Source organism: Ascaphus truei, chromosome 3, assembly GCF_040206685.1.
Source record: "Ascaphus truei isolate aAscTru1 chromosome 3, aAscTru1.hap1, whole genome shotgun sequence".
Lineage (NCBI taxonomy): Eukaryota > Metazoa > Chordata > Amphibia > Anura > Ascaphidae > Ascaphus > Ascaphus truei.
This window is the reverse complement of record NC_134485.1, coordinates 434,928,694-435,072,872: the sequence shown is the minus strand read 5'-3', so window position 1 is coordinate 435,072,872 and position 144,179 is coordinate 434,928,694. Positions and strand designations below refer to the sequence as shown.

At 49.7% G+C, this 144,179-nt stretch overlaps 1 protein-coding gene across 1 annotated transcript; it reads right to left on the bottom strand.

Moving 5' to 3' along the window:
* Positions 1 to 42,018: 42,018 nt before the first annotated feature.
* On the bottom strand, positions 42,019 to 133,967 carry VTCN1 (V-set domain containing T cell activation inhibitor 1). Its single transcript, XM_075593485.1, has 6 exons — positions 133,807 to 133,967; positions 71,805 to 71,869; positions 71,000 to 71,344; positions 67,270 to 67,533; positions 64,424 to 64,573; positions 42,019 to 42,515 (listed from the first exon to the last, which is right to left on the bottom strand). Exons 1-5 carry the CDS (start codon positions 133,836 to 133,838, stop codon positions 64,452 to 64,454), a joined length of 828 nt encoding a protein of 275 aa, XP_075449600.1. The 5' UTR covers positions 133,839 to 133,967; the 3' UTR covers positions 42,019 to 42,515; positions 64,424 to 64,451.
* Positions 133,968 to 144,179: the final 10,212 nt, after the last annotated feature.

Genomic DNA, 144,179 nt, shown 5'->3' with positions numbered 1-144,179 from the left:
TAGTCGCCTTCTGCCTGATATCATTCTCTATCCTCCGACTCTTGCTATGTTTCTTAAAAACTGTCTTTTTTGCCTCTACAATTCCTGCCGCCTCCTTTAAGAATGAGCCGGGCTTTCTTTACCTTGGGATTTTTCTGGCCTGCCTGACACACAGCTCTGCTACTTTTAGTATTCCATCTTTTAGTTTTTCCCACGGCTCCTGTATTCGACTCAAATACTGTACCTCCTCTCTGCCAAAACATCCCTAATATATTCCCATATCCGAAACGTCCGACCTCCTAAAATGTAAGACCTTACTCTCTGTGTGGTATGCCTCAGCCTCTGTCTTTATACCAAGCCACACTGGTTGATGATCACTGATTGGTGATTAATGGCTGATGATCACTGATTGATGATCACTAATTGGTTATTCCTGGTTGATGATCACTGATTGGTGATCACTGATGATCACTGGTTGATGATCACTGATTGGTGATCACTGATTGGTGATCACTGATGATCACTGGTTGATGATCACTGATGATCACTGGTTGATGATCACTGATTGGTGATTATTGCTTGATGATCACTGATTGGTGATCGTTGACGATCACTGATTGGTGATCACTGATGATCACTGGTTGATGATCACTGATTCGTGATTACTGGTTTATGATCACTGATTGGTGATTACTGGTTGATGATCACTGATGATCACTGGTTGATGATCACTGATTGGTGATTACTGGTTGATGATCACTGATTGGTGATCACTGGTTAATGATCACTGATTGGTGATCACTGATGATCACTGGTTGATGATCACTGATTGGTGATCACTGATTGGTGATCACTGATGATTACTGGTTGATGATCACTGATGATCACTGGTTGATGATCACTGATTGGTGATTAATGGCTGATGATCACTGATTGATGATCACTAATTGGTTATTCCTGGTTGATGATCACTGATTGGTGATCACTGATGATCACTGGTTGATGATCACTGATTGGTGATCACTGATTGGTGATCACTGATGATCACTGGTTGATGATCACTGATGATCACTGGTTGATGATCACTGATTGGTGATTATTGCTTGATGATCACTGATTGGTGATCGTTGACGATCACTGATTGGTGATCACTGATGATCACTGGTTGATGATCACTGATTGGTGATTACTGGTTTATGATCACTGATTGGTGATTACTGGTTGATGATCACTGATGATCACTGGTTGATGATCACTGATTGGTGATTACTGGTTGATGATCACTGATTGGTGATCACTGGTTAATGATCACTGATTGGTGATCACTGATGATCACTGGTTGATGATCACTGATTGGTGATCACTGATTGGTGATCACTGATGATTACTGGTTGATGATCACTGATGATCACTGGTTGATGATCACTGATTGGTGATTACTGGTTGATGATCACTGATTGGTGATCACTGATGATCACTGGTTGATGATCACTGATTGGTGATCACTGATTGGTGATCACTGATGATTACTGGTTGATGATCACTGATGATCACTGGTTGATGATCACTGATTGGTGATCACTGATGATCACTGGTTGGTGATCACTGATTAGTGATTACTGGTTGATGATCACTGATTGGTGATCACTGGTTGATGACCACTGATTGGTGATCACTGATGATTATTGGTTGATGATCACTGATTGGTGATTACTGGTTCATGATCACTGATTGGTGATCACTGGTTGATGATCACTGATTGGTGATCACTGGTTGGTGATCACTGGTTGGTGATCACTGGTTGGTGATCACTGGTTGGTGATCACTGGTTGGTGATTACTGGTTGGTGATCACTGGTTGGTGATTACTGGTTGATGATCACTGATTGGTGATCAATGTTTGATCACTGATTGGTGATCACTGATGATCACTGGTTGATGATCACTGATTGGTGATCAATAATGATCAATGATTGGTTTTCACTGGAACCCAAGTTCTCCCCCACAATTACGTTTTGCAGCAACGTGGAACAATCAGATGCTCACAGTTATAGGGGCACATGCATCACACGTTATCCTATTCAAGTCAATGGTGTTAACATGAACTGGTACGTTAACCTGTAAGCCAGCTCTTCATACATGTTCCCCATAGTGAGCAGTGCAGAGTAAGCTTGTTTATTGCATTGCATATATTGCTAATTTGAATCTCCCACAGCACTCATTACTGCTCTTGTGTACCTTGACAAAAGACTCACATTCTATTATATATACACATCCTGGGGACAGCTGAGACCCGATTATTGGGAGAATATCCCACACCCATCTGTAAGCTTGTTTATAATGGGCACACAGACCAGTCAACCGAAGACAGACTAATCAAGAAAGGGCAACTTATAATCAGCTTAACCCTACCACACCCTTTGCAATCATACAAGAGAAGAAGCAAAACACACACAATTAGCTCCCCAGTAAAAATATACAAACAGACCCACAACTCTCCTTTCTGTTTAACTCACACTTAGAAAAGCAGCTGCACTTGGAAGAAGCAGATACTTACAGGCAGAGCGAGCAGCTCCAAGCTCAGGTATATGCTATAAAAGCAGAAAGGGGAAGATACCTAAAATATATAATTTGTTCTTTGTAATGAAGTGTAAGCGTATCAGTAAAAAAGCAGCGGTTCTTTGGGTTTGGGAATACAAAAAGTAGTGTTCTGTAAGGTACAACCTCAAGCTTGTAAGGAAGCATCAATACACATGTATGCAGATGACACAATCCTATATGCACACAGCCATAGCCTCTCTGACCTTCAACACATACTTCAGTCTGACTTTTTGAGACTCGAAAAATGGATTTCCCAAAACAAACTGTTTTTAAACACTGTAACAATGGTGTTTGGGACCAAGATTACATTTTTAAAGCTTCCAGCGACTGAGCTCCTGATTAGAACCAAAGCTAACACCACCCTAACCCCTGTCACTAGTTTTAAATACCTGGGCTTATGGTTTGACTCCCTCTTAACTTTCGGGATGCACATTGATACCCTGACAACCAAGACCTATGCCAAACTAGGGGTACTTTACAGGAACAAATCCTCCCTAAGTCTCCTGGTCAGAAAGCGTATCGCACAGCAGATGCTAATGCCAATTATTGACTATGGAGACATAGTATATGGCTCAGCACCTCAAACCCACCTTAGCAAACTTGACACCCTCTACAATTCAATTTGTCGTTTTGTTCTCCAATGCAACTACAACACACATCACTGTGATATGCTCAAAGAACTAGATTGGTCATCACTAGAGTCTAGGCGCAAAGTTCACCTTTCCTGTCTTACCTTTAAATTCTTCATGGGCAAGCTACCCAGCTATCTGAACAAGTTCCTCACCCCTACCACATGCAGCACCTATCACCTGAGATCAGACTCCTAAAGACTGTTCATGGTCCCAAGGCTCAACAAAGTATCCGGACGTTCCTCCTTCTCCTACCTTGCACCCCAAAACTGAAACAACCTACCGGAGACTCTCACATCCACCACCAGTTTAAGTTCTTTCAAATCTAAGACTGTCTCACACTTTAATCTGGTCTGTAACTGTTACATACGCCCATAATATATATTTTCTTTAACTGTGCATGCAATGTCTTGTATATAATGTATACCCTGTTCATTTATTTAACTGTATTTGTAGCCATGTATTATTTGTCTTACTCTGTGCCCAGGACATACGTGAGAATGAGAGGTAACTCTCACTGTATTACTTCCTGGTAAAATATTTTATAAATAAATAAATAAATAAGCTCTATCACACTTGGATCATGAGATGTATCAACACTCGCGGCCTGCACTATTTCTCTGTCTTTCTCTATCCCGTCTCGATTACTGTAACCTCCTGCTGTCCGGCCTTCCTGCCTCTCACCTGTCTCCCCTACAATCTATCCTAAACGCTGCTGCCAGAATCACTCTACTCTTTCCTAGATCTGTCTCAGCATCTCCCCTCCTGAAATCCCTCTCCTGGCTTCCGATCAAATCCCGCATCTCACACTCCATTCTTCTCCTCACTTTTAAAGCTTTACACTCTTCGGCCCCGCTCACACTGCACACTGCATGACGTGCGTGACACAGCCCCCTCCCCGCTCCTCGGGGGACACCGGGGGAACGGGACGGCACCTGCCATTGACCGCCGCGACCCTACTCCTGCAGCTTAAGCACGGATCGCTGGGCTGCAGGAGTGCGCAGTGGAGGCGCGCATGGTAGCGCGCTGCCGTAGCAGGCAGTGTGAGCTCGGCCTTCGGCCCCTCCTTACATCTCAGCCCTAATTTCTCGCTATGCACCACCCCGAATCTAACGTTCTTCTCAAGGATGTCTTCTCTCTACCCCCTGTGCCTAAAGCCCTGCTGATTTGGAGTCAGTACTGCCGCTCTTTCATAACACTTCCAGATTATTCACTAAAGCAGGGGTCTTAAACTCAGTCTTCAAGGCCCACCAACCTGCTGGGATATCCTGAAAAAAACCTGGCCTGTTGGTGGTCTTTGGGAATGAGCTTGAGACCCCTGCACTAAGTATCCTGGTTGCAAAAAATAAACAGTGGAAAGTAATTGTGCAGATTTATCAAAAGGTAAAACTCCGGTCGTTATTGATGAAATTACTGTTATTTGATAAATCTGCTGTTTTTGTCCCAGTTTTGATGCCGGGTGACTTTAGTAAGTAGATCTCCGGCTTCCTTGGTGCCCCCTCTTTAATGAGGTTTGTCCCTCTCGCTTGTCCCCCAGCAGGACGGCGACATGGGCCTGCATTACGCTGCCATCGTCCCCCGCCTGCGCGGTGGGGAGGCACGCGACGCACGGAGACGGGAAGAACACATCGAGTATGCGCCTGTGAGGACAGCGCGGAACACTCTGCCCGTCTCTGCCACGCCAGGGCCAGGAGATGTGGAACAGACACAGGATGTGTATTATGCCACGCTGAGAATGTCTCCCCCGGGAACAGGGTGCCCCCCGCTACTGATAACCTGCCGTTAGGGGGGGGGGGGAGGAGAGAGATCACATTTCGGGCTTGCGGGAGGGGGGAATGTACTGTAAGGAAGTCCGTATGTGCAGACATGGTGGTGGATGCATGGAATCGCCACCCAGCAGAGATGGTAGAGGCTGATACAGTCAGGGAATGTAACAATGATCATCAAATAGTCATTTCTATATTTTAATTGCGGTTCTTGCTAAGCACCTGTGACTGACCTGTTTATTAAGACAGCTTTCTCTCTCTATTAGAGAGGGTATGAGAGCTGCAGGTACCGCAGTGTGTGCACCTACAGAGGGACATACCGTGATGTGGCTGCAGGTACCGCAGTGTTTGTACCTACAGAGGGACATACCGTGACGTGGCTGCAGGTACCGCAGTGTGTGCACCTACAGAGGGACATACCGTGACGTGGCTGCAGGTACCGCAGTGTTTGCACCTACAGAGGGACATACCGTGACGTGGCTGCAGGTACCGCAGTGTTTGCACATACAGAGGGGACATACCGTGACGTGGCTGCAGGTACCGCAGTGTGTGCACATACAGAGGGACATACCGTGATGTGGCTGCAGGTACCGCAGTGTTTGCACCTACAGAGGGACATACCGTGACGTGGCTGCAGGTACCGCAGTGTGTGCACATACAGAGGGACATACCGTGATGTGGCTGCAGGTACCGCAGTGTTTGTACCTACAGAGGGACATACTGTGACGTGGCTGCAGGTACCGCAGTGTGTGCACCTACAGAGGGACATACCGTGACGTGGCTGCAGGTACCGCAGTGTGTGCACATACAGAGGGGACATACCGTGACGTGGCTGCAGTTACCGCAGTGTTTGCACATACAGAGGGACATACCGTGACGTGGCTGCAGGTACCGCAGTGTTAGCACCTACAGAGGGACATACCGTGACGTGGCTGCAGGTACCGCAGTGTGTGTACCTACAGAGGGACATACCGTGACGTGGCTGCAGGTACCACAGTGTTAGCACCTACAGAGGGACATACCGAGACGTGGCTGCAGGTACCGCAGTGTTTGCACCTACAGAGGGACATACCGTGACGTGGCTGCAGATACCGCAGTGTTTGCACCTACAGAGGGACATACCGAGACGTGGCTGCAGATACCGCAGTGTGTGCACCTACAGAGGGACATACCGTGACGTGGCTGCAGGTACCGCAGTGTGTGCACCTACAGAGGGACATACCGTGACGTGGCTGCAGGTACCGCAGTGTGTGCACCTACAGAGGGACATACCGTGACGTGGCTGCAGGTACCGCAGTGTTTGCACATACAGAGACACATACCGTGACGTGGCTGCAGGTACCGCAGTGTTTGCACCTACAGAGGGACATACCGTGACGTGGCTGCAGGTACCGCAGTGTGTGCACCTACAGAGGGACATACCGTGACGTGGCTGCAGGTACCGCAGTGTTTGCACATACAGAGACACATACCGTGACGTGGCTGCAGGTACCGCAGTGTTTGCACATACAGAGGGACATACCATGACGTGGCTGCAGGTACCGCAGTGTGTGCACCTACAGAGGGACATACCGTGACGTGGCTGCAGATACCGCAGTGTTTGCACCTACAGAGGGACATACCGTGACGTGGCTGCAGGTACCGCAGTGTGTGCACCTACAGAGGGACATACCGTGACGTGGCTGCAAGTACCACAGTGTTTGCACCTACAGAGGGACATACCGTGACGTGGCTGCAGGTACCGCAGTGTTTGCACATACAGAGGGACATACCGTGACGTGGCTGCAGGTACCGCAGTGTGTGCACATACAGAGGGACATACCGTGACGTGGCTGCAGGTACCGCAGTGTTTGCACCTACAGAGGGGACATACCGTGACGGTGCTGCAGGTACCGCAGTGTGTGCACATACAGAGACACATACCGTAACGTGGCTGCAGGTACCGCAGTGTGTGCACCTACAGAGGGACAAACCGTGACCTGGCTGCAGGTACCGCAGTGTGTGCACATACAGAGGGACATACCGTGACGTGGCTGCAGGTACCGCAGTGTTTGCACATACAGAGACACATACCGTGATGTGGCTGCAGGTACCGCAGTGTGTGCACATACAGAGACACATACCGTGACGTGGCTGCAGGTACCGCAGTGTGTGCACCTACAGAGGGACATACCGTGACATGGCTGCAGGTACAGCAGTGTGTGCACATACAGAGACACATACCGTGACGTGGCTGCAGGTACCGCAGTGTGTGCACATACAGAGGGACATACCGTGACGTGGCTGCAGATACCGCAGTGTTTGCACATACAGAGGGACATACCGTGACGTGGCTGCAGGTACCGCAGTGTGTGCACCTACAGAGGGACATACCGTGACGTGGCTGCAGGTACCGCACTGTGTGTACCTACAGAGACACATACCGTGACGTGGCTGCAGGTACCGCAGTGTGTGCACATACAGAGGGACATACCGTGACGTGGCTGCAGGTACCGCAGTGTTTGTACCTACAGAGGGACATACCGTGACGTGGCTGAAGGTACAGCAGTGTGTGCACATACAGAGACTCATACCGTGACGTGGCTGCAGGTACCGCAGTGTGTGCACATACAGAGGGACATACCTTGACGTGGCTGCAGATACCGCAGTGTTAGCACATACAGAGACACATACCGTGACGTGGCTGCAGGTACCTCAGTGTTTGCACCTACAGAGGGACATACCGTGATGTGGCTGCAGGTACCGCAGTGTTTGCACATACAGAGGGGACATACCGTGACGTGGCTGCAGGTACCTCAGTGTTTGCACCTACAGAGGGACATACCGAGACGTGGCTGCAGGTACCGCAGTGTGTGCACCTACAGAGGGACATACCGTGACGTGGCTGCAGGTACCGCAGTGTGTGCACCTACAGAGGGACATACCGTGATGTGGCTGCAGATACCGCAGTGTGTGCACATACAGAGGGACATACCGTGATGTGGCTGCAGATACCGCAGTGTGTGCACCTACAGAGGGACATACCGTGATGTGGCTGCAGGTACCGCAGTGTTTGTACCTACAGAGGGACATACCGTGATGTGGCTGCAGATACCGCAGTGTTTGCACATACAGAGGGACATACCGTGACGTGGCTGCAGGTACCGCAGTGTGTGTACCTACAGAGGGACATATCGTGACGTGGCTGCAGGTACCGCAGTGTGTGCACCTACAGAGGGACATACCGTGACGTGGCTGCAGGTACCGCAGTGTTTGTACCTACAGAGGGACATACCGTGACGTGGCTGCTGGTACCACAGTGTTTGCACCTACAGAGGGACATACCATGACGTGGCTGCAGGTAGCGCAGTGTTTGCACCTACAGAGGGACATACCGTGACGTGGCTGCAGGTACCGCAGTGTGTGTACCTACAGAGGGACATACCGTGACGTGGCTGCAGGTACCGCAGTGTTTGTACCTACAGAGGGACATACCGTGACGTGGCTGCTGGTACCACAGTGTTTGCACCTACAGAGGGACATACCATGACGTGGCTGCAGGTACCACAGTGTTTGCACCTACAGAAGGACATACCGTGACATGGCTGCAGGTACCGCAGTGTTTGCACCTACAGAGGGACATACCGTGACGTGGCTGCAGGTACCGCAGTGTTTGCACCTACAGAGGGACATACCGTGACGTGGCTGCAGGTACCGCAGTGTGTGCACCTACAGAGGGACATACCGTGATGTGGCTGCAGGTACCGCAGTGTTTGCACATACAGAGGGGACATACCGTGACGTGGCTGCAGATACCGCAGTGTTTGCACATACAGAGGGGACATACCGTGACGTGGCTGCAGGTACCGCAGTGTGTGTACCTACAGAGGGACATATCGTGACGTGGCTGCAGGTACCGCAGTGTGTGCACATACAGAGACACATACCGTGACGTGGCTGCAGGTACCGCAGTGTGTGTACCTACAGAAGGACATACCGTGACGTGGCTGCAGGTACCGCAGTGTTTGCACCTACAGAGGGACATACCGTGACGTGGCTGCAGGTACCGCAGAGTTTGTACCTACAGAGGGACATACCATGACGTGGCTGCAAGTACCACAGTGTTTGCACCTAGAGAGGGACATACCATGACGTGGCTGCAAGTACCACAGTGTTTGCACTTAGAGAGGGGACATACCGTGACGTGGCTGCAGGTACCGCAGTGTTTGCACCTACAGAGGGACATACCGTGACGTGGCTGCAGTTACCGCAGTGTTTGCACCTACAGAGGGACATACCGTGACGTGGCTGCAGATACCGCAGTGTTTGCACCTACAGAGGGACATACCGTGACGTGGCTGCAGATACCGCAGTGTGTGTACCTACAGAGGGACATACCGAGATGTGGCTGCAGGTACCACAGTGTTAGCACCTACAGAGGGACATACCGTGACGTGGCTGCAGGTACCGCAGTGTTTGCACATACAGAGGGAACATACCGTGACGTGGCTGCAGGTACCACAGTGTTAGCACATACAGAGACACATACCGTGACGTGGCTGCAGGTACCTCAGTGTTTGCACCTACAGAGGGACATACCGTGATGTGGCTGCAGGTACCGCAGTGTTTGCACATACAGAGGGGACATACCGTGACGTGGCTGCAGATACCGCAGTGTTTGCACATACAGAGGGGACATACCGTGACGTGGCTGCAGGTACCGCAGTGTGTGTACCTACAGAGGGACATATCGTGACGTGGCTGCAGGTACCGCAGTGTGTGCACCTACAGAGGGACATACCGTGATGTGGCTGCAGATACCGCAGTGTGTGCACATACAGAGGGACATACCGTGATGTGGCTGCAGATACCGCAGTGTGTGCACCTACAGAGGGACATACCGTGATGTGGCTGCAGGTACCGCAGTGTTTGTACCTACAGAGGGACATACCGTGATGTGGCTGCAGATACCGCAGTGTTTGCACATACAGAGGGACATACCGTGACGTGGCTGCAGGTACCGCAGTGTGTGTACCTACAGAGGGACATATCGTGACGTGGCTGCAGGTACCGCAGTGTGTGCACCTACAGAGGGACATACCGTGACGTGGCTGCAGGTACCGCAGTGTTTGTACCTACAGAGGGACATACCGTGACGTGGCTGCTGGTACCACAGTGTTTGCACCTACAGAGGGACATACCATGACGTGGCTGCAGGTAGCGCAGTGTTTGCACCTACAGAGGGACATACCGTGACGTGGCTGCAGGTACCGCAGTGTGTGTACCTACAGAGGGACATACCGTGACGTGGCTGCAGGTACCGCAGTGTTTGTACCTACAGAGGGACATACCGTGACGTGGCTGCTGGTACCACAGTGTTTGCACCTACAGAGGGACATACCATGACGTGGCTGCAGGTACCACAGTGTTTGCACCTACAGAAGGACATACCGTGACGTGGCTGCAGGTACCGCAGTGTTTGCACCTACAGAGGGACATACCGTGACGTGGCTGCAGGTACCGCAGTGTTTGCACCTACAGAGGGACATACCGTGACGTGGCTGCAGGTACCGCAGTGTGTGCACCTACAGAGGGACATACCGTGATGTGGCTGCAGGTACCGCAGTGTTTGCACATACAGAGGGGACATACCGTGACGTGGCTGCAGATACCGCAGTGTTTGCACATACAGAGGGGACATACCGTGACGTGGCTGCAGGTACCGCAGTGTGTGTACCTACAGAGGGACATATCGTGACGTGGCTGCAGGTACCGCAGTGTGTGCACATACAGAGACACATACCGTGACGTGGCTGCAGGTACCGCAGTGTGTGTACCTACAGAAGGACATACCGTGACGTGGCTGCAGGTACCGCAGTGTTTGCACCTACAGAGGGACATACCGTGACGTGGCTGCAGGTACCGCAGAGTTTGTACCTACAGAGGGACATACCATGACGTGGCTGCAAGTACCACAGTGTTTGCACCTAGAGAGGGACATACCATGACGTGGCTGCAAGTACCACAGTGTTTGCACTTAGAGAGGGGACATACCGTGACGTGGCTGCAGGTACCGCAGTGTTTGCACCTACAGAGGGACATACCGTGACGTGGCTGCAGTTACCGCAGTGTTTGCACCTACAGAGGGACATACCGTGACGTGGCTGCAGATACCGCAGTGTTTGCACCTACAGAGGGACATACCGTGACGTGGCTGCAGATACCGCAGTGTGTGTACCTACAGAGGGACATACCGAGATGTGGCTGCAGGTACCACAGTGTTAGCACCTACAGAGGGACATACCGTGACGTGGCTGCAGGTACCGCAGTGTTTGCACATACAGAGGGAACATACCGTGACGTGGCTGCAGGTACCACAGTGTTAGCACATACAGAGACACATACCGTGACGTGGCTGCAGGTACCTCAGTGTTTGCACCTACAGAGGGACATACCGTGATGTGGCTGCAGGTACCGCAGTGTTTGCACATACAGAGGGGACATACCGTGACGTGGCTGCAGATACCGCAGTGTTTGCACATACAGAGGGGACATACCGTGACGTGGCTGCAGGTACCGCAGTGTGTGTACCTACAGAGGGACATATCGTGACGTGGCTGCAGGTACCGCAGTGTGTGCACATACAGAGACACATACCGTGACGTGGCTGCAGGTACCGCAGTGTGTGTACCTACAGAAGGACATACCGTGACGTGGCTGCAGGTACCGCAGTGTTTGCACCTACAGAGGGACATACCGTGACGTGGCGGCAGGTACCGCAGAGTTTGTACCTACAGAGGGACATACCATGACGTGGCTGCAAGTACCACAGTGTTTGCACCTAGAGAGGGACATACCATGACGTGGCTGCAAGTACCACAGTGTTTGCACTTAGAGAGGGGACATACCGTGACGTGGCTGCAGGTACCGCAGTGTTTGCACCTACAGAGGGACATACCGTGACGTGGCTGCAGTTACCGCAGTGTTTGCACCTACAGAGGGACATACCGTGACGTGGCTGCAGATACCGCAGTGTTTGCACCTACAGAGGGACATACCGTGACGTGGCTGCAGATACCGCAGTGTGTGTACCTACAGAGGGACATACCGAGATGTGGCTGCAGGTACCGCAGTGTTTGCACATACAGAGGGAACATACCGTGACGTGGCTGCAGGTACCACAGTGTTTGCACATACAGAGGGACATACCGTGACGTGGCTGCAGGTACCACAGTGTTTGCACCTACAGAGGGACATACCGTGACGTGGCTGCAGGTACCACAGTGTTTGCACCTACAGAGGGACATACCGTGACGTGGCTGCAGGTACCGCAGTGTTTGCACATACAGAGGGACATACCGTGACGTGGCTGCAGGTACCACAGTGTTTGCACCTACAGAGGGACATACCGTGACGTGGCTGCAGGTACCGCAGTGTTTGCACCTACAGAGGGGACAAACCGCGACGTGGCTGCAGGTACCACAGTGTTTGCACCTACAGAGGGACATACCGTGACGTGGCTGCAGGTACCGCAGTGTGTGTACCTACAGAGGGACATACCGTGACGTGGCTGCAGGTACCACAGTGTTAGCACCTACAGAGGGGACATACCGTGACGTGGCTGCAGGTACCACAGTGTTTGCACCTACAGAGGGACATACCGTGACGTGGCTGCAGGTACCACAGTGTTAGCACCTACAGAGGGACATACCGTGACATGGCTGCAGGTACCACAGTGTTACTGGTTACTCTATCAGAGCAGAGCACAGCTCAACAATACTGCTATACAGTTAACCCATCTCTCTCACCAGCAGAGATTGGTCATTCCATCCTAACTGCGCGTATCTGTAGCAATTTGTTTGCAGTTTTACTGCTCGCATTTAAACGTGCCACTATCTACGATTTATACCACCACAGCACTATTATTGAATACACAGTAACAGTCCCTGTACAGATCTACATACGGACTATCTGTCTACCTATATGAATGCGGGATGCACCCAAAGGGAATACCTTACCCCATACATGAGGTTATTATTCACACGATTTTTGGATCAACTTACTGCATCTCCAGTAGTGATTGTATCAGTGTCTAAGAACGGCGGGCACGCTGCGTCTGCAAACTTAAGTCTCACTAGCTGCAGTAAGGCCTCGTTCAGGGTGCCAGCTGCAGGACTCGGAGGGAGGGCGTGAGGGAGGCAGTGCTGCAGTTTGCTGGGCGATCTGTGTTTATCCCCCAGCAGACTTTTCAGCGTTGGGGAGGGGGCGGGGCTACAGACGGCAGGGTAAGTATCCATGTTGCAGTCATGAAATCATTCTGAAGAATGATTTCATTGGCTGCCTTGGTCCCTGTGACGCTGCTGCAGCTCCAAAAAACGAAATTTTCGTTTATTGAAACTGTAGTCAGCTTCAACTCCTGGCTTCGGAGACAGGGCGGTTGCTACCCTGAAAACCAGTATTCAAATTGAATACTTTGTTTCTCACGGCAGCACGCACGGCAGCACGCCCTCCCTCCGAAGCCAGCACCCTGAACGAGGCCTAAGTGAGGTTGAGTAACACACCTCTCATTGCACAGGGTGCTGTCCTGTTATGTGGGTGTTGCGATTGTACACTCACCCGGTCACCAGACTCTATCCTGAATAGTGCATTTCAGACAGCTGTGCTGCAGCTCCCAGCATGGCCAAATACACAGGGACCGTGTATATATATATTGTAGTGGATTGGCACTCACTACCGAAGGCTACAATATATCTCCCTAGCAGCCTGACACCTCCGGGGCTCCCAGCCTGCACTTATCTGCCTTGTTCTGTATCTTGCACAGAGAGATCAGTGCCTCATTATTATCATCAGCCACTAACCCCAGTGTACAACCCGGCGTTGATCCGTCACCGGGTGACTCCCCCATACGTATGAATGCAGGTATCTACATCACTATAACACCTGTCCGAGTGGCACGGCGTCGGTGTTCTGTCCATTATTTCTTGGAAGGTGGCTACTATACATTATTACCCACCAGAAGCCAGAACCAGCCTGTCAGCCTACTCAGCCCTAGGAGATACCCTCTGTCTGTATCTGCCCTTGTGCCATAGCTGTGCTAGTATTAGACGTTATTCAATGGTCCCTTTATTCTACCACTTTATAGGCTGGATTATTTCCCGCATCAGATTGGTGACTAATTTTAGTCAGCAATCTACCCAGTTTTTGATCATGTACACCTATCCCTGTTTATCTCCTGGTACACCAGTTAGATTGTAAGCTCTTTAGGACAGGGGCGTCTATCTCCCACTGTTTCCTTGTATGTATTATACATGTATTTGTATTTTTCTTCCCTGCATTATGTCTTGTATTATGTGCCTGTTAAGTGCTGAGTAGCTGACCGGCGCGATATACTGTAACTATAAAATACCGTACAATACAATACCTCTGCTCCACTACTGGAACCATCTATGACCCATGGATCTCCATCAAACACGGTCTATTCTAGTGACTATTGTTTTAGTGCAGAAGACGTGTACTAGGGGTTTGTTTCACTGTCTACAGCCAAATGTAAGAGGCAGTCTGGCACACAATAACTTCGGGTTCAAGAGAATATCACCTGCCGGGGCTCACGGACAAGAAGGGGCAATCCTGCAGCGTCCTCAGGGGCTCACATGTAGAAGGCAAAATCCAGGCACACGGACGTCAATATAACAAATTTATTCAGCAAAAAAGAACCAACATTTCGACTGCCACCACTGCCACCACTGCCACGACTGACAGTTCTCACCTTGACAAAGACAGCATGGCAGTCGAAACGTTGGTTCTTTTTTGCTGAATAAATTTGCTATATTGAAGTCCTTGTGCCTGGATTTTGCCTTCTACTGTTTCACTGTCTAAACACCCGGAGGAACACATGTCATTTCTTCTTTTCTGGTACATTCTAACAGTGCTATTGTCCTGAAAATAACATGTGGAAACGACACTATTCTCACCTCCTGGTCATCCTATTATATAACGTATTTATGGGGGCCTATCACATTATGTTAATCCCTTCTTACCATCCTTAGTATGGTCACTACCTTCATTCCTTTTACACATGATTGTATTTCTAATTTGGATGATTTGATAACATGGATATATTTGGGTCACCTTGGGTGGGACTTCTCTACAGACAATGGTTCACCCCTGACATGGATTGATGACTGTATGATCGTTTTTTAGATCTGATTGATCAGCGGCTCGGAGCACATTTCTTCTTCACTATATTTATTTTGTACCCACAATGGTTTTCTTTTTGATATTTCTTATCTCCCGGGGCTCCAACATGCTACCAAATCTTAGTTATGTATTTTATTCATAGTGTCAGCCGAGCAGTGTAATGGACCGGGCACTGGTCTGACACTATGTATGAAATACATTGATACGATTATTCAGCACGCCCTGTAACACGCAGGTGCAGCACGCCCTGTAACACGCAGGTGCAGCACACCCTGTAACACGCAGGTGCAGCACACCCTCTAACACGCAGGTGCAGCACACCCTGTAACACGCAGGTGCAGCACGCTCTGTAACACGCAGGTGCAGCACACCCTGTAACACGCAGGTGCAGCACACCCTGTAACACGCAGGTGCAGCACACCCTGTAACACGCAGGTGCAGCACGCCCTGTAACACGCAGGTGCAGCAAACCCTGTAACACGCAGGTGCAGCCCCCCCCCCTGTAACACACAGGTGAAGCCCCCCCCCCCTGTAACACGCAGGTGCAGCACGCCCTGTAACACGCAGGTGCAGCACACCCTGTAACAATCAGGTGCAGCACACTTTGTAACACGCAGGTGCAGCACCCCCTGTAACACGCAGGTGAAGCACCCCCTGTAACACGCAGGTGCAGCACGCCTTGTAGCACACCCTGTAACACGCAGGTGCAGCACACCCTGTAACACACAGGTGCAGCACACCCTGTAACACGCAGGTGCAGCACACCCTGTAACACGCAGGTGCAGCACACCCTGTAACACGCAGGTGCAGCACTCCCTGTAACACGCAGGTGCAGCACCCCCTGTAACACGCAGGTGCAGCACATCCTGTAACACGCAGGTGCAGCACATCCTGTAACACGCAGGTGCAGCACACCCTGTAACAATCAGGTGCAGCACACTTTGTAACACGCAGGTGCAGCACCCCCTGTAACACGCAGGTCAAGCACGCCTTGTAGCACACCCTGTAACACGCAGGTGCAGCACACCCTGTAACACGCAGGTGCAGCACACCCTGTAACACGCAGGTGCAGCACACCCTGTAACACGCAGGTGCAGCACACCCTGTAACACGCAGGTGCAGCACACACTGTAACACGCAGGTGCAGCAAACCCTGTAACACGCAGATGCAGCACATCCTGTAACACGCAGATGCAGCACATCCTGTAACACGCAGGTGCAGCACACCCTGTAACACGCAGGTGCAGCACACCCTGTAACACTCAGGTGCAGCACACCCTGTAACACGCAGGTGCAGCACCCCCTGTAACACGCAGGTGCAGCACACCTTGTAACATGCAGGTGCAGCACCCCCTGTAACACGCAGGTGCAGCACGCCCTGTAACACGCAGGTGCAGCACGCCCTGTAACACGCAGGTGCAGCACACTTTGTAACACGCAGGTGCAGCACCCCCTGTAACACGCAGGTGCAGCACACCCTGTAACACGCAGGTGCAGCACACCCTGTAACACGCAGGTGCAGCACACCCTGTAACACGCAGGTGCAGCACACACTGTAACACGCAGGTGCAGCAAACCCTGTAACACGCAGATGCAGCACATCCTGTAACACGCAGATGCAGCACATCCTGTAACACGCAGGTGCAGCACACCCTGTAACACGCAGGTGCAGCACACCCTGTAACACTCAGGTGCAGCACACCCTGTAACACGCAGGTGCAGCACCCCCTGTAACACGCAGGTGCAGCACACCTTGTAACATGCAGGTGCAGCACCCCCTGTAACACGCAGGTGCAGCACGCCCTGTAACACGCAGGTGCAGCACGCCCTGTAACACGCAGGTGCAGCACGCCCTGTAACACGCAGGTGCAGCAACCCTGTAACACGCAGGTGCAGCACCCCCTGTAACACACAGGTGCAGCCCCCCCTGTAACACGCAGGTGCAGCACCCCCTGTAACACGCAGGTGCAGAACACCCTGTAGCACGCAGGTGCAGCACATCCTGTAACACGCAGGTGCAGCACATCCTGTAACACGCAGGTGCAGCACATCCTGTAACACGCAGGTGCAGCACATCCTGTAACACGCAGGTGAAGCACCCCCTGTAACACGCAGGTGCAGCACACCCTGTAACACGCAGGTGCAGCACACCCTGTAACACGCAGGTGCAGCACGCCCTGTAACACGCAGGTGCAGCACGCCCTGTAACACGCAGGTGCAGCACGCCCTGTAACACGCAGGTGCAGCACACCCTGTAACACGCAGGTGCAGCACACCCTGTAACACGCAGGTGCAGCACACCCTGTAACACGCAGATGCAGCACATCCTGTAACACGCAGGTGCAGCACATCCTGTAACACGCAGGTGCAGCACATCCTGTAACACGCAGGTGCAGCACATCCTGTAACACGCAGGTGCAGCACATCCTGTAACACGCAGGTGAAGCACCCCCTGTAACACGCAGGTGAAGCACGCCTTGTAGCACACCCTGTAACACGCAGGTGCAGCACACCTTGTAACATGCAGGTGCAGCACCCCCTGTAACACGCAGGTGCAGCACCCCCTGTAACACGCAGGTGCAGCACATCCTGTAACACGCAGGTGAAGCACCCCCTGTAACACGCAGGTGAAGCACGCCTTGTAGCACGCCCTGTAACACGCAGGTGCAGCACGCCCTGTAACACGCAGGTGCAGCAACCCTGTAACACTCAGGTGCAGCAACCCTGTAACACGCAGGTGCAGCACCCCCTGTAACACACAGGTGCAGCACCCCCTGTAGCACGCAGGTGCAGCACATCCTGTAACACGCAGGTGCAGCACATCCTGTAACACGCAGGTGCAGCACATCCTGTAACACGCAGGTGAAGCACCCCCTGTAACACGCAGGTGCAGCACGCCTTGTAGCACACCCTGTAACACGCAGGTGCAGCACACCCTGTAACACGCAGGTGCAGCACATCCTGTAACAATCAGGTGCAGCACACTTTGTAACACGCAGGTGCAGCACCCCCTGTAACACGCAGGTGAAGCACGCCTTGTAGCACACCCTGTAACACGCAGGTGCAGCACACCCTGTAACACGCAGGTGCAGCACACCCTGTAACACGCAGGTGCAGCACACCCTGTAACACGCAGGTGCAGCACACCCTGTAACACGCAGGTGCAGCACACCCTGTAACACGCAGGTGCAGCAAACCCTGTAACACGCAGATGCAGCACATCCTGTAACACGCAGATGCAGCACATCCTGTAACACGCAGGTGCAGCACACCCTGTAACACGCAGGTGCAGCACACCCTGTAACACGCAGGTGCAGCACACCCTGTAACACGCAGGTGCAGCACACCTTGTAACACGCAGGTGCAGCACGCCCTGTAACACGCAGGTGCAGCACGCCCTGTAACACGCAGGTGCAGCACGCCCTGTAACACGCAGGTGCAGCACGCCCTGTAACACGCAGGTGCAGCAACCCTGTAACACGCAGGTGCAGCACACCCTGTAACACGCAGGTGCAGCACCCCCTGTAACACACAGGTGCAGCACCCCCTGTAACACGCAGGTGCAGCACACCCTGTAACACGCAGGTGCAGAACACCCTGTAGCACGCAGGTGCAGCACATCCTGTAACACGCAGGTGCAGCACGCCTTGTAGCAAACCCTGTAACACGCAGGTGCAGCACACCCTGTAACACGCAGGTGCAGCACATCCTGTAACAAGCAGGTGCAGCACACCCTGTAACACGCAGGTGCAGCACATCCTGTAACACGCAGGTGCAGCACCCCCTGTAACATGCAGGTGCAGCACACAATGTAACAATCAGGTGCAGTGCAGCACCCCCTGTAACACGCAGGTGCAGCACCCACTGTAACACGCAGGTGCAGCACACCCTGTAACACGCAGGCGCAGCACACCCTGTAACACGCAGTTGCAGCACATCCTGTAACACGCAGGTGCAGCACACCCTGTAACACGCAGATGCAGCACATCCTGTAACACGCAGATGCAGCACACCCTGTAAAACGCAGGTGCAGCACGCCCTGTAACATGCAGGTGCAGCGCCCCCTCTAACACGCAGGTGCAGCACCCCCTGTAACACGCAGGTGCAGCACACCCTGTAACACGCAGGTGCAGCACATCCTGTAACACGCAGGTGCAGCACATCCTGTAACACGCAGGTGCAGCACACCCTGTAACACGCAGGTGCAGCACACCCTGTAACACGCAGGTGCAGCACACCCTGTAACACGCAGGTGCAGCACACCTTGTAACACGCAGGTGCAGCGCCCTCTCTAACACGCAGGTGCAGCACCCCCTGTAACACACAGGTGCAGCACATCCTGTAACACGCAGGTGCAGCACATCCTGTATCACCAGGTGCAGCATTGTGAATAAAATGGGCGTAATCAGCGCATTAATAAAGGCAGTGTGCTCAGCTGGTTGCCCCTATTTTGTATTGGGGATGAAGGGGTTAATTTTTCATGCACTGTACGTGTCTTATTTTTCCCTCTGTCCCTTGTTGTCCCCATTTTGCAGGATTGTATGAGCTTGCAGTATAGTACATCCCAAGCACACACATATGAAAAATATAAGTGTGAGATAAGGGGAACATGTATTTTCACTAAAGTGTATTTTTGCTACAGGTTTTAAACAAGGACAAGCAGGATGAGGTTTTTTTTCTGTCCTGTCATTAAAGTGCACACAAGAACCAAATGTTTTGACACCTTTGAGCTGGGTCACTTTCCTATGCAAGCTTCAAAGCTAGCCTGCTGGGCCCACGCCTGTAAGTCTCTCTGGAAGTTGCACATCAAAAGACCCAGAGTCAGGGGGTGTGAATTGGCCAGATGGATGCTAAATAGGAAATCCTGTTGACCATTTGTGCTAGCTCACATCCTGAGTTCCCCCGTCCAGCCTGAGAGGGGCCAGGAAGAGAGGGGAGTGCACCTATGCTAAGTAGCCAAGGTGGCATTGTCGCACATGCTCTGTGGGAACAGGAAATCCCTAGTGCCCACTCTCCAAACTGTGGGCAAGTAGGGGATTGGGGAATGAGAAAATTCCCACGAGGGGGATTGGGTGGGTATGTTGGCGATAGGCTTTCAAACCCTATATACATGCCACCCAGGCTATCCCCATTGTCTTGACTTTTTCATTCTACGTTGTGAGCGGATCTCCAACACGCTTCTAATAGCGGAGAAGAGCAGCAGAACATTCCTGGAACGCAAAGAGTCTTATTACATCGGAACCAAGGACAAAACTCTGCATTAGGACACTGTGATTGCTGGGGGTTATCTGATTAACCCCAACGGACCAGAAAAGACTTTGCACATTCACAGAAGGATTGGGCTGGCAATTTATGCCCTTGCAAAAGGACTACATTTTAAAAGATAATCTTCTGGTGCTTTGCACCTTTCTGGACATTATCCCCTGTTCCTATACCAGTAAGTGTAATTATTAAGTGTATTCTGCAGTTGTCGTGTGTTTGTCTATCAAGGGAATAAATCTGTTTATTTTGCTCAACTTGTTCTGCTCAAATTGGAACCACAAAATATAAATTTGTTAATAAGTGCGTCCATCGTGACAAGCATTTAAAACTGGTGGCAGAGTGTGGGATACCGATTGAGCCTATATTGCAGTTTCCTGCGGATCTCTATAATATAGTGAGGACCTTGTAGATTGCAAGCTCCTCAGACAAGTGGCAACTTACACACACTTCCAAAGAAGCACGAGATAATTCACTGGTCTCTTGACCCATACCCTGGTGGCACCATGAGTCTGCGCTCAGGGAGGTTCCGTTCCTGGAACAGAGAGCAAGTCGTGGAGAGATGTGCGGGATATGGCTTAACGACAGACGGTCGTTCCAAGAGTCAGATGGAGGAGGATTTAGAAGAATATGAGGCCAGAGAGGCCCAACCAGCGGCTGTAATACGCAGGTGCAGGACACCCTGTAACACGCAGGTGCAGCACACCCTGTAACACGCAGGTGCAGCACACCCTGTAACACGCAGGTGCAGCACACCCTGTAACACGCAGGTGCAACACACCCTGTAACACGAAGGTGCAGCACCCCCTGTAACACGCAGGTGCAGCACATCCTGTAACACGCGGGTGCAAAACATCCTGTAACACGCAGGTGCAACACACCCTGTAACACGCAGGTGCAACATCCTGTAACACGCAGGTGCAGCACCCCCTGTAACATGCAGGTGCAGCACACCCTGTAACACGCAGGTGCAACACACCCTGTAACACGCAGGTGCAACATCCTGTAACACGCAGGTGCAGCACACCCTGTAACACGCAGGTGCAACATCCTGTAACACGCAGGTGCAGCACACCCTGTAACACGCAGGTGCAACATCCTGTAACACGCAGGTGCAGCACCCCCTGTAACACGCAGGTGCAACATCCTGTAACACGCAGGTGCTGCACACACTGTAACACGCAGGTGCAGCACACCCTGTAACACGCAGGTGCTGCACACACTGTAACACACAGGTGCAGAACACCCTGTAACACGCAGGTGCAGCACACCCTGTAATACACAGGTGCAGCACACCCTGTAATACACAGGTGCAGCATACCCTGTAACACGCAGGTGCTGCACACACTGTAACACACAGGTGCAGCACACCCTGTAACACGCAGGTGCAGCACACCCTGTAACACGCAGGTGCAGCACATCCTGTAACACGCAGGTGCAGCACCCCCTGTAACACGCAGGTGCAGCACCCCCTGTAACACGCAGGTGCAGCACACCCTGTAACACGCAGGTGCAGCACCCCCTGTAACACGCAGGTGCAGCACACACTGTAACACGCAGGTGCAGCACGCCCTGTAACACGCAGGTGCAGCACATCCTGTAACACGCAGGTGCAGCACACCCTGTAACACGCAGGTGCAGCACACCCTGTAACACGCAGGTGCAGCACACCCTGTAACACGCAGGTGCAGCACACCCTGTAACACGCAGGTGCAGCACACCCTGTAACACGCAGGTGCAGCACACCCTGTAACACGCAGGTGCAGCCCGCCCTGTAACACGCAGGTGCAGCACACCCTGTAACACGCAGGTGCAGCACGCCCTGTAACACGCAGGTGCAGCACATCCTGTAACACGCAGGTGCAGCACACCCTGTAACACGCAGGTGCAGCACACCCTGTAACACGCAGGTGCAGCACACCCTGTAACACGCAGGTGCAGCACACCCTGTAACACGCAGGTGCAGCACGCCCTGTAACACGCAGGTGCAGCACGCCCTGTAACACGCAGGTGCAACATCCTGTAACACGCAGGTGCAACATCCTGTAACACGCAGGTGCAGCACATCCTGTAACACGCAGGTGCAGCACGCCCTGTAACACGCAGGTGCAACATCCTGTAACACGCAGGTGCAACATCCTGTAACACGCAGGTGCAGCACATCCTGTAACACGCAGGTGCAGCACGCCCTGTAACACGCAGGTGCAACATCCTGTAACACGCAGGTGCAGCACCCCCTGTAACACGCAGGTGCAACATCCTGTAACACGCAGGTGCAGCACATCCTGTAACACGCAGGTGCAGCACGCCCTGTAACACGCAGGTGCAGCACGCCCTGTAACACGCAGGTGCAACATCCTGTAACACGCAGGTGCAGCACACCCTGTAACACGCAGGTGCAACATCCTGTAACACGCAGGTGCAGCACATCCTGTAACACGCAGGTGCAGCACCCCCTGTAACACGCAGGTGCAACATCCTGTAACACGCAGGTGCAGCACATCCTGTAACACGCAGGTGCAGCACGCCCTGTAACACGCAGGTGCAGCCCCCCCCCCCTGTAACACGCAGGTGCTGACCATACGCTGGAACGTTACTCCTTCAAAAACAAACTAAATAAAATCACAGTGCTCACACTGCAGTTAAATAAATCCCTCCTCACGGGATAGGAACATAGGAACTTATTGTATCCCGGTTAGTACATAAGCACTTTGTGTGTGTCGCTTACCATGGGGAGGGGGCCACACAGCAGGCCACTAATAAACATCTATATATACAAGTACTAATCAGTCCCTCCTTCACATTACAGAGGCACAATGCCATGGAATGAGCGAGTGATATTTGTATATATATGTAGCCAGGTCCCCCGAGGTTGTTGCTGACCCCCTCTCGGGACACTCACTACGGCGGTAGAGAGAATAGAGCCGCGCGTGGGAAGGTGTAGGACGTGTGTGTGTGCATAGCGCGAGTCAGGTAGAGGCGACTCGCAGAGCAGGGCGCCGCCATGACAGTGTTTCGCGCAGGCGCAGACTGCAGATGCAACGGCAGGCCCTGAGATAGATTGCGCATGTGCGAGTAAAGCGCGCGAACGGCCACCAATGAGAGGAGGACTCTGTAAGGGGACTCCAAGTCCCATGAGCCTTTGGAGCGGCCCCATGATGCCAGGGAGCCAATAAGGCTTAGGAAGTCTCAGAAGGTAAAGAGATACATTTCGCGTGCTGAGCCCAGGCTAGTTAGTTGGTGACAGGAGCAGCTAGGGGAAGGAGGTAGGGTGCAGGAGTCAGTGACTCCCGGCACTAGGCCAGTACTCCCCTAGGCCCCAGACAGCCCTGAGTCATCCTAGCTGAGTGTGGTAGGGACAGGCCCTAGGTTAGGGACCCTGCCCCATTATCTAGTGTTAGTAGTGAACAAGCATACGGATTGTTTGCTGAGAGAGAGCTAGACTATCTTCACGGAGGCCAAGCAAGGATTGACTGCGGCCTGCGGACCTCAGCCCGGTTCTCGCCAAGGTACAGACGGCGTGGAGAAGCGGTGATATTATCCACGCCGGAATTCACCCAGTGTCGGAGGACACCCCGGCGATCCAAACCCAGTGGCATAGCGGCACCCGTGACTGGAGCCAGGGCAGGTAACCCATCACCTCACGTGCACCAACAAGGCCTATCACCAGACATAGTGGCTGCGCAGTCACACACACACACACACACGCTGGTATATGACTTGGGAGTGCGAGACTTTGGGCTGGGTTCACCGGACATGGGGTGGAATCATTGTGTGGGGATGGTAGCGTCCGCTGTGACGCATAAGTGTTAGCGTCCGCCGTGACGCATAAAGTGTGGACGCTCTCCTTGGTGCAAGTTAGCGTTAGCGTCCGGGGAGACGCCGAGTCAGGTTGCCTTTAGAGAGGGACACCTGTTGCTATAGGTTGATATTGCATGTTTTCTATGCACGTTAGTAAAGATATTAGTTCTTATCCAATCAGTTGTATGTGGTTATTGTGTATTGTCCTGCGAGGAACCACTCCACCACTGGTGGGACCATCGCAGGTGGAGGCGCTGCATCGTTGTAAGTGAGTACCCTAGTATAATTGCCCCAGGTTTCCCAATGGCGGAAGCTCAGCCCTCCTGTGAGCCAACAGGTAATGCACCACACCTATGGTAACATTATATGTTTCTCCGCAATTGCAGTACAATCTGTGATAGGGTGGGGGAAATACTCGTTACATATACATGTTTATTGGTGGCGTGTTGTATGATATCTCCCCAAGAAGAGTGAGGGAGAGGTGCATGGGTTTAGGGGTGTGCTTAACGTGGGACAGTAGCTGACGTTATTATCAGGTTATAATAAATTCCTGACGTTATTCCCCTATCCCCCGGGCAGGCCGCTGCCCTAACAAGACAGAGGTTCCCTGCTGGAATCAGTGGGTGCAGGGAAGACGCTTCCTTGTTCTCACACGCTACTGTAACAGACATGGGAACTGTTGCTCTTCATTAGGTACGGGCCGCAGAAAGAGTTACTGTATCTACTAAACAGGTACAGGTGGAAAGTGTAGGATTGCAATGCACTGATGCATCTTATCACATCTGGGTATCTTCCATGAGGATTACAAGGCAGGGCTGAGACTCCACAAGGTGAGAAGTGTGATACTACTGGCTACTTCCCTGAACTGTGGAACGAAGGACTGATAACCCCTATCCACAAGAAAGGAGACAGGATGGACCCATCCAATTACAGAGGAATCTGTGTCAGCAGCACCCTGGGGAAACTGTTCCACAGCAGAATCCTCACCTTCCTGACAGAGCGGAGTGTACTGAGTAAGAGCCAGACAGGCTTCCTGCCAAACCACCGCACCACGGATCACATCTATACCCTACACAGCCTGATTAATAAGCACGTCCACAACACCAACAAGGGCAAAATCTTTGCTTGCTTTGTGGACTTCAAAAAAGCCTTCGACTCCATCTGGCATCCAGGCCTATTGCTGAAAATACTAGAGAGCGGAATAGGGGGGAGAACATACGACACGATCAAAAGTATGTACTCTGAAAACAAATGCTGCGTGAAAGTAAATAACAAAAGGACAGACTTCTTCCATCAAGGCCGTGGAGTTAGACAGGGCTGCAGCCTGAGTCCCACACTGTTTAACATTCACATCAATGAGCTCGCAGCAGCCCTAGAATCCTCCTCAGCACCTGGGCTCAACTTGGCTGGAACTGAGATTAAGTCTCTACTATACGCAGACGACCTGCTTCTGCTGTCTCCAACAGAACAAGGCCTCCAACAGAAACTGGCAATACTAGAAAAATTCAGCCAGACCTGGGCACTCTCTGTGAACCTAGAAAAAACCAGAATAATGGTATTCCAGAAAAAATCTAAAAATACATCCAACCATATCTCAATTCACACTGGACGACAATGCACTGGAACAGACAACGAGCTACACGTACCTTGGTCTGACAATCAGCTCATCGGGGAAATTCAACCTGGCCATAAATACACTGAAGGAGAAGGCCCGCAGAGCATTTTATGCAATAAGGAAACAGATGTACCACCTCAAACCACCAATAAGAATCTGGGAGAAAATATTCAACAGCATCATCACACCCATCCTTCTGTATGGCAGCGAGGTGTGGGGTCCTGTAACATACCCAGACCCCACACACCCATCCTTCTGTATGGCAGCGAGGTGTGGGGCCCTGTAACATACCCAGACTCCACACACCCATCCTTCTGTATGGCAGCAAGGTGTGGGGCCCTGTAACATACCCAGATACCACACACCCATCCTTCTGTATGGCAGCGAGGTGTGGGGCCATGTAACATACCCAGACTCCACAAACTGGGATACCAGCCCAACAGAAATACTGCATCTGGAATTCTGCAAATACCTTCTCCAAGTACACAGGAGTACATGAAACAATGCATGCCGGGCTGAGCTGGGCCGCTTTCCTCTACTGCTCACGGTACAGAAGAGAGCACTGACATGCTGGGCTCACCTAAACACCAGCCATCCACAGTCTTACTGCTACAGAGCAATGCAAAGTCAGGACCTCCTCACTAAACCCTGTGCCATCAAACAACTTGTCCTCTCACTCCAAGGACAAAACCCCACACAGATTAACAACCTGCCGAAAAAAGAAATCAACTCAATCGCCAACGAAATGAAGAAGCAGTATGTGACAAGGTGGGGAAATGATATCCAACGCTCAAAGAAGCTGGAGACCTACCACAGCCTACAGAGAGAATACACTCTGGCACCCTACCTACTGAAGGTAAAAGACCCAAAACAGAGACAGACCCTGGGCCAGTACAGAATAAGTGCCCACAGCCTAGAAATAGAAACAGGCAGACACAGACAGAACTGGAAGCCCCGGGAGATGAGACTGTGCCAAAGATGTGAGCTAGGTGAGGTAGAAGATGAAACTCACTTCCTGTTGCGTTGCACACAATACTCTGAAGTGAGGAGTGCCCACCTAGAGAAACTCACTGCTGTTATCCAGAACTTTAATAATATAGAAGAGAACCAAAAAATAGCGATCCTCCTGGGAGAAGATGAAACCCCCGCAGAACTGGCTGCACACTATATCAGCACCTGCCACAAGCTGAGAGACGTACATTAAACCCACACCCCTGTGTGAAACTGTTACCCATATACCCTGCAATCATTATACCCTATCCCTAGTATTCGTGTAATTATTGTCCCCCTCCCCCTATTATTCACGCTTTGGCAATACTGAAATGTTCTTTCGTCATGCCAATAAAGCTGATTTGATTTGATTTGATTTACATGTTGTAATTAGCCCCCTCTGGTGTTAAATAGGAAGAACTGCAGTTACACAAACTGCTGCTAAACTATAACGTGCTGTAATGTACTGTCACGGCCCCTTCTATTCTCCAACATCTCCGGTTTGTTTGGGTATTTTTTTTCCGAATGCCACGCACTTCACCGCGTTCATGCCGCATTCATGCCGAGACAGCGCCAAAAGTACTGTAGTTATCAGTGAAAGTTTGTATACAGCATGCCGCCCATAATGTTACAGCAGCGTGCGTGTGCACCTCTAACACAGACCTCACATATCTGTGAGACTATAATGCTGAAAACAGTTAAAAACAATTAAATAAGCACAGCGCTAATACTGCTAATGCACGCGGCCGCGGCTTTAAATGCCGGAACATGCCGCATCAAACACTGCATCTGCCCGCGGTTTTACATTTCGCGCTGAAACGGCCGCAGGAGGCTAAAGGCGGCCGCCACTGTATGTATGTGTATCTTTATTTATCTAGCGCCATTTATGTACATAGCGCTTGACAGCAGTAATACGCGGGACATAATAATATAGGACTTAATAATATAACACATAATGGGAAGAAGTGCTTAAGACATAGAAGTTAAAATAGGGAAAGGAGTCCCTGCCCTGAAGAGGAAACAATGCAGACCGGCGCCTCAATGTCCAAAAGGAAAATAAGTCCAAAGATGTGCTGCAGTATCCAGTGAAGGTGTGCTGCAGTGTCCAGTGAAGGTGTGCTGCAGTATCCAGTGAAGATGTGCTGCAGTATCCAGTGAAGATGTGCTGCAGTGTCCAGTGACGGTGATCCAGTTGTTAGACAGCAGGCTCCACAGCAGCAACCGTGGTATATAATGCAATGGAGATAAAGGGAGAAATCATAGCGTGACACTGTATGAATGAACCATACACACACACACACACACACACACACACACACACACACACACACACACACACACACACACACACACACACACACACACACACACAAGACATACACCACTAACAATACTGACAGATAGGCTGACTATATAACAGAGATTTATTAGAACAATATATACTAAAATGGCAGTGAACTGACGGAGCAGGTCTAGGATCCGATGTGTAAAACCGGAATCCTACGTACAAGAATCCAGAGTTTTCAGGCAGTGGTAACAAGTGGTTCGGTCCGGTAGCAGCTGATCTTAGGCGCGTGGTGCTCCCGCAATGGCCGCAGGCGCCTCTTCTGATCACTATCAGGCCGGGTGTCTCTGCAGGCCACTTCTCGCGATGTTTCCCTAGGGAAACCTAACCTAACAAAATGCTTGGCTGAAGAGGAGCGGACCCCTGCAATAATCCTCAGTCATAGACGGCAGGAGAGACGAGTGCGGCAAGAGGCAAGCGACGAACGGCTCCGCCTAGCGAGTGAGGTCATTCCGGACGGGAGACATCGCGAGAAGTGTGTGTGTGTGTGTGTGTGTGTGTGTGTGTGTGTGTGTGTGTGTGTGTGTGTGTGTGTGTGTGTGTGTGTGTGTATGGTTCATTCATACAGTGTCACACTATGATTTCTCCCTTTATCTCCCTTGCATTATATACCACGGTTGCTGCTGTGGAGCCTGCTGTCTAACAACTGGATCACCTTCACTGGATACTGCAGCACATCTTCACTGGATACTGCAGCACATCTTCACTGGATACTGCAGCACACCTTCACTGGACACTGCAGCACACCTTCACTGGACACTGCAGCACACCTTCACTGGATACTGCAGCACACCTTCACTGGATACTGCAGCACACCTTCACTGGATACTGCAGCACACCTTCACTGGACACTGCAGCACACCTGTACTGGATACTGCAGCACACCTTCACTGGATACTGCAGCACACCTTCACTGGACACTGCAGCACACCTGTACTGGATACTGCAGCACACCTTCACTGGATACTGCAGCACACCTTCACTGGACACTGCAGCACACCTTCACTGGACACTGCAGCACACCTGTACTGGATACTGCAGCACACCTTCACTGGATACTGCAGCACACCTTCACTGGATACTGCCGCACACCTTCACTGGATACTGCAGCACACCTTCACTGGACACTGCAGCACACCTTCACTGGACACTGCAGCACACCTTCACTGGATACTGCAGCACACCTTCACTGGATACTGCAGCACACCTTCACTGGATACTGCAGCACACCTTCACTGGACACTGCAGCACACCTGTACTGGATACTGCAGCACACCTTCACTGGATACTGCAGCACACCTTCACTGGACACTGCAGCACACCTGTACTGGATACTGCAGCACACCTTCACTGGATACTGCAGCACACCTTCACTGGACACTGCAGCACACCTTCACTGGACACTGCAGCACACCTGTACTGGATACTGCAGCACACCTTCACTGGATACTGCAGCACACCTTCACTGGATACTGCCGCACACCTTCACTGGATACTGCAGCACACCTTCACTGGACACTGCAGCACACCTTCACTGGACACTGCAGCACACCTTCACTGGACACTGCAGCACACCTGTACTGGATACTGCAGCACACCTTCACTGGATACTGCAGCACACCTTCACTGGATACTGCAGCACACCTTCACTGGATACTGCAGCACACCTTTACTGGATACTGCAGCACACCTTCACTGGATACTGCAGCACACCATCACTGGATACTGCAGCACACCTTTACTGGATACTGCAGCACACCTTCACTGGATACTGCAGCACACCTTTACTGGATACTGCAGCACACCTTCACTGGATACTGCAGCACACCTTCACTGCATACTGCAGCACACCTTCACTGGATACTGCAGCACACCTTCACTGGACACTGCAGCACACCTTCACTGGATACTGCAGCACACCTTCACTGGATACTGCAGCACACCTTCACTGGATACTGCAGCACACCTTCACTGGATACTGCAGCACATCTTCACTGGATACTGCAGCACACCTTCACTGGATACTGCAGCACACCTTCACTGGATACTGCAGCACATCTTCACTGGATACTGCAGCACACCTTCACTGGATACTGCAGCACACCTTCACTGGATACTGCAGCACACCTTTGGACTTATTTTCCTTTTGGACATTGAGGCGCCGGTCTGTATTGTTTTCTCTGTGTCTTTCACTAACTGTGTTTGGGTTAGTTTTTTTCCTGGCAGCCGTACCACATTTAGTTAATAGTTAATATTTCACATTGTGGTTTGTATTTTATAACTTTATACTCTGATTTATATCGATATTTTTAGCGCTATGTACACCATTCTTTTTTTCTAGTCCCTGCCCTGAAGAGCTTACAATCTAAGAGGTAAGTAAGAAGAACATGCAGAGACAGTGGGAGGGTTTTCTGGTAAGTGCGTCTGCATTGGGCCAAGGTCGATGTATGGTATATATAGTATTAGCCACGGAGCTACTCGTGTTTCGTTAAGGAGGCGGATTTTAAGAGAGGTCTTAACGGTTGATAGAGAGGGTGCAAGACGGATATCGAGGGGAAGGGCATTCCAGAGGTGCGGGGCAGTCAGTGAGAAAGGTTTTAGGTGGGAGAGGGCTTTATATATAAAAGAGGCAGCCAGAAGATATTCTTAAGCAGAACGCAAGAGTTGGGCCGGTGTATAATGAGAAATTAGGGACAAGACAGATTCCTACCCCAAGCTTGACCCGTGTTGTGTCCAGTGCTCATACCCAATGAGTGAGACAGGCTTCCAATGTGTGACACTTACACCCAATGAGTGAGACAGGCTTCCAATGTGTGACACTTACACCCAATGAGTGAGACAGGCTTCCAATGTGTGACACTCACACCCAATTAGTGAGACAGGCTTCCCATGTGAGACACACACCCAATGAGTGAGACAGGCTTCCAATGGGTGACACTCACACTCAATGAGTGAGACAGGCTTCCAATGTGTGGCACACACCCAATGAGTGAGACAGGCTTCCAATGTGTGATACTTCCACTCAATGAGTGAGACAGGCTTCCAATGTGTGACACACACCCAATGAGCGAGACAGGCTTCCAATGTGTGACACACACACCCAATGAATGAGACAGGCTTCCAATGTGTGACACACACTCAATGAGTGAGACAGGCTTCCAATGTGTGACACTCACACCCAATGAGTGAGACATGCTTCCAATGTGTGACACACACCCAGTGAGTGAGACAGGCTTCCAATGTGTGACACTCCCACCCAATTAGTGAGACAGGCTTCCAATGTGTGACACACACCCAATGAGTGAGACAGGCTTCCGATGTGTGACACTCACACCCAATGAGTGAGATAGGCTTCCAATGTGTGACACACACCCAATGAGTGAGACAGGCTTCCAATGTGTGACACACACCCAATGAGTGAGACAGGCTTCCGATGTGTGACACACACACCCAATGAGTGAGACAGGCTTCCAATGTGTGACACACACCCAATGAATGAGACAGGCTTCTAATGGGTGACACTCACACTCAATGAGTGAGACAGGCTTGCAATGTGTGACACACACCCAATGAGTGAGACAGGCTTCCGATGTGTGACACTCACACCCAATGAGTGAGATAGGCTTCCAATGTGTGACACACACCCAATGAGTGAGACAGACTTCCAATGTGTGACACACACCCAATGAGTGAGACAGGCTTCCAATGTGTGACACACACACCCAATGAGCGAGACAGGCTTCCAATGTGTGACACTCACACCCAATCAGCAGTGGCATAGCTAAGATTGGGCAAGGCTTGATAAATAAAATGTATTTAATTAGAGGGTATAGCATGCATTATAACAGTGATTTCAGTGATAATAAATTAACATTAAAGAAATTGTAAGACATTATTGGCTACAACAAGAACATAGAGCATGCAGTAATCAACCTCATCATATCTGGTAGAAATCCCTCATATCTAAGCTCTCACTTTAATAAGCAACGAGATACGGGGCTAATAATCATGTGGGGCTATGTACATTTAACCCAACGTCTTCCAAGTGCAACGGCTGTGACATTCACAGGGAAAAGGGCGGCTACGGGGATTTATCAAAGTTCTCTGGCTGCAGAACGGGGGAGATAAATGGCACTGGATACTGCAGCACACCTTCACTGGATACTGCAGCACACCTTCACTGGATACTGCAGCACATCTTCACTGGACACTGCAGCACACCTTCAATGGATACTGCAGCACATCTTCACTGGACACTGCAGCACACCTTCACTGGATACTGCAGCACACCTTCACTGGATACTGCAGCACACCTTCACTGGATACTGCAGCACACCTTTGGACTTATTTTCCTTTTGGACATTGAGGCGCCGGTCTGTATTGTTTTCTCTGTGTCTTTCACTAACTGTGTTTGGGTTAGTTTTTTTCCTGGCAGCCGTACCACATTTAGTTAATAGTTAATATTTCACATTGTGGTTTGTATTTTATAACTTTATACTCTGATTTATATCGATATTTTTAGCGCTATGTACACCATTCTTTTTTTCTAGTCCCTGCCCTGAAGAGCTTACAATCTAAGAGGTAAGTAAGAAGAACATGCAGAGACAGTGGGAGGGTTTTCTGGTAAGTGCGTCTGCATTGGGCCAAGGTCGATGTATGGTATATATAGTATTAGCCACGGAGCTACTCATGTGTTTCGTTAAGGAGGCGGATTTTAAGAGAGGTCTTAACGGTGGATAGAGAGGGTGCAAGACGGATATCGAGGGGAAGGGCATTCCAGAGGTGCGGGGCAGTCAGTGAGAAAGGTTTTAAGTGGGAGAGGGCTTTATATATAAAAGAGGCAGCCAGAAGATATTCTTAAGCAGAACGCAAGAGTTGGGCCGGTGTATAATGAGAAATTAGGGACAAGACAGATTCCTACCCCAAGCTTGACCCGTGTTGTGTCCAGTGCTCATACCCAATGAGTGAGACAGGCTTCCAATGTGTGACACTTACACCCAATGAGTGAGACAGGCTTCCAATGTGTGACACTTACACCCAATGAGTGAGACAGGCTTCCAATGTATGACACTCACACCCAATTAGTGAGACAGGCTTCCCATGTGAGACACACACCCAATGAGTGAGACAGGCTTCCAATGGGTGACACTCACACTCAATGAGTGAGACAGGCTTCCAATGTGTGGCACACACCCAATGAGTGAGACAGGCTTCCAATGTGTGATACTTCCACTCAATGAGTGAGACAGGCTTCCAATGTGTGACACACACCCAATGAGCGAGACAGGCTTCCAATGTGTGACACACACACCCAATGAATGAGACAGGCTTCCAATGTGTGACACACACTCAATGAGTGAGACAGGCTTCCAATGTGTGACACTCACACCCAATGAGTGAGACAGGCTTCCAATTTGTGACACACACCCAATGAGTGAGACAGGCTTCCAATGGGTGACACTCATACAATGAGTGAGACGGACTTCCAATGTGTGACACTCCCACCCAATTAGTGAGACAGGCTTCCAATGTGTGACACACACCCAATGAGTGAGACAGGCTTCTAATGTGTGACACTCACACCCAATGAGTGAGACAGGCTTCCAATGTGTGACACTCACACCCAATGAGTGAGACAGGCTTCCAATGTGTGACACACACCCAATGAATGAGACAGGCTTCCAATGGGTGACACTCACACTCAATGAGTGAGACAGGCTTGCAATGTGTGACACACACCCAATGAGTGAGACAGGCTTCCGATGTGTGACACTCACACCCAATGAGTGAGATAGGCTTCCAATGTGTGACACACACCCAATGAGTGAGACAGGCTTCCAATGTGTGACACACACCCAATGAGTGAGACAGGCTTCCAATGTGTGACACACACACCCAATGAGTGAGACAGGCTTCCAATGTGTGACACACACCCAATGAATGAGACAGGCTTCCAATGGGTGACACTCACACTCAATGAGTGAGACAGGCTTCCAATGTGTGACACACACCCAATGAGTGAGACAGACTTCCAATATGTGACACTCACACCCAATGAGTGAGACAGGCTTCCAATGTGTGACACACACCCAATCAGCAGTGGCATAGCTAAGATTGGGCAAGGCTTGATAAATAAAATGTATTTAATTAGAGGGTATAGCATGCATTATAACAGTGATTTCAGTGATAATAAATTAACATTAAAGAAATTGTAAGACATTATTGGCTACAACAAGAACATAGAGCATGCAGTAATCAACCTCATCATATCTGGTAGAAATCCCTCATATCTAAGCTCTCACTTTAATAAGCAACGAGATACGGGGCTAATAATCATGTGGGGCTATGTACATTTAACCCAACGTCTTCCAAGTGCAACGGCTGTGACATTCACAGGGAAAAGGGCGGCTACGGGGATTTATCAAAGTCCTCTGGCTGCAGAACGGGGGAGATAAATGGCACTGGATACTGCAGCACACCTTCACTGGATACTGCAGCACATCTTCACTGGATACTGCAGCACATCTTCACTGGACACTGCAGCACACCTTCAATGGATACTGCAGCACATCTTCACTGGACACTGCAGCACACCTTCACTGGATACTGCAGCACATCTTCACTGGATACTGCAGCACACCTTCACTGGATACTGCAGCACACCTTCACTGGATACTGCAGCACATCTTCACTGGACACTGCAGCACACCTTCAATGGATACTGCAGCACATCTTCACTGGACACTGCAGCACACCTTCACTGGATACTGCAGCACATCTTCACTGGATACTGCAGCACACCTTCACTGGACACTGCAGCACACCTTTACTGGATACTGCAGCACACCTTCACTGGATACTGCAGCACACCTTCACTGGACACTGCAGCACACCTTTACTGGATACTGCAGCACACCTTCACTGGATACTGCAGCACACCTTCACTGGATACTGCAGCACACCTTCACTGGATACTGCAGCACACCTTCACTGGATACTGCAGCACACCTTCACTGGATACTGCAGCACACCTTCACTGGATACTGCAGCACACCTTCACTGGATACTGCAAAACATCTTCACTGGATACTGCAGCACACCTTCACTGGACACTGCAGCACACCTTTACTGGATACTGCAGCACACCTTCACTGGATACTGCAGCACACCTTCACTGGATACTGCAGCACACCTTCACTGGATACTGCAGCACACCTTCACTGGATACTGCAGCACACCTTCACTGGATACTGCAGCACACCTTCACTGGATACTGCAGCACACCTTCACTGGATACTGCAGCACACCTTCACTGGATACTGCAGCACACCTTCACTGGATACTGCAGCACACCTTCACTGGATACTGCAGCACACCTTCACTGGATACTGCAGCACATCTTCACTGGATACTGCAGCACACCTTCACTGGATACTGCAGCACACCTTCACTGGATACTGCAGCACACCTTCACTGGATACTGCAGCACACCTTTGGACTTATTTTCCTTTTGGACATTGAGGCGCCGGTCTGTATTGTTTTCTCTGTGTCTTTCACTAACTGTGTTTGGGTTAGTTTTTTTCCTGGCAGCCGTACCACATTTAGTTAATAGTTAATATTTCACATTGTGGTTTGTATTTTATAACTTTATACTCTGATTTATATCGATATTTTTAGCGCTATGTACACCATTCTTTTTTTCTAGTCCCTGCCCTGAAGAGCTTACAATCTAAGAGGTAAGTAAGAAGAACATGCAGAGACAGTGGGAGGGTTTTCTGGTAAGTGCGTCTGCATTGGGCCAAGGTCGATGTATGGTATATATAGTATTAGCCACGGAGCTACTCGTGTTTCGTTAAGGAGGCGGATTTTAAGAGAGGTCTTAACGGTTGATAGAGAGGGTGCAAGACGGATATCGAGGGGAAGGGCATTCCAGAGGTGCGGGGCAGTCAGTGAGAAAGGTTTTAGGTGGGAGAGGGCTTTATATATAAAAGAGGCAGCCAGAAGATATTCTTAAGCAGAACGCAAGAGTTGGGCCGGTGTATAATGAGAAATTAGGGACAAGACAGATTCCTACCCCAAGCTTGACCCGTGTTGTGTCCAGTGCTCATACCCAATGAGTGAGACAGGCTTCCAATGTGTGACACTTACACCCAATGAGTGAGACAGGCTTCCAATGTGTGACACTTACACCCAATGAGTGAGACAGGCTTCCAATGTGTGACACTCACACCCAATTAGTGAGACAGGCTTCCCATGTGAGACACACACCCAATGAGTGAGACAGGCTTCCAATGGGTGACACTCACACTCAATGAGTGAGACAGGCTTCCAATGTGTGGCACACACCCAATGAGTGAGACAGGCTTCCAATGTGTGACACTCACACCCAATTAGTGAGACAGGCTTCCCATGTGAGACACACACCCAATGAGTGAGACAGGCTTCCAATGGGTGACACTCACACTCAATGAGTGAGACAGGCTTCCAATGTGTGACACACACCCAATGAGCGAGACAGGCTTCCAATGTGTGACACACACACCCAATGAATGAGACAGGCTTCCAATGTGTGACACACACTCAATGAGTGAGACAGGCTTCCAATGTGTGACACTCACACCCAATGAGTGAGACAGGCTTCCAATTTGTGACACACACCCAATGAGTGAGACAGGCTTCCAATGGGTGACACTCATACAATGAGTGAGACAGACTTCCAATGTGTGACACTCACTCCCAATGAGTGAGACAGGCTTCCAATGTGTGACACACACCCAGTAAGTGAGACAGGCTTCCAATGTGTGACACTCCCACCCAATTAGTGAGACAGGCTTCCAATGTGTGACACACACCCAATGAGTGAGACAGGCTTCTAATGTGTGACACTCACACCCAATGAGTGAGACAGGCTTCCAATGTGTGACACTCACACCCAATGAGTGAGACAGGCTTCCAATGTGTGACACACACCCAATGAATGAGACAGGCTTCCAATGGGTGACACTCACACTCAATGAGTGAGACAGGCTTGCAATGTGTGACACACACCCAATGAGTGAGACAGGCTTCCGATGTGTGACACTCACACCCAATGAGTGAGATAGGCTTCCAATGTGTGACACACACCCAATGAGTGAGACAGGCTTCCAATGTGTGACACACACCCAATGAGTGAGACAGGCTTCCAATGTGTGACACACACACCCAATGAGTGAGACAGGCTTCCAATGTGTGACACACACCCAATCAGCAGTGGCATAGCTAAGATTGGGCAAGGCTTGATAAATAAAATGTATTTAATTAGAGGGTATAGCATGCATTTTAACAGTGATTTCAGTGATAATAAATTAACATTAAAGAAATTGTAAGACATTATTGGCTACAACAAGAACATAGAGCATGCAGTAATCAACCTCATCATATCTGGTAGAAATCCCTCATATCTAAGCTCTCACTTTAATAAGCAACGAGATACGGGGCTAATAATCATGTGGGGCTATGTACATTTAACCCAACGTCTTCAAAGTGCAACGGCTGTGACATTCACAGGGAAAAGGGCGGCTACGGGGATTTATCAAAGTCCTCTGGCTGCAGAACGGGGGAGATAAATGGCACCAGATTTGTGAACGAAATTCAATCTCCATACAATGCTGTTACATTGAAAAATCTAAAAATGTGGTGCTATAATCAGAGGCGTATAACGCTTTGGCCAAATGAAGGAAGACCACCTGATGAAGCACCAGAGTGTGTGAAACGCGTTGCGGAGCTATCATTATACAGGACAGACACTCAGCCGTTCAGTTGCCACTGACTTTCCCACGGAGCATAGAGTTGCTTTAACCTAGCTAGCTCCAACGGGGGTAGTGGTTTAGCTGCAGAGACACGGTGATCATGGTGGACTACTCCTTATGGGTATCGCGAGAGGACGCAACCCGGAAATGACATCGGTGTACTGCAGAGCCAGTTGGTCCCAGCGCGCGGGACTGATCTGTTAGCTCAGCGTCTACCTTTGGGTCTTGCAACAGCTTGTGTCAGATGATCCTGAACCTTCCATACTGGATTACTTTTATTTTACATGTAAGTCACTACTTGCATTTGTTATTGTATTTTTGAATACATGATTCTTTACCCTTGGTGCGCTTCTGTGCCTTTGTTTTTTGCTATGGCCAAAGGATTTAACTAAATATCCCTTACTCAGGAGAATATGGAAGTATTTTACTATGTATCTTTGTCACATTGGATGTAGCATTGGGCATTTGTGTCTTTTGCTGTAATCAGGACCAGAGACTCTGACATATAGGCCACAATAAGGTGCATGTTTCCGGACAAAAGTGGTGCATGTTTGGGGTAAAAAATCCTTCCTAACTCCCCTATTGCCATATATAACTACTCCCTACAACTACTCCTTCCCCCTATAACTCCACCTATTGATCCATATGGTTACTCCATAAATCGATCACGCGTTTCCTAAACAGTCCCAGTTCCCCCTTATGCATCATTGATATATGACAGTTCAACATTTTTCCTCCAGCATTTCCCTCTGGGATTGCTTGTCCATAATACACATACAGTACTGACAAGGAGGCTGTGCTCCTTTCTATGGCAAACACCAGCTGTCTCAGGAAGGTGTTTGACCCGATGGAATATCGAGAACCACAGGAGATGCTCTTAGAATAAGAAAGGAGATAGATTAAGATACATAGAAAGGTGAATTCGCTAGGAAATAGGCAACGCTCAGTGTACAAGCAGAACATTATTATTCAAATCAATGAAGTTACATAGTTACATAGTTACATAGTTACAAAGTAGATGAGGGTTAAAAAAATGTGCCTCCATCAAGTTCAACCTATGCTAAATTTAACCGACAGATAGGGTCCTAGTCGCAGGACGAAACGCGCCAGAGTTACTTTGTGGCACACCTGTACAGGTCAAGTCTCCGGATTACAGCGTTTGAACGGCGGCATCGACGTGTCAAGTCTGTGAGTTCTGAGATGCCCTCAGGGGCTTACTGGGTGTGCATAGGACGCCAGGATTGGTGAGGGTAGTGGCGGAGCTTAGTGTTTGATTGCCGTGGGGTGTTTTACATTCTGGGCACATGTTTCAGATTGTATCTCCTTACCACATTCTAGCCTCGTTCCTGATGCTAAGTCCACATTGCACACAGTTAGGCCTTCTAATGCCTTGATCGATACTTGGACTTGATCAGTGGCAGGACGTATATAATTATACACTATACTACGTTGCAGAACCTTTTAGCAAAGCATGGAGCACCAGTGTTTGGAGTTTGTTCTCCACGCTACACATGGGGAATAAGGGGAAGAGCCTCCCAACCGAGGTGTTAGAGGCTAATTAGGGAATTAGAACATGCTCGGGATAGACATTAGGTTATCCTAAATATGAAAGTCAATGGTCGGAAAGGGCCTGCGGTTCTAGAGCAGTTAGGAACATTGGCAGACGAGGTGGGGCAGGTGGTGAGGCGGGATCTTCCTCTCGCAGATGAGGTGGGGCAGGTGGTGAGCCGGGATCTTCCTCGCGCAGACGAGGTGGGGCAGGTGGTGAGCCGGGATCTTCCTCTCGCAGACGAGGTGGGGCAGGTGGTGAGCCGGGATCTTCCTCGCGCAGACAAGGTGGGGCAGGTGGTGAGCCTGGATCTTACTCTCGCAGACGAGGTGGGGCAGGTGGTGAGCCGGGATCTTCCTCTCGCAGACGAGGTGGGGCAGGTGGTGAGGCGGGATCTTCCTCTCGCAGACGAGGTGGGGCAGGTGGAAAGGCGGGATCTTCCTCGCGCAGACGAGGTGGGGCAGGTGGTGAGCCGGGATCTTCCTCGCGCAGACGAGGTGGGGCAGGTGGTGAGGCGGGATCTTCCTCTCGCAGACGAGGTGGGGCAGGTGGTGAGCCGGGATCTTCCTCTCGCAGACGAGGTGGGGCAGGTGGTGAGCCGGGATCTTCCTCTCGCAGATGAGGTGGGGCAGGTGGTGAGCCGGGATCTTCCTCGCGCAGACGAGGTGGGGCAGGTGGTGAGCCAGGACCTTCCTCGCGCAGACGAGGTGGGGCAGGTGGTGAGGCGGGATCTTCCTCTCGCAGATGAGGTGGGGCAGGTGGTGAGCCAGGACCTTCCTCTCGCAGATGAGGTGGGGCAGGTGGTGAGCCGGGATCTTCCTCGCGCAGACGAGGTGGGGCAGGTGGTGAGCCAGGACCTTCCTCGCGCAGATGAGGTGGGGCAGGTGGTGAGGCGGGATCTTCCTCTCGCAGACGAGGTGGGGCAGGTGGTGAGCCGGGATCTTCCTCTCGCAGACGAGGTGGGGCAGGTGGTGAGCCGGGATCTTCCTCTCGCAGACGAGGTGGGGCAGGTGGTGAGCCTGGATCTTCCTCTCGCAGACGAGGTGGGGCAGGTGGTGAGGCGGGATCTTCCTCTCGCAGACGAGGTGGGGCAGGTGGTGAGCCGGGATCATCCTCTCGCAGACGAGGTGGGGCAGGTGGTGAGCCGGGATCTTCCTCTCACAGACGAGGTGGGGCAGGTGGTGAGCCGGGATCATCCTCTCGCAGACGAGGTGGGGCAGGTGGTGAGCCTGGATCTTCCTCTCGCAGACGAGGTGGGGCAGGTGGTGAGCCGGGATCATCCTCTCGCAGACGAGGTGGGGCAGGTGGTGAGCCTGGATCTTCCTCTCGCAGACGAGGTGGGGCAGGTGGTGAGCCGGGATCATCCTCTCGCAGACGAGGTGGGGCAGGTGGTGAGCCGGGATCTTCCTCTCACAGACGAGGTGGGGCAGGTGGTGAGCCGGGATCTTCCTCTCGCAGACGAGGTGGGGCAGGTGGTGAGCCGGGATCTTCCTCTCGCAGACGAGGTGGGGCAGGTGGTGAGCCGGGATCATCCTCTCGCAGACGAGGTGGGGCAGGTGGTGAGCCGGGATCTTCCTCTCGCAGACGAGGTGGGGCAGGTGGTGAGCCGGGATCATCCTCTCGCAGACGAGGTGGGGCAGGTGGTGAGCCGGGATCTTCCTCTCGCAGACGAGGTGGGGCAGGTGGTGAGCCGGGATCTTCCTCTCGCAGACGAGGTGGGGCAGGTGGTGAGCCGGGATCATCCTCTCGCAGACGAGGTGGGGCAGGTGGTGAGCCGGGATCTTCCTCTCACAGACGAGGTGGGGCAGGTGGTGAGCCGGGAGGTGGGGCAGGTGGTGAGCCGGGATCTTCCTCTCGCAGACGAGGTGGGGCAGGTGGTGAGCCGGGAGGTGGGGCAGGTGGTGAGCCGGGATCTTCCTCTCGCAGACGAGGTGGGGCAGGTGGTGAGCCGGGATCTTCCTCTCACAGACGAGGTGGGGCAGGTGGTGAGCCGGGATCTTCCTCTCACAGACGAGGTGGGGCAGGTGGTGAGCCGGGAGGTGGGGCAGGTGGTGAGCCAGGATCTTCCTCTCGCAGGCGAGGTGGGGCAGGTGGTGAGCCGGGATCGTCCTCTCGCAGACGAGGTGGGGCAGGTGGTGAGCCGGGATCTTCTTCTCGCAGACGAGGTGGGGCAGGTGGTGAGCCGGGAGGTGGGGCAGGTGGTGAGCCGGGATCTTCCTCTCGCAGACGAGGTGGGGCAGGTGGTGAGCCGGGATCATCCTCTCGCAGACGAGGTGGGGCAGGTGGTGAGCCGGGATCTTCCTCTCGCAGACGAGGTGGGGCAGGTGGTGAGCCGGGATCTTCCTCTCACAGACGAGGTGGGGCAGGTGGTGAGCCGGGATCTTCCTCTCACAGACGAGGTGGGGCAGGTGGTGAGCCGGGAGGTGGGGCAGGTGGTGAGCCGGGATCTTCCTCTCGCAGACGAGGTGGGGCAGATGGTGAGCCGGGATCTTCCTCTTGCAGACGAGGTGGGGCAGGTGGTGAGCCGGGATCATCCTCTCGCAGACGAGGTGGGGCAGGTGGTGAGCCGGGATCTTCCTCGCGCAGACGAGGTGGGGCAGGTGGTGAGCCGGGATCTTCCTCTCGCAGACGAGGTGGGGCAGGTGGTGAGCTGGGTTCTTCCTCTCGCAGACGAGGTGGGGCAGGTGGTGAGCCGGGATCTTCCTCTCGCAGACGAGGTGGGGCAGGTGGTGAGCTGGGTTCTTCCTCTCGCAGATGAGGTGGGGCAGGTGGTGAGCCGGGATCTTCCTCTCGCAGACGAGGTGGGGCAGGTGATGAGCCGGGATCGTCCTCTCGCAGACAGAAAATGACTCCCGGGCAGAGACTGAATTGTAGGACGAGGCTCAGAGTCAGACTCAGATCAGCAGAATATTTTTAAGAGGTCCACATAGTAAGAAATCTCCCCCAGACCCAGGTCCTCACGGAGTCGGTAACGTCCTCATTCTGGTCTCTACAGGTGGAACATTTCCAAGGTTTCTGAAATACACAAATACACAACCAGTAAACAAAAAACAAAAAAGGGTTAACATGGAGGTACCAATAGGAGGTCTACAGAAACCCGAGCAGGTCCATACAAAGAGCGCAAAACCACATCACGGATATCATGTGCCGAGGCCTCCTGGCTGCTAAACTGGGCAAAACGTGGTGGAAACCTGAGGCAAAAATCCTGGGGGAGGGTCATGTATCAGTGTTTCTTTTGAGCAAAACCAGTGCAATTGTGAGGCAAAACATAGGATCCAGCAAATAAAAGTGATAATGCTTTCTATGGAGTGTGTTTCTGACCTGTTACACTATGTGACAGAAACCAGGGGATGGTAATAAATTCCATATATAGGGCTCCCAGGATACTGAACAGTTTCTATCCTGTCTGGCCTGGGAATGCAGCCTTATAATACATGCACTCCATCCCACAGTTTGGCAAGCGCTGGAACTGAGGGATGAGAGATCCAGACCAGAGTTTGTCTGGCTGCCTGATTTCTGTCACCTGTCATGCTAATTAGAAATCAGGTATGTAAGACTGATTTCCTGGTTGCTCTGGTCTCTTCTCCAGAGCCTGGAAGGCTGCTGAACACAGTGGGGAGAAGCCTCTTCCCCACACAGGTTCAATCGTTCTGTTCATTTGGCTAAGTCTGCAAAAGTACCTTGTTTTGTCGTTGGAAAGTGGAAAAGCCACTTCCACCCTGAGTTAGGGAAATCTAAGTTAAGTTATCGCTCAGGTGAGCAGCTTTTGTTTTTGATGTGTTTTGTTGTATGCACTGTGGCAGTCTCAGTGCCTGGGACTGAATAAACCAGGCCCAGCCTGTTTAAAGGAACAGTACGTGACGCCTCCTCATTTTAACCTACCCTAAAAGACCGTGTTCTAACCGTCCCGGACAAGCGGCGGAGCCCCGGAGTAAGCTGTTTGTCACATATGGTGGAGATTGCGGGCAGCCACTAAAAGGTCTGGGGGTTAAAGAACTTTAAAGAAAAAAAAAAAAAAAAGTTTTTTTTTCTCTCTCTCCAAACAAGATGGAAGACGTGGTGAGTGCGCTGGTACGCAATGTCGCTGTCCAGAAAGACGCGAATGAAGCTCAGCAACAGGCGAGTGAAACCCAGCGACAGCTGTTAATAGCCCAGCAAGAGACTAATGCAAACCAGCAAGAGACAAACCGCTTGCTGAGAGAGGAGCAACAGCGGTTCGCTCAGGGCTTACAGCAGGAACTCGAGATCCTGAGGGGGACTATCAGTAACCTTCCACTGGCAGCGGCAGCCCCAGTTCCGAAAATGACCAGGGCAAGCCACTACCTTCAGAAGATGGGACCCTCGGATGATGTGGAAGCCTATCTTCTCACGTTTGAACGCACGGCACAGAGAGAGGGATGGCCAGAAGCTGAGTGGGCTGGTCTAATCGCACCCTTCCTAAGCGGCGAACCCCAGAAGGCTTACTTTGATCTAGAGCCAGCCGAAGCTAACGTCTATGCAAAATTGAAGTTCGAGATCCTCGCCCGCCTCGGCGTAACCACGGCTGTTCGCGCCCAAAGGTTTCACGCATGGTCCTTCACGATGGATAAAGCCACCCGAAGCCAGATGTATGACCTCATCCACCTCGCCCGGAAGTGGCTACAACCCGAGATCAACTCAGCAAGCCACATCGTGGAACGGTTGGTCATGGACCAGTTCTTGATGAAACTTCCCTCTGCCTTACGCCGTTGGGTCAGTCGGAGTGACCCCCACAATGCGGATGAGCTTGTGGCCCTCGTAGAAAGGTACAATGCAGCAGAAGAGCACCCGCAACCCACAGTCGTGGAGCAACCCCACTACCCGAGGTTCCAGGACTCTTCCAGAGACGGTAAAAGGATACCGGGGTTAAGGGGAGCTGAAGAGCGGCGACCACCTTCACGCAGCACCAGCAACAGTGGTTCGCACACTAAGGGCAATAGCCAACATGGGGAGCCGGGAAAAGGCTCTAAGTGGGACACAGACTATGTACCTAAATGTGTAAATTGTCATGAGAGGGGCCACACAGCAAAAATCTGCCCACTAAATGATGAGCCCATGCAATGCAACAGCGTGGAACCTTATTCGCTGTTGTCCCAATGTATGCGCCCTAGCCCAGAGGACCCCTTGAATAACCATCTGTGGGCATTTGTAAAGGTTAATGGTAAGAGGGTTCGGGCACTTCTGGACTCTAAGAGCATGGTCACACTAGTGTCCGAATACCTCTTGCCCATTAAGAAGAAACAGGGAAACAGTTCACAAAGAGTGGCAATTTGTTGTATACATGGGGATAATCATGAATATTCCACTGTTGATGTTTTTTTTGAAACAGAGTTTGGTTCTTTAGATTTCAAGGTGGGTATTGTACCCAAACTGGCACATGATGTGTTAATAGGGACCGACTTTCCCCATTTTCTAAAAATGTGGTCCCCCGCTCAGAATAGCGCCCAGAGTTCAATAGCGGACCATAAAGAAGTAATAGAAGAAACAAATCCTTTCCCTTTTTCAGAAATGGATGTTGACGAGGGCCCAAATAAGAAGGGGGAAAAGGAGGAGTGCTGTAAAATTCCCTTCCCCATCACTACTTTGGTAGGGAATACCCCAAATCAAGATGTTGATCAGACACTTACCACCCCAGAACCGGATAAGACCCTCGCTGACCTAGAGGTCAGTCCTGGGAGTTTTAAGAAGGCCCAGTGGGAGGACCCCACGTTAGCGGTAGCAAGGGGGAATATACGGGACCAGAATAGTACTCCTGGCCAACCAGATAGGTCACTTGCTTACCCCTACTTCGAGGTAGAGAACGACCTAGTATATCGGGTTGATAAAAGGAAATCAGTTACAACTAAACAATTGTTGGTACCACGGACATTCCGTAACGTAGTATTACACCTCGCACATAGTCATCCATTGGGGGGACACCTAGGGGTGGAAAAGACAAAGGAAAAGGTTCTCCGAAGCTTCTATTGGCCTGGGGTTCTGGCAGAAATTACGAATTATTGTTCCTCATGCCCAGCATGTCAGATCACCGCCCCGTTCAAGGCGTACCGCAGCCCATTGGTACCCCTTCCCATAATAGAGGTACCATTTGACCGGATTGCTATGGATCTAGTAGGACCCCTAATAAAGTCTGCTAGGGGACATCAGCATATATTGGTAATATTAGATTATGCTACCCGATATCCGGAGGCAGTTCCCCTACGTAGCACCTCTGCCAAAAACATAGCAAAAGAGTTGGTAGTTCTGTTTTCCCGGGTTGGAATTCCTAAAGAGATTCTATCTGACCAGGGAACACCATTTATGTCCCAAGTAACAAAAGAGTTATGTAAACTCCTAAAAATCAAGCATCTCAGAACCTCAGTCTATCATCCACAAACAGATGGTTTAGTGGAAAGGTTCAATAAAACCTTAAAGAGCATGTTACGGCGGGCGGTCGATAAAGATGGGAAAAACTGGGATTGTTTGTTACCGTACCTGTTATTTGCCATTAGGGAAGTTCCCCAATCATCCACAGGCTTCTCCCCGTTTGAACTATTGTATGGCCGACACCCAAGGGGCTTACTGGATATAGCCAAAGAGACTTGGGAACACGAGGTTACCCCTTACAGAAGTGTAATAGAGCATGTTGCCCAGATGCAGGACCGCATTGCTGCAGTCCTACCCATAGTGAGGGAACACATGGAGAAAGCTCAAGAAGCACAGAGGAATACGTATAATAAGGGTGCTAGGGTCAGAATTTTTTTTCCAGGTGATAGGGTACTAGTTCTGGTTCCCACCGTGGAAAGTAAATTCCTTGCTAAATGGCATGGGCCATATGAGGTCTTGGAAAGAGTGGGAGAAGTAAATTATAAGGTAAGACAGCCAGGTAGGAGGAAACCTGAGCAAATTTACCATATAAACCTACTCAAGCCCTGGAAAGATAGAGAAGTCTTGTCAACCCTAGTAACCCCAGGTCCGTCAGAGAGTCAAGAAACTGACCCAGAGGTTAGCATAGCTGAAACCCTGTCCGTTCATCAGAAACAAGAGGTTCAGAATTTAGTGAGAAGAAACAAAGAAATCTTCTCTACACAGCCAGGTAGAACTAGCGTAATTGAACATGACCTAGTCTCTGACCCGGGGGTCCGAGTTAACCTTAAACCGTACCAAATCCAAGAGGCCAAAAGAGATGCTATAAGTTTAGAGGTTAAAAAAATGCTAAAACTAGGCGTAATTGAGGAATCCCAAAGTGGGTGGAACAGCCCTATAGTCTTAGTCCCAAAGCCAGATGGTACAACAAGGTTTTGTAATGACTACCGGAAACTAAACGCGGTGTCAAAATTTGATATTTATCCTATGCCCAGGGTAGATGAACTTGTAGAGAGACTGGGCAAAGCCCGATATCTCACAACCCTAGACCTAACAAAAGGGTACTGGCAGGTTCCCCTCACAGAAAGGGCAAAAGAAAAGACAGCCTTCTCAACCCCAGATGGCCTCTTTCAGTATAGGGTGCTGCCTTTTGGCTTACATGGAGCTCCCGCCACATTCCAAAGAATGATGGATAAAATTTTAAAACCACATGCTCGGTATGCTGCTGCCTACCTGGATGATGTGGTAATCCATAGTTAAGATTGGCAATCCCACCTTCCAAAGGTCCAAGCTGTGCTCGACGCAGTTCGGTCTGCTGGACTAACTGCTAACCCCGCTAAATGCACCATTGGTCTGGAGGAGGCCAAGTATCTGGGGTATTCTATTAGCAGAGGTTTACTCAAACCCCAAACACTCAAAGTGGAGGCGATACAAGGTTGGCCAAGGCCAGTTACAAAAAAACAAGTAAGGACCTTTTTGGGGTTAATTGGGTACTATAGAAGGTTTATTCCCAATTTTGCAACTAAGGCAACCCCACTAACCGACCTCACAAAAGCAAGAGGACCGCTTATGGTAAAGTGGTCCCCCGAAACCGAACAGGCCTTTAGAAGCCTGAAAGAAGCTCTCTGTGCCCAACCAGTGTTGGTCACACCTGACTTCTCCAAAGAGTTCGTAGTCCAAACCGACGCATCTGAGGTAGGGCTGGGGGCGGTACTCTCCCAGGAGTCTCAAGGTGAGGAACACCCCATCCTTTATTTAAGTAGGAAACTAAATCCCCAGGAGAAGAATTACTCCATAGTAGAGAAAGAGTGTCTCGCAATAAAGTGGGCTGTAGAGACGCTCAAATACTACCTGTTGGGGAGAAAATTCCGGTTGGTCACAGATCATGCACCCCTTACCTGGATGTGTCAAAACAGGGAGAAGAATGCTAGAGTGACCAGGTGGTTCCTAAGCCTACAACCCTTTAAATTTTCTGTGGAACACAGGTCAGAGCACAAACATGGCAATGCTGACGGGTTGTCAAGGATGCACTCCCTAATATCCATGGTCGCTCATCCCTCGGGGTCTGAGCTGGGGGGGAGGATATGTGACAGAAACCAGGGCCTGGTAATAAATTCCATATATAGGGCTCCCAGGATACTGAACAGTTTCTATCCTGTCTGGCCTGGGAATGCAGCCTTATAATACATGCACTCCATCCCACAGTTTGGCAAGCGCTGAAACTGAGGGATGAGAGATCCAGACCAGAGTTTGTCTGGCTGCCTGATTTCTGTCACCTGTCATGCTAATTAGAAATCAGGTATGTAAGACTGATTTCCTGGTTGCTCTGGTCTCTTCTCCAGAGCCTGGAAGGCTGCTGAACACAGTGGGGAGAAGCCTCTTCCCGACACAGGTTCAATCGTTCTGTTCATTTGGCTAAGTCTGCAAAAGTACCTTGTTTTGTCGTTGGAAAGTGGAAAAGCCACTTCCACCCTGAGTTAGGGAAATCTAAGTTAAGGTATCGCTCAGGTGAGCAGCTTTTGTTTTTGATGTGTTTTGTTGTATGCACTGTGGCAGTCTCAGTGCCTGGGACTGAATAAACCAGGCCCAGCCTGTTTAAAGGAACAGTACGTGACGCCTCCTCATTTTAACCTACCCTAAAAGACCGTGTTCTAACCGTCCCGGACAAGCGGCGGAGCCCCGGAGTAAGCTGTTTGTCACAACTGTTACACCAAACTTACATCAGAATTTATCCCCCAGTATATCTAGCGCTAAAACTAGAAGTGCTTGGGGTGCCTATCTCCCTGATTCATCTGATGCTGGGCTGGTGTTGTGTGCAGGTGGGAGACTTTGATAAATATTGGTGAGGTCCATTTATCGAACTCTACTCGCTGCAAAACAGAAGCAGATGAGACGGTATCGCACGCAGGCGTTTCCTGCAATGGGCTAGCATAGCAATTAATGCCAGGGGAAATGCCATGTGCTAGAATAGCAATTAATGCCAGGGGAAATGCCATGTGCTAGAATAGCAGTTAATGCCAGGGGAAATGCCATGTGCTAGAATAGCAGTTAATGCCAAGGGAAATGCCATGTGCTAGAATAGCAGTTAATGCCAGGAGAAATGCCATGGGTTAGAATAGCAGTTAATGCCAGGGGAAATGCCATGTGCTAGAATAGCAGTTAATGCCAAGGGAAATGCCATGTGCTAGAATAGCAGTTAATGCCAGGAGAAATGCCATGGGTTAGAATAGCAGTTAATGCCAGGGGAAATGCCATGTGCTAGAATAGCAGTTAATGCCAGGAGAAATGCCATGGGCTAGAATAGCAGTTAATGCCAGGGGAAATGCCATGGGCTAGAATAGCAGTTAATGCCAGGGGAAATGCCATGTGCTAGAATAGCAGTTAATGTCAGGGGAAATGCCATGGGTTAGAATAGCAGTTAATGCCAGGGGAAATGCCATGGGCTAGAATAGCAGTTAATGCCAGGCGAAATGCCATGTGCTAGAATAGCAGATAATGCCAGGGGAAATGCCATGGGCTAGAATAGCAGTTAATGCCAGGGGACATGCCATTCGCTAGAATAGCAGATAATGCCAGGGGAAATGCCATGGGCTGGAATAGCAGTTAATGCCAGGGGAAATGCCCTGCACTAGAATAGCAGTTAATGCCAGGAGAAATGCCATGTGCTAGAATAGCAGTTAATGCCAGGGGAAATGACATGGTCTAGCATAGCAGTTAATGCCAGGGGAAATGCCATGTGCTAGAATAGCAGTTAATGCCAGGGGAAATGCCATGTGCTAGAATAGCAGTTAATGCCAGGGGAAATGCTTTGGGTTAGAATAGCAGTTAAAGCCAGGAGAAATGCCATGCACTAGAATAGCAGTTAATGCCAGGGGAAATGCCATGGACTGGAATAGCAGTTAATGCCAGGGGAAATGCCATGTGCTAGAATAGCAGTTAATGCCAGGGGAAATGCCATGGGCTGGAATAGCAGTTAATGCCAGTGGAAATGCCATGTGCTAGAATAGCAGTTAATGCCAGGGGAAATGCCATGTGCTAGAATAGCAGTTAATGCCAGGGGAAATGCCATGTGCTAGAATTGCAGTTAATGCCAGGGGAAATGCCATGTGCTAGAATAGCAGTTAATGCCAGGGGAAATGCCATGGGCTAGAATAGCAGTTAATGCCAGGGGAAATGCCATGTGCTAGAATAGCAGATAATGCCAGGAGAAATGCCATGGGTAAGAATAGCAGTTAATGCCAGGGGAAATGCCATGCACTAGAATAGCAGTTAATGCCAGGGGAAATGACATAAGTTAGAATAGCAGTTAATGCCAGGGGAAATGCCATGTGCTAGAATAGCAGTTAATGCCAGGAGAAATACCATGGGCTGGAATAGCAGTTAATGCCAGGGGAAATGACATGGACTTGCATAGCAGTTAATGCCAGGGGAAATGCCATGGGCTAGAATAGCAGTTAATGCCAGGGGTAATGCCATGGGTTAGAATAGCAGTTAATGCCAGGGGAAATGCCATGTGCTAGAATAGCAGTTAATGCCAGGGGAAATGCCATGTGCTAGAATAGCAGTTAATGCCAGGGGAAATGCGCTGCACTAGAATAGCAGTTAATGCCAGGGGAAATGCCATTGGTTAGAATAGCAGTTAATGCCAGGGGAAATGCCATGGGCTAGAATAGCAGTTAATGCCAGGGTAAATGCCATGTGCTAGAATAGCAATTAATGCCAGGGGAAATGCCATGTGCTAGTATAGCAGTTAATGCCAGGGGAAATGCCATGGGCTAGAATAGCAGTTAATGCCAGGGGAAATGCCATGGGCTGGAATAGCAGATAATGCCAGGGGAGATGCCATGGGCTAGAATAGCAGTTAATGCCAGGGGAAATGCCCTGCACTAGAATAGCAGTTAATGCCAGGGGAAATGCCATGTGCTAGAATAGCAGTTAATGCCAGGGGAAATGCCATGTGCTAGAATAGCAGTTAATGCCAGGGGAAATGCCATGGGTTAGAATAGCAGTTAATGCCAGGGGAAATGCCATGTGCTAGAATAGCAGTTAATGCCAGGGGAAATGCCATGGGCTAGAATAGCAGTTAATGCCAGGGGAAATGCCCTGCACTAGAATAGCAGTTAATGCCAGGGGAAATGCCATGTGCTAGAATAGCAGTTAATGCCAGGGGAAATGCCATGGGCTAGAATAGCAGTTAATGCCAGGAGAAATGCCCTGCACTAGAATAGCAGTTAATGCCAGGGGAAATGCCATGCACTAGAATAGCAGTTAATGCCAGGGGAAATGTCCTGCACTAGAATAGCAGTTAATGCCAGGGGAAATGACATGGGTAAGAATGCAGTTAATGCCAGGGGAAATGCCATGTGCTAGAATAGCAGTTAATGCCAGGGGAAATGCCATGTGCTAGAATAGCAGATAATGCCAGGGGAAATGCCATGTGCTAGAATAGCAGTTAATGCCAGGAGAAATACCATGGGCTGGAATAGCAGTTAATGCCAGGGGAAATGCCATGGACTAGCATAGCAGTTAATGCCAGGGGAAATGCCATGGGCTTGAATAGCAGTTAATGCCAGGGGAAATGCCATGGGCTAGAATAGCAGTTGATGCCAGGGGAAATGCCATGGGCTGGAATAGCAGTTAATGCCAGGGGAAATGCGCTGCACTAGAATAGCAGTTAATGCCAGGGGAAATGCCATTGGTTAGAATAGCAGTTAATGCCAGGGGAAATGCCATGGGCTAGAATAGCAGTTAATGCCAGGGGAAATGCCATGTGCTAGAATAGCAATTAATGCCAAGGGAAATGCCATGTGCTAGTATAGCAGTTCATGCCAGGGGAAATGCCATGTGCTAGAATAGCAGATAATGCCAGGGGAAATGCCATGTGCTAGAATAGCAGTTAATGCCAGGGGAAATGCCATGTGCTAGAATAGCAGTTAATGCCAGGGGAAATGACATGGGTAAGAATGCAGTTAATGCCAGGGGAATGCCATGTGCTAGAATAGCAGTTAATGCCAGGGGAAATGCCATGTGCTAGAATAGCAGATAATGCCAGGGGAAATGCCATGTGCTAGAATAGCAGTTAATGCCAGGGGAAATGCCATGTGCTAGAATAGCAGTTAATGCCAGGGGAAATGCCATGTGCTAGAATAGCAGTTAATGCCAGGGGAAATGCCATGGGCTAGAATAGCAGTTAATGCCAGGGGAAATGCCCTGCACTAGAATAGCAGTTAATGCCAGGGGAAATGCCATGGGCTAGAATAGCAGTTAATGCCAGGGGAAATGCCATGTGCTAGAATAGCAGTTAATGCCAGGGGAAATGCCATGCACTAGAAGAGCAGTTAATGCCAGGGGAAATGTCCTGCACTAGCATAGCAGTTAATGCCAGGGGAAATGCCATGGGTTAGAATAGCAGTTAATGCCAGGGGAAATGCCTTGGGTTAGAATAGCAGTTAATGCCAGGGGAAATGCCATGTGCTAGAATAGCAGTTAATGCCAGGGGAAATGCCATGGGCTAGAATAGCAGTTAATGCCAGGGGAAATGCCATGCACTAGAATAGCAGATAATGCCAAGGGAAATGCCATGGGCTGGAATAGCAGATAATGCCAATGGACATGCCATGGGCTAGAATAGCAGATAATGCCAGGGGAAATGCCATGGGGTGGAATAACAGTTAATGCCAGGGGAAATGCCATGGGCTAGAATAGCAGTTAATGCCAGGGGAAATGCCATGTGCTAGAATAGCAGATAATGCCAGGAGAAATGCCATGGGTAAGAATAGCAGTTAATGCCAGGGGAAATGCCTTGGGTTAGAATAGCAGTTAATGCCAGGGGAAATGCCCTGCACTAGAATAGCAGTTAATGCCAGGGGAAATGCCATGGGCTAGAATAGCAGTTAATGCCAGGGGAAATGCCATGTGCTAGAATAGCAGATAATGCCAGGGGAAATGCCATGGGCTGAAATAGCAGTTAATGCCAGGAGAAATGCCATGTGCTAGAATAGCAGTTAATGCCAGGGGAAATGACATGTGCTAGAATAGCAGTTAATGCCAGGAGAAATGCCATGGGTAAGAGTAGCAGTTAATGCCAGGGGAAATGCATGCACTAGAAAAGCAGTTAATGCCAGGGGAAATGCCATAAGTTAGAATAGCAGTTAATGCCAGGGGAAATGCCATGTGCTAGAATAGCAGTTAATGCCAGGAGAAATACCATGGGCTGGAATAGCAGTTAATGCCAGGGGAAATGCCAGGGACTAGAATAGCAGTTAATGCCAGTGGAAATGACATGGACTAGCATAGCAGTTAATGCCAGGGGAAATGCCATGGGTTAGAATAGCAGTTAATGCCAGGGGAAATGCCATGGGCTAGAATAGCAGTTAATGCCAGGGGAAATGCCATGTGCTAGAATAGCAGTTAATGCCAGGGGAAATGCGCTGCACTAGAATAGCAGTTAATGCCAGGGGAAATGCCATGTGTTAGAATAGCAGTTAATGCCAGGGGAAATACCATGTGCTAGAATAGCAGTTAATGCCAGGGGAAATGCCATGTGCTAGAATAGCAATTAATGCCAGGGGAAATGCCATGGGCTAGAATAGCAGATAATGCCAGGGGAAATGCCATGGGCTAGAATAGCAGTTAATGCCAGGGGAAATGCCATGGGCTAGAATAGCAGTTAATGCCAGGGGAAATGCCATGTGCTAGAATAGCAGTTAATGCCAGGGGAAATGCCATGCGCTAGAATAGCAGTTAATGCCAGGGGAAATGCCATGGGCTGGAATAGCAGTTAATGCCAGGGGAAATGCCATGTGCTAGAATAGCAGATAATGCCAGGGGAAATGCCATGTGCTAGTATAGCAGTTAATGCCAGGGGAAATGCCATGGGCTAGAATAGCAGTTAATGCCAGGGGAAATGCCATGTGCTAGAATAGCAGATAATGCCAGGGGAAATGCCATGGGCTGGAATAACAGATAATGCCAGGGGAGATGCCATGGGCTAGAATAGCAGTTAATGCCAGGGGAAATGCCCTGCACTAGAATAGCAGTTAATGCCAGGGGAAATGCCATGTGCTAGAATAGCAGTTAATGCCAGGGGAAATGCCATGTGCTAGAATAGCAGTTAATGCCAGGGGAAATGCCATGGGTTAGAATAGCAGTTAATGCCAGGGGAAATGCCATGTGCTAGAATCGCAGTTAATGCCAGGGGAAATGCCATGGGCTAGAATAGCAGTTAATGCCAGGGGAAATGCCATGGGCTAGAATAGCAGTTAATGCCAGGAGAAATGCCCTGCACTAGAATAGCAGTTAATGCCAGGGGAAATGCCATGAACTAGAATAGCAGTTAATGCCAGGGGAAATGCCATGCACTAGAATAGCAGTTAATGCCAGGGGAAATGACATGGGTAAGAATGCAGTTAATGCCAGGGGAATGCCATGTGCTAGAATAGCAGTTAATGCCAGGGGAAATGCCATGTGCTAGAATAGCAGATAATGCCAGGGGAAATGCCATGTGCTAGAATAGAAGTTAATGCCAGGGGAAATGCCATGTGCTAGAATAGCAGTTAATGCCAGGGGAAATGCCATGTGCTAGAATAGCAGTTAATGCCAGGGGAAATGCCATGGGCTAGAATAGCAGTTAATGCCAGGGGAAATGCCCTGCACTAGAATAGCAGTTAATGCCAGGGGAAATGCCATGGGCTAGAATAGCAGTTAATGCCAGGGGAAATGCCATGTGCTAGAATAGCAGTTAATGCCAGGGGAAATGCCATGCACTAGAATAGCAGTTAATGCCAGGGGAAATGTCCTGCACTAGCATAGCAGTTAATGCCAGGGGAAATGCCATGGGTTAGAATAGCAGTTAATGCCAGGGGAAATGCCTTGGGTTAGAATAGCAGTTAATGCCAGGGGAAATGCCATGTGCTAGAATAGCAGTTAATGCCAGGGGAAATGCCATGGGCTAGAATAGCAGTTAATGCCAGGGGAAATGCCATGCACTAGAATAGCAGATAATGCCAAGGGAAATGCCATGGGCTGGAAAAGCAGATAATGCCAAGGGACATGCCATGGGCTAGAATAGCAGATAATGCCAGGGGAAATGCCATGGGGTGGAATAACAGTTAATGCCAGGGGAAATGCCATTGGTTAGAATAGCAGTTAATGCCAGGGGAAATGCCATGGGCTAGAATAGCAGTTAATGCCAGGGGAAATGCCATGTGCTAGAATAGCAGATAATGCCAGGAGAAATGCCATGGGTAAGAATAGCAGTTAATGCCATGGGAAATGCCTTGGGTTAGAATAGCAGTTAATGCCAGGGGAAATGCCCTGCACTAGAATAGCAGTTAATGCCAGGGGAAATGCCATGGGCTAGAATAGCAGTTAATGCCAGGGGAAATGCCATGTGCTAGAATAGCAGATAATGCCAGGGGAAATGCCATGGGCTGAAATAGCAGTTAATGCCAGGAGAAATGCCATGTGCTAGAATAGCAGTTAATGCCAGGGGAAATGACATGTGCTAGAATAGCAGTTAATGCCAGGAGAAATGCCATGGGTAAGAATAGCAGTTAATGCCAGGGGAAATGCATGCACTAGAAAAGCAGTTAATGCCAGGGGAAATGCCATAAGTTAGAATAGCAGTTAATGCCAGGGGAAATGCCATGTGCTAGAATAGCAGTTAATGCCAGGAGAAATACCATGGGCTGGAATAGCAGTTAATGCCAGGGGAAATGCCAGGGACTAGAATAGCAGTTAATGCCAGTGGAAATGACATGGACTAGCATAGCAGTTAATGCCAGGGGAAATGCCATGGGTTAGAATAGCAGTTAATGCCAGGAGAAATGCCATGGGCTAGAATAGCAGTTAATGCCAGGGGAAATGCCATGGGCTGGAATAGCAGTTAATGCCAGGAGAAATGCCATGGGTTAGAATAGCAGTTAATGCTAGGGGAAATGCCATGTGCTAGAATAGCAGTTAATGCCAGGGGAAATGCCATGTGCTAGAATAGCAGTTAATGCCAGGGGAAATACCATGTGCTAGAATAGCAGTTAATGCCAGGGGAAATGCCATGTGCTAGAATAGCAATTAATGCCAGGGGAAATGCCATGGGCTAGAATAGCAGATAATGCCAGGGGAAATGCCATGGGCTAGAATAGCAGTTAATGCCAGGGGAAATGCTTTGGGTTAGAATAGCAGTTAAAGCCAGGGGAAATGCCATGTGCTAGAATAGCAAATAATGCCAGGAGAAATGCCATGGGTAAGAATAGCAGTTAATGCCAGGGGAAATGCCATGCACTAGAATAGCAGTTAATGCCAGGGGAAATGCCATGTGCTAGAATAGCAGTTAATGCCAGGGGAAATGCCATGTGCTAGAATTGCAGTTAATGCCAGGGGAAATGCCATGTGCTAGAATAGCAGTTAATGCCAGGGGAAATGCCATGGGCTAGAATAGCAGTTAATGCCAGGGGAAATGCCATGTGCTAGAATAGCAAATAATGCCAGGAGAAATGCCATGGGTAAGAATAGCAGTTAATGCCAGGAGAAATGCCATGCACTAGAATAGCAGTTAATGCCAGGGGAAATGCCATAAGTTAGAATAGCAGTTAATGCCAGGGGAAATGCCATGTGCTAGAATAGCAGTTAATGCCAGGAGAAATACCATGGGCTGGAATAGCAGTTAATGCCAGGGGAAATGCCAGGGACTAGAATAGCAGTTAATGCCAGTGGAAATGACATGGACTAGCATAGCAGTTAATGCCAGGGGAAATGCCATGGGTTAGAATAGCAGTTAATGCCAGGGGAAATGCCATGGGCTAGAATAGCAGTTAATGCCAGGGGAAATGCCATGGGCTGGAATAGCAGTTAATGCCAGGAGAGATGCCATGGGTTAGAATAGCAGTTAATGCCAGGGGAAATGCCATGTGCTAGAATAGCAGTTAATGCCAGGGGAAATGCCATGTGCTAGAATATCAGTTAATGCCAGGGGAAATGCGCTGCACTAGAATAGCAGTTAATGCCAGGGGAAATGCCATGTGTTAGAATAGCAGTTAATGCCAGGGGAAATACCATGTGCTAGAATAGCAGTTAATGCCAGGGGAAATGCCATGTGCTAGAATAGCAATTAATGCCAGGGGAAATGCCATGGGCTAGAATAGCAGATAATGCCAGGGGAAATGCCATGGGCTAGAATAGCAGTTAATGCCAGGGGAAATGCCCTGCACTAGAATAGCAGTTAATGCCAGGGGAAATGCCATGTGCTAGAATAGCAGTTAATGCCAGGGGAAATGCCATGTGCTAGAATAGCAGTTAATGCCAGGGGAAATGCTATGTGCTAGAATAGCAGTTAATGCCAGGGGAAATGCCATGTGCTAGAATAGCAGTTAATGCCACGGGAAATGCCATGGGCTAGAATAGCAGTTAATGCCAAGGGGAAATGCCCTGCACTAGAATAGCAGTTAATGCCAGGGGAAATGTCCTGCACTAGAATAGCAGTTAATGCCAGGGGAAATGCCATGCACTAGAATAGCAGTTAATGCCAGGGGAAATGTCCTGCACTAGAATAGCAGTTAATGCCAGGGGAAATGCCATGTGCTAGAATAGCAGATAATGCCAGGGGAAATGCCATGCACTAGCATAGCAGTTAATGCCAGGGGAAATGCCATGTGCTAGAATAGCAGATAATGCCAGGGGAAATACCATGCATTAGAATAGCAGTTAATGCCAGGGGAAATGCCATGGGCTGGAATAGCAGTTAATGCCAGGGGAAATGCCATGCACTAGCATAGCAGTTAATGCCAGGGGAAATGCCATGGGTTAGAATAGCAGTTAATGCCAGGGGAAATGCCATGGGCTAGAATAGCAGTTAATGCCAGGGGAAATGCCATGGGTTAGAATAGCAGTTAATGCCAGGGGAAATGCCATGTGCTAGAATAGCAGTTAATGCCAGGGGAAATGCCATGGGCTAGAATAGCAGTTAATGCCAGGGGAAATGCCATGCACTAGAATAGCAGATAATGCCAAGGGAAATGCCATGGGCTGGAATAGCAGTTAATGCCAGGGGACATGCCATGGGCTAGAATAGCAGATAATGCCAGGGGAAATTCCATGGGGTGGAATAACAGTTAATGCCAGGGGAAATGCCATGGGTTAGAATAGCAGTTAATGCCAGGGGAAATGCCATGTGCTAGAATAGCAGTTAATGCTACGGGAAATGCCATGGGTTAGAATAGCAGTTAATGCCAGGGGAAATGCCATGTGCTAGAATAGCAGTTAATGCCAGGGGAAATGCCATGTGCTAGAATAGCAGTTAATGCCAGGGGACATGCCATTCGCTAGAATAGCAGTTTATGCCAGGGGAAATGCCAAGGGCTAGAATAGCAGTTAATGCCAGGGGAAATGCCATTCGCTAGAATAGCAGATAATGCCAGGGGACATGCCATTCGCTAGAATAGCAGTTAATGCCAGGAGAAATGCCATGGGCTAGAATAGCAGTTAATGCTAGGGGAAATGCCATTCGCTAGAATAGCAGATAATGCCAGGAGAAATGCCATGGGCTAGAATAGCAGTTAATGCCAGGGGAAATGCCATTCGCTAGAATAGCAGATAATGCCAGGGGAAATGCCATGGGCTAGAATAGCAGTTAATGCCAGGGGAAATGCCATTCGCTAGAATAGCAGTTAATGCCAGGGGAAATGCCATGGGCTGGAATAGCAGTTAATGCCAGGGGAAATGCCATGCGCTAGAATAGCAGTTAATGCCAGGGGAAATGCCATGCGCTGGAATAAGAGTTAATGCCAGGGGAAATGCCATGGGCTGGAATAGCAGTTAATGCCAGGGGAAATGCCCTGCACTAGAATAGCAGTTAATGCCAGGAGAAATGCCATGTGCTAGAATAGCAGTTAATGCCAGGGGAAATGCCATGGGCTGGAATAGCAGTTAATGCCAGGGGAAATGCCATGCGCTAGAATAGCAGTTAATGCCAGGGGAAATGCCATGCGCTGGAATAGCAGTTAATGCCAGGGGAAATGCCATGTGCTAGAATAGCAGTAAATGCCAGGGGAAATGCCATGGGTTAGAATAGCAGTTAATGCCAGGGGAAATGCCATGTGCTAGAATAGCAGTTAATGCCAGGAAAAATACCATGGGCTGGAATAGCAGTTAATGCCAGGGGAAATGCCAGGGACTAGAATAGCAGTTAATGCCAGTGGAAATGACATGGACTAGCATAGCAGTTAATGCCAGGGGAAATGCCATGGGCTAGAATAGCAGTCAATGCCAGGGGAAATGCCTCGGGCTAGAATAGCAGTTAATGCCAGGGGAAATGCCATGGGCTAGAATAGCAGTTAATGCCAGGGGAAATGCCATGGGCTAGAATAGCAGTTAATGCCAGGGGAAATGCCATGTGCTAGAATAGCAGTTAATGCCAGGGGAAATGCCATGTACTAGAATAGCAGTTAATGCCAGGGGAAATGCCATGTTCTAGAATAGCAGTTAATGCCAGGGGAAATGCCATGTGCTAGAATAGCAGTTAATGCCAAGGGAAATGCCATGTGCTAGAATAGCAGTTAATGACAGGGGAAATGCCATGTGCTAGAATAGCAGTTAATGCCAGGGGAAATGCCCTGCACTAGAATAGCAGTTAATGCCAGGGGAAATGCCATGGGCTAGAATAGCAGTTAATGCCAAGGGAAATGACATGGGTAAGAATAGCAGTTAATGCCAGGGGAAATGCCATGTGCTAGAATAGCAGATAATGCCAGGGGAAATGCCATGGGTAAGAATAGCAGTTAATGCCAGGGGAAATGCCATGTGCTAGAATAGCAGTTAATGCCAGGGGAAATGCCATGTGCTAGAATAGCAGTTAATGCCACGGGAAATGCCATGGGCTAGAATAGCAGTTAATGCCAGGGGAAATGCCCTGCACTAGAATAGCAGTTAATGCCAGGGGAAATGCCATGGGCTAGAATAGCAGTTAATGCCAGGGGAAATGCCATGCACTAGAATAGCAGTTAATGCCAGAGGAAATGCCAGGGACTAGAATAGCAGTTAATGCCAGGGGGAATGCTATGTGCTAGAATAGCAGTTAATGCCAGGGGACATGCCATGTGCTAGAATAGCAGATAATGCCAGGGGAAATGCCATGGGTAAGAATAGCAGTTAATGCCAGGGGAAATGCCATGTGCTAGAATAGCAGTTAATGCCAGGGGAAATGCCATGTGCTAGAATAGCAGTTAATGCCACGGGAAATGCCATGGGCTAGAATAGCAGTTAATGCCAGGGGAAATGCCCTGCACTAGAATAGCAGTTAATGCCAGGGGAAATGCCATGGGCTAGAATAGCAGTTAATGCCAGGGGAAATGCCATGCACTAGAATAGCAGTTAATGCCAGAGGAAATGCCAGGGACTAGAATAGCAGTTAATGCCAGGGGGAATGCTATGTGCTAGAATAGCAGTTATTGCCAGGGGAAATGCCATGGGTTAGAATAGTTGTTAATGCCAGGGGAAATGCCATGGGTTAGAATAGTAGTTTATGCCAGGGGAAATGCCATGCACTAGAATAGCAGATAATGCCAGGGGAAATGCCCTGCACTAGAATAGCAGTTAATGCCAGGGGAAATGCCCTGCACTAGAATAGCAGTTAATGCCAGGGGAAATGCCAGGGACTGGAATAGCAGATAATGCCAGGGGAAATGCCATGTGCTAGAATAGCAATTAATGCCAGGGGAAATGCCCTGCACTAGAATAGCAGTTAATGCCAGGGGAAATGCCATGTGCTAGAATAGCAGTTAATGCCAGGGGAAATGCCATGTGCTAGAATAGCAGTTAATGCCAGGGGAAATGCCCTGCACTAAAATAGCAGTTAATGCCAGGGGAAATGCCATGGGTTAGAATAGCAGTTAATGCCAGGGGAAATGCCAGGGACAAGAATGCAGTTAATGCCAGGGGAAATGCCATGTGCTAGAATAGAAGTTAATGGCAGGGGACATGCCATGTGCTAGAATAGCAGTTAATGCCAGGGGAAATGCCATGTGCTAGAATAGCAGTTAATGCCAAGGGGAATGACATGTGCTAGAATAGCAGTTAATGCCAGGGGAAATGCCCTGCACTAGAAAACAATTAATGCCAGGGGACATGCCATGCACTAGAATAGCAGTTAATGCCAGGGGAAATGCCATGTGCTAGAATAGCAGATAATGCCAGGGGAAATACCCTGCACTAGAATAGCAGTTAATGCCAGGGGAAATGCCCTGCACTAGAATAGAAGTTAATGCCAGGGGAAATGCCATGTGCTAGAATAGCAGTTAATGCCAGGGGAAATGCCATGTGCTAGAATAGCAGTTAATGCCAGGGGAAATGCCCTGCACTAGAATAGCAGTTAATGCCAGGGGAAATGCCATGGGTTAGAGTAGCAGTTAATGCCAGGGGAAATGTCATGGGTTAGAATAGCAGTTAATGCCAGGGGAAATGCCATGGGTTAGAATAGCAGTTAATGCCAGGGGAAATGTCATGTGCTAGAATAGTAGTTAATGCCAGGGGAAATGCCATGGGTTAGAATAGCAGTTAATGCCAGAGGAAATGCCATGGGTTAGAATAGCAGTTAATGCCAGGGGAAATGCCCTGCACTAGAATAGAAGTTAATGCCAGGGGAAATGCCATGTGCTAGAATAGCAGTTAATGCCAGGGGAAATGCCATGTGCTAGAATAGCAGTTAATGCCAGGGGAAATGCCCTGCACTAGAATAGCAGTTAATGCCAGGGGAAATGCCATGGGTTAGAGTAGCAGTTAATGCCAGGGGAAATGCCATGGGTTAGAATAGCAGTTAATGCCAGGGGAAATGCCATGGGCTAGAATAGCAGTTAATGCCAGGGACTAGAATAGCAGTTAATGCCAGGGGAATGCCATGTGCTAGAATAGCAGTTAATGCCAGGGGACATGCCATGCACTAGAATTGCAGTTAATGCCAGGGGAAATGCCATGCACTAGAATAGCAGTTAATGCCAGGGGAAATGCCATGTGCTAGAATAGCAGTTAATACAGGGGAAATGCCATGCACTAGAATAACAGTTAATGCCAGGGGAAATGCCATGCACTAGAATAGCAGTTAATGCCAGGGGAAATGCCATGGACTAGAATAGCAGTTAATGCCAGGGGAAATGCCATGAGTTAGAATAGCAGTTAATGCCAGGGGAAATGCCATGCACTAGAATAGCAGACAATGCCAGGGGAAATGCCAGGGACTAGAATAGCAGTTAATGCCAGGGGGAATGACATGCACTAGAATAGCAGATAATGCCAGGGGAAATGCCATGGGTTAGAATAGCAGATAATGCCAGGGGAAATGCCATGGACTAGAATAGCAGTTAATGCCAGGGGAAATGCCATGGGCTAGAATAGCAGATAATGCCAGGGGAAATGCCAGGGACTAGAATAGCAGATAATGCAGGGGAAATGCCATGTGCTAGAATAGCAGTTAATGCCAGGGGAAATGCCATGGGCTAGAATAGCAGTTAATGCCAGGGGAAATGCCATGTGCTAGAATAGCAGATAATGCCAGGAGAAATGCCATGGGTAAGAATAGCAGTTAATGCCAGGGGAAATGCCATGCACTAGAATAGCAGTTAATGCCAGGGGAAATGCCATAAGTTAGAATAGCAGTTAATGCCAGGGGAAATGCCATGTGCTAGAATAGCAGTTAATGCCAGGGGAAATACCATGGGCTGGAATAGCAGTTAATGCCAGGGGAAATGCCAGGGACTAGAATAGCAGTTAATGCCAGTGGAAATGACATGGACTAGCATAGCAGTTAATGCCAGGGGAAATGCCATGGGCTAGAATAGCAGTTAATGCCAGGGGAAATGCCATGGGCTAGAATAGCAGTTAATGCCAGGGGAAATGCCATGGGCTGGAATAGCAGTTAATGTCAGGGGAAATGCCATGGGTTAGAATAGCAGTTAATGCCAGGGGAAATGCCATGTGCTAGAATAGCAGTTAATGCCAGGGGAAATACCATGGGCTGGAATAGCAGTTAATGCCAGGGGAAATGCCAGGGACTAGAATAGCAGTTAATGCCAGTGGAAATGACATGGACTAGCATAGCAGTTAATGCCAGGGGAAATGCCATGGGCTAGAATAGCAGTTAATGCCAGGGGAAATGCCATGGGCTAGAATAGCAGTTAATGCCAGGGAAAATGCCATGGGCTGGAATAGCAGTTAATGCCAGGGGAAATGCCATGGGTTAGAATAGCAGTTAATGCCAGGGGAAATGCCATGTGCTAGAATAGCAGTTAATGCCAGGGGAAATGCCATGTGCTAGAATAGCAGTTAATGCCAGGGGAAATGCCATGTGCTAGAGTAGCAGTTAATGCCAGGGGAAATGCCCTGCACTAGAATAGCAGTTAATGCCAGGGGAAATGCCATGTGCTAGAATAGCAGTTAATGCCAGGGGAAATACCATGTGCTAGAATAGCAGTTAATGCCAGGGGAAATGCCATGTGCTAGAATAGCAGTTAATGCCAGGGGAAATGCCATGTGCTAGAATAGCAGTTAATGCCAGGGGAAATGCCCTGCACTAGAATAGCAGTTAATGACAGGGGAAATGCCATGTGCTAGAATAGCAGTTAATGCCAGGGGAAATACCATGTGCTAGAATAGCAGTTAATGCCAGGGGAAATGCCATGGGCTAGAATAGCAGTTAATGCCAGGGGAAATGCCCTGCACTAGAATAGCAGTTAATGCCAGGGGAAATGCCATGTGCTAGAATAGCAGTTAATGCCAGGGGAAATGCCATGTGCTAGAATAGCAGTTAATGCCAGGGGAAATGCCATGGGCTAGAATAGCAGATAATGCCAGGGGAAATGCCATGTGCTAGAATAGCAGATAATGCCAGGGGAAATGCCATGTGCTAGAATGGCAGATAATGCCAGGGGAAATGCCATGTGCTAGAATAGCAGTTAATGACAGGGGAAATGCCATGTGCTAGAATGGCAGTTAATGCCAGGGGAAATGCCATGTGCTAGAATGGCAGTTAATGCCAGGGGAAATGCCATGTGCTAGAATGGCAGATAATGCCAGGGGAAATGCCCTGCTATGGAGCTCGATGGAGATGGCCCATAGAGTCCCACATTGATTTTTTCAGATGATAAATGCGGTGCCGGTTTGCCCCAGTTCATCACCCAGGAGACTTTGTTAGACAAAGACCTGCCGTATAAAGTAAACCTCACCTTTACGTATATTTATATCTAGGTCAAAAAGCTGTCTGTGAGAAGGGTTGCTGGCCATGCACTTCTTTAACCCATGCTATGCTGAAAGAGCTGTGTAATACGGCAGGCATAATCTTAAAGGAGTCGCTGTTAAAATGGATAAGAAGCAAAAAATGACACTGAGTGCTCATTTGCATGTGATTACCCAGAGTCCCTGGCAGCAGTGGAAGCGCTATGGTATCTATTTTGCCGCTTGTCCCCTTCAGGGGAAACGGAATAATAGTTATTACAGCCGGTAGTAACACATGCTGCAGCTCAGAGTATATGTGCCTATCCCTCCCCCCAGGTAGGATGAGGCCAATCATAGCCTGAACTCACCTGGCCACCAGGTATATCAGCCGTGTGCCTAGCTCAGGGTGTGGCCCAGGCTGAGCAGCACGGGCAGGAAACAGAGCAGAATCAGAGGGGACGAGAGGGCGACTGCTGAGCTCAGAACCATCAGCCGGATCTGTTTTTTGATGCCAGAAGCTGGAGGAAGGTGCGGGTGAGAGGCAGAGTGAGAAAGGCACCAACATATGACTGTACAGCGCTACATCCCCTGTTAGAGCTGTCTACATCAGCGCTACATCCCCTAGTACAGCGCTACATCCCCTGTTAGAGCTGTCTACATCAGCGCTACATCCCCTAGTACAGCGCTACATCCCCTGCTAGAGCTGTCTACATCAGCGCTACATCCCCTAGTACAGCGCTACATCCCCTGCTAGAGCTGTCTACACCACTGATTTCTGTGAATAGGACTGATTCAGCCTCGCTGAGATTTGACCCCATATGGTCTTAAAGACAGAGGTAATCTCTATAGAGTCTCACTGATAATGTCATTTCTCAGTCCAGAAACCCTAAACTGTTTAATTTCTGTTATTGAACTTTTACATAGCTTCCTCCTGGTTAATCCCATCTAGTCAACCTCTCAGGGACGGAGCACTGTATGGCAAAGCGCCCCAGTGCTGGCGTCCCTTCCAGTGTCACACCTGTGACTACACTATGAGCCGTTCACTTTTCCGTCATGCGCATGGGATTATTGTATGATTCTCTCTTTCTATCGTGTCACACACCTGCTGTAAGTATGTCACACACCTGTGATAATGATGCCCCCACTCTCGTGTCACACACCTGTGATAATGATGCCCCCACTCTCGTGTCACACACCTGTGATAATGATGCTCCCACTCTCGCGTCACACACCTGTGATAATGATGCCCCCACTCTCGTGTCACACACCTGTGATAATGATGCCCCCACTCTCGTGTCACACACCTGTGATAATGATGCCCCCACTCTCGTGTCACACACCTGTGATAATGATGCCCCCATTCTCGTGTCAAACACCTGTGATAATGATGCCCCCACTCACATGTCACACACCTGTGATAATGATGCCCCCACTCTTGTGTCACACACCTGTGATAATGATGCCCCCATTCTCGTGTCACACACCTGTGATAATGATGCCCCCACTCTCGTGTCACACACTTGTGATAATGATGCCCCCACTCTCGTGTCACACACCTGTGATAATGATACGCCCCATTCTCGTGTCACACACCTGTGATAATGATGCCCCCATTCTCGTGTCAAACACCTGTGATAATGATGCCCCCACATCTCGTGTCACACACCTGTGATAATGATGCCCCCATTCTCGTGTCACACACCTGTGATAATGATGCCCCCATTCTCGTGTCAAACACCTGTGATAATGATGCCCCCACATCTCGTGTCACACCTGTGATAATGATACGCCCCATTCTCGTGTCACACACCTGTGATAATGATGCCCCCACTCTCGTGTCACACACCTGTGATAATGATGCCCCCATTCTCGTGTCAAACACCTGTGATAATGATGCCCCCATTCTCGTGTCACACACCTGTGATAATGATGCCCCCACTCTCGTGTCACACACCTGTGATAATGATGCCCCCACTCTCGTGTCACACACCTGTGATAATGATGCCCCCTCTCTCGTGTCACACACCTGTGATAATGATGCCCCCACTCTCGTGTCACACACCTGTGATAATGATGCCCCCACTCTCGTGTCACACACCTGTGATAATGATGCCCCCACTCTCGTGTCACACACCTGTGATAATGATGCCCCCACTCTCGTGTCACACACCTGTGATAATGATGCCCCCATTCTCGTGTCAAACACCTGTGATAATGATGCCCCCATTCTCGTGTCACACACCTGTGATAATGATGCCCCCACTCTCGTGTCACACACCTGTGATAATGATACGCCCCATTCTCGTGTCACACACCTGTGATAATGATGCCCCCACTCTCGCGTCACACACCTGTGATAATGATGCCCCCACTCTCGTGTCACACACCTGTGATAATGATGCCCCCACTCTCGTGTCACACACCTGTGATAATGATGCCCCCATTCTCGTGTCAAACACCTGTGATAATGATGCCCCCACTCTCGTGTCACACACCTGTGATAATGATGCCCCCACTCTCGTGTCACACACCTGTGATAATGATGCCCCCATTCTCGTGTCACACACCTGTGATAATGATGCCCCCACTCTCGTGTCACACACCTGTGATAATGATGCCCCCACTCTCGTGTCACACACCTGTGATAATGATGCCCCCATTCTCGTGTCAAACACCTGTGATAATGATGCCCCCACTCTCGTGTCACACACCTGTGATAATGATGCCCCCACTCTCGTGTCACACACCTGTGATAATGATGCCCCCATTCTCGTGTCACACACCTGTGATAATGATGCCCCCATTCTCGTGTCAAACACCTGTGATAATGATGCCCCCACATCTCGTGTCACACCTGTGATAATGATACGCCCCATTCTCGTGTCACACACCTGTGATAATGATGCCCCCACTCTCGTGTCACACACCTGTGATAATGATGCCCCCATTCTCGTGTCAAACACCTGTGATAATGATGCCCCCACTCTCGTGTCACACATCTGTGATAATGATGCCCCCACTCTCGTGTCACACACCTGTGATAATGATGCCCCCACTCTCGTGTCACACACCTGTGATAATGATACGCCCCACTCTCGTGTCACACACCTGTGATAATAATTCCCCCCACTCTCGTGTCACACACCTGTGATAATAATGCCCCCACTCATGTCAAACACCTGTGATAATAATGCCCCCCACTCATGGCACACACCTGTAAGTATGACATCTCCCTCAGCCCTGGCCAGCTGGTTCTGTATCACGCAGGTGTACTGAGAATTCACCTCGGCTTTACTCAGCTCTGACACCACCCCTTGCATGCTGTTGAGTGCCGGCTCGTAGGTGGTGCTGGAGAGGTTGGTGAGATTCTCTCCAGAGGAAGTGTTGAGCCACGTGAGGGTGGGCTTTGGGTACCAGGAGGGGGACTCGCAGTGTAATGTGTCCTTGGTGCTGTTCCACACATCCAGGGAGCTGTAAGCTGGGGAGAGGCAGAAGTAGGAAAAGTCTTACTAACATGTTCTTTGATTATATAACATCGGTAGTGTCATTTCTGTAGCATCGTGTTTCATTGGATGGTTATATGGGGAACATTTTATTAGCTAGATGCGGTTTGTTGTATGACCCATAAAAATGTACAAAGATAAGAGTTGCAGAATTTGATAGATTCAATTCTGTGTGTCATAAACCCCAAATATATAAACGCTCCACAAACACGAACTGAAGTAGGAGCTAAATCCATAACAACGTACTTCAAGGCTTTGATCCATGTTCAAATTTGCTTCTGTTAGCACCAGTTGCATGGCCCAGCACACCTGTGAGATTACCAGAAGAAAGTACTGCAGAGTATTGTAATACTGTATTAACCTCCCTTAGGGTTGCCACGTGGCTCCCGATTTATCAGAGAAACTCGACCAACCTAGGTTGGCAAAAGTTAATCCACTCAAGTTCAGGTCTTTAAATATTCCAATCTCCTTGCAAACCCCCGGGCGGGATGGATGTCTCATGCTGTTCCGTAGCCAGAGGGCAAGCTTAATTAAGGAATATCATTGCGAAGGGCCATCTAAAAGACAGCAGCATAATTACCAGCATACTGAACCTCTATGTAAGCATGAGATCTAGATCTAATTCTTGCTATCGGAGTCTCGAAATCTAACCCCCCCCCCCCCTCTCCCATCTGTCTCTCGCTCCTTCTCTAAACCTCTCCCCCACTGTTCTTCCTTCCTGGTACATTTCCAGATCTCCTCACTGTGATAAAAAAATTAGAAAATGGTGACATTTGTGCCATTACTTTAGGTCATGCACAAGGCGCCAGCGATCTCCCATGTGCTACTGGCACCACAGTTATCATCAGGAATGGGGCATGGGGGGGAGGCCTATCTATGGGCCTTTGTTCCACCTTCTGCGCTCCTCCACGCTCAGATCTGAGTTCCCTACTTCCCCCCAGGACCATACTGTACCTCTTTCTCCCGAGGATCATACCTAATTTTCCTCAGGCCAGTACTTTCTTCCCCTTAGGACCATACCTCCTTCACCTCAGGCCAACAACCTTCTTCCTCCTAGGAACATACCGCCTTTTTCTCAGGCCCATAACTCCTTCCCCAGGCTCATTCCGCCTTCTCCGGGCCCCTACCTTCTCCTCAGGCCCATACCTTCTTCCACCCAGGATCATACCTCCTTCTCAGGCCCATAACTCCTTCCCCAGACTCATACCTCCTTCTCCTCCTCCAGGCTCATACATTCTCCTCCCCTCTAACACCACACTCTGTCGCACGTTGAGGGTTCTCTACTGTACTTCCCCTCAGTGATCGAACCTCTATGTGCAGTGGCAGCGTGGACACTGCGTGGCTTATTTATGCTGCAGAGGACCCGCTCAGAGAGTTGATCAGCATGGGGTAGGACATGATCCCCCCTTCCATAAATTGCAAACATCTTGGTGACCCAGTGGGTCTGACCTGTCAGCAATAGGACCTGTCAGGGCAATAGGATATATAGTAGGGGTGGTAGGACAAATAGAAGGGGCAAGATAAGTATGCATGTGGTGGGGTACTTATATGTATGTCTATTTATTGGGCAATATAGCATGTGCACAGTTTACAAAAAGCAGATAGAGGTTAGGCTCCTCCCAGTGGTGAAACCACTGTGCTGTGTCATCAGAGGTATAGTAGAAAGGAGCATGGGATTCTGGGAGAGTTCCAGAATGGCAGCTAAAGAGAAGCATCACAGCTCAGAGATAGGGAAGGCTTTGCCCCAAGGTAAAGCTTAGGTCAGGCCCCCCTCTTATTGTGTTCTAGACAAGGACAGTGCCCCATCAGTTAGGATCCTTCATTATGGCCATGTAAAGTAGGAGCATGTCCCAGTAACGGGAATGCAGACATGTCTCTGTGGGCCAAGCAGAAGTGTCACCAGGATGTCTGGAGATCAGCCCTACAAGTAGATCCCCACCCACAGTGTTCAGTATCTCTGAGCAAGTGGCAGTTCCAAAGCAGGAGTGGGGAAGTAGCAGTGACATTACACAGACCAGGCCAGGATCACAGCAGGGGGGGGCCCTGTGAACGGGACTTCATGTAAATGTATAAGAACGCGGCCCTGATACAACACATGGATATTATTGAAGTGATAAGAAGATTCGCCTCCCATGTGTGTTAAGTCAGGTGCTGTGATGTCAGTGTCCTCAAGCATGGGACATAAATAAAGATTGATGTCCAATAGACATATAATGAATGTATACTGGGGGCAAAAGAACAGTTCAGGGGGCAATAAATTGTATGTATTGAGGCACTTGAACATATTCTGAGTGGTAATACTTGAACACTATCACTAATGTGGGCACTTGTGTTTAGTCCGGTTCTGTTATTGTCAGGCCTGGTGGGACTTGAACCTGTGACCTCTGCTGCTCAGGGTGGCAGCTCCGACAGCGAGCCCTCACTGACACACTCCCTTCCTATTTAAGGCCAGCCCTTTCCTCCTGCCTTTTGCTGGATCAACTTGTTTAATCAATCTTGACGCCTATAACATATATTATCTCTTACTGTGCATGCAATGTCTTGTATATAATGTATAACCCCGCTCGCTTAATGTAACTATGTATTTATAACCATGTATTTGTCATTATAACTCTGTGCCCAGGACATGCAGGAAAACGAGAGGCAACTCCCAATGTATAACTTCCTGGTAACACATTTTATAAATAAATAAATAAAAATCTTGACAAATGTCCAAATAGGGACCGAAACGTTGATCTCTCACCTTTACACTAAAAGTCCACTGGAGTATCGGCTCTCTACTTTTCCTAACTGAACTCCTTGTGGAAGTCTGAGCAGCCGTGGGGGTTATTGCTGGATTACTGTGTGCGCGCCTTTTGTATTCATCATTGAAGCTCTGACAGTGAGACAGATCAGCACCTGGACAGTTCCACGGCCTTAATGTTCCTTTAAGCTCGTGGTACTACTGCTGCTTCTGTACGCAGCCCTCACTGACACAAACCCTCGCTTCCTATTTAAATCCACCCTTTCCTCTTGTCCTTTGCCGGATCAACTTGTTTGTTTGGCTACTGTGACTTGTTATCTTGCTATCAGCCTGTCTTAACCCATTCCTGCCTGACCATCCTACCTGCCATCTGCCTGACTTGGTCCATACCTGCCTGACCACTGTACCTTGCTGATACTTCTGATGGTATACTACCGGGTCTGTCTAGCTCCAGCCACTGTGATCTTCCTCTCTACTTAGATACTGCAGCGACGGGCCCAACAGTTTGATCCGGCCTAAAACATGAATTCCGCCGGAGCAAGTATCACCTTCATGGATCTGGTACAGGCTACTCAGTTTTTACAAAGACAGTTTGCCGTCTTACACTCGCCACTAAACAACATGCAAACTGCTGTCCTCTCTCCCCTGGCTATCTCCCCTCTCCACTCCAGCTCTCCTCTTCCAAGCTGCCCACTCACCTCCCACCTTGAAGTCCAGCTTGCCCTCGCCTTTGCCCTTAGAGGTGGTGACCGTGCACTTGTAGACTCCAGCGTCAGACAGCTGCACCTTGTTGAGTTTCAAGGAGGCGTTCCCTGACACCAGCTGGTTGACGAAGAGCGCAGTGCGACCCTTGTAGGCGGCGTTCTGCCCAGACAGAGAAATCTGGGCCTTTTCGTACTTGTACACCGTCCCGGTCATCCCCACCTTCTCCCACAGGATGTCGTTGCTCTGTTTCAGGTCGGCGGGGAAGGTGCATCGCAGCACCCCATCCTCACCTATCAGCCCCACGGAGTACTCTGTTACCACGGTGACACCATCATTACCTGCAGAGGGAGCATGAGAAGACAGAGGCCAGCAGAGAACCCAAACTCAGTTAGCAAGATACTGTATGTATCACAGTTGCAATAAAGTGAGAGCACGAAGCAATGTAATATCTTATCTACACTTTAGTACCCTTGCTTATAAGAGGTGAAACAATTATGTGTTTAAGATATAGAATTTAAATTGTAAAATGTAACACCTTCTTTAGCATTTGTACTGCTTTTTCCTTAGAATTTACCATCGTTGTGTTAACTTTCCCCACATTGGCCTAACTGCACAACTATACATCCTAATAATAAGTACCACAGACTATGTAACACGTATCACTTCTGTTACTGGCATCCTTGGAGATGTGGCATGTTTAGTCACGGAAGCCTCACTCATTACTGCTATGAGGGGCAAATGCTCTTCACTTCTCTCTGGAAGAGACAGGGTGTGTGTGGTTTTGTATCCATCGCTTACCTGCTACTCCGATGCCGATAATGATAGCAATGGCAATAAGAAGGAAGATTATTACGGCAATCATGCTGCAAGGAGAGAAAGGAGAGCGTTACTACATGGTGTGGACAGAGTGCGAAGACGCCAGGCAGCGGAGGTCCTGTGTCTCTTCACAGTCCCAATCCTGGACATCAACAAAAAGTCACTTTCTTCACAATGACAGCCGGTGAGAAGCGCTTGGCTCTCCTGCTATGTCAGCTTTCACACCACATTGGATTTATTTGCACCAATTGATATATTATGTGAAATATGTTAATCTTGTTTGTCACATTTGATGGGGATCCCTTAACACCAGCTAAAGCTGGAGACTTAAAAAGGCGGTAGGGGGGGGGGGGGGGTTGTGCCATATAGCAGGCAAAAATTGTTAAACAACATCAATTCCTTTGGAAAGACCGAAGGACCCTTAATGTAAATCTTTCACCGTTTTGTTTTCTGTGTAATAATACGTGATTAGATTTTCTTATTAATTTGAGACTAATATTTTTGTTTATCCCCTGGTAGATGCGGCTCTGGAGAGCTGTAGGCCGCGTCCACGTTTAGTGCTTGCGGGCGGAGGCGCGCTGAGGCGCGCTTCCGCTCGGCACTGAGCCCCTACAGCCGCAATGAGAGCGGGTTTAGTAGGGACTCGCCTACGCTTCCGCTTGCCGGAGCGCAGGGCCGGTCACGTGAGCGGTTCGCCCAATGAGGGCGAACCAGCTCCGTGATGTCACTGGCCCGCCAGCCGACACGCCCCCGGACGGCGCGCTGTCTAAGGCCAGGGAAAGCACCCACATTCCCTGAGCCTCAGCACGCCTCCGCCCGCCCGCCAGAACCATGGCAGAGGCCGTAGGCTTGATCTGTGCTGCGGCTGGTTAATATTTAGGGACAGATCCCAAACATGACGTCAGCTTCTTCCACATTCCCCTCTACCACTCACTCTGCCTTCTAACTTACTGGCAACATGGTGAAACACCCAAAGTTGATCAGGAGGTGATTTCCCACAGCAATGAATATGATTTACCACTCAGTTTAGGATTCGTAGATGACGAAAAAGAAATTGGTTCCGTTTACACCTCAGCGGATTTAAATGCATTAAGAAGACGAAGAGCTGTAAAGCGTACATTCATAGTATAAGAAACATTGACGAGAATGCCACATCCCCCATTAAATTACATGAAGATACAAGCGAGATAAAGATCAGCAATGGAGTGTGAAGACAAGGAGATAACATGTCACCAAAGCTTTTCACAGCAACACTTTTTTAGGACATTGAACTAGGAAGTAAAATGAATAAAAACTAGCGGTGACTATTTGAGTAAATGACGATTTGCGGGTGACATTGTTATTTTTGTCACATGTCCAGAAAACCTCCAGCAACAGATCAGAGAACCCGCTGGAGCAAGAAACTAGACCTCCACATGAATCTCAGCGAGAACAACAAATGTGTTCACTCTGCACCGATCGAAATATCTGAAATAGAGCTTGAAGAATTAAACGACTATGTATATATATAGTCTGTCTCTAATCCTGAACGTGCTTTTAAATAATGAGTCTACTCCAGCAGTCTCCACACTCCGTGAAGAAGCCGCAAGGTGGAACACGTGTAGAGTGGGAGCTGCTGCAGTGACCCTGAGACTTTATTTTGTGACACATATTCCTCTGCTGACTTTGGGACTCACACCAACACGGATCCTGATATCTGGCGGATATTTCTGTCTGGCGATCTGAGTTATTCTACTGCACTCTTTATCTCAAAGGGGGGTGAGTATACCATTGTTTCTTTATCCCCTATGCTACATCTGATGGACTTTATATGTTATTCGTTTACTTAAGATTTCATGTTATCCTGGATACATCTGGACATTTGTTCATTTCCATGTTGGGATTTTTTGGTGACACTTAGATCTCTTTGTGTTATCTACTCAACGGATCATATCCATCTCTTCACATTATTCCTAGATTTCTGCACACTTCCCACCACGATGGGTCAGTTCTACCTTTACGGTTTCCATCTTGCAGTGCGTGTGGTTTATATGTGTATGATATCAGTGTATCGATTAGTGTGTCCCTTAGGTCTTTTTGTTCACATTGTGACCGGCCGGTCTTGCTGATCCAGGGAACTAGTTTCCCTGGGATCTCACCTGACACTCTTCTTGCAGTAGGTAGAAAAAATTAGGGTGCTCAAACCCAGATGAAATCCATCCAACTCAGTGGACCATAAATCATAACCCTGGAGATACCAATGGGAGTGGGTGGGTGCAACATAGACTTGTAAGCAATAATGACAATTGTCAAACTTAACTATGACGGTCTAAACCCATAATCCTTTGGCTTGGTGGTGCGGCGCCTCAGGTGACGTCACGCGCATGCGCACTGGGTGGCGGCGGCGATTTTGCACAGATTTTCTAAATTTACCTATTAGCAATCAGGTATAAAAAGGGCCTTATCCTAACACATCCCATACTCCTTGATAAAGGACCCCCAGGTCCGAAACGCGTAGGAGGCTCCTGTTTTTGTCCCCCAAGGGGGTTACCTGTCTTCCTGCATGCACGAATAAAGAATAGCAGTTTTATCCTACACCTGGCTCTCTGGCTGTGCGCCATTCGTCTTTTTCTTCACTCTTCTTGCAGTAGCCTGATATCTGTGTTTAGGTTTAGACTTTCTGTATGGGCCATATGTAGTCACTTTGTCTATTTCAGGGTCCTGCTTTGTGTTTTTATTATGTTTTAGTTTGTTACAATTGAGGACATTAAAGTATTATATTTTGGGGATTTTTTGAGTGCTCATTTTTGAGACTTCGTGTCTTTTTTGTATTCTATGTATCTTTGTCTCAGAGCACCGACCTGTTTTTCTCTATTGTAGGGTTTATATTATGGTCTTATAAACACCCTAGTTATTATTAGGTGTGTATGCGGATTCTGTCTGTTTGTGTGTGTGTATGTGTATATATATATATATATATATATATATATATATATATATATCTTTGCCAGCAAGTAACAATGCATAGGACCCTTTGAATGAAATTAGTAGGAGAATGAAGATGGCATGCAGCACATTTGGCCGAAATAAGACAATATTTCAAGGGAACCTTCCAAGGCGCCTCAAAAGGAAAGTATTCAACCAGCGTATTCTGCCTGTGCCCATGTATGGATGTGACCCGCGTATTCTGCCCGTGCTCACGTATGGATGTGACCCACGTATTCTGCCTGTGCCCACGTATGGATGTGAACCGCGTATTCTGCACATGCTCACGTATGGATGTGACCCGCGTATTCTGCCTGTGCCCACGTATGGATGTGACCCGCGTATTCTGCCCATGCTCACGTATGGATGTGACCCGTGTATTCTGCCCATGCTCACGTATGGATGTGACCCACGTATTCTGCCTGTGCCCACGTATGGATGTGACCCGCGTATTCTGCCTGTGCTCACGTATGAATGTGACCCGCGTATTCTGCCTGTGCCCACGTATGGATGTGACCCGCGTATTCTGCCTGTGCCCACGTATGGATGTGACCCGCGTATTCTGCCTGTGCTCACGTATGGATGTGACCCACGTATTCTGCCTGTGCCCACGTATGGATGTGACCCGCGTATTCTGCCTGTGCTCACGTATGGATGTGACCCGCTATTCTGCCTGTGCTCACGTATGGATGTGACCCGCGTATTCTGCCTGTGCCCACGTATGGATGTGGAAAAGAAGCAGCAGGCACATGGTCTTAAACAGCAGCGAAAGGGTTTAATGTGCCAAGAAATCCAACGTTTCGGCAGTAATACTGTGGGCCCACACCGTGAGAAAGGCAGTATTTCTGCCGAAACGTTGGATTTCTTGGCACATTAAACCCTTTCACTGCTGTTTAAGACAATGTGCCTGCTTCTTCTTTTCTACTGGACAATTTTGGGGACGTCAGGAGCTCCCCAGAACCAGCGCACCGGCAGCTAAGTACCCCACTATCACCTGTATGTCTGAGTGCGTGCCCAACCTTCTATCCACGTATGGATATGACCCGCGTATTCTGCCCATGCGCACGTATGGATGTGACCAGCTTATTCTGCCCATGCGCACGTATGGATGTGACCAGCTTATTCTGCCCATGCGCACGTATGGATGTGACCCGCGTATTCTGACCATGCGCACTTATGGATATGACCCGCGTATTCTGACCATGCGCACGTATGGATGTGACCCGCGTATTCTGCCCACGCTCACGTATTGATGTGACCCGCGTTTTAGTGTACTTAGTTTTTCACACATAGCTTCTCCATTTTGGCTTTATTTTTGATAAATAAATCATGGCACAGTGTAATATCTCATGTGTTGTTGTTCATCTGAGTTTGTATTTACCTGATTTTAAGACCTGCTAAGGAACAGATTGTTGTTATGTCCTGATATGTACAACCATGGAAATCAAAGAAGGGTGTACTTTCTTTTTCACACAACTGTATAATATATATAATCTCTATCAGAACCACAGTACAAACAACCAGACCTGTGCTGACGCCAGCCTGGAGAAAAGTATGACTGCGCTCATTCTCGGTATAATATAATCCTATAGCAAACATGGTGATCAGAAGAGTGTGCGCAATGCTTTCCTAGACAGCATGGCTAGTTTGTTCTACTGAGGGGTTAATATTTACACATGTAGGTGTTGTTCATTGTTGTATTTTATTGGTTGGGTGTTTATGATATAAATTAACGCCTCTGGTGCCTGAAGATATTCCTTTGCCAGGCATTTGTGTCCTCAGGCATCAAAGGGGTTAAAAAAAAATCTGCCATCAGTTATCTCATGAAATCCTATTACGTTATCCTATGGTAGAAACGTCATATTTCTCACCCGTCTACAATTGCATCGCTAGCGCTGATTAAGGCAGGCTTCTACGCCTAGCAATGTTTAATGATATGTTAACACTTATTTTTGAAGTGAAACTTCCTTAGTGGCGCCTCATTCGAACTGGGGCAAAAATGAACTGTGGAGACAGAAATGAAACGGATGTGACGTCAGTGCTGGCAGTTGAGGCCGGGCTGTGTTCTGGCTCAGCCCGACCCCAACACTGACATCACACCCGCTCCACAAATCAGATGCGGCGGCGGCGGCGATAGCCGCCGGCGCCGCTCCTAATGGCCGCCACTCTCCCTACACAGCCACAGACATGCCGCTCCTAACGTCCGCAATTTCCCCCAGGTGGAGATGCGCACGGGCGGCATCCGGGGCAACCCGCTGACCGGCTCCTGGGACCAGGCCCGCTCTCTGTCCCAGCCGCGCGCTCTGCCGGGCTGGTGACTCAGACAGAGCCCCCCTGCGCATGCCATTCCTCTTACACGTCCGTCGCCGCCGTTCCTAACTGCCGCCGCTGCCCACGCCCGCTGACATGCGCGGTAGTCATGGCGACGCTCACTGACAGCTCGGAGACCTCCTTGCGCTGCCGGGTGAATGAGGAGGACGGCTTTCCCTTCTCCTCCTCCCCCGCTCCCCTCTCCCCCGCTCAACATTTACTCACAGCCGAGATCCTGCACTAGTGCGGCTGCGCCGAACTGCTGCGCCGAACTGCTGCTGCTCTCCGCGGGGGCCGTGGACGTGGTGCGGGACGTGGTGAGCCAGAGCTCCTTCCAGTACTGCGGGCTGGTGACGGCGGTGAGCCCCGGGGAGGCCGAGGGGGCCACCAGCAGCTGGAGGAGTGGATGGGGAACATGAACTTCACGGCTGAGGTGATGTGGGCGCTGCTGCTGCTGATCCCGATCTCCCCGCACCTATTCCTGGCCCCGGCCTTCTCCTCTCTCTTCCCGCTGCTACCTGGCAGAGACCTGCAGGCTCTCAACTGCAGCTGGCCAGACAAGAAGAGGATCCCGGGGCTGGGGGACGTGGAGCTGCCCTCCTTGCCCCCCGAGCTACAGCTTCACATCCGGAGACTCAACCGCCTGATGGAGGGTATTGGGGTGAGAGAGGAGTGCTTCTCGTGGGGCACCTGAGTAGGCTCATTGCGGGGGAGCTGGCCAGCTATCCTCAGACGAGAAACCGCAGGAAGCATACACTGACACACACACAAAGACTGACACACACACTCACTGACTGACACATACACTCACTGACTGACACACTCACACATTCACTTACTGACTGACACATACACACTCACTGACTGACACACATACACACGCACTCACTGACTGACGCACGTACACACGCACTCACTGACTGACGCACGTACACACGCACTCACTGACTGACGCACGTACACACGCACTCACTGACTAACGCACGTACACACGCACTCACTGACTGACGCACGTACACACGCACTCACTGACTGATGCACGTACACACGCACTCACTGACTAACGCACGTACACACGCACTCACTGACTGACGCACGTACACACTCTCTGACTGACGCACATACACACTCACTCACTGACTGACGCACGTACACACTCGCTCACTGACTGACGCACGTACACACGCACTCACTGACTGACGCACGTACACACTCACTGACTGACGCATGTACTCACTCTCTGACTGACGCACATACACACTCACTCACTGACTGACGCACGTACACACTCACTCACTGACGCACGTACACACTCACTCACTGACTGACGCACGTACACACTCACTCACTGACTGACGCACGTACACACTCACTCACTGACGCACGTACACACTCACTGACTGACGCACGTACACACACACTCACTGACTGACGCACGTACACACTCACTCACTCACTGACTGACGCACGTACACACTCACTCACTGACTGACGCACGTACACACTCACTCACTGACTGACACATACAGACTGACACACACACCCCAGTGATGCGCCCCCAAGTGATGTGCCTACTCCCCCGCTGCCGAGCACCTCCCATGTCCCGTACCTCCGCTGGGGGGCTGGCTGCAGCAGGAAACATAGCCCACAGCTCCACCGGGGGGAGGAGACTCAGACAGAGTTCCCCGTGTCCGCAGCTACGTCGTGGTGGGGGTAGGTCACAGAGAGAGACATACACACCACAGAGAGACACACACACACACACAAACACACTGACTGACACACACACACTGACTGACCCACGCAGATACAAAGACTTTAGTTACTATAAATATAGATGTGCAAATAGCTAAAACATGTGGTCAAACTTTTGTGTTTTGGAAGTGAAATTGTTTTGTGATTTTTAATTAAAAACATCACCATCACAAATAAAATTTCTGTGACAAAAAACAAAGAAGTTTCACTTACTATGCGCGTGCTCAGCACACACAGCTTTTTTTGTGTATACTGTAGTTACCTAGTAGATGAGTTTGAAGACATACATCCATCAAGTTCAACCTACCGTATGCTACATTTAGATGACAGATACAGTATCCTATATTTGTACTTACTTATTTGTATCTGTTGATCCAGAGGAAGGCAAACAAAAACCTCAGTGACATCTCATGCAATGATATCTCAAAAGAGGAATAATAAATTCCTTCCTGACTCCAAATATTGTCAATCAGATTAATCCCTGGATCAACATCCTTCCCATGTTTACTTATTTGGTATATCCCTGTATACCTTTCCCATCTAAAAAGATGTCCAACCTTTTTTTGACGATATCCATTGTATCTGCCATCACAGTCTCCATGGGTAATGAATTCCACATTGTAACTGCCCTTACTGTAAAGAACCCTTTCCTGTGTTGCTGGTGAAATTTCCTTTCCTCCAACCTTAAGGGATGGCCCCGAGTCCTTTGTACTGCCCGTGGGATGAATAGTTCTTTCGAAAGCTCCTTGTACTGTCCCTGAATATATTTGTATACAGTTATCATATCCCCTCTTAGACACCTCTTTTCTAATGTAAATACATCTAATTTAGCTAGCCTCTCCTCATAAGTTAGATTGTCCATCCCCTTTATTCATTTGGTGGCTCTTCTCTGCAATGTCTCTATAGTGTATTTTCCATGGAGTGGTGCCCAACACTGTACTCTATACTCAAGGTGTGGTCTTACTAATGCTTTGTAAAGGGGCATAATTATGTTTACTTCCCTTCCATCCATTTCCCGTTTGATGCACGATAAGATCTTGTTTGCCTTTGCAGCTACTGCATGACATTGGGCACTATTGCTAAGCCTGCTGTCTACAAGCACTCCTAAATCCTAGCCCTACAGCATGTGGAAACTGACAACATTTACGCCTTAACAGGGGCAGGATATATTTCCATTTGCTCTCAGAGATCTGCTAATCTGGTGCTGATTTCTCTGGCCACGGGGTTAACATCAGCCCAGAATAGGTGGATTACAGCAAAGAAAGAAAGTGATACTTTGTGACATAGTTACATAGTTACATCGTTACATAGTAGGAGGATATAGTTACATAGTTACATAGTAGATGAGGATGAAAAAAGACGTACGTCCATCAAGTTCAACCTATGCTAAATTTAGACAGGTACTCATCCTATATTTGTCTTCACAGTCCTGTATATTGAACCAGCAGAAGGCTTCTTATTCTTATATGCTGCAAAGTTACTCGTAACCCTGACCCCTTTATAGCAATACCCCAAATTACTCATTGGCGGGTCTGCTGATTTCCTGCGACTCGCGCTGATTTCCTGCGACTCGCGCTGATTTCCTGCGACTCGCGCTGATTTCCTGCGACTCGCGCTGATTTCCTGTGTCTCTTGCCGCTGATTTCCTGTGTCTCTTGCCGCTGATTTTCTGTCACTCGCGCTGATCTCCTGTCACTCTCGCTGATCTCCTGTCACTCTTGCTGATCTCCTGTCACTCTCGCTGATCTCCTGTCACTCTCGCTGATCTCCTGTCACTCTCGCTGATCTCCTGTCACTCTCGCTGATCTCCTGTCACTCTCGCTGATCTCCTCTGACTCTCGCTGATCTCCTCTGACTCTCGCTGATCTCCTCTGATTCTCGCTGATCTCCTCTGACTCTCGCTGATCTCCTCTGACTCTCGCTGATCTCCTCTGACTCTCGCTGATCTCCTCTGTCAACTTCCTGAAACAGCAACAAACCAGACACTGCCCGATGTGCGAGGTCCTAACCAAACACTGCCCGATGTGCGAGGTCCTAACCAAACACTGCCGATGTGCGGGGTCCTAACCAAACACTGCCGATGTGCGGGGTCCTAACCAAACACTGCCGATGTGCGGGGTCCTAACCAAACACTGCCTATGGCAATGCCAGGGGTGATAGGGAGAATCCAAGATCCACCGCGAGGATAACCTCGGGGGTAGGCCACGGGGTATTGAAGCCCTAGCCCAGACGGCGGAGAGACTTGGAGGGAAAGAGAGGAGGAATTGTCTGTGTGGACAGAGATCGGAGTAATAGCAAGTCTTTGCCAGTGTTGTTGCGGCTACGGGAAGCCACTACCGTGGGAAGATTGTTGATCTGCTAATAAAAGAGACTATACTTTGTTACCAAAGACTGTGTGTGAATTGGAAGCTATTACCCTGGGACCCAAGGGGTTCTTCTATACAGGTCCTGTCCCATATTCCTGGGAGTATAGAAGATGGAGGCGCTGCACAACTAAGAGATAATTGAGGCTACCACCCCAGAAGCCGGTCCTGGCTCCCCCACAACATCGTGGGAAGCTCAGGCCCTCCTGTTCCTCACAGGTATGCACCACACCGCATGTAATCTGCCCGCATGCACCCTAGAGACCACCGTAGAGTCTGGGGGAAGGGGGGAAGAGGGGTTACATAACCAAACACTGCCCGATGTGCGGGGTCCTAACCAAAAACTGCCCGATGTGCGGAGTCCTAACCAAACACTGCCGATGTGCGGGACCCTAACCAAACACTGCCTGATGTGTGGTGTCCTAACCAAACACTGCCCCATGTGCGGGTCCTAACCAAACACTGCCCCATGTGCGGGGTCCTAACCAAACACTGCCCGATGTGCGGGATCATAACCAAACACTGCCCGATGTGCGGGATTCTAACCAAACACTGCCCCATGTGCGGGGTCCTAACCAAACACTGCCCGATGTGCGGGATCATAACCAAACACTGCCCGATGTGCGGGATCATAACCAAACACTGCCCGATGTGTGGGATCCTAACCAAACACTACCTAATGTGCAGGATCCTAACCAAACACTGCCCCATGTGCGGGGTCCTAACCAAACACTGCCCGATGTGCGGGATCCTAACCAAACACTGCCGATGTGCGGGTTCCTAACCAAACACTGCCCCATGAGCGGGTTCCTAACCAAACACTGCCGATGTGCGGGGTCCTAACCAAACACTGCCCCATGTGCGGGGTCCTAACCAAATACTGCCCCATGTGCGGGGTCCTAACCAAACTCTGCCCGATGTGCGGGGTCCTAACCAAACACTGCCCGGTGTGCGGGGTCCTAACCAAACACTGCCCGATATGCGGGGTCCTAACCAAACACTGCCCGATGTACGGGAACCTAACCAAACACTGCCGATGTGCGGGATCCTAACCAAACACTGCCCGATGTGCGGGGTCCTAACCATACACTGCCCGATGTGCGGGTTCCTAACCAAACACTGCCCCATGTGCGGGGTCCTAACCAAACACTGCCTGATGTGCGGGGTCCTAACCAAACACTGCCCCGTGTGCGGGGTCCTAACCAAACACTGCCCGATGTGCGGGGTCCTAACCAAACACTGCCTGATGTGCGGGATCCTAACCAAACACTGCCCCATGTGCGGGGTCCTAACCAAACACTGCCCGATGTGCGGGAATCTAACCAAACACTGCCCGATGTGCGGGGTCCTAACCAAACACTGCCCGATGTGCGGGGTCCTAACCAAACACTGCCCCATGTGCGGTGTCCTAACCAAACACTGCCCGATATGCGGGTTCCTAACCAAACACTGCCCCATGTGCGGGGTCCTAACCAAACTCTGCCCGATGTGCGGTGTCCTAACCAAACACTGCCCGATGTGCGGGATCCTAACCAAACACTGCCCCATGTGCGGGATCCTAACCAAACACTGCCCGATGTGCGGTGTCCTAACCAAATACTGCCCGATGTACGGGATCCTAACCAAACGCTGCCGATGTGCGGGGTCCTAACCAAACACTGCCCTATGTGCGGGGTCCTAACCAAACACTGCCCCATGTGCGGGATCCTAACCAAACACTGCCGATGTGCGGGGTCCTAACCAAACACTGCCCCATGTGCGGGGTCCTAACCAAACACTGCCCCATGTGTGGGGTCCTTACCAAACACTGCCCGATGTGCGGGATCCTAACCAAACACTACCTGATGTGTGGGGTCCTAACCAAACACTGCCTGATGTGCGGGGTCCTAAACAAACTCTGCCCGATGTGCGGGGTCCTAACCAAACACTGCCGATGTGCGGGGTTCTAACCAAACACTGCCCATGTGTGGGTTCCTAACCAAACACTGCCCGATATGCAGGGTCCTAACCAAACACTGCCCGATGTGCGGGGTCCTAACCAAACACTGCCCGATGTGCGGGGTCCTAACCAAACACTGCCCGATGTGCGGGATCCTAACCAAACACTGCCCCATGTGCGGGATCCTAACCAAACACTGCCCCATGTGCGGGGTCCTAACAAAACACTGCCCGATGTGCGGGATCCTAACCAAACACTGCCCCATGTGCGGGATCCTAACCAAACACTGCCCCATGTGCGGGATCCTAACCAAACACTGCCTGATGTGCGGGATCCTAACCAAACACTGCCGATGTGTGGGATCCTAACCAAACACTGCCCGATGTGCGGGATCCTAACCAAACACTGCCCCATGTGCGGGATCCTAACCAAACACTGCCCCATGTGCGGGATCCTAACCAAACACTGCCCCATGTGCGGGATCCTAACCAAACACTGCCCCATGTGCGGGGTCGTAACCAAACACTGCCCGATGTGCGGGGAACTAACCAAACACTACCTGATGTGCGGGGTCCTAACCAAACACTGCCCCATGTGCGGGATCCTAACCAAACACTGCCTGATGTGCGGTGTCCAAACCAAACACTGCCCCATGTGCGTGGTCCTAACCAAACACTGCCCCATGTGCGGGTTCCTAACCAAACACTGCCCGATGTGCGGGGTCCTAACCAAACACTGCCCCATGTGCGGGGTCCTAACCAAACACTGCCCGATGTGCGGGATCCTAACCAAATACTGCCCCATGTGCGGGATCCTAACCAAACACTGCCCCATGTGCGGGGTCCTAACCAAACACTGCCTGATGTGCGGGATCCTAACCAAACACTGCCGATGTGTGGGATCCTAACCAAACACTGCCCGATGTGCGGGATCCTAACCAAACACTGCCCCATGTGCGGGATCCTAACCAAACACTGCCCCATGTGTGGGATCCTAACCAAACACTGCCCCATGTGCGGGATCCTAACCAAACACTGCCCCATGTGCGGGATCCTAACCAAACACTGCCGATGTGCGGGGTTCTAACCAAACACTGCCTGATGTGCGGGGTCCTAACCAAACACTGCCCGATGTGCGGGATCCTAACCAAACACTGCCCCATGTGCGGGATCCTAACCAAACACTGCCCCATGTGCGGGATCCTAACCAAACACTGCCCCATGTGCGGGGTCCTAACCAAACACTGCCCCATGTGCGGGATCCTAACCAAACACTGCCCCATGTGCGGGGTCCTAACCAAACACTGCCCGATGTGCGGGTTCCTAACCAAACACTGCTTGATGTGCGGGGTCCTAACCAAACACTGCCTGATGTGCGGGGTCCTAACCAAACACTGCCCCGTGTGCGGGGTCCTAACCAAACACTGCCCGATGTGCGGGGTCCTAACCAAACACTGCCTAATGTGCGGGATCCTAACCAAACACTGCCCCATGTGCGGGGTCCTAACCAAACACTGCCCGATGTGCGGGAATCTAACCAAACACTGCCCGATGTGCGGGGTCCTAACCAAACACTGCCCGATGTGCGGGGTCCTAACCAAACACTGCCCCATGTGCGGTGTCCTAACCAAACACTGCCCGATATGCGGGTTCCTAACCAAACACTGCCCCATGTGCGGGGTCCTAACCAAACTCTGCCCGATGTGCGGTGTCCTAACCAAACACTGCCCGATGTGCGGGATCCTAACCAAACACTGCCCCATGTGCGGGATCCTAACCAAACACTGCCCGATGTGCGGTGTCCTAACCAAATACTGCCCGATGTACGGGATCCTAACCAAACGCTGCCGATGTGCGGGGTCCTAACCAAACACTGCCCTATGTGCGGGGTCCTAACCAAACACTGCCCCATGTGCGGGATCCTAACCAAACGCTGCCGATGTGCGGGGTCCTAACCAAACACTGCCCCATGTGCGGGGTCCTAACCAAACACTGCCCCATGTGCGGGATCCTAACCAAACACTGCCCCATGTGCGGGGTCCTAACCAAACACTGCCCGGTGTGCGGGATCCTAACCAAACACTACCTGATGTGTGGGGTCCTAAACAAACTCTGCCCGATGTGCGGGGTCCTAACCAAACACTGCCGATGTGCGGGGTTCTAACCAAACACTGCCCATGTGTGGGTTCCTAACCAAACACTGCCCGATATGCAGGGTCCTAACCAAACACTGCCCGATGTGCGGGGTCCTAACCAAACACTGCCCGATGTGCGGGGTCCTAACCAAACACTGCCCGATGTGCGGGATCCTAACCAAACACTGCCCCATGTGCGGGATCCTAACCAAACACTGCCCCATGTGCGGGGTCCTAACAAAACACTGCCCGATGTGCGGGATCCTAACCAAACACTGCCCCATGTGCGGGATCCTAACCAAACACTGCCCCATGTGCGGGATCCTAACCAAACACTGCCTGATGTGCGGGATCCTAACCAAACACTGCCGATGTGTGGGATCCTAACCAAACACTGCCCGATGTGCGGGATCCTAACCAAACACTGCCCCATGTGCGGGATCCTAACCAAACACTGCCCCATGTGCGGGATCCTAACCAAACACTGCCCCATGTGCGGGATCCTAACCAAACACTGCCCCATGTGCGGGGTCGTAACCAAACACTGCCCGATGTGCGGGGAACTAACCAAACACTACCTGATGTGCGGGGTCCTAACCAAACACTGCCCCATGTGCGGGATCCTAACCAAACACTGCCTGATGTGCGGTGTCCAAACCAAACACTGCCCCATGTGCGGGGTCCTAACCAAACACTGCCCCATGTGCGGGTTCCTAACCAAACACTGCCCGATGTGCGGGGTCCTAACCAAACACTGCCCCATGTGCGGGGTCCTAACCAAACACTGCCCGATGTGCGGGATCCTAACCAAATACTGCCCCATGTGCGGGATCCTAACCAAACACTGCCCCATGTGCGGGGTCCTAACCAAACACTGCCTGATGTGCGGGATCCTAACCAAACACTGCCGATGTGTGGGATCCTAACCAAACACTGCCCGATGTGCGGGATCCTAACCAAACACTGCCCCATGTGCGGGATCCTAACCAAACACTGCCCCATGTGTGGGATCCTAACCAAACACTGCCCCATGTGCGGGATCCTAACCAAACACTGCCCCATGTGCGGGATCCTAACCAAACACTGCCGATGTGCGGGGTTCTAACCAAACACTGCCTGATGTGCGGGGTCCTAACCAAACACTGCCCGATGTGCGGGATCCTAACCAAACACTGCCCCATGTGCGGGATCCTAACCAAACACTGCCCCATGTGCGGGATCCTAACCAAACACTGCCCCATGTGCGGGGTCCTAACCAAACACTGCCCCATGTGCGGGGTCCTAACCAAACACTGCCCGATGTGCGGGGTCCTAACCAAACACTGCCCGATGTGCGGGTTCCTAACCAAACACTGCTTGATGTGCGGGGTCCTAACCAAACACTGCCCCATGTGCGGGATCCTAACCAAACACTGCCTGATGTGCGGGGTCCTAACCAAACACTGCCCCATGTGCGGGGTCCTAACCAAACACTGCCAATGTACTGGGTCCTAACCAAACACTGCCCGATATGCGGGGTCCTAACCAAACACTGCCGATGTGCGGGATCCTAACCAAACACTGCCCGATGTGCGGGGTCCTAACCAAACACTGCCCGATGTGCGGGGTCCTAACCAAACACTGCCCCATGTGCGGGTTCCTAACCAAACACTGCCCCATGTGCGGGGTCCTAACCAAACACTGCCTGATGTGCGGGGTCCTAACCAAACACTGCCCCATGTGCGGGGTCCTAACCAAACACTGCCCGATGTGCGGGGTCCTAACCAAACACTGCCTGATGTGCGGGATCCTAACCAAACACTGCCCGATGTGCGGGGTCCTAACCAAACACTGCCCGATGTGCGGGGTCCTAACCAAACACTGCCCGATGTGCGGGGTCCTAACCAAACACTGCCCGATGTGCAGGGTCCTAACCAAACACTGCCCCATGTGCGGTGTCCTAACCAAACACTGCCCGATATGCGGGGTCCTAACCAAACTCTGCCCGATGTGCGGTGTCCTAACCAAACACTGCCCGATGTGCGGGATCCTAACCAAACACTGCCCCATGTGCGGGATCCTAACCAAACTCTGCCCGATGTGCGGTGTCCTAACCAAACACTGCCCGATGTGCGGGATCCTAACCAAACACTGCCCCATGTGCGGGATCCTAACCAAATACTGCCCGATGTACGGGATCCTAACCAAACGCTGCCGATGTGCGGGGTCCTAACCAAACACTGCCCCATGTGCGGGATCCTAACCAAACGCTGCCGATGTGCGGGGTCCTAACCAAACACTGCCCCATGTGCGGGGTCCTAACCAAACACTGCCCCATGTGCGGGATCCTAACCAAACACTGCCCCATGTGCGGGGTCCTAACCAAACACTGCCCGGTGTGCGGGATCCTAACCAAACACTACCTGATGTGCGGGGTCCTAACCAAACACTGCCGATGTGCGGGGTCCTAACCAAACACTGCCCATGTGTGGGTTCCTAACCAAACACTGCCCGATATGCAGGGTCCTAACCAAACACTGCCCGATGTGCGGGGTCCTAACCAAACATTGCCCGATGTGCGGGGTCCTAACCAAACACTGCCCCATGTGCGGGATCCTAACCAAACACTGCCCCATGTGCGGGATCCTAACCAAACACTGCCCCATGTGCGGGGTCCTAACAAAACACTGCCCGATGTGCGGGATCCTAACCAAACACTGCCCCATGTGCGGGATCCTAACCAAACACTGCCCCATGTGCGGGATCCTAACCAAACACTGCCTGATGTGCGGGATCCTAACCAAACACTGCCGATGTGTGGGATCCTAACCAAACACTGCCCGATGTGCGGGATCCTAACCAAACACTGCCCCATGTGCGGGATCCTAACCAAACACTGCCCCATGTGCGGGATCCTAACCAAACACTGCCCCATGTGCGGGATCCTAACCAAACACTGCCCCATGTGCGGGGTCGTAACCAAACACTGCCCGATGTGCGGGGAACTAACCAAACACTACCTGATGTGCGGGGTCCTAACCAAACACTGCCCCATGTGCGGGATCCTAACCAAACACTGCCTGATGTGCGGTGTCCAAACCAAACACTGCCCCATGTGCGGGGTCCTAACCAAACACTGCCCCATGTGCGGGTTCCTAACCAAACACTGCCCGATGTGCGGGGTCCTAACCAAACACTGCCCCATGTGCGGGATCCTAACCAAACACTGCCCCATGTGCGGGGTCCTAACCAAACACTGCCTGATGTGCGGGATCCTAACCAAACACTGCCGATGTGTGGGATCCTAACCAAACACTGCCCGATGTGCGGGATCCTAACCAAACACTGCCCCATGTGCGGGATCCTAACCAAACACTGCCCCATGTGCGGGATCCAAACCAAACACTGCCGATGTGCGGGGTTCTAACCAAACACTGCCTGATGTGCGGGTTCCTAACCAAACACTGCCCGATGTGCGGGATCCTAACCAAACACTGCCCCATGTGCGGGATCCTAACCAAACACTGCCCCATGTGCGGGATCCTAACCAAACACTGCCCCATGTGCGGGGTCCTAACCAAACACTGCCCCATGTGCGGGATCCTAACCAAACACTGCCCCATGTGCGGGGTCCTAACCAAACACTGCCCGATGTGCGGGTTCCTAACCAAACACTGCTTGATGTGCGGGGTCCTAACCAAACACTGCCCCATGTGCGGGATCCTAACCAAACACTGCCTGATGTGCGGGGTCCTAACCAAACACTGCCCCATGTGCGGGTTCCTAACCAAACACTGCCCGATGTGCGGGGTCCTAACCAAACACTGCCCGATGTGCGGGGTCCTAACCAAACACTGCCCGATGTGCGGGGTCGTAACCAAACACTGCCCCATGTGCGGGATCCTAACCAAACACTGCCCCATGTGCGGGATCCTAACCAAACACTGCCCCATGTGCGGGATCCTAACCAAACACTGCCGATGTGCGGGTTCCTAACCAAACACTGCCCCGTGTGCGGGGTCCTAACCAAACACTGCCCCATGTGCGGGGTCCTAACCAAACACTACCCCATGTGCGGGTTCCTAACCAAACACTGCCCCATGTGCGGGATCCTAACCAAACACTGCCCCGTGTGCGGGGTCCTAACCAAACACTGCCCCATGTGCGGGGTCCTAACCAAACACTACCCCATGTGCGGGTTCCTAACCAAACACTGCCCGAAGTGCGGAATCCTAACCAAACACTACCTGATGTGTGGGGTCCTAACCAAACACTGCCCCATGTGCGGGGTCCTAACCAAACACTGCCCCATGTGCGGGGTCCTAACCAAACACTGCCCCATGTGCGGGGTCCTAACCAAACACTACCCCATGTGCGGGTTCCTAACCAAACACTACCCCATGTACGGGGTCCTAACCAAACACTGCCCGATGTGCGGGGTCCTAACCAAACACTGCCCGATGTGCGGGGTCCTAACCAAACACTGCCCGATGTGCGGGGTCCTAACCAAACACTGCCCGATGTGCGGGGTCCTAACCAAACACTGCCCCATGTGCGGGGTCCTAACCAAACACTGCCCTATGTGCGGGGTCCTAACCAAACACTGCCCGATGTGCGGGGTCCTAACCAAACACTGCCCGATGTGCGGGGTCCTAACCAAACACTGCCCCATGTGCGGGGTCCTAACCAAACACTGCCCCATGTGCGGGATCCTAACCAAACGCTGCCGATGTGCGGGGTCCTAACCAAACACTGCCCCATGTGCGGGGTCCTAACCAAACACTGCCCCATGTGCGGGATCCTAACCAAACACTGCCCCATGTGCGGGGTCCTAACCAAACACTGCCCGGTGTGCGGGATCCTAACCAAACACTACCTGATGTGCTGGGTCCTAACCAAACACTGCCCCATGTGCGGGGTCCTAACCAAACACTGCCCATGTGTGGGTTCCTAACCAAACACTGCCCGATATGCAGGGTCCTAACCAAACACTGCCCGATGTGCGGGGTCCTAACCAAACATTGCCCGATGTGCGGGGTCCTAACCAAACACTGCCCGATGTGCGGGATCCTAACCAAACACTGCCCCATGTGCGGGATCCTAACCAAACACTGCCCCATGTGCGGGGTCCTAACAAAACACTGCCCGATGTGCGGGATCCTAACCAAACACTGCCCCATGTGCGGGATCCTAACCAAACACTGCCCCATGTGCGGGATCCTAACCAAACACTGCCCCATGTGCGGGATCCTAACCAAACACTGCCTGATGTGCGGGATCCTAACCAAACACTGCCGATGTGTGGGATCCTAACCAAACACTGCCCGATGTGCGGGATCCTAACCAAACACTGCCCCATGTGCGGGATCCTAACCAAACACTGCCCCATGTGCGGGATCCTAACCAAACACTGCCCCATGTGCGGGATCCTAACCAAACACTGCCCCATGTGCGGGGTCGTAACCAAACACTGCCCGATGTGCGGGGAACTAACCAAACACTACCTGATGTGCGGGGTCCTAACCAAACACTGCCCCATGTGCGGGATCCTAACCAAACACTGCCTGATGTGCGGTGTCCAAACCAAACACTGCCCCATGTGCGGGGTCCTAACCAAACACTGCCCCATGTGCGGGTTCCTAACCAAACACTGCCCGATGTGCGGGGTCCTAACCAAACACTGCCCCATGTGCGGGATCCTAACCAAACACTGCCCCATGTGCGGGGTCCTAACCAAACACTGCCTGATGTGCGGGATCCTAACCAAACACTGCCGATGTGTGGGATCCTAACCAAACTCTGCCCGATGTGCGGGATCCTAACCAAACACTGCCCCATGTGCGGGATCCTAACCAAACACTGCCCCATGTGCGGGATCCTAACCAAACACTGCCGATGTGCGGGGTTCTAACCAAACACTGCCTGATGTGCGGGTTCCTAACCAAACACTGCCCGATGTGCGGGATCCTAACCAAACACTGCCCCATGTGCGGGATCCTAACCAAACACTGCCCCATGTGCGGGATCCTAACCAAACACTGCCCCATGTGCGGGGTCCTAACCAAACACTGCCCCATGTGCGGGATCCTAACCAAACACTGCCCCATGTGCGGGGTCCTAACCAAACACTGCCCGATGTGCGGGTTCCTAACCAAACACTGCTTGATGTGCGGGGTCCTAACCAAACACTGCCCCATGTGCGGGATCCTAACCAAACACTGCCTGATGTGCGGGGTCCTAACCAAACACTGCCCCATGTGCGGGTTCCTAACCAAACACTGCCCGATGTGCGGGGTCCTAACCAAACACTGCCCGATGTGCGGGGTCCTAACCAAACACTGCCCGATGTGCGGGGTCGTAACCAAACACTGCCCCATGTGCGGGATCCTAACCAAACACTGCCCCATGTGCGGGATCCTAACCAAACACTGCCCCATGTGCGGGATCCTAACCAAACACTGCCGATGTGCGGGTTCCTAACCAAACACTGCCCCGTGTGCGGGGTCCTAACCAAACACTGCTTGATGTGCGGGGTCCTAACCAAACACTGCCCCATGTGCGGGATCCTAACCAAACACTGCCTGATGTGCGGGGTCCTAACCAAACACTGCCCCATGTGCGGGGTCCTAACCAAACACTGCCAATGTACTGGGTCCTAACCAAACACTGCCCGATATGCGGGGTCCTAACCAAACACTGCCGATGTGCGGGATCCTAACCAAACACTGCCCGATGTGCGGGGTCCTAACCAAACACTGCCCGATGTGCGGGGTCCTAACCAAACACTGCCCCATGTGCGGGTTCCTAACCAAACACTGCCCCATGTGCGGGGTCCTAACCAAACACTGCCTGATGTGCGGGGTCCTAACCAAACACTGCCCCATGTGCGGGGTCCTAACCAAACACTGCCCGATGTGCGGGGTCCTAACCAAACACTGCCTGATGTGCGGGATCCTAACCAAACACTGCCCGATGTGCGGGGTCCTAACCAAACACTGCCCGATGTGCGGGGTCCTAACCAAACACTGCCCGATGTGCGGGGTCCTAACCAAACACTGCCCGATGTGCGGGGTCCTAACCAAACACTGCCCCATGTGCGGTGTCCTAACCAAACACTGCCCGATATGCGGGGTCCTAACCAAACTCTGCCCGATGTGCGGTGTCCTAACCAAACACTGCCCGATGTGCGGGATCCTAACCAAACACTGCCCCATGTGCGGGATCCTAACCAAACTCTGCCCGATGTGCGGTGTCCTAACCAAACACTGCCCGATGTGCGGGATCCTAACCAAACACTGCCCCATGTGCGGGATCCTAACCAAATACTGCCCGATGTACGGGATCCTAACCAAACGCTGCCGATGTGCGGGGTCCTAACCAAACACTGCCCCATGTGCGGGATCCTAACCAAACGCTGCCGATGTGCGGGGTCCTAACCAAACACTGCCCCATGTGCGGGGTCCTAACCAAACACTGCCCCATGTGCGGGATCCTAACCAAACACTGCCCCATGTGCGGGGTCCTAACCAAACACTGCCCGGTGTGCGGGATCCTAACCAAACACTACCTGATGTGCGGGGTCCTAACCAAACACTGCCGATGTGCGGGGTCCTAACCAAACACTGCCCATGTGTGGGTTCCTAACCAAACACTGCCCGATATGCAGGGTCCTAACCAAACACTGCCCGATGTGCGGGGTCCTAACCAAACATTGCCCGATGTGCGGGGTCCTAACCAAACACTGCCCCATGTGCGGGATCCTAACCAAACACTGCCCCATGTGCGGGATCCTAACCAAACACTGCCCCATGTGCGGGGTCCTAACAAAACACTGCCCGATGTGCGGGATCCTAACCAAACACTGCCCCATGTGCGGGATCCTAACCAAACACTGCCCCATGTGCGGGATCCTAACCAAACACTGCCTGATGTGCGGGATCCTAACCAAACACTGCCGATGTGTGGGATCCTAACCAAACACTGCCCGATGTGCGGGATCCTAACCAAACACTGCCCCATGTGCGGGATCCTAACCAAACACTGCCCCATGTGCGGGATCCTAACCAAACACTGCCCCATGTGCGGGATCCTAACCAAACACTGCCCCATGTGCGGGGTCGTAACCAAACACTGCCCGATGTGCGGGGAACTAACCAAACACTACCTGATGTGCGGGGTCCTAACCAAACACTGCCCCATGTGCGGGATCCTAACCAAACACTGCCTGATGTGCGGTGTCCAAACCAAACACTGCCCCATGTGCGGGGTCCTAACCAAACACTGCCCCATGTGCGGGTTCCTAACCAAACACTGCCCGATGTGCGGGGTCCTAACCAAACACTGCCCCATGTGCGGGATCCTAACCAAACACTGCCCCATGTGCGGGGTCCTAACCAAACACTGCCTGATGTGCGGGATCCTAACCAAACACTGCCGATGTGTGGGATCCTAACCAAACACTGCCCGATGTGCGGGATCCTAACCAAACACTGCCCCATGTGCGGGATCCTAACCAAACACTGCCCCATGTGCGGGATCCAAACCAAACACTGCCGATGTGCGGGGTTCTAACCAAACACTGCCTGATGTGCGGGTTCCTAACCAAACACTGCCCGATGTGCGGGATCCTAACCAAACACTGCCCCATGTGCGGGATCCTAACCAAACACTGCCCCATGTGCGGGATCCTAACCAAACACTGCCCCATGTGCGGGGTCCTAACCAAACACTGCCCCATGTGCGGGATCCTAACCAAACACTGCCCCATGTGCGGGGTCCTAACCAAACACTGCCCGATATGCGGGTTCCTAACCAAACACTGCTTGATGTGCGGGGTCCTAACCAAACACTGCCCCATGTGCGGGATCCTAACCAAACACTGCCTGATGTGCGGGGTCCTAACCAAACACTGCCCCATGTGCGGGTTCCTAACCAAACACTGCCCGATGTGCGGGGTCCTAACCAAACACTGCCCGATGTGCGGGGTCCTAACCAAACACTGCCCGATGTGCGGGGTCGTAACCAAACACTGCCCCATGTGCGGGATCCTAACCAAACACTGCCCCATGTGCGGGATCCTAACCAAACACTGCCCCATGTGCGGGATCCTAACCAAACACTGCCGATGTGCGGGTTCCTAACCAAACACTGCCCCGTGTGCGGGGTCCTAACCAAACACTGCCCCATGTGCGGGGTCCTAACCAAACACTACCCCATGTGCGGGTTCCTAACCAAACACTGCCCCATGTGCGGGATCCTAACCAAACACTGCCCCGTGTGCGGGGTCCTAACCAAACACTGCCCCATGTGCGGGGTCCTAACCAAACACTACCCCATGTGCGGGTTCCTAACCAAACACTGCCCGAAGTGCGGAATCCTAACCAAACACTACCTGATGTGTGGGGTCCTAACCAAACACTGCCCCATGTGCGGGGTCCTAACCAAACACTGCCCCATGTGCGGGGTCCTAACCAAACACTGCCCCATGTGCGGGGTCCTAACCAAACACTACCCCATGTGCGGGTTCCTAACCAAACACTACCCCATGTACGGGGTCCTAACCAAACACTGCCCGATGTGCGGGGTCCTAACCAAACACTGCCCGATGTGCGGGGTCCTAACCAAACACTGCCCGATGTGCGGGGTCCTAACCAAACACTGCCCGATGTGCGGGGTCCTAACCAAACACTGCCCCATGTGCGGGGTCCTAACCAAACACTGCCCTATGTGCGGGGTCCTAACCAAACACTGCCCGATGTGCGGGGTCCTAACCAAACACTGCCCGATGTGCGGGGTCCTAACCAAACACTGCCCCATGTGCGGGGTCCTAACCAAACACTGCCCCATGTGCGGGATCCTAACCAAACGCTGCCGATGTGCGGGGTCCTAACCAAACACTGCCCCATGTGCGGGGTCCTAACCAAACACTGCCCCATGTGCGGGATCCTAACCAAACACTGCCCCATGTGCGGGGTCCTAACCAAACACTGCCCGGTGTGCGGGATCCTAACCAAACACTACCTGATGTGCTGGGTCCTAACCAAACACTGCCCCATGTGCGGGGTCCTAACCAAACACTGCCCATGTGTGGGTTCCTAACCAAACACTGCCCGATATGCAGGGTCCTAACCAAACACTGCCCGATGTGCGGGGTCCTAACCAAACATTGCCCGATGTGCGGGGTCCTAACCAAACACTGCCCGATGTGCGGGATCCTAACCAAACACTGCCCCATGTGCGGGATCCTAACCAAACACTGCCCCATGTGCGGGGTCCTAACAAAACACTGCCCGATGTGCGGGATCCTAACCAAACACTGCCCCATGTGCGGGATCCTAACCAAACACTGCCCCATGTGCGGGATCCTAACCAAACACTGCCCCATGTGCGGGATCCTAACCAAACACTGCCTGATGTGCGGGATCCTAACCAAACACTGCCGATGTGTGGGATCCTAACCAAACACTGCCCGATGTGCGGGATCCTAACCAAACACTGCCCCATGTGCGGGATCCTAACCAAACACTGCCCCATGTGCGGGATCCTAACCAAACACTGCCCCATGTGCGGGATCCTAACCAAACACTGCCCCATGTGCGGGGTCGTAACCAAACACTGCCCGATGTGCGGGGAACTAACCAAACACTACCTGATGTGCGGGGTCCTAACCAAACACTGCCCCATGTGCGGGATCCTAACCAAACACTGCCTGATGTGCGGTGTCCAAACCAAACACTGCCCCATGTGCGGGGTCCTAACCAAACACTGCCCCATGTGCGGGTTCCTAACCAAACACTGCCCGATGTGCGGGGTCCTAACCAAACACTGCCCCATGTGCGGGATCCTAACCAAACACTGCCCCATGTGCGGGGTCCTAACCAAACACTGCCTGATGTGCGGGATCCTAACCAAACACTGCCGATGTGTGGGATCCTAACCAAACTCTGCCCGATGTGCGGGATCCTAACCAAACACTGCCCCATGTGCGGGATCCTAACCAAACACTGCCCCATGTGCGGGATCCTAACCAAACACTGCCGATGTGCGGGGTTCTAACCAAACACTGCCTGATGTGCGGGTTCCTAACCAAACACTGCCCGATGTGCGGGATCCTAACCAAACACTGCCCCATGTGCGGGATCCTAACCAAACACTGCCCCATGTGCGGGATCCTAACCAAACACTGCCCCATGTGCGGGGTCCTAACCAAACACTGCCCCATGTGCGGGATCCTAACCAAACACTGCCCCATGTGCGGGGTCCTAACCAAACACTGCCCGATGTGCGGGTTCCTAACCAAACACTGCTTGATGTGCGGGGTCCTAACCAAACACTGCCCCATGTGCGGGATCCTAACCAAACACTGCCTGATGTGCGGGGTCCTAACCAAACACTGCCCCATGTGCGGGTTCCTAACCAAACACTGCCCGATGTGCGGGGTCCTAACCAAACACTGCCCGATGTGCGGGGTCCTAACCAAACACTGCCCGATGTGCGGGGTCGTAACCAAACACTGCCCCATGTGCGGGATCCTAACCAAACACTGCCCCATGTGCGGGATCCTAACCAAACACTGCCCCATGTGCGGGATCCTAACCAAACACTGCCGATGTGCGGGTTCCTAACCAAACACTGCCCCGTGTGCGGGGTCCTAACCAAACACTGCCCCATGTGCGGGGTCCTAACCAAACACTACCCCATGTGCGGGTTCCTAACCAAACACTGCCCCATGTGCGGGATCCTAACCAAACACTGCCCCGTGTGTGGGGTCCTAACCAAACACTGCCCCATGTGCGGGGTCCTAACCAAACACTACCCCATGTGCGGGTTCCTAACCAAACACTGCCCGAAGTGCGGAATCCTAACCAAACACTACCTGATGTGTGGGGTCCTAACCAAACACTGCCGATGTGCGGGATCCTAACCAAACACTGCCCCATGTGCGAGGTCCTAACCAAACACTGCCCCATGTGCGGGGTCCTAACCAAGCACTGCCCCATGTGCGGGGTCCTAACCAAACACTACCCCATGTGCGGGTTCCTAACCAAACACTACCCCATGTGCGGGTTCCTAACCAAACACTACCCCATGTACGGGGTCCTAACCAAACACTGCCCGATGTGCGGGGTCCTAACCAAACACTGCCCGATGTGCGGGGTCCTAACCAAACACTGCCCGATGTGCGGGGTCCTAACCAAACACTGCCCCATGTGCGGGGTCCTAACCAAACACTGCCCTATGTGCGGGGTCCTAACCAAACACTGCCCGATGTGCGGGGTCCTAACCAAACACTGCCCGATGTGCGGGGTCCTAACCAAACACTGCCCCATGTGCGGGGTCCTAACCAAACACTGCCCCATGTGCGGGATCCTAACCAAACACTGCACGATGTGCGGGGTCCTAACCAAACACTGCCCGATGTGCGGGGTCCTAACCAAACACTGCCCCATGTGCGGGGTCCTAACCAAACACTGCCGATGTGCGGGATCCTAACCAAACACTGCCGATGTGCGGGATCCTAACCAAACACTGCCCCATGTGTGGGTTCCTAACCAAACACTGCCCGATGTGCGGGGTCCTAACCAAACACTGCCGATGTGCGGGATCCTAACCAAACACTGCCGATGTGCAGGGTCCTAACCAAAGACTGCCTGATGTGCGGGATCCTAACCAAACACTGCCGATGTGCGGGATCCTAACCAAACACAGCCCGATGTGCGGGGTCCTAACCAAACACTGCCCCATGTGCGGGGTCCTAACCAAACACTGCCCGATGTGTGGGGTCCTAACCAAACACTGCCCTATGTGTTGGGTCCTAACCAAACACTGCCTGATGTGCGGGGTCCTAACCAAATACTGCCTGATGTGCGGGGTCCTAACCAAACACTGCCCGATGTGCGGGTTCCTAACCAAACACTGCCCTATGTGCTGGGTCCTAACCAAACACTGCCCGATGTGCGGGGTCCTAACCAAACACTGCCCGATGTGCGGGTTCCTAACCAAACACTGCCCCATGTGCGGGGTCCTAACCAAACACTGCCCGATGTGCGGGTTCCTAACCAAACACTGCCCCATGTGCGGGATCCTAACCAAACACTGCCTAATGTGCGGGATCCTAACCAAACACTGCCGATGTGCGGGATCCTAACCAAACACTGCCCCATGTGCGGGATACTAACCAAACACTGCCGATGTGCGGGATCCTAACCAAACACTGCCGATGTGCGGGATCCTAACCAAACACTGCCGATGTGCGGGGTCGTAACCAAACACTGCCCGATGTGCGGGGTCCTAACCAAACACTGCCCGATGTGCGGGGTCCTAACCAAACACTGCCCGAAGTGCGGGGTCGTAACCAAACACTGCCCGATGTGCGGGGTACTAACCAAACACTGCCCCATGTGCGGTGTACTAACCAAACACTGCCCGATGTGCGGGATCCTAACCAAACACTGCCCGATGTGCGGGATCCTAACCAAACACTGCCCTATGTGCGGGGTCCTAACCAAACACTGCCCGATGTGCGGGGTCCTAACCAAACACTGCCCGATGTGCGGGGTCCTGACCAAACACTGCCCGATGTGCGGGGTCCTAACCAAACACTGCCCGATGTGCGGGGTCCTGACCAAACACTGCCCGATGTGCGGGGTCCTAACCAAACACTGCCCGATGTGCGGGATCCTAACCAAACACTGCCCGATGTGCGGGGTCCTGACCAAACACTGCCCGATGTGCGGGGTCCTAACCAAACACTGCCCGATGTGCGGGATCCTAACCAAACACTGCCCCATGTGCGGGGTCCTAACCAAACACTGCCCCATGTGCGGGGTCCTAACCAAACACTGCCCCATGTGCGGGGTCCTAACCAAACACTGCCCCATGTGCGGGGTCCTAACCAAACACTGCCCCATGTGCGGGGTCCTAACCAAACACTGCCGATGTGAAGGGTCCTAACCAAACACTGCCGATGTGTGGGATCCTAACCAAACACTGCCTGATGTGCGGGGTCCTAACCAAACACTGCCGATGTGAAGGGTCCTAACCAAACACTGCCGATGTGCGTGGTAATAACCAAACACTGCCCCATGTGTGGTGTCCTAACCAAACACTGCCGATGTGAAGGGTCCTAACCAAACGCTGCCCGATGTGCGGTGTCCTTACCTCTTTTTATTAAAGATTACAAAAAAATAAAACCCCATTAATTTCCATTGAATTAGCGGAATATGTCGGTATTAACGAGTTATCTTCCCAAAATGTGTGCCAGGTTTTACATATCAATGTAAAGGGGGGTTAAGGTTTTACATATCAAACATGCGATATGAGTGATGGAGAATGTTAAAATGAACAGTTAACGTATCTCTGGGAATATTGTCACTGTCACGGTTATATAATCATTGCCGTCTCCCCATGTTAACACTTAAACATTGTACTTTACACCTCGATCTTACAAACAAACAGAAACGCTGACACCGTTGATACAGATAATTATTTAGATATGATTAAATGAAATCAGGATTGAATGTAAAGATCTCCAGAGTTATAAAATAATTACTTGTGGTAAAAAGAAAATTCATGTTGTTTTTATCTATATACACAATCATCGTGACAGATAAATATTGAACACAGAGAACAATCACCTTCTATTATTTACCAACCCCTCCCACCCCTCGGGCGAATATCCTCTTTTCTCAGCTATGTGTCCTCTTCATTGGAAATGAATATATACAGCATGTAGTATGAAGGGTTTTTATTCTGCGGAATCCCACTTATGGGAAGATATCATTTTAAGATTAAAATAAATATTTGGAATTTGAGGAAGACAAAAGATATTCTCCTGATAAGATGCAAAATGTGCTGAATTCTCCCCATGTCTCCCATGTCTCCCCATGTCTCCCCATGTCTCCCCATGTCTCCCAATGTCTCCCAATTTCTCCCCCTGTCTCCCCCTGTCTCCCCATGTCTCCCAATGTATCCCCATGTCTCCCCCGTGTCTCCCCGTGTCTCCCCGTGTCTCCCCGTGTCTCCCCCGTGTCTCCCCCGTGTCTCCCCGTGTCTCCCCATGTCTCCCCATGTCTCCCCATGTCTCCCCATGTCTCCCCATGTCTCCCAATGTCTCCCAATGTCTCCCAATGTCTGCCATCCAATGGGGATCTTCAATTAAAATATATTTTTGGAAGGTTTTTATGAAGAAGAGAAAAGCTGCTGAAGGGGGCGGGGGTGGGGTGGGGGGGGGGGTCTGGGATAACTACTATCCCGGGCACGGCGGCTGTGGGGGCTCCTGGCTGCCAGACCTCTGTTGGCCCTCACCCCAAACCCCTCCACTGCACGGCACTCGGTGCTGGAAGATGGGCCCGCCCGGGAGTCGTAACCCAACTTCTGCATCCGCCCGCGGGATCAGAGGCCCCTCCCCCCAAGGTAAAATGTGTGTGTGTCTGTTGGGAGGGTATTGAGTGTGATTAAGGGAGGGGGGTGTATTGAGTGTGAGGAGGGGGAGGGGTGTGTATTGAGTGTGAGGAGGGAGGGGGGGTTGGAGTGTGAGAAGAAGAGGAGGATTGAGTGTGAGGAGGGGAGGGGGTATTGAGTGTGAAAGGGGGGATTGAGTGTGAGAAGGGGAGGGGGGATTGAGTGTGAGAGGGGGGATTGAGTGTGAGGAGGGGAGGGGGGGTTGAGTGTGAGGAGGGGAGGGGTATTGAATGTGAGAGGGGGGATTGAGTGTGAGGAGGGGGATATTCATGTACTGTATAATCATTATACCCTAACCCCTATTATTCACGCTTTGCCAATACTGAAATGTTCTTTCGTCATGCCAATAAAGCTTATTTGATTTGATTTGGATATTGGATGTGAGGAGGGGGTATTGGGTGTAAGGAGTGGATGGGGGATTGAGTGTGAGCAGGGATATTGGGTGTAAGGAGGGAATGGTGTATTGAGTGTGAGGAGGGGAGGGGGATTGAGTGTGAGAGGGGGGATTGAGTGTGAGGAGGGGGATATTCATGTACTGTATAATCATTATACCCTAACCCCTATTATTCACGCTTTGCCAATACTGAAATGTTCTTTCGTCATGCCAATAAAGCTTATTTGATTTGATTTGGATATTGGATGTGAGGAGGGGGTATTGGGTGTAAGGAGTGGATGGGGGATTGAGTGTGAGCAGGGATATTGGGTGTAAGGAGGGAATGGTGTATTGAGTGTGAGGAGGGGAGGGGGATTGAGTGTGAGAAGGGGAGGTGGGTATTGAGTTTGAGGAGAGGAGGGGGTTTTGAATGTGAAAGGGTAGGGGGGGAGATTGAGTGTGAGGAGAGGAGGAGGGATTGTCAATCTCTAAAACTCACACAATGTCACATCACACTCTCACACACACTGTCATACTGTCACACAGAATGCCACACACTCACACACACAGTTACACTCACACAAAATGTCACACACATTTTCACACAGAATGTCACACACACTTTCATAGACAGTCACACACTCCCTCTCTCACAGAATGTTACTCTCACACACACACACTGTCACACACTGTCACACACACACACACTGTACAACCTTCTCACACAGAATGTCTCACACTTTCACAGTTGGTCACACACGCCCTCTCACACAGAATGTAACTCTCTCACACACAGGCTGTCACACACTGTCACACAGACTGGCATACGCACTCACACACTGTCACACTCTTTCACACACTGTAACACTCTCACACACACTGTCACACCTACTCTCTCACATACAGTCACACTCTCTCACACAGACTGTCACATGCTCTCACAGACTGTCAAATGCTCTCAACACACTGTCACACGCTCTCACACACACTGTCACACGCTCTCACACACACTGTCACACGCTCTCACAAAGACTGTCATACACACTGTAACACTTTCTCACACAGAATGTCACACACACTTTCACAGACGGTCACACACTCCCTCTCTCTCAGAATGTCACTCTCACACACAGACTGTTACACACTGTCACACAGACTGGCATACGCACTCTCACACACACTGTCACACTCTCTCACACACTCCCACACAGACAGTCACACACTAACATAGACTGTCACACACTATCTCACAGACTGTCAAATGCTCTCAGCACACTGTCGCACACTGTCACACACTATCACACGCTCTCACACGCTCTCACACGCTCTCACACGCTCTCACACGCTCTCACACACTGTCAAATGCTCTTACACACACTGTCACACACTATCACACGCTCTCACACACTGTCAAATGCTCTCACACACTGTCACACACTATCACATGCTCTCACACACTGTCAAATGCTCTCACACACTGTCACACACTATCACATGCTCTTACACACACTGTCACACACTCACACACACTGTCACAAGCTCTCATACACACTGTCTCACACACTCTCTCACACACTCTCTCACACACTCTCTCACACACTCTCTCACACACTCTCTCACACACTCTCTCACACACTCTCTCACACACTCTCTCACACACTCTCTCACACACTCTCTCTCACACTCTCTCACACACTCTCTCACACACTCTCTCACACACTGTCTCACACACTCTCTCACACACTCTCTCACACACTGTCTCACACACTCTCTCACACACTCTCTCACACACTCTCTCACACTCACACACTCTCACACACAGTGTCACACGCTCTCACACACACTGTCACACGCTCTCACACACACTGTCACACGCTCTCACACACACTGTCACACGCTCTCACACAAACTGTCACACGCTCTCACAAAGACTGTCAGTTGAAACTAGGCTTATTTATAGGGTTGTATAATAACACACAATAGTGTGAGAATTCAGACATTACCATTTTAACTGAAGCCTGAGAATATTAGGACAATTTGATGACAAAATTAAAATATGGAATTCATTACCCATGGAGACTGTGATGGCATATACAATAAATATCTTCTACAAAGGTTGTGCATCTTTTTAGACAGGAAAGGTATACAGGGATATACCAAATAAGTATACATGGGAAGGATGTTGATCCAGGGATTAATCCGATTGACAATTCTTGGAGTCAGGAAGGAATTTATTTTTCCCCTTATGAGATATCATTGGATGATGTGACGCTGGGGTTTTTTGTTTGCCTTCCTCTGGATCAATAAGTAAGTATAGATATAGGGTAACGTATCTGTTGTCTAAATTTAGCATAGGTTGAACATGATGGATGTATGTCTTTTTTCACCCTCATCTACTATGTAACTATGTAACTATGTACTATATAACTATGTAACTATGTACTATATAAGTATGTACTATACAACCATATAACTATGTAACTATGCACAAATTGATAGAGTTTCAAATGTTGTTTTCCTCATGTTATAAAACTTTGTCCTATTAGGTTTAATCCCTCACCCCACAACGCCGTACAACATATAACGTTTCCCTAGTGTAAAATAAACACGATTTTGTAATGAAAATACAGCTTGGAGATTTTTCCACCTACGTCACCTCCGACACCTTAATGTGTGACTGGCAAGCCCGTAATTGTGTGACCGGCACACGCCCTGCTATAATCCTCATTAACAATGGAGACACACTTTCACTGCGTATTTATAGCTCAGGTTTGTACATGAGACACGATTTCCGCGTGCACCTGAAGAAGATTGTAATCAGAGACAGCTCCATACACACTGGCCAATATTTCCTAATCTAATGCTCTTACACCCCGCTGAACAACGTCACAAACACAACCCGCTGCACAACATCACAAACACAACCCGCTGCACAACGTCACAAACACAACCCACTGCACAACATCACAAACACAACCCGCTGCAACGTCATAAACACAACGTCACAAACACAACCCGCTGCACAACATCACAAACACAACCCGCTGCACAACGTCACTAACACAACCCACTGCACAACATCACAAACACAACCCCGCTGCACAACATCACTAACACAACCCCGCTGCACAACATCACTAACACAACCCCGCTACACAACGTCACAAACACAACCCGCTGCACAACGTCACAAACACAACCCGCTGCACAACATCACAAACACAACCCGCTGCACAACTTCACAAACACAACCCGCTGCACAACTTCACAAACACAACCCGCTGCACAACGTCACAAACACAACCCCGCTGCACAACGTCACTAACACAACCCGCTGCACAACGTCACAAACACAACCCCGCTGCACAACGTCACTAACACAACCCCGCTGCACAACGTCACTAACACAACCCCGCTGCACAACGTCACTAACACAACCAGCTGCACAATGTCACCAACACAACCCGCTGCACAATGTCACAAACACAACCCCGCTGCACAACGTCACAAACACAACCCACTGCACAACGTCACAAACACAACCCGCTGCACAACGTCACAAACACAACCCCGCTGCACAACGTCACAAACACAGCCCCGCTGCACAACGTCACTAACACAACCCGCTGCACAACGTCACTAACACAACCCCGCTGCACAACGTCACTAACACAACCCGCTGCACATCGTCACTAACACAACCCGCTGCACAACGTCACTAACACAACCCGCTGCACAACATCACAAACACAGCCCCGCTGCACAACGTCACTAACACAACCCCGCTGCACAACGTCACTAACACAACCCGCTGCAAATCGTCACTAACACAACCCGCTGCACAACGTCACTAACACAACCCGCTGCACAACGTCACAAACACAACCCCGCTGCACAACGTCACAAACACAACCCCGCTGCACAACGTCACAAACACAGCCCCGCTGCACAATGTCACAAACACAGCCCTGCTGCACAACGTCACTAACACAACCCCGCTGCACAACGTCACTAACACAACCCGCTGCACAACGTCACTAACACAACACGCTGCACAACGTCACTAACACAACCCGCTGCACATCGTCACTAACACAACCCGCTGCACAACATCACAAACAACGCTGTTTTGACGTAAAAATCTTGGTTCATCAATGTATAAAACAAATGTTGGTGTGCGGGGGAGGAGGAACTTTCCGTAAGGGGAACACGCTGCTGGGGGGGAGGGGAACACGCTGCTGGGGGGGAGGGGAACACGCTGCTGGGGGGAGGGGAACACGCTGCTGGGGGGGAGGGGAACACGCTGCTGGGGGGGGGAACACGCTGCTGGGGGGAGGGGAACACGCTGCTGGGGGGGAGGGGAACACGCTGCTGGGGGGTGAGGGGAACATGCTGCTGGGTGGGGAGGGGAACACACTGCTGGGGGGAGGGGAACACACTGCTGGGGGGAGGGGAACACACTGCTGGGGGGGGACACGCTGCTGGGGGGGAGGGGAACATGCTGCTGGGGGGAGGAGGGGAACACGCTGCTGGGGGGAGGGGAACACGCTGCTGGGTGGGGAGGGGAACACGCTGCTGGGTGGGGAGGGGAACACGCTGCTGGGGGGAGGGGAACACGCTGCTGGGGGGAGGGGAACACGCTGCTGGGTGGGGAGGGGAACACGCTGCTGGGGGGAGGGGAACACGCTGCTGGGGGGAGGGGAACACGCTGCTGGGGGGAGGGGAACACGCTGCTGGGTGGGGAGGGGAACACGCTGCTGGGGGGAGGGGAACACACTGCTGGGTGGGGAGGGGAACACGCTGCTGGGGGGAGGGGAACACGCTGCTGGGGGGAGGGGAACACGCTGCTGGGTGGGGAGGGGAACACGCTGCTGGGTGGGGAGGGGAACACGCTGCTGGGGGGGAGGGGAACATGCTGCTGGGGGGGAGGGGAACACGCTGCTGGGGGGAGGGGAACACGCTGCTGGGGGGAGGGGAACACGCTGCTGGGTGGGGAGGGGAACACGCTGCTGGGGGGAGGGGAACACGCTGCTGGGTGGGGAGGGGAACACGCTGCTGGGGGGAGGGGAACACGCTGCTGGGGGGAGGGGAACACGCTGCTGGGGGGAGGGGAACACGCTGCTGGGTGGGGAGGGGAACACGCTGCTGGGGGGAGGGGAACACGCTGCTGGGGGGGGAGGGGAACACGCTGCTGGGGGGAGGGGAACACGCTGCTGGGTGGGGAGGGGAACACGCTGCTGGGTGGGGAGGGGAACACGCTGCTGGGTGGGGAGGGGAACACGCTGCTGGGGGGAGGGGAACACGCTGCTGGGGGGAGGGGAACACGCTGCTGGGGGGGGAGGGGAACACGCTGCTGGGGGGGAGGGGAACATGCTGCTGGGGGGAGGAGGGGAACACGCTGCTGGGTGGGGAGGGGAACACGCTGCTGGGGGGAGGGGAACACGCTGCTGGGGGGAGGGGAACACGCTGCTGGGGGGGGAGGGGAACACGCTGCTGGGGGGGAGGGGAACACGCTGCTGGGGGGGAGGGGAACACGCTGCTGGGGGGGAGGGGAACACGCTGCTGGGGGGGAGGGGAACACGCTGCTGGGTGGGGAGGGGAACACGCTGCTGGGGGGAGGGGAACACGCTGCTGGGTGGGGAGGGGAACACGCTGCTGGGGGGGAGGGGAACACGCTGCTGGGTGGGGAGGGGAACACGCTGCTGGGTGGGGAGGGGAACACGCTGCTGGGGGGAGGAGGGGAACACGCTGCTGGGGGGAGGGGAACACGCTGCTGGGGGGGAGGGGAACATGCTGCTGGGGGGAGGAGGGGAACACGCTGCTGGGGGGAGGGGAACACGCTGCTGGGGGGGGACACGCTGCTGGGGGGGACACACGCTGCTGGTGGGCTAGGGGGGGCATTACAGGTAGAGTTTGGAGGTGGCGCGCATATGTAAATGATACATTTTTAAAAATTACTACCAGGCGCAACTCCTGTGCGTCAGAAATGCGACAACATTGGCAGTCAGCTATGTCGTGCCATGAAAGACAAATGCAAACAGTTCTTAATGCATTCATACATATCAACATGACACAGAGTAACAAAACACACAGCAAACGTGAGAACCTGACACACAGAGTAACAAAATACACAGCAAACGTGAGAACATGACGCAGAGTAACAAAACACACAGCAAACGTGAGAACATGACACGCAGAGTAACAAAACACACAGCAAACGTGAGAACATGACACAGAGTAACAAAACACACAGCAAACGTGAGAACATGACACGCAGAGTAACAAAACACACAGCAAACGTGAGAACATGACACAGAGTAACAAAACACACAGCAAACGTGAGAACATGACACAGAGTAACAAAACACACAGCAAACGTGAGAACATGACACAGAGTAACAAAACACACAGCAAACGTGAGAACATGACGCAGAGTAACAAAACACACAGCAAACGTGAGAACCTGACACAGAGTAACAAAACACACAGCAAACGTGAGAACATGACACAGAGTAACAAAACACACAGCAAACGTGAGAACATGACACGCAGAGTAACAAAACACACAGCAAACGTGAGAACATGACACAGAGTAACAAAACACACAGCAAACGTGAGAACATGACACGCAGAGTAACAAAACACACAGCAAACGTGAGAACATGACACAGAGTAACAAAACACACAGCAAACGTGAGAACATGACACAGAGTAACAAAACACACAGCAAACGTGAGAACATGACACAGAGTAACAAAACACACAGCAAACGTGAGAACATGACGCAGAGTAACAAAACACACAGCAAACGTGAGAACCTGACACAGAGTAACAAAACACACAGCAAACGTGAGAACATGACACAGAGTAACAAAACACACAGCAAACGTGAGAACCTGACACAGAGTAACAAAACACACAGCAAACGTGAGAACATGACACAGAGTAACAAAATACACAACAAACGTGAGAACATGACGCAGAGTAACAAAACACACAGCAAACGTGAGAACATGACACAGAGTAACAAAACACACAGCAAACGTGAGAACATGACGCAGAGTAACAAAACACACAGCAAACGTGAGAACATGACACAGAGTAACAAAACACACAGCAAACGTGAGAACATGACACAGAGTAACAAAACACACAGCAAACGTGAGAACATGACACAGAGTAACAAAACACACAGCAAATGTGAGAACATGACACAGAGTAACAAAACACACAACAAACGTGAGAACATGACGCAGAGTAACAAAACACACAGCAAATGTGAGAACATGACGCAGAGTAACAAAACACACAGCAAACGTGAGAACATGACGCAGAGTAACAAAACACACAACAAACGTGAGAACATGACGCAGAGTAACAAAACACACAGCAAACGTGAGAACATGACGCAGAGTAACAAAACACACAGCAAACGTGAGAACATGACACAGAGTAACAAAATACACAGCAAACGTGAGAACATGACGCAGAGTAACAAAACACACAGCAAACGTGACAACATGACGCAGAGTAACAAAACACACAGCAAACGTGAGAACATGACACACAGAGTAACAAAACACACAACAAACGTGAGAACATGACGCAGAGTAACAAAACACACAGCAAACGTGAGAACATGACGCAGAGTAACAAAACACACAACAAACGTGAGAACATGACGCAGAGTAACAAGACACACCGCAAACGTGAGAACATGACGCAGAGTAACAAAACACACAACAAACGTGAGAACATGACGCAGAGTAACAAAACACACAGCAAACGTGAGAACATGACGCAGAGTAACAAAACACACAGCAAACGTGAGAACATGACACAGAGTAACAAAATACACAGCAAACGTGAGAACATGACGCAGAGTAACAAAACACACAGCAAACGTGACAACATGACGCAGAGTAACAAAACACACAGCAAACGTGAGAACATGACACACAGAGTAACAAAACACACAGCAAACGTGAGAACATGACGCAGAGTAACAAAACACACAGCAAACGTGAGAACATGACGCAGAGTAACAAAACACACAGCAAACGTGAGAACATGACACAGAGTAACAAAACACACAGCAAACGTGAGAACATGACACAGAGTAACAAAACACACAGCAAACGTGAGAACCTGACACAGAGTAACAAAACACACAGCAAACGTGAGAACATGACACAGAGTAACAAAATACACAACAAACGTGAGAACATGACGCATAGAGTAACAAAACACACAGCAAACGTGAGAACATGACACAGAGTAACAAAATACACAACAAACGTGAGAACATGACGCAGAGAGTAACAAAACACACAGCAAACGTGAGAACATGACACAGAGTAACAAAACACATAGCAAACGTGAGAACATGACACAGAGTAACAAAATACACAGCAAACATGAGAACCTGACACAGAGTAACAAAACACACAGCAAACGTGAGAACCTGACACAGAGTAACAAAACACACAGCAAACGTGAGAACATGACACAGAGTAACAAAACACCCAGCAAACGTGAGAACCTGACACAGAGTAACAAAACACACAGCAAACGTGAGAACATGACACAGAGTAACAAAATACACAACAAACGTGAGAACATGACGCAGAGTAACAAAACACACAGCAAACGTGAGAACATGACACAGAGTAACAAAACACACAGCAAACGTGAGAACATGACGCAGAGTAACAAAACACACAGCAAACATGAGAACATGACACAGAGTAACAAAACACACAGCAAACGTGAGAACATGACACAGAGTAACAAAACACACAGCAAACGTGAGAACATGACACAGAGTAACAAAACACACAGCAAACGTGAGAACATGACACAGAGTAACAAAACACACAACAAACGTGAGAACATGACGCAGAGTAACAAAACACACAGCAAACGTGAGAACATGACGCAGAGTAACAAAACACACAACAAACGTGAGAACATGACGCAGAGTAACAAAACACACAGCAAACGTGAGAACATGACGCAGAGTAACAAAACACACAACAAACGTGAGAACATGACGCAGAGTAACAAAACACACAGCAAACGTGAGAACATGACGCAGAGTAACAAAACACACAGCAAACGTGAGAACATGACACAGAGTAACAAAATACACAGCAAACGTGAGAACATGACGCAGAGTAACAAAACACACAGCAAACGTGACAACATGACGCAGAGTAACAAAACACACAGCAAACGTGAGAACATGACACACAGAGTAACAAAACACACAGCAAACGTGAGAACATGACGCAGAGTAACAAAACACACAGCAAACGTGAGAACATGACGCAGAGTAACAAAACACACAGCAAACGTGAGAACATGACGCAGAGTAACAAAATACACAACAAACGTGAGAACATGACGCAGAGTAACAAAACACACAGCAAACGTGAGAACATGACACAGAGTAACAAAACACACAGCAAACGTGAGAACAGGACGCAGAGTAACAAAACATACAGTACAGCAAACGTGAGAACATGACGCAGAGTAACAAAACACACAGCAAACGTGAGAACCTGACACACAGAGTAACAAAACACACAGCAAATGTGAGAACATGACACAGAGTAACAAAACACACAGCAAACGTGAGAACATGACACAGAGTAACAAAATACACAGCAAACGTGAGAACATGACGCAGAGTAACAAAACACACAGCAAACGTGAGAACCTGACACACAGAGTAACAAAACACACAGCAAACGTGAGAACATGACGCAGAGTAACAAAACACACAGCAAACACGAGAACATGACGCAGAGTAACAAAACACACAGCAAACTTGAGAACATGACGCAGAGTAACAAAACACACAGCAAACGTGAGAACATGACACAGAGTAACAAAACACACAGCAAACGTGAGAACATGACACAGAGTAACAAAACATACAGCAAACGTGAGAACATGACGCAGAGTAACAAAACATACAGCAAACGTGAGAACATGACGCAGAGTAACAAAACACACAGCAAACGTGAGAACCTGACACACAGAGTAACAAAACACACAGCAAACGTGAGAACATGACACAGAGTAACAAAACACACAGCAAACGTGAGAACATGACACAGAGTAACAAAATATACAGCAAACGTGAGGACATGACGCAGAGTAACAAAACACACAGCAAACGTGAGAACATGACACAGAGTAACAAAATACACAGCAAACGTGAGAACATGACACAGAGTAACAAAATACACAGCAAACGTGAGAACATGACACACAGAGTAACAAAACACACAGCAAACGTGAGAACATGACGCAGAGTAACAAAACACACAGCAAACGTGAGAACATGACACACAGAGTAACAAAACACACAGCAAACGTGAGAACATGACACAGAGTAACAAAACACACAGCAAACGTGAGAACATGACACAGAGAATAACAAGACACACAGCAAACGTGAGAACATGACAAAAGGGGGGGGGATCCTCCGGCGCGTCTTTCCACTCGTGATTCCAGGACACATGCAACGTAAAAAAGAAATGGGGGACCACAATCAGGGGTAATTCAATACATAAGGGTACTCTGTAGCTTTAAAAAAGGGGAGCACACTTACATCAAATAGCTGATCTTCAGGTACAGGTGGGGGGGGAAGAGGGGGGGACCTCTTGATGATTCCTCAAAATAGGGAAGAGAAGGGAAATAGTGTTTTTTTTAAATACCTTCTATTTGTTTCGACTGAGTACTAAAAGTGGTAATAAAAGGAATAAAATTGTCAGACTGGTTTCTTATTTTCTTGTCGTTATATACTAACATATCTGTTCTGTTAAGGTCTCCTACTTTTTTGATTGCATTTTCAAGTGTATCTGCCTTATATTCCTTTTCTAGAAACCTCTCTTTCATTGGTGCAAGTTGTCTTTCATAGTTGACTTGTTTCGTGCAATTGCGCTTTAGGCGTCTAAATTCACCATAAGGGACATTCTCTAGCCAGTTCTTTTTATGGCAGCTATTTGCCTTTATGAAATTATTGCAGTTAACTGGTTTGAAATGTGTCCTTGTATGGATTTTACCTATTTCTATAAAGATTTCTAAATCTAAAATATTACTTCTGATGCACTGATGTTATACATAAAATTCAAATTGAAGCTATTACTGTTAATATTATTAAAAAAGGCTTGAAGTGACTGAAGGTCCCCTTTCCATATAATAATAATGTCATTGATATAGCACTTGTAGAGCACCAGGTTTGCTTCTCAGGCCTTGTTTGTCCAGATAATCTGATCTTCCCACCAGCCTAGAAAAAGGTTTGCGTAACTGGGAGCAAACCTGGTGCCCATTGTGGTTCCTCTTGTTTGTAGGTAAAAATCCCCTCCAAACCAGAATACATTATGATTAAGAATAAATTTGATTCCATCTATCAGAAAATTTAATTGTGCTGGTATTAATTTTAAATGTTTCTCCAGGCAGTATAATGTGGCATCACATCCTTGCGTATGATCTATAAATGTATAGAGTGATGTGATGTCACATGTGGCTAACAAAAAGTCGGGTTGCCAGACAACATGTTCTAATGATTGTATTACCTGGGTTGTATCCTTCAGATAGGATGGTAATTTCTTTACTGCTGGCTGTAATAATGTATCTATGTATGCTGAGAAATTTTGTGTCAAGGGGGCTTTATCAGGGATTTGTGTAGTTTCGGTAGATAATAAAAAACAGGCATTTTTGGGTTCTCTGTTTTTATGAATTCGTATTCTTCTTTTAAAAGAATTCCCTTTTTAAGGCCATCGTCTAACAGTAATGTCATTTCTTGTGTATATGTAGTGCTAGGGTTTGATTTAAACTTTTTGTATGTTTTTGTGTCTCCTAACAGCCTTTCTGCTTCTTCTATGTATTCGGGGGTGTCTAAGATGACTACACTCTACAAGCGCTATATCGATGACATTATTATTATATGGAATGGGGACCTTCAATCACTTCAAGCCTTTTTTAATAATATTAACAGTAATAGCTTCAATTTGAATTTTATGTATAACATCAGTGCATCAGAAGTCCTATTTTTAGATTTAGAAATCTTTATAGAAATAGGTAAAATCATACAAGGACACATTTCAAACCAGTTAACTGCAATAATTTCATAAAGGCAGATAGCTGCCATAAAAAGAACTGGCTAGAGAATGTCCCTTATGGTGAATTTAGACGCCTAAAGCGCAATTGCACGAAACAAGTAGACTATGAAAGACAACTTGCACCAATGAAAGAGAGGTTTCTAGAAAAGGAATATAAGGCACATACACTTGAAAATGCAATCAAAAAAGTAGGAGACCTTAACAGAACAGATATGTTAGTATATAACGACAAGAAAATAAGAAACCAGTCTGACAATTTTATTCCTTTTATTACCACTTTTAGTACTCAGTCGAAACAAATAGAAGGTATTTTAAAAAAACACTGGCATATTTTAAAACAGGATCAACTGCTTAAAGAAATCATTGGGGAGAAACCTGATGTGATCTTTTCCAAAGCTCCAAACATGAAACATAAGTTAGTACCGAGTTATCTACCACCTAAACAAAATCACTGTTGGTTAGATAAACTGTCTAAAGGCTTCACAAAATGCTTAAACTGTAAAGCCTGCAGGAACAATATGCAATTGAATACTAAGATCATTTCTTTTAGCTGTACCGTGTCAGCAATGGATTACACTATCAAATCACATATCACATGCAATAGTAAGGGCTTAGTCTATGTATTGCAATGTGGTTGTAATCTTCAGTATGTGGGGAGAACGATACGCATATTAAAAACACGGTTAGGAGAACATATAAGAAATATAACAAATGGTCTAGAAACACATAGTGTATCAAGTCATTATAGGAATAAACATAACAAAAACCCTGCATGCTTAACATTTTATGGAATAGAGCAAGTTAAGGCAGATTGGAGGGGCGGTGATTATATCCAGAAAATAAATAAAAGAGAATCCTTTTGGATTTTCACCCTTCAAACTCTAGCACCAAAAGGGTTAAACCTGGAAATGGAAGTGACTGCCTTCATTTAAACTTCATTTAAACTTCTCTTCTTAACAGCTAATATACTTTTTATTATTGATATGACATTTTAACCATTATAATATCAATTTATTTATATATTAAACTTACATGTTTCGACTAATTCAAACACACAGCTGCAAGATACATCTGGGTTGTAAGGCAACCCTATAAGCTAAGCTATTAAGCAGGATGTGTATGGATGTTTTAAACCTGCAGGATTTTGAGACTGCTATGCTCACTTATTTATGCCAACATCCCCTCTGATCAGTTTTCTGTAACTTTTCATTCAGGGAGTGCTCTAATTATTTAGCTGCTATGGTTTTTAATTATTTATATAAATTTTTTCTCTCATCAGATTGTAATATTAAGGTCAGTTTAACAGGTTTTTTTAGTCTTTCTGTATCTCATACGAAGCTGCAGGATCGTACTGCAGTGGTGATGATGTAATCAATAGGAGTTATTCAATGAATCAGCAGAGACATGGTTAATTCTAAGACTGCAGGATATAAAGGTGACTGTTACCCCGTATGCATTCACGTCACTGAGGAAGCTAATGCGAAACGCGTCTGACGTTTGTTTGGGAATCACATACCACCATACAGAGGAGAGAAAGTACTATTCCAGCCTGGCCAGCATTTCGTCTGGAGCATATGCGCGAAAGGCGGGAGCTGTAGAAAGAGTGTGTGAGGAGGAGAACAAACGGAAGGAGACCCGGTTCGTGCACGAGTTCCTAGAGATCCTCCCTGCTGTTTACTGGACCCTGCACACCATCTTAACACCTTACCAGCTGCAACGGAGGCCACGAGAGACCACCCATTCTTTGGAAGGACGCTCTGTGGAGTCTGGAGACATCTCCTCTCTATGCCAATAGTTATTGGCCGCTTGTGAGTTTTTAATCTCTATTTTATTTATTGTTAATAAACAGTGTTACACTATATTTCCCTTCTCTTCCCTATTTTGAAAAATCATCAAGAGGTCCCCCCCTCTTCCCGCCCCCCACCTGTACCTGAAGATCAGCTATTTGATGTAAGTGTGCTCCCCTTTTTTAAATCTATAGAGTACCCTTATGTATTGAATTACCCCTGATTGTGGTCCCCCATTTCTTTTTTACGTTGCATGTGTCCTGGAATCACGAGTGGAACGACGCGCTGGAGGATCCCTCCCCCCCCCCCTTTTATTCTGTGACAATATATAGAGGTTGGTGAATCAACTCTAAGAGACTCGGGCAGCAGGATTACACTCTGTGAAGGACTGAAGTCTTGGACTATACAGTAGCGCGGTTGGCGCAATTATCCCATTTTTCTTTTAAACGTGAGAACATGACGCAAAGTAACAAAACACACAGCAAACGTAAGAACATGACGCAGAGTAACAAAACACACAGCAAACGTGAGAACATGACACAGAGTAACAAAACATACAGCAAACGTGAGAACATGACACAGAGTAACAAAACACACAGTGAACATGAGAACATGACGCAGAGTAACAAGACACACACAGCAAACGTGAGAACATGACACAGAGTAACAAAACACACAGCGAACATGAGAACATGACGCAGAGTAACAAAACACACAGCAAATGTGAGAACATGACACAGAGTAACAAAATATACAGCAAACGGGAGAACATGACACAGAGTAACAAAACCTACAGCAAACGTGAGAACATGACGCAGAGTAACAAAACACACAGCAAACGTGAGAACATGACACAGAGTAACAAAACATACAGCAAATGTGAGAACATGACACAGAGTAACAAAACACACAGTGAACATGAGAACATGACGCAGAGTAACAAAACACACAGCAAACGTGAGAACATGACACAGAGTAACAAAACACACAGCGAACATGAGAACATGACGCAGAGTAACAAAACATACAGCAAACGTGAGAACATGACGCAGAGTAACAAAACACACAGCAAACGTGAGAACATGACGCAGAGTAACAAAACACACAGCAAACGTGAGAACATGACGCAGAGTAACAAAACATACAGCAAACGTGAGAACATGACACAGAGTAACAAAACACACAGTGAACATGAGAACATGACGCAGAGTAACAAGACAAAGCAAACGTGAGAACATGACACAGAGTAACAAAACACACAGCGAACATGAGAACATGACGCAGAGTAACAAAACACACAGCAAACGTGAGACCATGACACAGAGTAACAAAACACACAGCGAACATGAGAACATGACGCAGAGTAACAAAACACACAGCAAACGTGAGAAGATGACGCAGAGTAACAAAACACACAGCAAACGTAAGAACATGACGCAGAGTAACAAAATACACTGCAAACGTGAGAACATGACGCAGAGTAACAAAACGTACAGCAAACATGAGAACATGACGCAGAGTAACAAAACACACAGCAAACGTGAGAACATGACGCAGAGTAACAAAACACACAGCAAACGTGAGAACATGACGCAGAGTAACAAAACATACAGCAAACGTGAGAACATGACACAGAGTAACAAAACACACAGTGAACATGAGAACATGACGCAGAGTAACAAAACACACAGCAAACGTGAGAACATGACACAGAGTAACAAAACACACAGCAAACATGAGAACATGACACAGAGTAACAAAACACACAGTGAACATGAGAACATGACGCAGAGTAACAGGACACACACAGCAAACGTGAGAACATGACACAGAGTAACAAAACACACAGCGAACATGAGAACATGACACAGAGTAACAAAACATACAGCAAACGTGAGAACATGACGCAGAGTAACAAAACACACAGCAAACGTGAGAACATGACACAGAGTAACAAAACACACAGCAAACGTGAGAACATGACACAGAGTAACAAAACATACAGCAAATGTGAGAACATGACACAGAGTAACAAAACATACAACAAACGTGAGAACATGACACAGAGTAACAAAACATACAGCAAACGTGAGAACATGACACAGAGTAACAAAACATACAGCAAACGAGAGAACATGACGCAGAGTAACAAAACACACAGCAAACGTGAGAACATGACACAGAGTAACAAAACATACAGCAAACGTGAGAACATGACACAGAGTAACAAAACATACAGCAAACGTGAGAACATGACACAGAGAGTAACAAAACACACAGCAAACGTGAGAACATGACACAGAGTAACAAAACACACAGCAAACGTGAGAACATGACGCAGAGTAACAAAACACACAGCAAACGTGAGAACATGACGCAGAGTAACAAAACACACAGCAAACGTGAGAACATGACGCAGAGTAACAAAATACAAAGCAAACGTGAGAACATGACGCAGAGTAACAAAATACACAGACAACGTGAGCACATGACGCAGAGTAACAAAACACACAGCAAACGTGAGAACATGACGCAGAGTAACAAAACACACAGCAAACGTGAGAACATGACGCAGAGTAACAAAACACACAGCAAACGTGAGAACATGACGCAGAGTAATAAAATACACAGCAAACGTGAGAACATGAGAGTAACAAAGCACACAGCAAACATGAGAACATGACACAGAGTAACAAAACACACAGCAAATGTGAGAACCTGACACACAGAGTAACAAAACACACAGCAAACGTGAGAACATGACACAGAGAGTAACAAAACACACAGCAAACGTGAGAACCTGACGCAGAGAACAAAACACACAGCAAACGTGAGAACATGACGCAGAGTAACAAAATACACAGCAAACGTGTGAACATGACAGAGTAACAAAACACACAGCAAACGTGAGAACGTGACAGAGAGTAACAAAACACACAGCAAACGTGAGAACATGACGCAGAGTAACACAACACAAAGCAAACGTGAGAACATGACACAGAGAAACAAAACACACAGCAAACGTGAGAACATGACGCAGAGTAACAAAACACACAGCAAACGTGAGAACATGACACAGAGTAACAAAACACACAGCAAACGTGAGAACATGACAGAGTAACAAAATACACAGCAAACGTGAGAACAGGACGCAGAGTAACAAAACACACAGCAAACGTGAGAACATGACGCAGAGTAACAAAACACACAGCAAACGTGAGAACATGACGCAGAGTAACAAAACACACAGCAAACGTGAGAACATGACGCAGAGTAACAAAACACACAGCAAACGTGAAAACATGACGCAGAGTAACAAAACACACAGCAAACGTGAGAACATGAATAATGCTGCATTAACAAATGCTGCTAATCTTTTCAGGTGAGAAATAGGTTTTGTGACTCAATGCATGGTTTCAATATATATATATATATATATATATATATATATATATATAATCAAAAAATAAATAGATGATACCGTTCTGTGGCTAACAAAATGCTTTTATTTGTGCGAGCTTTCGAGATACACTGATCTCTTCTTCCGGCGATGTTACAATGAATGAAGCAAGGATAACTTAAAAACAGTGTCTCTTGGAATGTTATCTGTGCTTGTCCTTCCCCCGGTGTGGATGTGTTTTATGGCTAGAGGTGTCAAAGGGTAACTGAAAGCAAGTGAAGAAAGAGTGTGTATGTGTGTCAGTGTGAATAAAAATGAATGGAGAGCCCACAGTATAAACAGTGCTCTACGCAAGGTGTGTGTGGAGTGAGAGGGATATAAATGGTGTGGGTGGGTGTGGAAATGTGAGAGTTTGTAGCACAACTAAAAGTGTGTGTGGATACTATGTGGTCCCTATTGGTGTATATGGATGGAAAAATAAGGAGTATTAGTATGTGTGAGAGACAGCTGTGTGTGCATACATATAGCACAGTATGTACAGACATGGCCTTTAGCGCTCATGGGAAGAGAGTTCGCTAGTGTCAGTAATGACTCATAAAATTTCGATCTCTGTTTAGGCCACTGCTAAGTGTCCCGAATAGTTGCATAAATTTGTATTCATGCAACTGTCTCTCTTTCGGGGTTTTATTCACACTGACACACATACACACTCTTTCTTCACTTGCTTTCAGTTACCCTTTGACACCTCTAGCCATAAAACACATCCACACCGGGGGCAGGACCAGCGCAGATAACATTCCAATAGACACTGTTTATAGTATAGCTTTTGCTTGCTTCATTCATTGTAACATCGCCGGAAGAAGAGATCAGTGTATCTCGAAAGCTCGCACAAATAAAAGCATTTCGTTAGCCACAGAACGGTATCATCTATTTATTTTTTGATTATTGCAGCTCGGCTAACACGGTACTGATACCTCTTCATGTAAATGTAAATATATATATATATATATATATATATATATATATATATATATATATACATGTATGTGTGTGTATATACATATATATGTGTGTATGTGTGTATGTGTGTATGTATGTATGTATGTATGTATGTATATATATATATATATATATATATATATATATATATATATATATAATATAATATATATATATTTATTTTTTCTTTATACATAGGTTCCTATGTGTACAGCAGAGAATCAGGAGAGGGGGGATTAACACCAGGAGGTGGGTTTTAGCGGCGTTTTGATAATCGGGACAGTGGGTATCTGGAGAATAGAGGTTGGTGGGCGTCCCAGAGGTATAGGGCTGCAAGTGAGAATACATTCAGATGTGGCAGAGCTGTAGAGAGGTGTGGCAGAGAGGAGGCAGGCCTGGGCAGAGTGGGAGTTTTGGTAGACCATAGGGGTGACGTTGTGCAAGAAGAGACTATTTTGAGATTATGTTCGTTATGGAACTTTGTATCTTTTACATTTTCTCAATAATGCAAAGAACTCAGAGCTCAGACTAAGCTCACCCGGGCCCCGTCAGGCACTCAGAACTGGAACTTCTGGATAGTCTGGTCCAAGACATCAAGACATTTCCGTCTTTCACTTTTTTTGCTCAATTTCTTTCTCATTGCAAAAACAAAACAACACGTTTGTGTTATTAGACGCCCCCCAGGTTTTAACCCTTGCATTGTTATGTTTTGGCTGGTAACACCCGCACAGATGGCATTTATGAGAGCAGCGTGTGACTTGTGAGTAATACATGTAACAGTGACCGATAAATAGTCACTGGTTATTATTAGTAATTGTCAGCATGGATTTATGAAGGATAGGTGACCCCAAACTAACCTTATTTGTTTCTTTGAGGAGGTAAGTAGGAGTTTAGACCAGGGTAATGCAGTTGTCGTCTACTTAGATTTTGCAAAGGCTTTTGATACGGTTTCACACAAAATATTTGCACCTGAATTGAATACTGGGTAAATGACAGACAACAGAGGGTTGTCATAAATGGAACTTTTTCAGGTTGGGCTAAAGTCGTGAGTGGAGTACCTCAGGGATCGGTACTGGGACCCCTGCTTTTTAACTTGTTTATTAATGACCTTGAGGTTGGGATCGAGAGCAAAGTCTCCATCTTTGCTGATGATACTAAACTGTGTAAGGTAATAGAATCAGAGCAGGATGTAATTTCTCTTCAGAAGGACTTGGAGAGACTGGAAACGTGGGCAGGGATTGCTGGGGGGGTGAGTTTCCGGGCGTGCCAGCGAGCAGGGATTGCTGGGGGATGAGTTTCCGGGCGTGGCTGTGGGCAGGGATTGCTAGGGGATGAGTTTCCGGGTGTGCCAGCGAGCAGGGATTGCTGGGGTATGAGTTTCCAGGCGTTCCAGCGAGCAGGGTTTGCTGGGGGATGAGTTTCCGGGTGTGCCAGCGAGCACGGATTGCTGGGGGATGAGTTTCCGGGCGTGCCAGCGAGCAGGGATTGCTGGGGGATGAGTTTCCGGGCGTGCCAGCGAGCATGGTTTGCTGGGGGATGAGTTTCCGGGTGTGCCAGCGAGCAGGGATTGCCAGGGGATGAGTTTCCGGGCGTGCCAGTGGGCAGGGATTGCTGGGGGGTGAGTCTCCAGGCGTGCCAGCGAGCAGGTATTGCTGGGGGATGAGTTTCCAGGCGTGCCAGCGGGCAGGGATTACTGGGGGTGAGTTTCCGGGCGTGCCAGCGAGCAGGGATTGCTGGGGGATGAGTTTCCGGGCATGCCAGCGAGCAGGGATTGCTGGGGGATGAGTCTCCGGGCGTGCCAGCGAGCAGGGATTGCTGGGGGGTGAGTCTCCGGGCGTGCCAGCGAGGAGGGATTGCTGGGGGATGAGTTTCCGGGCGTGGCAGCGGGCAGGGATTGCTGGGGGGATGAGTTTCCGAGCGTGCCAGCGAGCAGGGATTGCTGGGGGATGAGTTTCCGGGCGTGGCTGCGGGCAGGGATTGCTGGGGGTGAGTTTCCAGGCGTTCCAGCGAGCAGGGTTTGCTGGGGGATGAGTTTCCGGGTGTGCCAGCGAGCAGGGATTGCCAGGGGATGAGTTTCCTGGCGTGCCAGCGAGCAGGGATTGCTGGGGGATGAGTTTCCGGGCGTACCAGCGAGCAGGGATTGCTGGGGGATGTGTTTCCGGGCGTGCCAGCGAACAGGGTTTGCTGGGGGATGAGTTTCCGGGTGTGCCAGCGAGCAGGGATTGCCAGGGGATGAGTTTCCGGGCGTGCCAATGGGCAGGGATTGCTGGGGGGTGAGTCTCCGGGCGTGCCAGCGAGCAGGGATTGCTGGGGGATGAGTTTCCGGGCGTGCCAGCGGGAAGGGATTACTGGGGGTGAGTTTCCGGGCGTGCCAGCGAGCAGGGATTGTTGGGGGATGAGTTTCCGGGTGTGCCAGCGGGCAGGGATTGCTGGGGGTGAGTTTCCGGGCGTGCCAGCGAGCAGGGATTGCTGGGGGGTGAGTTTCTGGGCGTGTCAGCGAGCAGGGATTGCTGGGGGTGAGTTTCTGGGCATACCAGCGAGCAGGGATTGCTGGGGTATGAGTTTCCGGGTGTGCCAGCGAGCAGGGATTGCTGGGGGGTGAGTTTCTGGGCGTGTCAGCGAGCAGGGATTGCTGGGGGTGAGTTTCTGGGCGTGTCAGCGAGCAGGGATTGGTGGGGGGTTAGTTTCCAGGGGGGGGTTTGCGGAGGAACCTGTGACAGAATGTGCTTAGGATATTGGGATCTTGAGTTACCAGGTCCCCCACAAATGTACCCGGGTATCATGCCTGATTCTCGGATACATGTAGGCACATTGTCCCGGCAATATCTCCCCTTGAAAACGCAAGCGTGACTCACCACTAGGATACCCTGCTTCAGCACAGCCCAGAAAGGAGAATGAGGCACAGGGATAAATATGTATTCCTGTAGCTAAGGGAATCCCTAGGTTAAGGGGGTTACCCCAGCTAGTGCCAAGGTGACCCACAACCAGTATAGGGTTTGTGTGTGCCCCAACCGTATGTAAGGTTGGGGAAACTCTGAGAGTCCAAACTGAGTCACAGGGAAAGTGTGTGGGGAATAAGACAGAAGTAAAGAGAGAACATTTTTTTCCTTTTCTGATCCCTGTACCCAGAGACTCAGAGTGTATTACAATATACTTTAATATAGCTGTAATGTGTTTAAACATTCGGAACCGATTTCCAAACAGGGAGCCTGAGCTAACCCATAGGCGCCGGTATGTCTGCTGGAAATCGGAGTTCAAAGCAGCCAGAAGATGCATAGAGGTGTGAACAGCATTTGGTTAGGAGGGAAATGTGGAGTACTAGGTCCGGAGATCAATGGCAGTCCTCCGGGATGCCACTTGCTCTGCCCGACCTGGTGGAGCCTGCCCAGCGGGTGGCATTGGGATGACTTGCGCATGCCCCTTAGCTTTTTGAATTTCACGCTGACCCGGTTTTTCTAGCCGGCTCGACTCCGATTGGTTGCTTGGGAAAGGTCCCATGCACTGATTGGCTGTCCACTCTGCTTCTATTTTATGAATGAAGCAGAGAATGCTATAAGAAGCCCTGAGCCAATCAGATGGTGTGTTTGTGACGGTAGGGGTAGCTGGGGGACCTAATAAAGAGACATCCCAGCTATTTACCTCTAAAAAAAAAGCATGTACTGTAACTTGGCTGTCCTAGTAATATTTCATTCAGCCAAATGTCTTTAATATCTAGGGAGAAACAGGGAATGTATAATGCACCGTGCCTGTAAGAATGTATTTCAAAACATGTATTCTGTCTTCCCTGTGACTATCTTCCCCAGTTTTGTGAATCAACATTGTTTTGTGATGTGATTTTGGCTAGCTGTCCTGTCTTTTACATAATTACCTTTTGTCTGTATTTATGCCTGTGTTAGCAATTCCTCCCAGATTAGATACCTAGTATTGTGTGGTGATGGAATTAACACGCAAGAAAATAAATGAGATATTCCACTGTTACTGTCATTTCTCAGGAGAAAGACTAAGTAATTCACTCAGTTGAAGCTCTCCATAGAAATAGATCAGAACAAAGGTAGGGGATTAGTTAAATGAATCAGTTATCAAGTCTGAGCCCCAGGCACTGTTTTTCTTGGCTGGCTGCCTTATGTTAAAGGATAGCCACCAAGGGGTATATAAGGAACATTGCTGATCAGTCCATCAGACAGTCCATCATAAGTCCACCTCTGAGAAGGAGTGTGTAGGTTGACGAAGTCCACGCTGGGAAGGAGTGAGAAGTCAATCTCTGGGAACGAGTGTGGAGACCATCAGAAGTCCACCTCTGGGAAGGAGTGTGGAGTTGGACTGTGACCAGCTGGCGGTATATGTCATTGTGGCTGCTGTGTGCAGCACTCTGATATCCTGAAGCAGAGAAGCGGACAGGGGAAACCCATTTTAAGTGGATCCCTGCACCTAGGAAAAGTAAATCTCATTCGCTCAGACCCCCGTAAGAGTGTATATTTTTGTATTTTTTTGTAGTGCTGTGTGTTTCCGAGGTCTTATCCAAAATAAACCTTATTTTATTTCACTGCCTTGTTTTGCCGTGTGACTGATCCCTTAAATATAAATGGTGTTAAAAGTCCTGGTCAACCGTGACAGGCTTTTTTTCTTCCCTTGAGTCAGAGCCAAAAGAGCACGGCCGGGCTTTTCAAAGATGCTTTGTTTGTAATAGCAAAGCAACCGGCTTCGATTTAAAGCTTGAAAAGCCTGCCCGCCAGAGACTAAATCCCGACTTTTGCGCCCAAGTTCTCAGAATCGAACGTAGAGATCGCGGCTGGTATTTTATGCCGATTTGAGTTACAGGAGATTTGGGCTGACTCGCGGTCAGGAGGGACCAAGTTCTCAGAAGAGAACGTAGCGGGGGCGTGTGGAACATTTACGCCGATTTGAGTTCCAGGAGATTCCGGGCTAAGTCCCGGTCAGGGTAAAACTCTCTGAAAGAGTTCCCTACACCTAGGAAAGTCTAGTTTTCACCCCCAGCCACAAAGTAAGTGTGTTTTCGTCTGTAATTTGTTTTGTTGTGTGTAAACAAATGCATGCCGAATAAATTACAATTTATTTCTCTACCTTGTTTTTCTCAATGAATGATCCTGGTAAAAAGGTGTAAATAACCTGGTCTCCCGTGAAACTAAGTATGTAACTATGTACATACTTGAAGATATACTTCTATCTGACTTTTTGAGACTTGAAAATTGGATTTCCCAAAACAAACTGTTTTTAAACACTGACAAGACTGTAGCAATGGTATTGGGGAACAAGGCTACATTTCTAAAGCTTCCAATGAATAAGCTCCAGATCAGAACGAAAGCTAATGCCATCCTAGCCCCTGTTACTAGTTTTAAATACTTGGGCATATGTACCATTTAACAATAGGGTTGCACATTGATGCCCTGACATCCAAAACCTATGCCAAACTAGGTGTACTTTACAGGAACAAATCCTCCCAAAGTCTGCTGGTCAGAAAGCGTATCGCATAGCAGATGCTAATGACAAATATAGACTATGGGGACATAGTATATGGCTCAGCACCTGAAACCCACCTTAGCAAACTTGACAACCTCTATAACTCAATATGTCGTTTTGTCCTCCAATGCAACTACAACACACATCACTGCGAAATGCTCAAAGAACTAGATTGGTCATCACTCGAGTCTAGCCGCAAAGTTCACCTTTCCTCTCTTGCCTTCAAATACTTTCTGGGCAAGCTACCCGTCTATCTGAACAAGCTCCTCACCTCTACCACATGCAGCACTTATCATCTGAGATCAGACTCCAAAAGACTGTTCATGGTCTCAAGGTTCAACAAAGTATCCGGCCACTTCTCCTTCTCTTACCGTGCACCCCACAACTGGAACAGTCTACCAGAGACTCACATCCACCACCAGTTTAAATTCTTTCATAGCTAAAGCTGTCTCACATTTTAACCTGGTCTGTAACTGTTACATACGCCTATAATATATATTATCTCTAGCTGTGCATGCAATGTCTTGTGTATAATGTATAACCCTGCTCACTTAATGTAACTATGTATTTGTAACCATGTATCTTTCTTCATAACTCTGTTCCTAGGACATACTTGAAAACGAGAGATATCTCTCAATGTATTACTGCCTGGTAAATCATGTTTATAAATAAATAAATAATTTAACTATGTATACCTCATGTTTAGCCCTTGTAGATTCACTGCTGTATGAAGGTCTCCCCAATGATCTTAACCTTAATTGTGTGGTGAATACCTTACTCTTAGTCTCAAACCAGCATTGCCAGCACAACCAACCTCACACTGATGAAACCCATCAAGGTTGAAACATGTCTGTGAGTGGGTTTACTGCTTTGCATCTCACCCCAGCCTATGCTTAAAAGCTGTGTCTAAAGCAGCATGCTTTGGCTTAAGGGTTGCTCGTGTAATATGAGATTGAGACAAAAGGTGACACTGTGTGCTCATTTGCATATCATTTCCCAGAATCCCTTGCTGCAGTGGAAGTGCTGTGTGCTGGGTGATAATGGTGAAAGACAGGGTTGCAGAGCTGTCTAAGACATGCAAATGAATATACAGTAATATTTCCATTTGCTATATGCTTTGCTATGGAGGGGTTTTGTCACCTTTTTTACCCACCATAACCTTAATTGTGTGATATATATATAATATAAAAAAAAAAATATATATATATATATATATATATTTTTATATATATATATATATATATATATATATATATATATATATATATATAGGCAATACGATACCGCATCAAGATGAAATATCAGAGGCAGCACTCCAAATGGTAGTCAAAATATTGTATTGAATCAACAAGACATCATGTCTTGAATGATGTCTTGTTGATTCAATACAATATTTTGACTACCATTTGGAGTGCTGCCTCTGATATTTCATCTTGATGCGGTATCGTATTGCCTACATTATTTTATAGGATTTGCACCCAGTATTTTGTTGATCCAGACGGAGTGCTTGTGGTTCTTTCAAACTGCTATATATATATATATATATATATATATATATATATATATATATATATATATATATATATATATATATATACATATATATATACATATATATATATACATATATCTTATACTATATTAGTGAAAGCACTGTATGTTTGTTTGCCTGCCTGCCTGCATGCATGCCTGCCTGCTGGGATGTCCGGTGTCCCTAGCGGCAATCTCATTGGTCCCTTGGCCCGCCCGCCCCCGCACACCTCTCATTGGCCTCACACACTCACACCACCCCCTTGGCCCCGCCCCCCACACCTCTCATTGGCCTGAGGCGGAGTGACGGGCCAAAGGTCCAAAAAAATAAATAACACACACACACACACACACACACACACACACACACACACACACACACACACACACACACACACACACACACACACACACACACACACACACACACCTCTCTCCCCTCTCCAAATCACCTCTTCCCCCTCCCCAGCGGCATCACCTCTTCCCCCTCCCCAGCGGCATCACCTCTTCCCCCTCCCCAGCGGCATCACCTCTTCCCCCTCCCCAGCGGCATCACCTCTTCCCCCTCCCCAGCGGCATCACCTCTTCCCCCTCCCCCAGCGGCATCACCTCTTCCCCCTCCCCAGCGGCATCACCTCTTCCCCCTCCCCAGCGGCATCACCTCTTCCCCCTCCCCAGCGGCATCACCTCTTCCCCCTCCCCAGCGGCATCACCTCTTCCCCCTCCCCAGCGGCATCACCTCTCCCCGCTCCCAAATCACCTCTCCCCGCTCCAAATCACCTCTCCCCCCTCCCCGCTCCAAATCACCTCGATTCCCGCAGCTGCCACGCGGTGCGTAAGATGGCGGACCCCCTTCCTCCCTCGCGGCGCCGAGTCAGACGGTGGCGGCGCCCGGAAGTACAGGTAGGTGTCGCTCCCCCACCTCCGGCGCCAAACGGAACTAAAGAAAGGGCGCATCAACTGAGGTGTGTGTGTGTGTGTGTGTGTGTGTGTGTGTGTGTGTGTGTGTGGTGTGTGTGTGTGTGTGTGTGTGTGTGTGTCACTGTCCCACTGCCCCCCCCTCCTATCCACTGCCCCCCCTCCTGTCCACTGCCCCCCCCTCCTGTCCACTGCCCCCCCCTCCTGTCCACTGCGTCCCCCCTCCTGTCCACTGCGTCCCCCCTCCTGTCCCCCCTCCTGTCCACTGCCCCCCCCTCCTGTCCACTGCCCCCCCCCTCCTGTCCACTGCCCCCCCCCTCCTGTCCACTGCCCCCCCCTCCTGTCCAACCCTCCTGTCCACTGCCTCCCCCGTCCTGTCCACTGCCCCCCCCTCCTGTCCACTGCGTCCCCCCTCCTGTCCACTGCGTCCCCCCTCCTGTCCCCCCTCCTGTCCACTGCCCCCCCCCTCCTGTCCACTGCCCCCCCCTCCTGTCCACTGCCCCCCCCCTCCTGTCCACTGCCCCCTCCCTCCTGTCCACTGCCCCCCCCTCCTGTCCACTGCCCCCCCCCCTGTCCACTGCCCCCCCCTCCTGTCCACTGCCCCCCCCCCTCCTGTCCACTGCCCCCCCCTCCTGTCCACTGCCCCCCCTCCTGTCCACTGCCCCCCCCTCCTGTCCACTGCCCCCCCCCCTCCTGTCCACTGCCCCCCCCCTCCTGTCCACTGCCCCCCCCTCCTGTCCACTGCCCCCCCCTCCTGTCCACTGCCCCCCCCTCCTGTCCACTGCCCCCCCCTCCTGTCCACTGCCCCCCCCTCCTGTCCACTGCCCCCCCCTCCTGTCCACTGCCCCCCCCCCTCCTGTCCACTGCCCCCCCCCTCCTGTCCACTGCCCCCCCCTCCTGTCCACTGCCCCCCCCCCTCCTGTCCACTGCCCCCCCCCCCTCCTGTCCACTGCCCCCCCCCTCCTGTCCACTGCCCCCCCCCCTCCTGTCCACTGCCCCCCCCCTCCTGTCCCACTGCCCCCCCCCCTCCTGTCCACTGCCCCCTCCCTCCTGTCCACTGCCCCCCCCTCCTGTCCACTGCCCCCCCCCCTCCTGTCCACTGCCCCCCCCCCCTCCTGTCCACTGCCCCCCCCCCCCTCCTGTCCACTGCCCCCCCCCTCCTGTCCACTGCAGGAAATGCAGGGGGAGGAATCCATGCCTTTGAGGCGCCCCCCCCCTCCCTTTGACGCCCCCCCCCCCCCCTCCCTTTGACGCCCCCCCCTCTCCCTTTGACGCCCCCCCCCTCCCTTTGACGCCCCCCCCTCCCTTTGACGCCCCCCCCCCTCCCTTTGACGCCCCCCCCCCTCCCTTTGACGCCCCCCCCTCCCTTTGACGCCCCCCCCTCCCTTTGACGCCCCCCCCTCCCTTTGACGCCCCCCCCCTCCCTTTGACGCCTCCCTTTGACGCCCCCCCCCTCCCTTTGACGCCCCCCCCCTCCCTTTGACGCCCCCCCCCCCTCCCTTTGACGCCCCCCCCCCCTCCCTTTGACGCCCCCCCCCTCCCTTTGACGCCCCCCCCCTCCCTTTGACGCCCCCCCCCCCTCCCTTTGACGCCCCCCCCCTCCCTTTGACGCCCCCCCCCTCCCTTTGACGCCCCCCCCCCCTCCCTTTGACGCCCCCCCTGCCTTTGACGCCCCGCGCGCACACACTGACTGACTGCCGCACGCACGCACACACTGACTGACGCGCACACAAAGCCTGACTGACGCACGCACACACTGACTGAGGCACACACTGACTGTGTGTGCGTCAGTCAGTCTGTGTGTGTTTGTGTTTCTGCCTCAGACTCACTGACGCGCGAGCAAACACACAGTGACTGACGCACACACGCTACATGAAGCTGTAAAGGAGGGAGGGAGGGGGGGGACTGGATTGATGTGAATGGGGGACAAACAGAGAGAGGGGGGAGGAGAGAGAGGAACGGGAACATTACATCCCGGGCAACGCCGGGTCTCTCAGCTAGTATATATATATATATATATATTTACAGTCATGTGAAAAAGAACGTACACCCTCTCTGAATCCTATGGTTTTACATATCAGGACATAATAACAATCATCTGTTCTTTAGCAGGTCTTAAAATTAGGTAAATACAACCTCAGATGAACAACAACACATGACATATTACACCGTGTCATGATTTATTTAACAAAAATAAAGGCAAAATGGAGAAGCCATGTGTGAAAAACTAAGTACACCTTATGATTAATAGTTTGTAGAGGCACCTTTAGCAGCAATAACTTGAAGTAATCGTTTTCTGTATGACTTTATCAGTCTCTCAAATCGTTGTGGAGGAATTTTGGCCCACTCTTCTTTACAACGTTGCTTCAGTTCATTGAGGTTTGTGAGTATTTGTTTTTGCACAGCTCTCTTAAGGTCCTGCCACTGCATTTCAATTGGGTTGAGGTCTGGACTTTGACTGGGCCATTGCAACACCTTGTTTCTTTTCTGTTTCAGCCATTCTGTTGTAGATTTGATGTTGTGCTTGGGATCATTGTCCTGTTGCATGACCCAATTTCGGCCAAGCTTTAGCTGTCGGACCGATGGCCTCACATTTGACTCTAGAATACTTTGGTATACAGAGGAGTTGATGGTCAACTCAATGACTACAAGGTTCCCAGGTCCTGTGGCTGCAAAACAAGCCCAAATCATCACCCCTCCACCACCGTGCTTGACAGTTGGTATGAGGTGTTTGTGCTGATATGCTGTGTTTGGTTTTTTGCCAAACGTGGCACTGTGCATTATGGCCAAACATCTCCACTTTGGTCTCGTCTGTCCAAAGGACATTGTTCCAGAAGTCTTGTGGTTTGTTCAGATGCAACTTTGCAAACCTAAGCCGTGCTGCCATGTTCTTTTTAGAGAGAAGAGGCTTTCTCCTGGCAACCCTCCCAAACAAACCATACTTGTTCAGTCATTTTCTAATTGTACTGACATGAACTTTAACATTTAATATGCTAACTGAGGCCTGTACAGTCTGAGATATAACTCTTGTTTTTTTGCAATTTCTCTGAGCATTGCAAAGTCTGACCTTGGGGTGAATTTGCTGGGACATCCACTCCTGGGAAGATTGGCCACCTCTCGCCTCTCACAGTGTCGCCACCAACAGTAATCACCCAACGTTCAGTCTGAAGAAGCCGTATCTGGTGAAACGTTGGGTGATTACTGTTGGTGGCGACACTGTGAGATGCGAGAGGTGGAGAGAGACCCAGCTGAGGAGTTCCCTTGGGTGAGATCAGTTCCGGAGCGAGTGAGCGGAGAAGGCGAACTCTCGCGAGACTTGGAGCAGAGCACGTGACGCGGAAGTGTGTGGTGGTCAGACGCCGGTACACGGAGTAAAACAGTGTGGAAAGGACTCTATAATCAGGTCTATACTATTGGACATCAGCGGGTCGGGGCACAAACTGAATGTGAGAGACTCAGTTTGGTTAAAATCCCTCCAACAGCCCGTTTTTATACTTAGAGTGTGAGTATTTTATTCTTGTGTTTTTTAAGAGTTTTTTTAATAAAACTGTGTTGCACTATATATGTTCTCTCTCTATCTTCATGATATGGTATTCATCTGAGATCATAATTCAATCAAGAAATAAGACGGCTGATATCCCTACCCGAATTAACTACAGAGTTCCAGATCCCAATTGTGTGGACCAAGGGTGAGTGGATTTCTCACCATCTGCTTGTGACGCTTGGTTGGACATACTACCCTATGTTTTGTCTCTCCCCCCCCCCCCCTCCCTTGTTCTTTCATCACTACTCTGGCACTGAAGGGTTAATGGGAATTCACTCCCACTGCATGTTCTGTACAGAAGGAGATATGATGGCTGATTGTCAGTACCTTTAACACAGGTCAGACACACTATACAGGAGGATCATCTCTGCCATACATAGATACAGGTGTGAGAAGTGCTACTAAGAACCTGTTTGAAATAGATAAAGACATCCGAACATGTCTCATTAATGTGTCATTTTCTACTTTCTTCCCCATCTCAATGCTGCTCCCTGAAATGTGAAGAAAAATCTCTCGTTTTTCTCCAATATTGTATCTCTACTTTACATAAACACGCACACTTACAGTAACCTCACCATGAGTACACACATACACTGAACAGCTAGATTTCTCACATACACAACCGTAACCTCCCTCCAACATACGCACAAGCATATTACACATACGCATAGCTCACACCCACACGTACCAGTACCTGAGTCACACATGCACACAGTATACACATGCACACAAACTGTACAACTTGCAACACACACACACACACACAGATATATACATACATCTGACAGGTAACCTTATATAAACAATTATAGACAGCACTCTAAATAACGAATACAAATCATGAAGTACAGGGTGCAAACGGAACAAAGTGGGTGCAAACAACCCCACTGAAGATCATAAAAAACAAAAAAGGCTCCAGCACACACTGATTAATAGAGAAAACGAAAGAGTCCTGGAATAAGCCCCCTTTGAATCTGAGAGAGAGAGAGAGAGGACAGAAGGCTGATAATCCCACTTAAAGGACGGTTTGAGTTTGATTACACTCTTGCATACTGTATACTGTGGACTTTTGACCAGGGCTTGATTCTGAATTAATTCTTATTTGGCTACTTTGTGTCTTGTAGGGGGGTTAGGGTTAAGGGAAGTACCTTGTGGTTCCGTTGGACCCAAGGGAACGGGCCTGAGGAAGGGGTCATCACCCAGAAACGTTGCCCCTCTTACCCTCCCCCATTGTCTTTTACTATGTTTATTTGTTTGCAGTCTTTCCTTTAGTGTTTTTTCCCCCACTCCCCTTCCCTGAGTCTCTCCCCCCACTCCCCTTCCCGGTGTCTCTCCCCCACTCCCCTTCCCTGTGTCTCTCCCCCACTCCCCTTCCCTGTGTCTCTCCCCCCTACTCTTGTGCTTTTTAAGATCCATATATTCTGCATTTATAGTCGTGTAGCATTTCCATATTTGTGTGATACCTATTGTTCTATTATTACCGTTATTACATTTTTGGCTTATTCCGTGACTTTCGTTTTCTATATTAATCAGTGTGTGCTGGAGCATTTTTTGTTTTTTCTGCACAGGTAACCTGTGCACCTGTACATCACACACATCATACAGCTTCACACACATAAGTTTGTGAGAAGCTCCCCTCACACCTTTTGTTACCCGGTCACAGCAGGAAGCCCCCCTCCCACCTCCTGTTACCCGGTCACAGCAGGAAGCCCCCCTCCCACCTCCTGTTACCGATCACAGCATGAAGCCCCCCTCCTACCTCCCGTTACCCGGTCACAGCAGGAAGCCCCCCTCCCACCTCCTGTTACCCGGTCACAGCATGAAGCCCCCTCCCATCTCCTGTTACCCGATCACAGCATGAAGCCCCCCTCCTACCTCCCGTTACCCGGTCACAGCAGGATACCCCCTCCCACCTCCCGTTACCCGGTCACAGCAGGATACCCCCTCCCACCTCCTGTTACCCCGGTCACAGCAGGATACCCCCTCCCATCTCCTGTTACCCGGTCACAGCATAGCGCCCCCCTCCCACCTCCTGTTACCCGGTCACAGCATGGCGCCCCCCTCCCACCTCCTGTTACCCGGTCACAGCAGGAAGCCCCCCTCCCACCTCCTGTTACCCGGTCACAGCAGGAAGCCCCCCTCCCACCTCCTGTTACCCGGTCACAGCAGGAAGCCCCCCTCCCACCTCCTGTTACCCGGTCACAGCATGAAGCCCCCTCCCATCTCCTGTTACCCGATCACAGCATGAAGCCCCCCTCCTACCTCCCGTTACCCGGTCACAGCAGGATACCCCCTCCCACCTCCCGTTACCCGGTCACAGCAGGATACCCCCTCCCACCTCCTGTTACCCGGTCACAGCAGGATACCCCCTCCCATCTCCTGTTACCCGGTCACAGCATAGCGCCCCCCTCCCACCCTCCTGTTACCCGGTCACAGCATGGCGCCCCCCTCCCACCTCCTGTTACCCGGTCACAGCAGGAAGCCCCCCTCCCACCTCCTGTTACCCGGTCACAGCAGGAAGCCCCCCTCCCACCTCCTGTTACCCGGTCACAGCAGGAAGCCCCCCTCCCACCTCCTGTTACCCGGTCACAGCATAGCGCCCCCCTCCCATCTCCTGTTACCCGGTCACAGCATAGTGCCCCCCTCCCATCTCCTGTTACCCGGTCACAGCATAGCGCCCCCCCTCCCACCTCCTGTTACCCGGTCACAGCATGGCGCCCCCCTCCCACCTCCTGTTACCCGGTCACAGCAGGAAGCCCCCCTCCCACCTCCTGTTACCCGGTCACAGCAGGAAGCCCCCCTCCCACCTCCTGTTACCCGGTCACAGCAGGAAGCCCCCCTCCCACCTCCTGTTACCCGGTCACAGCAGGAAGCCCCCCTCCCACCTCCTGTTACCCGGTCACAGCAGGGCTTACATCCTGAAGATCAGTTTCCCAGCGGTCACCATGCTGGATGCTGGTGGCTCGGAGCTCCCCTGGAGATGTTGCTGCTGGTCTCTGACATTCAGTGAGAGTGGGAAATGGGTTTTATCACGGAGCTCCTGTCACCCAGAGGAGTGTCCCTACAGCCATGGAAGCCCAAGTATGAGGAAGACAGGTGAAATGCAGCCAAACCCAAAACTCTCCTTACTGTGGGGGAGGGATATGAGTCTTACCTGCCGTAGGGCATTGTCAGTGTATTCATGTAGAGCAAGAGCATCCATGTGGTTGGGTTATATAGATATATATATATATAATGTAGGGTGACCGTCTGATTGCAGAGTATCAGACAATCAAGGATTTATACCCAAGTACTCCTTTGAGTACTTGGAAAAAAACAAAAAAAAAAACACCACCTTTATTTACAATATGTACAAATAAACGGCATTAAATCAATATACATTTTGTTTCCCGTAGCATATGTAGCCGGGTCACCTGAGGTCACTATTCTGCCCTTGGGCTGGCAGTAAACCTGGTACAATCAGGTTGCCAGTAGTTGGTATGGGGGTTTCCCCCTCCACCTTGGTACTGCACTTGAGTGACAGCAGGGGGTGGTACATCCTGTTGTAGCTGGGAGAACGGGGTGCCTGCCTCCTGGCTATACTTAAGGGCAGGACCGTCCAAAAGTTAGTAGTGTCCTTCCCCCACTTGAGGAAGGCAGGTCACACAACAGAGAGCCTGAGATTGGGGCCTGCCCTTGTGCTCTTCCCTCCATGGGAGAGTGAGTGTGGACCATACCTCTGCCTCTGCTAGGGAGGTGGGGAAGAGTTAGGATGGCTGCGGGTGCCCTTGGCCTGTAGTAACGGTCCAGGGACCATCTTCAGTGAGCTCTGAGAGTACTGCATCAGGCAGAAGCCTGCCGTGTAACTGTGCAGTACAGAGTGAATAACCCGTTCCTGTTGTTATTTACCTCCTGCCTGGTGCGTGACCTTACTGGGGGGGAGAGGTAATAAGTTCTACCGAGGGAGATCACCTTCAGTTCCCGGAGCCTACGGCATATGGAGGCGCTACACTGCTATAGAGATATGTAGGGTATGAACTCCAGAATTGTAAAACATACAGGACACCTGCCAACTCATATTGAACCCCCATAAGCGTGTGCTTATAGTAAGTGCGACGGCGACAATGTGACAGAGCGAAAACTGGTAGCCGGCAATATTTGATTTTTCAAGGGTTGTCGCCCCATGTGACGTCCCCTGAACAAATCAAATGCCAGGAAACCCGCGCCTATAATACTATTCTTAATAAACCTGCTGGCTGTAGTATATTTACTCACGATGTTGATTCTCTCTGAATTTTCCCTTTGTGAATCTCCTATAAGGTCTCTCTGAAAGGTTTTATAGGAGATTCACAAAGGGAAAGTTCAGAGAGAATCAACATCGTGAGTAAATATACTACAGCCAGCAGGTTTATTAAGAATAGTATTGGAAGCTTTTACAGCTGGATGAGTCACTAAGTACAGTATGTAAGGAGAAACCAAGACTTGCGTTTCAAAGAGGACAAAACATCAGGGACCTCTTAATCTCTGCAGATGATAAGAAATATTATAGCGCACCACATTTCCCCAAACCGAAGCCAGGCTGTTATAAATGCTGCGGGGGTGCTCCCCCGTGTGTAACAGTCTAAATACTGGGGTCGAATGTTGTCATCCTAGAAGTGGGCAGAAATGTCAAATTAAAAAGAGAATAACATGCACCACAACCAACGTTATATACACCATCAAATGCCCATGTGGGCTAGTGTACGTTGGTAAAACCAATAGGATGTTGAAAACGCGATTTATCGAACACCGGAGTAAGATTAATGCTAAAAAAGAGGAGACTGCTTTGATTTCTCACTGCGCTGAGTTTAAACATACGGTGTCCTCACTAAAACTAATGGGACTTGACCAGGTACAGAAGACTTTCTCAGGGTCAGATAAAGACACTGCGCTCTTACAAAGAGAAGCGTCTTGGACATTCACACTTGATACAGTTTCCCCGAGGGGGCTTAGCGATTTCATGTCCCTTAATTGTTTTCTTGATATTAGATAATAGGAACATGTATACTTGTCTCACTTCCATAGGTTCATTGGATGCTGCTGCTGACCTCCTCCTCATTTGTGTCTTATTTTCTTTAAACTTTAAATTACTTATTTATGATGTCAAGTTGATTTTATTGACATAGATGGTTTGGTAATAAGCCTGGTCACATCCTTCCTTTCCATGTACCCTCCCCCCCCTCCCCCTTCCCTTTTTCACCCCTTTTTTATTGTGGGGATATGAGTTTTTATATATGGTGGGGTATAGCACTTGGTTTGTTTCCCGGACTCTCACTCTTGTCCTCTCCATCTCTCTCGTCATGTGAACATCCTACCCATATACCACGGATCCCTTCTCCTTGATCTTCACTGTGAAGCTGGAGGATGCGCAAGTCTGCAGATATTTCTGCTCAAGCGCAGAGAAGGACTACGCAGGCATTACTGAGCGGAAGCCAGGATCCCCCAACCTCCACAGCAGAGGACACATCTGAGGGAAGTATCGCGAGAAGGACGGGCCAATCGGGATCCAGGACTGAAGACGCGACGACGTGATGACGTCATCCGGAACAGAGCAGGGACCCTGATGCGTGCGCATACACCGCAATGCGGATGAGACCGAGGGAGACCCACATGGGAGAACCGGACATGATTTTAAGTAATTTCACCTGTGTTTGGGACTACTTATGGTGGACTTGTTACAGTAATGGGTATTCTATCTTCACTTGAGAAAGACCACGCAGTTGGTTGAAACGTTGTGTTTAATGATGGAATAAATAATTTTTTGGACAAATCCCGTAGTGCCCTGGAAAATCTATTTTTCATATATTTCTTGGCATTTTCTTAGACAGGTACCCCCTGGGCGAGAAGAACAGGTAACTACAAGTATGTTTTTGTTCTTTAAGGTGTGCAGCATTACATCTCTTATGCATTGTATTTACCAGGAAGAAATACATTGAGAGATACCTCTCGTTTTCAAGTATGTCCTGGGGCATAGTATAGCATCATCATGATCAGAGCTCCTCTGATTGGCCCTCTTCCTACGGCAAGCTCCCTGATTGGTGTAGCTTCGGCCCATAGGTTCTCATGGGGGAAGATTCCTTCAAGGAGCACACACTTCCCTTAGATTCAGCAGTTGTCCCCCTGTCCTGTGCCAGCTCAAATAACTGTATCCACACCAACGGACTAAAACTGAACTTCTTGTAAGTTTTTTAAAAGAACCTCTTTGTACTACTCCCCCCTTAGATTTGCTATTGCTGATTGCATATGTAGCCAGGGATGGGTGTGGCTACTATTCTACCCTGTACTGACATATCAGTCCTGGTACCAGCAGGCAGTGTTGGGATCAATCATGGGTTTTTCCCACTAAGGCAGTACCCTTGAGTGACAGGGGAGGAGGTGGGGTCAGGTCTGTGTTCTATCCAATCCTGGGTTTAGACCTGGTACCCTCCCCCTGCTGTGCTTAAGTGGATTGCATTCTAAATTATAGTCAGTTGGTCTCTACCATTGAGAGAGACAAGGTATCACACCCAGGCTGCTGTGCACTGGCGGGCCCATGTTCCCTTCCCTTCAGGGGAGTGAGTGATTACCTATTCCCCTGGCCCTGCTAGAGGATCAGGGAAGAGCTAGGACTGCTGCGGGGCCCTTGACCCGTAGTGAAGGTCCAGGGACCACCTGAAGTTTGAGAACAGCTGTGACTGCATTGGGCAGAGCTGCCTGCCGACTGAGCTGTGTACAGAGAGAATAAACCGGTTCCTGTTATTATACCTCCCGCCTGGTGTGTAATCTTTCTGGGGGGGGGGGGGGTTGGAGAATCGACTGTTCTACTGTGGGAGATTACCTTCATACATCTGGAGCCTACAGCAGATGGAGGCGCTGAGTACCATGGAGTAAATGTCGGGTATGTACCCCAGAAGCCTGTCCTGCAGTCCCCCCAACCATCGGCGGACACCTCAGCCTCTTGTGAGCCAACAGGTAGCATGCACCATACACCTGGTAACAGGGAATTCTCCCCTAGTGTGTCGGAACAACTGTTACACATGTTATATTGTGTGTACTGTACCATTCCAGATGAAGCCCCTAGTTTAATAGTGCTATTCTTGTTACTGAGAGTTAGCCCACATGATTTGGGGTAGCTGGTGAAAGACTGTATATGGTGTTATTTGCTTAGGATGCTTACTGAGAATTTTGTGAAACAAAACAGAAAAAAGCTGAGTAAAAGCTCGAACTACTGTACAATGAAAATAATGATGTTTACACCATTGGCAAAAGTACTACAGGGTCCAGAAATGCTGAGCCACAAGCCCGAATAACCGAGGGGAGAGAAAACCAAAAAGACACTAAAGAGTATATAGACAAATCGCCAGGTACTTAGTGAAAGCAAATGTATTACCTTCGCAACGTAACCAAGACTGTGTAGTCTAACCCTGTGTCCAGTGCGGTATGCGGTGTGGAGCTGAGCTGCCTCCTAACTGACACTGTTTCCACCTCGATGAGTGCGACGCTGAATCAGCGTATGATGCAAAAAACTGAACCAGTTCTGCCCGAGTGCGTCGCTCCAATCACAGGTAAGTATCAAGAAGAAAATATAGGATTGGTGTGACTGCGGACCACAGGGAACAATGTGTAACCCCTCTTTATTTTACCTCAGATTATATGGCCTGTCACTGAGGTGGGGGCCTGAGTTCTATGGGTTGCTGTTTAATTCTTATATAGTGTGTGGTACATGTTGTGTGACACTGTAGGGACTAGACACAACACAGTGGTAATGAATTATAACAAGCTTAAAATACTCATATAGCTATCATTTGAGGTGTTACATATCTCGTATGAATCAGTACGGTGACTCAGTCTCAGAATCACTCCATACATATATATACTTAAACAAACTATACCAACAGTGCGAACGCTGCGCAAACACTAACGTTTATCTCTGTCCAGCCTCCCAATCATGGGGTACTGGCCTGTAGATCCTGGTGTGCTAGCACAATCGTTGGAGCTGATAAACGGTGTGTGTGTTGCAGGCCTGGTGCTTCACAAACATCAAACTGTGATGGCAATATAACTGCAGTTTATACCCTTTGTGGGTTAGCTCACCCACTCCAATCTGGTGTAAATCCTGCACAGCTGGGTCCCTGTAACGGATCGGGGAACTCGCTCTTCCCAGCGTGTCCCCGTCACCTTGGTCCCTCCAGCTAATCCTTCCCTTTCCTTGCCTTCCTGATCTCTGCCCAACTCCCTTGCGGCGCAGTCGACGCGCTCCCATTCGCGGTCCGTACACATGCACGGTCCTCTCACTGTGTGCGTGCGTTCCTGGTCTCTGGTCTCCCGTCAGGGGACTCACGCCCCTCGGTGTACCTCTGTCCCCTTACCTAGATCCTCCGCTCCTTCCCCCTCTCTTACCCTTCAGCCGAGCACCTCCTCCGTGATGCTTCCCCCACACTCTGGCACTAGCATATTGTGCGCACGTGACCGCGTTATAGAGGGCGCGCGCACCCGCTCTATTTACCAATCTTCCCCAGGTACTGGCTCCGCCCCTCGGAGCTTACAGGCCATTACCCTAGATTACCTCCCTGTCTCCTCCCTTACTCCCACACACCTATCCCTGCAAGCTCCCAGACAAACCCCTGCTCCACCCCTTCCTGCTATTTGTCCTCCCTCCTTTATAACCCCAGTCTGTCCTCTACTTCCTCCCTTTGCATAGCTTTCCTGTAGCTCTTGTGTGTGCAGTGTCTATGCCCAGCTCCCTTGTCTATTTCAGCTCTGGTTCTGTCCCTGCCCTTGTTTGGATTCCCTTGGTTTGAACTTGAACTTTGCTTTGGACTTTGACTACGCTGCCTTCTCCTGCCCTTGAACCTTGGCTTTTGGACATCATTACGCTGCTCTCTCCTATCCTTGGACTCTGGCTCTTGGAAAAATACCTTCCGACTTCTGGCGCCCCGGACTCAGCAAGTATAACGTTAACCTTTACTCACCAGGCCCAGCAACGCAATTACCACACTCCGGGCACGCCCTCACTGCTGTGGGTGCGTGTTATACCCTTACCCACCTCAGTACTGGGGACTGGCCAAGTCTGCAGGCATACAGGCGTTACAGTTCCCTAATCTCTCTCTGTAGTAGCGTCTGCATGCCTGCTTCCCTCTGTCAGGTCCTGGTCTCTGCTTGGCCCTGCTGCATGCACTGGTCCAGTGGGGCAACTCTCTCTCTCTCTCTCTCTGCAGTTCCCTCTCTCTTAGGGGTCCTGCATGGACTCTCTGTGCAGGATGGGCCTGCACACCCTCACTCCCTCAGCACCCTTTCCAACTGTCCCCAACTGTCATTCCGCTGGCTAAGCACAGTCACATGGTCCAGTGGAAGTAATTCTTAAAGGGGTCATGTCCTGTGCTGATAGCAGACACAGGGGGTTACATCCCCCCCCTGCTGAAATGTTGATGCCCCCATCAACCAGGATAAACCAACAATACATTTATTTAATCTAACAAATAACTCCTCTGTAGGTACATAACATCATAGGTGCAGTAGATCTGACACTCATACAGTTTTGACAGATAGCATTCTTGTTACCCCAGAATGCTCTACATTCCACAACATCTCCTAATTCCTGAGTCATGGGTACTACCCATCGAACAGTACTCAATCTTAGGGACCTCAGTCGAAACTCCCGGTAAGTCATAGGTCAGTCTCATGGGGGTCTAGTCTCCCTCTTAAGACATGAGGCTTTTCACCTTAGGGGACTCAAATGGTACCGGGGACTCAGATATTGTGGGCCCTGCACAAGGAGAAGACTTACAGTCATCTATCACGGATTCATCAGGACCTATGGGGTAAATTCCTTTGCTCTGGGATCTAATTCAAGAATAACAGTTTTTTCTAAATCCTGAGACCCTACTGATTGTATTTTGGGACCCGGTTGAGGGGTAGGCAGTTCTTCCCGGTTCAAAATATTTGCCAAGTGCCCTAACATTCCTTCCCCAGGGTACCCCTCCTCTTGTTCAGACACCTCATCACTGTCTTGCCTACCCTGGCTAACTGGATTTGTACCTGAACCCTGTCCTCTGTTCAATCGATCACTTCTCCTGGGCCTATGGGGTTCTCTTGGAATGTTTTCTCTCTCAGGGCAGCGCACTAACTGACCTATTGGCAGGAGGTGGTTTCTATGTAGATTCTTTGTGGGCCCATTTTCTATTTCAGGCCTCACTCGATAGACGGGGAGTCCTTCTAGCTTCTCTACTACCACATAAGGCTCGGGTTTCCAGCGATATGCTATTTTGTGTTTTCCTGGTATCCCCAGATTCCGGATAAGGACTCTGTCCTGCAGTTGTAGCTCTTGCCCTTTTACTCTTTTATCGCAACGGCTTTTGTTTCCATGATTATTTGTGTCAGTATTAGGCCTATCAGCCTTGAGAAAGCGCGCATGCGCGAAACGGTCGTCGGCGGAGGCTGATTCTATGCATTGGCTCATATCACGTCGAGCTCTCATTACTACCTCGTACATATATATATATATATTATAGATATTGGTTGCGATTGTGGTTAGTCGTTCATAACAACACATAAACACATGGATACTCTGTATGAAAAGAATTTATACAATGTATTCAAGGTTTCCATTTAACAGCCATACTATCCTAGCTACACTGTAGCCCATTTTTTGGTAACTATATACTTTTATCTTGCGTTGCCTTGAAGGACTATTTTATTACTATTTTCTGTTTTGTCACTTCCCATGTATAGAGTGTTCATACAGTACGTTGAATCTGGCAAATATTTGCCCTGAGTATCTACCTCATTAGGCTGAAGGTAGTGCATCTGTTTGGTGCAGGATCTATCATCTATCAGCAGGGGGCATTTTATACACACACCCTCTGCTGTTCTCAACTGCAGCCTATTTCTGAATTCTCTCATGAGTGACAACTCTATCAGGAGTGGTCTGGAAGGTGTGTGATTGTTTGACATATCACACACATACACCACACCTTTCCACATTTTTTTCACCACCCTGAGGCACCGTCTACATTATGATTCGATTATTTCTAGGTGCCAGTCCCCTTTAGTCCCTCTGTCTATCACCCCCACCAGTTTATTCTCTGACTGGGAGGTAGTTTGTTTAATACTTGTTTTATTAGTATTGTTGTGTGTTAAGATTTTCATAAGTTACACTTATATATACCAATAAAGGTTAAATTTTATTTCAGTACATTTCATACACTTATGAGTGCTTGTTGTACAGGGGCTCTTTTCACTTGTCTAGGCAAGTGCAGTTTTTTGCTCCATATCTCCTCACCCCTGGCACCATTCTACAGACAGTAGCTAAAGCTTACCCCCTCCCCTCTCTCCCCCACTCCCCCTTTATTGAGCTTGTTATAGAAAAGATATATTGGAAGCCTGCAAGTGACTGCAATACTGGGAGTATCCGGAACCACTGCCTATTATAACATAAGCAGAGCGTGGTCTGGCTATTCACCTTATCTCTAATCCAGATACTTCCCTGGATTTTTTACTATTCACTTGCTCTAACTGGGGGTCACATTGACCAACATGCACTATATAATACACTGCTGTAAGCGGCATCTACAGCATTCATAACAACTGCAGCAGTTTTAAAATAGCTGTAATATAGTACCCATTTCTGTCATTTTCCCAATTTTAGGAGATTGACGCCACATTTGGTGGCTGAGCTTACTACTATATAGTAATCGCTAATACACTAGCCTCATAAGGGATTTACCCTCTTTTGGAATATTGTGTGGGAATGAGGTATGTAATATTCATACATATACAGCTTATATATACATCCTCACAGGGTGTTATATTTGTGCATATACTGTTTACGGTATTATCCTAATTGTGGTAAAATGCTAACACTAGCATTAACCATTTATCTTTAGAAAGGCAGATTTTAATAAACTGAGGTCTAATCTAGTTGTAATACAATGGGATGATGCTTTTGCAGGGAAAATGTAGAAGATAAATGGGCAGTCTTTAAAACATTGTTAGAAAAGCACACTTATCAGTGTATACCCTTGGGTAATAAGTATAAAAGAAATAAGTCAAAACCAATGTGGCTAAATAAACAGGTAGGGGAGGAAATGGACAAGAAGAGGCAGGCGTTTAGATTCTTTAAGTCAGAAGGGACGGAGACATCGTATCAGAATTATAAGGAATGTAACAAAAATTGCAAAAGGGCAATCAAATTAGCAAAAATGGATAATGAAAAAAGGATTGCAAAAGATAGTAAGGTCAACCCTAAAATGTTCTTTAAGTACCTTAATAACAAAAAAATGAGAAAAGAAAACATAGGACCCTTTCAGTGTGAGATGGATAGGCAGATTATTGGAGATAAGGAAAAAGCAGAGGTATTAAACAAATTCTTGGCCTCTGTGTTTACCAGGGAAGAATCAAGTTCAATAGTAGCGCCACAGGAGGAAGCCACAACCTCCATATTAATGAACAATTGGTTAACTGAGGAAGAAGTTCATAAGCGACTTGAAAAAATTAAAGTAAATAAGGCACTTGGCCCCGATGGCATACATCCAAGAGTTCTCAAGGAGTTAAGCTCAGTAATAGCCAAACCATTATATTTAATATTCAATGACTCCATTTCCACAGGCTCAGTACCACAAGATTGGCGTAAAGCAGATGTGGTGCCTATATTTAAAAATGGAGCCAGATCACAACCGGGGAATTACAGAGCTGTAAGCCTGACTTCAATAGTGGGGAAACTACTTGAAGGTTTAATACGGGATAATATTCAGGAATACCTAATGGAAAACAAAATTATTAGTAATAGTCAGCATGGATTTATGAAGGATAGATCATGCCAAACTAACCTTATTTGTTTCTTTGAGGCGGTAAGTAGGAATTTAGACCAGGGTAATGCAGGTCTAGTTAGATTTTGCAAAGGCTTTTGATACGGTTTCACACAAGAGGTTGGTGTACAAAGTAAAGAAAATTGGACTCAGTAATAATATATGCACCTGGATTGAAAACTGGTTAAAGGACAGACAACAGAGGGTTGTCATAAATGGAACTTTTTCAGGTTGGGCTAAAGTCGTGAGTGGAGTACCTCAGGGATCGGTACTGGGACCCCTGCTTTTTAACTTGTTTATTAATGACCTTGAGGTTGGCATCGAGAGCAAAGTCTCCATCTTTGCTGATGATACTAAGTTGTGTAAGGTAATAGAATCAGAGCAGGATGTACTTTCTATTCAGAAGCACTTGGAGAGACTGGAAACGTGGGCAGGTAAATGGCAGATGAGGTTTAATACAGATAAATGTAAGGTTATGCATTTGG

Bases quoted from the DNA above. Each gene is read 5' to 3' on its own strand.
- VTCN1 (XM_075593485.1), bottom strand. From the start codon at position 133,838: ATGGTGACCGCTGGGAAACTGATCTTCAGGAT. The intron at 71,870-133,806 runs GTAAGCCCTGCT...CTCTCCTTGCAG, and splicing joins GGGAAACTGATCTTCAGGAT to CATGATTGCCGTAATAATCT. The intron at 67,534-70,999 runs GTGAGTGGGCAG...GCCTCTCCCCAG, and splicing joins GCTGGACTTCAAGGTGGGAG to CTTACAGCTCCCTGGATGTG.